The sequence below is a fragment of the Ammospiza caudacuta genome, chromosome 2 (assembly GCF_027887145.1).
Source record: "Ammospiza caudacuta isolate bAmmCau1 chromosome 2, bAmmCau1.pri, whole genome shotgun sequence".
Taxonomy (NCBI): domain Eukaryota; kingdom Metazoa; phylum Chordata; class Aves; order Passeriformes; family Passerellidae; genus Ammospiza; species Ammospiza caudacuta.
Window position 1 is genome coordinate 106,567,553 of NC_080594.1, and position 116,236 is coordinate 106,683,788.

General features: G+C 39.7%; 2 protein-coding genes across 3 annotated transcripts; one reads left to right on the forward strand and one right to left on the reverse strand.

Moving 5' to 3' along the window:
- Nucleotides 1-3,342: 3,342 nt before the first annotated feature.
- SMPX (small muscle protein X-linked) lies at nt 3,343-44,955 on the reverse strand. Its single transcript, XM_058799978.1, has 5 exons — nt 44,828-44,955; nt 41,211-41,270; nt 35,775-35,864; nt 32,040-32,193; nt 3,343-3,834 (listed from the first exon to the last, which is right to left on the reverse strand). The coding sequence occupies exons 2-4, from the start codon at nt 41,247-41,249 to the stop codon at nt 32,053-32,055; spliced, it is 270 nt and encodes an 89-aa protein (XP_058655961.1). The 5' UTR covers nt 41,250-41,270; nt 44,828-44,955; the 3' UTR covers nt 3,343-3,834; nt 32,040-32,052.
- A 10,667-nt stretch (nt 44,956-55,622) lies between these two features.
- Nucleotides 55,623-96,118, forward strand: MBTPS2 (membrane bound transcription factor peptidase, site 2). Of its 2 annotated transcripts, XR_009274391.1 has the most exons (12): nt 55,623-55,761; nt 60,628-60,776; nt 62,456-62,594; nt 66,393-66,496; nt 68,871-68,998; nt 72,779-72,897; nt 73,734-73,914; nt 76,346-76,440; nt 78,659-78,854; nt 78,985-79,049; nt 88,891-88,966; nt 90,260-90,329. XR_009274391.1 is itself a non-coding variant. In XM_058799874.1 (11 exons), the coding sequence occupies exons 1-11, from the start codon at nt 55,687-55,689 to the stop codon at nt 90,480-90,482; spliced, it is 1,485 nt and encodes a 494-aa protein (XP_058655857.1). In that variant the 5' UTR covers nt 55,623-55,686; the 3' UTR covers nt 90,483-96,118. The 2 variants fall into 2 exon arrangements, 1 of the variants encoding a protein (XP_058655857.1); XM_058799874.1 differs by lacking the exon at nt 78,985-79,049 and having other exon boundaries at nt 90,260-96,118.
- The last annotated feature ends 20,118 nt before the right edge of the window (nt 96,119-116,236 follow it).

A 116,236-nucleotide genomic window follows, 5' to 3' on the forward strand; every position in this document is an offset into this window, starting at 1 on the left:
AACCCTCAGGGTTTTTTTTTGTCTCTGCAGAATATTTCATCTTGGGGATGCAGTATTTTTTGAGGACTGAAAACCTGGCTTTAGGGGAAGTTTTCTTTGTAATTATTTATGCACCAGTAGTACTAGGCAGCCCATGTACCAAAATTAGGATCTTTTTTCCAAGTGCATTATTTAATCTGCAAAAACTCACTTGAATTAAATATGCACACATTAGAGAAACTGGGACTTAGTCACAAGGGCAAAAGAAAATTGTTTCAATATTCTGTCCCTGAAGCTAAAGAAAAGATACAACTATTTTTCTTGGATCCTCTTCTGTGATTCTCTTCGCTCAACATCAAATTTTTATAATAAAAAATGGTCAAAGTGCCAGATTTTTTAATGCCTTCACATAAATAATTTACAGATTGCATAAAACAAGAGATAAATAAAAGGACCTTCTTCATCACCCTTGTGAGTACACTGAGCACAGTCCTGGTGAGATGCCATTGAACCCAGTGAACTGTGCCTCCAGAATCTGATTTGGGTAACTCACATCCATAAACACAATTGCATATAACTACAGATGTTATACTGATACAATATGTAAAGCAGTACAGCGGGGAAGAACTGCTTGCTTTTTTTTTTTTCTTAGCTGCTTGCTTTTACTACTAGCTTACACCACCACAGAAAAGATAAAACTGCCAGTTTAATTCTATAATTCAAATTAATGCATAAATCCAAGCCTCCAGAGTTTTAAGACAAATAACACTATTTGCCTCAGAAATGCAGAAGCAATATGATCTTTTAACTGAAAGTGATTAAACCAGAGTAACCAATGGAGATACATTCAAACTCCCCAAAATTTTCAAGAACAGTAATTATTATTTTACCTCTATCTTTACCTCTAAGCTAAATGTGTTTGGATTTTTCTGTGCAGATAACCAGAAAAATCATTAAAGTGTGGTTTTGTTCACTAGCCAGTGAATAAAGATCTCTTCCCAGATGTGTTGTGGTCTTGCTGCCTCATTAGACAAAACCCTTTGCTGTGGGCACTGCATGACACCTATTTCTGTTTTTTCTAACAGAACATGTTGTCACAACATCGTTGAGCAATTCCTCTTAGATTAACAAAATCTCGTTTTTGGCATTAGGAGAAAAATTTTTCAATGCAGAGCTCTGGATAGGGAGTTAACAAAGGAAACTCTCCCCCAGCTTTCATGCCCAGTGCTTGGTGACACAGGGGCAGAACTGTCCCTCTGATTCAGTCTCACACCAGCACCACAAGGAGATGGCACAGGCACAGAGATGGCTGAAATCCAGGTCATCATTTTGCTTTGTGTCATGGGTCTCCTTCTGGAAGGGTCAGGCACAGGGGTGGAGGGGAGCTTGTCTCTCTGTGTTTGCTTTGGTGCAGCCATTGCTCTGGCTCCGCTCTCTAGGGGTGGTCACCAGGGAGGTGCTCACACACTGACCCTGTCAGTGAGCTTGGCTCACTCCCACAGGACAGGGCATGATTTTAGCATGATCTGTTATTACGTGTGCTCATTCTTCACTGTAAGACCTCAGTCCTTCCCTAAATTTGTGCCAGACTCTAACATCTGGGGGATGGAATGTCCCATGCCAGAAGCACTAGGCTGCAGAGCTGCCTGGGACAGCTTTCACTGGCCTGTGTGCACCCTACAGTCAGAACCTTTAATAAGGCTTAGATGAAAAATAACCTCACTAGCACAGGATGGTTCAGGCCAGCTGTAAACTGTTTGCTAGCTGAGACAGAATCTTCACAGCCACCTTTTTTCCTAGTGCTTGGTTGCTAATTTCATGTTCTATTAAGGATTTCTTGTAGTCCTTAGACTTAACTCAGGGTTCTCACTGATCCCCACTCCCCACTAGTTGTCAGTCTCAAGGGAGTGTAAAAATTTTAATTTAAAATAAAGACAAAGCTCAGAAAAAGTATTCTTTGCCTCTGACTGGTCCCTCCCCACTCTGAAGATGTTTCAGTGGCCCCCAGTGGTACCCCTCTATCTGGTAGCAAGGATTTGAAATCTGGCAAAGGAACCACGCTCCTCTGTCAGGGGTAGGTTTTCTTTCTTTCACCTACACATTCAGGTGTGAAGACTGGAATGTAGCCCCAACTCTCTCCATCCCCTGGAATTTATACTGTGAATTTTCCTAACTATAAAAGCAGGAGGGAAATGAGGCTTTACCTTCCCCCAGTTCTCTGAAATTAGTATTTTTAAGTGAGTAAAGAAAACAAAAGCCAAGGCCCTGACTCATCTCACCTTCAGTGTGCTTTTGGATCAATGTGTTTTCTCCTTTTTATCCTTTCCAGACTGGTAGGAACAATGCAGTCCAATATCAATGACTGATAATGCAGTGTTGGGGAAAACTGTTGATTTTTGATTGAACAGACATGTTAATCTCATTGTGATGTAAATGAAAACTGCCCCTGATACATTCCATCTCTTGACATTTCCATTTCAACCTGTCCTTCAGGGATGCTCACCTTCAAGAAATGCATTAAAGGAAATCAGAGCATATAAGGATGAAGCAGGACAGTAATCAATGTTGATATTGCATATTCAAAGCAAAAAGTACAATAATGTGATTTTAATTGAGCTGCAGAGAGTACAGCTCCTTTCTAATTTCCTGTACAAAGTAATGCAAATATATGGAAACTTGAAATTCAAAAATCATTTCAGTTAGCTCTGGTATTATCGGATAGAGCAAACAAGAATTAGATGGATGTCATTGTAAGTAATATTCAACTTGAAATCTGTTTTCTAACCAGAATAATTATCTTTATTTTATTTGAATAAACAAGAGCCAGGCAGAGAGTTTCAGAGTATGTAGAATAGTTTCAATCAACATTAGAAGAATATTATTAAAAACAGCTCCTCATATCCCTTTACAGCAAGTAATATAAAAGAGACCATGGAGACACAGTGTATTAAATTTCTCTTACAATAAGATCTCATTTCCAAAAATGGAATATGCATCAGTGTTCTTTTATGTACAGTCCATATACTGCAAGTATCAAGGATTAATCACTCTGTGTAATGGGTGCTGTGATCACACATTACTTTAGCCCAGCATCCATGTTCCAGTGTCCCCTTTTGATTTGAGTTTTGAAGATAATGATCCTTCAAGCTGTATTCATGAACATGTTCCATCAAGGCTGGATGACTCTTTATTTGAATAAAGCTTGCAGGTTTTCTGTCAGCTACCTCACATCTTGTATATTCATTGTATAAAGGCGATGCATAAGTATCAGAACAGCAGTGCATTTTAGATTCCAGAGGAAAAGAAATACTTGTCTCTACAACAAAGGAAGAATTTAGCTCAACTCACCAGAAAGACCATTGCTTTTAATATTTTAATTTCCTTTATTACACATGATGCATGATTCCTCTTCTATAACTAGGAGCTCACAGCAGAACATAAGATGTTATATCACTCATTTATTCTGCACTTTGTGAATTAATTTTAAAACTCTTTTGTACACATTGACATTTTTCAAAAAGAAAGAAACCAAATTAATTGAAAATAATGATGTAATTATTTTAAGTTTTTTCTATTTTTGCTCAAACTTCAAATTACACTACTCCCCATTCTCAGGTCAAAATCATTCCTGTACATACACATATTCATTGCTAGTTGCTTTGTTCTGTTTTATTTCAGCACTACTTTCCTATGTTAAACAAAATGGACAAGGAGAAAGCATTGATATAAATGTACAAAGAAGATGATTCTTATGGGGTATTGAAGAGTTGGGAAGTTCATAGTCTTCATACAAATATATAAAATATTTGAAATTTCCTCCATTCGTTGGAATCCATTCCGTTTCACTTGTCAGACCTGTGCAACAAAGACAAGACCAGAAATTAATCATTATCAGTGCACTCACAGGTATTTTCAGATCATGCAGAAAAGCTGTGAGGGGGATGACACTCCCCACACCTGCAATTTTTCCTTCTCTGACAGCACTTGTTTACAGCCAGGCTTAGGAAATACAAATCTTTGTGATCCAGTAGCTCTTCCCACCTGCTCTCCAGATCTCTGTCTGATGAAACTTCATGATTCTGTCAAGACTTGAGGCCTCTAAAGCCTTGAGTGTTGCCCTTGGTACAGGGTGCTGGGGCTCTGCCCTATCCCACCCCACCCCATCCCATCCCATCCCATCCCATCCCATCCCATCCCATCCCACCCCATCCCACCCCATCCCATCCCATCCCATCCCATCCCATCCCATCCCATCCCATCCCATCCCATCCCATCCCATCCCACCCCATCCCATCCCATCCCACCCCATCCCATCCCATCCCATCCCACCCCATCCCATCCCACCCCATCCCATCCCATCCCATCCCACCCCATCCCACCCCATCCCATCCCATCCAGCAGAGCCTGGGGCAGGCAGGTCCAGCCCTGCACAGACCCTGAGTGGGGCTCAGCCCCAGGGAAGCTCTGCCACTGCTCCAGCAGGCACAGGAGGCAAATCCTGCCCTGTGGCTCTGCAGTGTGGCTGTGCTGCAGGGAGCAGGGATGCATCAATTCATAAAAATCAAAATGGTATTTAATTTTACCATTAAATAATACTTACTGATATATACATATATATGTCTGTGCATTTTTAATTTTTTAACTGCTTTGGTTATCCCCTTCTCTTGCCTTTTCTGTTCTACCCATTAGAGTCTTCACTGGTGAGACTCCACACTCCATCCAAACTGGATAGTCCTGGGAAATTTTTAGCCTCTCTTCTTTTGGTAGTAACTACTTTTGTCACAGCTCCACTTCTCCCTATTTCTGCTTTAATTCTCATGACGGACCAGCACTAAGGACAGTATTCTAGAAATAGTAGCAAAGAATCTTCTGTGTTCTTTTCCCACTTATTTCTTTATTTATCTAAAGCAAGGTTGAGGGGGTACTTAGCTTCTGTCTGGGGAGTGATGAGCAATTTCCTTTGACCCACCTACAGACTTTTTTCTGCACAGTCACAGCTAATTTAAAGCCCAGCATAGGGCCTCTTTCTGCTGTATTTGAAGTTAAAAAATACCGTGGTTGCTATTGAGATCAGTGGTTCTAGACAGCTCAATATTGAAAATCCTCAAAAGGTCAAGACTAACTTTCTCAGCATCCGTGTTTAATCAGCTAAGATATAAGTATTTGAAGTGGAGGAATATGTCTACCTTTGGTAAATTTTATTGAACTCATGAACCTTTAATAAACACTTAGAAAACAGAGAAAAAGTCACAGGACAGAATGAAAAATGACAACCTTCTATATCTCACGATGAGTTACATGATGGGAGTTTTTTGCTGTGCTCCTGAACACATGCAGGCTGTGCACATTTGAGTAAACAGTGGAGGGACATTCAAAAGGCTGGGACTGCTTTGCTTTTAGAAGAAACTCTTCCCTGGAGAAGAGAGGTGCTATTAAGAGAAACCCTGCATGGCTTACACTGACTGCTTGAAAGTGATGACAACCTTTAAATAAAGAAATGAAATGTTAATTAACTTGTCTAGAAAGAGAGTGAGAGTCATTGCCCACATGAAGTGGCCGTAGCACCACAAGTAGTGTTACCAACACTCTGTGGCCATTAGCAATCAAACAACGTGGCCATCTCATAGCTGGGCTCAGTAAGGCAATGCACTGCTCTGTTTCAGCTGAAAATTCCTTCCAGTCAGGTAATTTAAGGTGTTTCTCTTTCTGCTCTCAAAAACAAAACCCAACTTTAGGGCTGTATTTGATGGCTCCCTGGGATACACACGCACAAGTAATCCTGTCCTATATAATTACCTCCTGCCTAAACACACTCTCCATGTGCTTCAGCATTCAGGATTATCCTCCTTTCTCTTTCAAACTCTTCTGTGCCTGTTCCTGAGTATCACAGGGTGGCTGTTTTCAAGTGGTATGTAAATAAAACATTTCTGGCTATGCCTGAACTCAAGGGCTCAAGCCTGGGATCAGGAGAAAGAGTGTGCAGGGCACAGCAGGCAAATCTGAGTACAGTGTGGTCCTCAGCATCACAAGCGCTTTCTGATCCTTCTGCTGAAAGAGGCCAGTGACAGGTTCTGCCTCCAAACACATCGTGGGCAGACTGTGGCATGATGGACAGCTGTAATTTAGTGGTTTTTTTACCTTTCTAGCAGATTCAGCATCTTAGATTTAAGGCTGTGTTTTCTGCAGGTGTCACTCTGGAGGACGCATCTGCCTTGCATGGGAGCTACATGCTTATCTTCTTTAAGTAGTTTAATCTGTCCTTACTTCCTGAGTTCTTCATGACAGCCACCCTGTGCTGGGCACATCAAGCACCCAGGGATCGTGGTAATACAAAGAAGGTGGGTACAAAGCTTTTGGGTACAAAAGGATGGAGACAGACTTTCCCCACTGTGCTGAGTGACAGGAAAGGAGACAAAAGGCACAAATTGAAATAAAGGGAATTTCATCTAGATAGGAAATAAAACTTTTACCATCAAGGTGGTCAAACACTAGTCTAGGTTGCCCAGGAAGGTTGTGGAATCTCCATTCTTAGAGATACTCAAACCCTGACTGGACATGGCCCTGAGCAATGACCTGAGTAGGACATTGGACTGGATGTTTTCCTGAGGTGGTCCAGGGGGTCAGGCAGTCTGTAAGTCTGGCAGAGGCTTTGCTTGTCCCAGGGGAAGCTGTCCTCTGCTCAGGAGGGCCAAGGTGGATTCATGGGCCATGTGCAAGGGCCCTCTTGCCTGTGCCTGGCCTTGGAGCCATCAGTGAGTTTACAAACTAAAACAGCAAGGTGCTATAAACTGTATTACTGTGTTGCTAATAAGAAAAGTAATCTGGTTGATGGGATTACTTTTGGTCACATGCTCCATCGTTTTTAATACTTTTTTGTCCTTTCTTTGTTTTCTCATAGTTCCCACACCTTTGACCTTCAGCTCCCATTGAAATCAATATCCCTTAACACCTTCATGATCTGAGGATTGAAAGGTCCAAAGTGGCATTGTGTCCCATCCAGCCAAGCAAGCACCTCTCTGTTCCCCTCCTTCCATGACTCAGATCTCTCACTAGGCAATGGACCACCAAAAGACCTGCTGTGCCCAGTTCTTCCAGTCCCAACTGGGACACAGCAGCTCCAACCAAAGGAAACCCAGCCTTCTAGGAGACCATGTGCCTACAGGAGTAGCTAGTTAGCAGGAGGAGCAAAAAACCCCAAAAACTAGAGTTCCCAGGAATGATGCCACTTGCCACCCAAAATAAACAAAAACCAAATAGCCATGATAAATATTTCCATGGGGTTCAGGTGCTGAGGAAGATCAAGCCCACTTTTCTAAAATCTTGTCTAAAGCATGCTGCTTGCAAGTGGTGCTATTTTAACACCTGGTAACTGTATCATCTTTCTCTCAGGTATACTCTCTGCTCTCTGGTTGCTTATAATTACTACCTGAGCTCCCTTTGCAGTCAGTGGACTCTCTATTATCTCCCTGTGATGCTCTAATCCACTCAGACCTCCCACTGGCCAGCTGCAATTCTCCCTGTCCCAGCTCCCAAAGGCACGTTATTTTTAGAGCACCAACTCCTCCAGAGAGCCATGGGAGCCTGTAAACTCAAAAATAGGTTGCTTATGGTACATTAGCAATGCTCACAGTTATGTTCTCTGGTGATTCTTTCAGCTGCTGCAGGTTATCACCAGACTCCCTCGCTGCTCCAATCAAACTCACCCCAAACAACCCTCAGACATTTAAAAGCAGAATATACTTGAGAACAAATGCTTAAATGTTGTCCTGATTAAGGGTGGACATAAGTACATCCTCAGGAACACTTTGAATCATGGAATTAGAGGAGTTTTCAGCCCTCAAGACCTTCTCCATTCCCTGAGTGAGAATCTGCAAGGCTATGATTGCAGTCGGTTGAATGCCAGCGTTGTTTTCTGGAATAAAAAAGACTGGATCCCTGAGGTTTCTGACCACAGAAAAAAGCAGTACCTATTTTTATATAAGAAATTATTTAATGTATGTGCTGTTCAACACAGATGCAGCTTCAAAAATAAATGCAAATAAAGAAATGAATTGCAAAAATCTCACTATTTTTTTTCCTTTTTCAAAATTACAGTTTTTAATGCTGCATCTCCCTTTTATTCTCTGAACACACTCAACTAGTTAATAGCAAGGACACAAAATATTTATTCTTAAAAAAACACTAGTAGTTCCAGTTGTCAGTGTTTTCTGTTCTTAGAGAGCATGCTAGCTGAAAGAACAAGAAATATGAAATCTATCCAGATTTTGGCTGTGTCTCCATATATGCAATTAAATGACCACATTTGGTGCTAATATTATATAATTAAAGACCATGCATGAATCACTTGAGCACTGAATATTTTTTTTTTTTATTTCAATTGTTCCCAGCCCTATATATTTTACCCCAAAATTCTGTTAAGGCATCCTATTTTATAAGAAGTAGCTTTACACAGGATGAAAGAGACATTAGCACTTCGAAGAAGATCAGTGATTATAGCAAGTGCACCAAGGTTCAGTAAATGCCTCCCACTCAACAAGCTTCCAAAGTGAACGACCACATGATGTTTACTCCTCACCAGAACCCATTTATAGATCTCTTACTCACCACTACCTCAGCCATAAATGCAACCCTCAAAAAGAGGCAGCAAGGAGAGCTCTATTTGGGAGCACACAGGGAGTCCACAGTTGGAGAACTGGCCCTTATCTTCACAATACTCTTTAGCCAGGCTGTGGATCATGATTTAAGTCATCCACACTCTAAAGATCCCAAACTACTGAAAGTGTTTATTACATACCAGGTGGATTGCACACAGACAACAGGTGTGGCTGCTTGAGGAAAATTCTACACCATTTGGAAAAATTGATAAAAAGGGTTAAAAAATGCCCCTCCAAAAGTGCAAGTGGGAAATGCAGGTAATGACTTCTTATGGAATTAGGAGTCCTAGGAAAGAGTTTTGTTCCCATTATGTCATTTAAAAGACATCTGGCCATTCCCAGCAGATAGCACACTGGGAATGAAGAGAGTATCAGTTACAGTAAGGTAAGAAGGGGACAAAGGTCGTGAACGTCTGTGAGTCTGGAGCAGAATCAGCCTAGAATTACAAACACACTGCTCTACAGAAGGAAAAACCTGGGCAAAAGGTAAACCCAGGGACATGTCTCTTTTCATTGCTCTAGTGAATTGTCAAGGTGAAATAAAGCCAGACTATCTCCTTAGACTCTCTAATTCTCCTGCACATCTGGTAAAAGCCTTGACCTTTTGGAGACAGTAACCTGGAGTGCCAGGGGATCTGCTTTAATTCCTCTCCCCTCACTTCCCTTTGATGGGCAGCTCTTGCTGCAGTCAGCTTCTCCCATGCAACTCCTTTAATATTTATGTCATATCAAGATCAATGTCCACACAGATGCCAGAGGAAGCAGTAGGAAGTCAAATGTGCTCCAGGTTAACATATTAATACTGTGATGGGATGCCAGAGAGATGTTTTAAGTTGCAAAGGGGAGGGAGTTCATCCCTTGACTCCTTTCCAACAATATCTGGTTGACTAAATGAAAGATCCTACTTTAAATTCAACTATTTTAATTTCCTGTGTGTTTTTTTTACAAATTATTTCAACACATTTTTTATATTTCTGTCAGGATAATGAGAGCAGCTCTCATATACCTGAGCACATATCATATGTCTTTTAAAATATGTTTTCTCTTATTATATTTTCTGAGCATTGTCTCTGTAAAATATAAAAATTCCCTGGAAAGATAAAAATGTATGCCTTTTTAAAAAATTATTTTTAACTCTTTTGTTTTTTTTGCCTTTTACCTACAGTCAATAAAAATATGTAAGAAAGCAGCTGAAAATTGAAATGTAGGTTGCACATACACATACATGCAGGGTTTCGAAACAAAAAGAGAAAGGTCAGAATTTTTATCCTTCCAATTTGTCTGACAAAGAACACTAGGCAAAAAATATTTTCTACCAAAACACAAAAATAATCTTTTAAATAACAAACATTGCTATTTTCACTATGAAGAAATCATTGAAACCCATCTGCTCCTTTTGACATGCATATCTTCTTTCTCTAATGTACATCTCAGTTCAGACAGAGTGACCTGGGGAGTGAAGGACAGTTTTGACCCTTTCTCTGTTTGCAGCTCAGTAGTGCACACACAAAGGAGCTGCAGCCAAGTGCTGTGTAACAGCAGGTCTAGCCAGACACAATAAACCTTTTATTAACACAGGAAAAGTCAGGTGGAAACATTCCTTGTGTTGCACTCTTATCAAAATTTCTTGTTACCTGCACTGACACAAAGATTTGGCACCAAAGGAACTTGGAAATGACACAATTCCACTCAGTGGTTCTGAAATGACAGCTGTCAAATAGAAGTCTTTCAGGTCAACTTGAATTCTAAATATGTGTTCTCCAAAAGACCTAATGTCCATAAAGACATGATACCTGTCATTTATTATGTTGCCTTTTTTTTGTAAGTGGAACCCCGATGCCAATGATCCACAGGTATGTGGCCCAAGATCTTGCAATAAGTAGCAATTCCAAAAGTGGAAAAAAAACCCCCTCAGATATCAGCATTTTCAGTGAAAAACAAACAAATAACCCTATCTCTTGACTAGTACTAATTCAGAAGTTTTGGGATTTGTAGTGGGCTACAAACACTACAGCCTCTAGAGCATGGAAATGTGTTCTGGACTTCCACATCTCTTTAGCCCTACCAGTTATAATTTTACTTTTGTTTGGGCATTTCTTAGCTGAGATCAGAAAGCTGCCTAAAACATTATGCTGGGCTGCCAGTTCTCATTTACATGAAATAGAACCTTAATGAGCATGGGGGTTTTTTAGTTAATGGATTCACTACAAATGCTGATACAAATATATTGTCTACAAAGATAAAAAATCAACAGTTTCATAAAGCTGGTAAAACATATTTTGAAGTTTATCCTATCTGAGTAATTAAAAAAGAGACTGAATTTTAAAGGACTGATTATGCAGAGCGCTTTAAAATGCTATTACAAAGGAAACCCTATATAAATTCTAGTATACTTTCTGTTATTTGTATCATTTCTACTTCTGCAATGACTTTTTCTAGAGGTATCTTTTACATTTTCTCTCTATCCTGTACAGGTTTAAAGCACAGTGGCTTTAAACAAATGCTTACCTCACATTAAATTCAAGTTTTAATTCAATTTTCTGCTTTTCATTAACATTTTTACTACAAATTCTCACAGCTTAAAGTGTCCCCCCTATAAAAAGATTCTGCAGACCCATCTTCAGTTGCTTTGGGACTGTATGAGGCAATTTGTAATTCATAATGGCCAGCAAAGATTAAGCAGCATATAGCATATGCTGTGATTAAAGTTGTTGATAAGGAGCTGCAGTGGCTTTTTTTACCTCTCTTAATTAGAACTATGCTGCAGCACTTTCTACCTTTTAAATTAGTGTCTTCTGAAGGAAAAAAAATAAAAAGATTTTTCCTTTCTAGCTCTTCAGTAAGCTCTGCCAAGTCCATGCAGGTGTGTGCCTATAATTATTATTCTTTGCAATTATTTATCAATATAGGGCAAATTGTTCTCTGAGTTTATGTTAAGTGCTTCTCATTCACCTATACAATCTCTGCATTAAAAAGCATTTGATTTCCAGTGTAGGCATCACTCAACAGCTTGGTCACTGCTGTCAGTGTCATCCTGACCATATTAGCAAGTATAGCCAAGTTGTCTGTTAACAAAGCCAAATTACTTAAAGAGCTTAAGTAGCAAAAAGTTTATGTCAGTGAGATTATAGAGGGATTTCTTGGACAGTTTAATTGTATTTCATTTTCATTGCCCATAACAGCAGACAGTGAAACTTAAGTAATCATCATTGTGGCAAATTCATCAGTAAGGAAGCCAAAGCCTAATGGCTGATCCTGCAAAGTGTTTATTACCTCCTTTGAGGTGCAACAAATCCCATTGATTTCTCCAATAATTACCATAACCACCCAGCTGCTTGCAGGCACAGAGTGGAAAATAGCCAGTAGCAATGCACCTGGGTGGTGGAGTAGCATCAAAAAGAAAAGAGGTTGCTAGGAGCCATTATGGAGTGGTAATTTTGATGTCTATAAGGCAAAGATCTATAGAGAAGGGACCAGATGAAGTGTTAATACAAATAAAATAATGATTGGTAAAATATTCAGTACAGAAAAGCAATCAAACAAACAAAAAACCCCAAAATAAACAATAAAAATATTAAAAGAGGAAGTAAAAGAAAGCTGTGACATTTAAAACAATGGGACATCTTTCTTATACTGAGAGCAGTGATGCAATATGAAATCCACTCGCTGAGAGTTAATTGCCTGACTGGGGTTTTCCAGCCAGGGAATATCTCTGAAAACAAGTTTCCAGCCAGGAGAAAATGTGCATGGTGCTGAGTGCTCTTGCTGCAGAGGCTCCCTGCAGCCAGCACCTGGCAGCCCAGCCCAGAGATGATGTGGGGAAATAACCTCAGAGGTGTCTGCAGCGGGAGTAAGGGCAGGAACACATCACTGGTGCTGTACTCTGTAACCAGATCAAACACGGTCAGATTGTTACACAGCCACACCACGGGATTCCTGCTGTGAGAGATGAGTAATGCCATGATTGACTCTCACAATTAACAGACAAATATCGTGTATATAGGTTAAGAAAAGTTTTGTAGATTTATAGTTATGTTTTACCTTGTTGCATTGTTATCAAGGGACAGCCAGGGTTGGGACATTTGGGAGGGCTGGTTTGTCACTGTGGTGACATCTGACCTCCAGCCAGGATCTGAGGAAGAGATCTCCACCGCTGGACAGAGAAGAAGGGATCAATGCACAGAACTTTGGGAGGGATTAAAGGGTTGAAAGGCAAAACCTCCATTATGTGGGAGGGAGAGCACATAGTGGGGAAAACCCTTTGCTCCTAGCATTGTAACATTTTCTCTATTCAGTCTTCTGTTGTATTTTTGATAAGGTTTAATAAACCTTTCTAAAATTAGAAAAGTGAGTAGCTATTTGTCACACTGTATTGCTTCAGAAGTGCCTGGTGAGTGTGGGGCCACAGCCTTCAGGCTGGATGGTGAGGGAGCCCACCAGAAGCACTACAGCTCCAAAAAGCCAACCCCTCTCACATCCCACCTAGGACAGCACAATCAGGGGACCAAAGCCATTTTGCAGCTCCCAAGCCATGGTCCAAAGCCATTGTTATAGATGGATAATGAGATGATTGGCTCTCGCAATTAAAAGATAACTGTTGTATGAATATTAAGAAAAGCTTAAGTGATGTGTAGTTATGTTGTTGTAGTTTAGATGCCCTCTGTTCTCCCCATAGTCCCCTTTCCCCCCTGCATTGTTGCCATCAGACAGCCTGGGCTGTCTAGGACAGGTACAAAGAAGCTGCACGTGTCCCTTGCCTGGGGCAGGTGGGAATGGAAAAGCTTGGTGCTTAGGGGGTGAGGCATGGCAACACTTGACCTCCAATCTAGTTACAAGAAAGCAGTTTCCACTGATAAATGGCAAAGAGCTGACTGACAGACTTTGGGAGGGGCCAGGGCTGGCTGATGCAACCCCCAGGGGTATAAAAGACTGAGACGCCATCTTGAAGGTGAACTGGCCATGTGGTATTCATGAGGGCAGTTCCCAGCACTGCGAATTTTTCCTTATATAGTCCTTTTGTTGTATTTTTGTCCAGGTTTAATAAACCTCTTTAAATTTCCAAAGTGAGCAGTTGTTTCTCACACCTCACACGTCCCACTTAGGACAGCACAATCAGGGGACCAAAGCAATTTTGCAGCTCCCCAGCCCTGCCCAAAACCATTTTGCAGCTCCCAAGGCCTGGCCCAGTGCCATTTTGCAGCTCCCCAGCCCTGGTCCAGAGCCATTTTGCAGCTCCCTGGCCCTGCCCAAAGCCATTTTGCAGCTCCCCTGGCTGCCCCTCTCATGGCAGTCCCTCTCACTCAGTGCCGTGGGATCCTCGCCCAGCAGAGCCCAGGCCAGGCTCAGCTCCGACCCAGCAGCCCCAGCCGTGCCTGGCACACATGGGCACGCTTGGGCAGGAACTTCCCAGCCTTGTAAACCCTCCAGCAGCCTGGAGTGGAAAACTTCATCATGATCTTAATGCTTGTGTCTGCACCAGACCCACAGCACCTAGCACTGGAGCTGCTGAACAGCTGTGGCAAGCACTTAGAAATGTTGTTGGAGGTGTACGGAGAGCTGGGAATCGAACAAATCAAAGTCTCTTGACAAAAGGGCCTGATTTAGGTTAAAAATTTGGATTCATTCTCAGGAAATGAAAAATCCCCAGATGTGGAGGGATAGAATGTAAGAAAATAAAGATAGTGCAGAAGGTAGTCTCATACCTGAGGAGTTTCAGCGGTACTAATCAGCAAAGATTAGGAACAGGCCTGCCCTTAATAGGCCACAGCTGTGTCCAATAAGAAGACAAGTGCTATAAAAGAGTGGGTTAACGTGGTGAGGAGAGAGTTGGGGTTTGTTGTCTGTACTGAGAAGGAGTCAGTGCTGTGAGGAGATGTCCATGAGAAAGCACCAAGAAGGTATGGGAGACTTTTGCAATAAGATGATGACACCCTGCTCTTTTCTGGGAAAATTCAAGCCACACAGTTTTTGTTTTGCTAGAAAAATATTTGATTTGGGGTGGCTGAAATTTGGAGAAAGATGATGTTATTTTTACTGACATTTTTATGGTAGGGGAAAGACTCTTTTGGCAGTCTTGTTGTAGTCCCTCAGAGAGTGCAATAAAAGCCACTCTGGGGTGGGCTATCACCCTCAAGATTCTTCTGCCTTGTGCCATGTGAACTCTAAAAGGCACAGCTGTGTTACATAATTAAATTATGAGCAATGATTTTCAAGCTGTTTTGCACGAAGGAGATTCTGGAGGAGGCACTGGCCTTGGACTTCTTTTATGCTGGCAATTCAATTGTGCTGGCTCTCCAATCAAATATTAAAGCTTTACCTGAAATTATGTATGAAACATTCTCACAAATCCAAATGTAACCTATCACACAGCAAAATGCTGCTGCTGGGAAGGTTCTATGATTTCACACTTGAATGCTCATGTCTTTTGCTATTGTCATGCTGGCTGCCACTTCAAACTCCTGATAAGCTGGCATTTTCTCCAGAGACACACACCCAGTGCTAAGCAGCACTGCTTCCTGTCTGGATGATTTTCACATACAGAGAAGGGTTTAAATATTGTTTGCATTTTTTAAATTAAAAAATGGTAAGCAAAAGGTTAAGGATTTTTTTTTGCCGGAGTTGGTAGAGCTGCAGGGACAAAGACTGTGGAAAGGGAAATATTTGGTTTGCTGCTGATTCCTATGGAGTCCCTCACTAATGACATTTCTAAGGTGCTGTTGGTCTTTGTTGACAGCTGACTTTTGTGGCTTTTTCTTATTCCCAAGAAATTGAGGAACTTAATGATGAAAAGCACATATTAAAATAACATTGAGTTGATAAATGACTCACATAAGCATCAGTTAATCAGTGAAAACTGAACATGAAGCCTAATAGTGATTATTAATATATAAATATTAAGAGATCAATACCAAGTTTTTTTTCCCCTATATTTAAAGTGAGGTAGGCTACTTCAGAGGCTTACTGGTATGTAAAAAGGATGATTCAGCATTGCTGTGCTTGTTTTGTAACCACACATAATTTTGTAGCTATGAGATGGTATGAGGAAAATTGTTATGAATCATAAAATTCAGGCAACACAATATAAAGCAGACTGTACAGTATGCTAATTCACATGCAGTGACAAACACATAAACACTCACCCTTAGCTTCCATATTGCCTGATTTTTTACTTCCTATCAGACTTTAATATTGTCCAAAGATTTTTGTTTCATTATCCATAGGAATTCACATATTGTCCAGGATCCTAGCTCTGCCACTCATTTTTTATTGTATATGCTTTCTATTTTCATGCAACTTTAATGGTTGAGAAGAAAGGTCTAAGCACTGGGTGTTGACTGGTTAGATTTTCAAAAGGCATGTGCTCAAACTTTGGCAAGGCAGACTGTTGATTTATGTGTGTGCCTGAAAAATAGGCACATTTTATGTTGATTTTGGAAATGACTATGTTAAAAAAGTTTTATAAAAAAAAGTCTAATCATGTGTATCCTGTAGGTAATTGATTTTGGGGTTATTAGTGTATGCTTACTTTGGGATTAAAATTATATATATATTTAGATCATGACTTTTTATGAATTTCAAGTTGCTGGGAAATGGAAATAGAAGCAAACGGCATCTTGGTGTGCTGCAAACACGCCCTTTCTTCCTTCAGTGAAGCAAAAGGGTGAAATGACGAGAATTTTCAGGTTGGATAATTACTGGAGAAAAAGCCCAGTTTGCTTGATTTGTTGCTTGAGAGTTGGCATGGGCTGAGGCTGTTGAAATTTATTTAAAATGCAATCAGTTTTTGTACCTTAGAGTACGCCAAGAGTCAAAATGGTCCAACATTTTTCTGATGGAACATTTCTCCACTGGGAAAGTTTTGTGATTTGAAAATATAACTTTTTATGGAAAGATTTTTCTTTCAGCAATTCTCCTGATACAACATGGAACACTGAGCATGACTGATCTGGCCAGGCTTTTATCCCAGCAGCTGCCCAGGAGGCTGGTGCTGCTCTTTGGCTTTGGGGGCTTCCAAGGGTCAGCAATTTCAGGTCTGACAGACTCAAAAACCCTAATCCCTGCTCAACAGTTTTAACATGCAGAAGCTGCTGGACATAGTTTCCTAAGTGAGAGGAGAAATATCCAATTTTTAAAACTGTAAATAGTATGGTTTAACTCCAGCTATTCCTGCTCCCTTGTGGTTCAGCTGAGAGCAGGGGCTAAATCTGCAGAATAACATAAACTTGGCATTTACAAACTGGTTCCACAGCCTCTGCCTCATCTCAGCCTCCTGCTGCATTGATCTGCACCTTCATTCAGGTGTGTGATGCCAAACACTTTAATGCTGCCCTTCAAGATTCATTTTGACAGCTACAAGCTCTAAAAATGAGCTGTATACCCAGTTTCCCCTAGACACAAAGACTGACCCACAGGAAATGAAAAATTTTTATGAATAGGTCAGAAGCCAAGCCCCATGTAGATGCTAAGCAATACTCACACATACAACAATAAAGATAACAACAATAATAATAAGCCCCTATTTGGCCCACAGTGATTTCTAGTACACAATAAGACACAATTCATGGCACAAAAATTTGAGACAAATGGAGGGATAGGCAAAAGACAGCTCAGTTATATTGGGTATAATAATCAGCAGACTTAGAATAGGAGCTGCTTGACTGCTGACACACAGCAATGACTATTATTTTTATGCAGCAGGCTTCCTGAGCCCTCCCAGGGCAGTATTTTGAAAGCATTTAGCTGATTAAACATGCCAGCCCCAAGGAGTGAGGCACTTAGCGTTTCTTCGGGAAGCTGAGGAGATACCTAATTGCAGGTTTACAGAGCTCTAAGTACTTTAGAAGTTTGCCCTCTAGTTTCCCTGAAGAGTTACTGCCATGATGCAGTATTTACCGATATATTTTGACTGGGATTTATCTCGCTGTAACAGTTATTTCCCCTGGGTTTTTTTCCCCACCAAAAAAGAAAAAAGAATTCCCAAACCACATCCTACCAACAATCAAAGGTGTAAATTAACTAGATTCACCATTAACCCTTTGGGCAGTGTTCTGTACTAAATAATTATATCAGTAGAGCTGACAAAACCACAATTCATTTGAAAATTAGTGCTTGGGGAAAAAAAAACAATCTTTATTAATGGCAAACTCAGAAGCATAAGAAGACAAAAGACTGTCAGAAAAGAGTCTTTTGCATTCTTAGCACTTCAGATTGCTGAAGGACACACTGTTCCTTTATTACTAGTGAGAAGAGGCTGGGCAAAGTAAAACAACCACATTTCTGTGGTAGCCAGGGAAACACAGAAGAGCAGCAGCACAACCTACCTGCTTCTGCTATTGCAGTTAAAAGGAAAAAATGCAGCAGTGTAACCTGTACAGACCCTTTTTGAACAAAGGGCTGCTGCCCCTTGACCTGCCACCCTGGGGAAGAGGGATCATCCTGCAGATGCTCCCCTGCTGCTGCCTGATGTGCTCCCCACTTTAAAACTAAACTGCAATTGAAGTTACACAGAGAATCCACTTCAGAAGCTTCCTAGAGGTGAGCACTAGTGAGGGCTTTGCCAGGATCTGTTTGTTTGGAAACCTCAGGAAAGGAACACAGCTCTGCTGTAATATCAGCTCTTTCAGGACTTTGCAGGGATCTGGTGGGCACTTGGACAGGCTGAAGCTCTGTGAGAGTAACACCCAGTGTTGTGTGCTGCTCTGCTACTGAAGAAGATGAGCGCAGAGATCCCAGTCAGCTGAAGTGACATTTAGTGGTCCCTGCTGGCCTCTGAAGGCAGGGGAGGTTCCTTTTTCTCGACTGTGAGGCTGGTGTGGAGCCAGGTGGCTCCTCAGTAGAGCTGCACTGCAGGAACAGGGATGGGCAGCGTCACAGGATGGGGCTGGGACAGCCAAGTGCTGCCAAACCTGAAGCAATCCCCATCCCTAAGCTCTGTCTGCTTTCTTTGCTCTCAGTGCATTAGCAGCAAACTTTGTGATCTTGAAGTCGCTGAGAAGACGCTTCTCTCCAAGAAAGACAAAAGAAATCTCAGCTATCTCTATTTGAGCAGCAATACCCAATTTATTCATCATGAATTCTGCCTCTTCTGCCACTTTACCCAGTCTGTACTGCAAATAACCCATACTTGACTTTCTGTGCTAGTTACAGTTTCTAAAAATGCTACTTTCTCCTGGTCATATGGCTGCTTCTCACAGAATTCATAACGTGTGAGTGAGTGTTGTTCCATATAAATATAGTGTACGTCTAATATGCCTACCGATAATATCACAGCACAACTGAACTATGATTAATTGTGGTACTAATCATCCCCCTGTTTTCTTTCAACATAACTCTGGCACGTGCAGTAAAAAGAGTGGGCCTGAGACAATGGTCACATCCCTGCAAATATACTCACAGATGAGACAGAAGTTGGCTCTGGTTTTATTTTCAAGACATTTAAATTGAGGCTTAGTGGTCTCTGGGCACTTTGCAAATACTTTTCCTGAAATTCTTAGCACTTTGTATGAAGCAAAATATATTGAAAAATACAGCAAATGGGAGGAAAAAGGAAAGGGCAGTAAGAAAATGATTGCCAACTCAAAACCCAACATAGTTTTTACATAATCCACATTCTCTCCAACCTCTTCTGCATATCTAAGTCTCATTGTAGGTTTTATCGCTCCTTTGCCATGGAAAAGTGAGAGTTCTTAATCAGCTTGGGAAATTTGACAGTCGTCTTGCTCCTAACCCAGAGGATCGCCTCAGAGATGGAAAAGCATAAAGCCAAGACATCATATACAGGCTGTTAATTTAACTTGACATGTTACTGACTGGATCAGAAAACTGTGCATTCTGACATCTGGTCTGTTCAGGATATGCTCAATTCTTCACATTATCTCACTTCTTCAAAGATACTGCAGGTAGTGGGGCAGTTTTAATACTCTACAGCACACATGTTTTCATATCAATAACCAGTATATATATATAACCAGTATATATATATATATATATATATATATATATATGTTGTGTTTATAGAATTTTGTCATTTATTAGGGTTTCAAAGGTAAGCCCATATTTTTCCAAGGAATAGACAGTTTTCTTCAAAACATAAATGAAAGTGTTACAACATGTTGCCTGTCGTGTTAATACTTGATTTGCAATCTGTGACAAGTGAGCATTTAGAAATGAGTTATTAGGATTGACTGGAAGACATATGGGAGAACTAAACTTTCTCACAGAACTGTTTCAAAATAGAAAATTGTTTTTTGACTATACAAATTGAAAAGGAAAAGAATATGTTTCCACAGAGAAATAGAAGGAAAAGCTGTGAGGAATCACCTGCTGTTAAAACACAGGCACCAGAGACCAATTATATTTTGGTTTTGAATTTGCATGGCCATGATGTACAGTTTCTGTGGAAAATATTTCTTTAGCTCAGCTTGGCAGAAAGGCTCCTCTCAGAGGTGAGCAGCAGCTCCTGCTGGAGCACTCACACAGGTGTACCAGCACAGCTGCTGGCTCTGGCTGCAGAGACAGAGCCCCATTCACTCTCAGCAGTGAGCAATATGCAATTGGAAGATTCAAATTTGGAGTGTGATTTTGACATGCTCTTAAGTGATTTATGAGCACAATTCCCACTGAGTGACCTTGGGGTTGAGCTCCTTACCGCTAAAGGACAGCCCCAACAATCTGGAGGCCTTAGGTGCAAATGGGATGCAGGTACTTAAATCCAAAATTGTGGTCCTCAAAACCAGCTACACCATAATCTCAAACTGTGCTCATGCCCATCTAAAATGACCTGAGTTTAAATAACCCTGCTCATCTGAGTGCCAGGGAGACATGTAAACCTGAGCAGCACTCAGAATCTTGGTGGTTTTCCACAGAGCCTGTCCTCCTCAGCACCTATTTGATTGCATCAGACTGTACAAAAACACAGCAGCAGCCATCCTGGTTTCTCTCAAATCATAGCTTGAGGAGACTGTTGCTGTTGTTGCTACACAAATTATCCTTTAGACATGGTACACAGCAATCCACAGGCTAAGGCACATGGAAGCAAGTTTCCTCAGTGCCAGTTGAGCTCCACATTGCTAAGCTGACATCAGGCTTATCTAGAGATTAATTCATTTCTGCACAGAAGGTGAGCTTTAGCTAGAAGTCTAGAAAGGGTCCCCCTGCCAAGCTAGCCTGGAGTCTGCAGGTAAGGAAGAACTGTGGGTTTTAATCCTTTTGAGGCAAAGAAAGACCTGACCTGTTTTATTCATGCTTCCTAGCTGTGTATGTGTGATAACCACGGAGCCAAGGCAGAAGGGAGGAGGCCACCAATACATCCCTTCTCTTGCATGTTTGCAAATTTTTCTACTTGCTTTTTTAAAAATTTGAAGCATATCTGGAGGAGACAGTTCACACTTTATTCAGGGTGACGGGAAATGTCTCCTGGCTTTACTGAGAACATTGCTGAAGCTCCAGGGGAAAAAATCTGATTGTTTTCAATTTTTTTCTGTTAGCTATGTCTAAACAGCTTTCCACATAAGCTTCACCATGCTGCTTGCAGAAATGTTTCAAGGGTTCATAACAGCACATCCAAAATCATCTTCTCAAGATGGCAGAAGTGTGGGTTTCTGCAGGGCAGAGAGTTTCTGAAGGGATCTATGTGATCAGAGGCACTGAAGACTATGGGTGAGACAGGACTCTCTGCCTCCATTTTCCTCTCTCTGTAACCTTGTACATCTCTTTGCAGCCTGTTGGGGGAAGCCAGGACTTATCCCTGAGCAATGCTAGAGCACCTGGAGGGGAAGACAATTCTGGCCTTCATCCATCCCTTGGGATGCTGCAACTGAGGCAGAAGGCAGTGCCATAACGTGGGCCAGCTGCTCTCCACTCCTGCCTGCTTTCAGGGTCTGAGGCACTCAGCTCCCCTCTTTAGTGAGTGAGGCAGTGAGTGTTTACAGAAGCTGCAGTTCAGGCAGCTGTTCCCCCTGGTAGATCCTGCAGAGGATCACCTCCCTGGCCAAGAGAGCACTGGGGGACACAGAGATGAAGTGTCTCCCTGAGGCAGGTCAGAACAGCAGTGCAAGGTCTGTTCTGCCATCCTGGGTGCCCATCTGGAGCTGCCTGCTTAATTCTGCCCAACATGGATCTGGTCCCTGTGCTGCTCATAAAGTTCCAGACATTGCTGAGGGATGTGAACTAAGGCTCCATTGGCTCAAGGTATTCCTCTGCCATTGCACATGGTTTTTGTACCATGGGTTTGTCTTGATGGAAATGGTTAAGATGCCAAAAATCTCACTGGAGATGGAGCCCCAAGGACTTGACTTTGCTGAAGCATGGTTAATCTTTAGTTCAAAAATGAGGCTTTTAGCTGCAGGTCAGCACAAGCTTCTCTGAGAGCCAGTCTCTACTCATCTCTATAGTGTCTATTAAAGCAAGGCATTGAAGCTGACACCCTACTTGTCATCCTGCCTTAGGTGTTCCTAATTTCAACCCAACTGCAGATAACTTCACACCTGGACATGGCCCATGACTGCTTGTCAAGTGAGCTGTGGTGTTCTGTGGCCAAGATTAACACAGGTTTGGCCAGGTTCTTGTTCTCCACACATGTAAGGCAAAACACAAACGTGGTTTGTGATAGACTTTGAAGCGTTCACAAGCTCAGTCGTGGCTCAGGTGTTGTCTGCTAATGTGTTAAACTGTAGTAACTGGAGACAGACAACACTTAGCTGCAGAATTAATTTGCCCCAGAGTAATTATTCACATATATAGCATATTGATTCTGTTCCAGAATAAAAAACTCAGAAGCATATAAAAAGCAGAAAGAGATGCACTACTATGCTATTCGTTACTGTTTTAATTAAGGGTTTAAACTAAAAAAAGGGTACATGTGTGACAGACCCATCTGGACTCACTTTCAGCAAAATGGACTGAAAAACTGAAAGTATGCCTCGTCTTGACAGAGAGAGCTCTTCTTTTCTTGAGAACTAAAAGAAAGAAATATTACATATTTTTCAAAAATAAATGCTTCTATTCAAAGCCTGGAGAGACAGATCAATTTAAGTGTTTTCAGACAAAACCACAAAACCAAGGAAATTGAGAAATTAAAAATTAAAAGGTTTGAGATCTTTCATTAGGTATTTAATGGAGGTCTGAGATCATTAATTTTAGCAGAGGACATACTGTATCCCATCTTTAACAATCTTTGGGAAAGGTACTGCACTCAAGAGCAGTGTGAGTTGTAAACACAGAAAAACTGAAGGTATTATTTTCCCTGTATTCTGCCTATTTCAGCTCAAATATTTGTTTTCAAGTCTTTGCATATGCATTTTCTTCCATTTCAGTACATACTTCATGTTGGTTTCATCTTCTGTACAAAGGCAGCAAGCACGTTTCAAAGCTTTGAAACAGCAATATCCAGTTATTGTCATCATCCTTCCCTCAGAACAGGAGCAGTTTGGCTTTGGGGGAAGCTTTTTGTTCTTTGATGTTTCCTCAGTAAAAGCCATTGCTGCCCCTTTGTCCCAGCCCCGTTCCCGCATCGCTGAGAGCGGGGCGATCCCGGCCAGCGCCTCCCTCCCCGAGTGCATCCCTGCCCTCTGCCATCACTGCTCCAACATTGCTCTGCTCTGCCCTCAAAGGCTCTGCAAATTCACGCAGGAGGTACAGCAATTTTAAGACAAGGTGTGCTCCAAGGCAATAAATGAGAACAAAGACCCAGGAGAGCTAAAAGCTGAAGGACTCGATTTATTTATTTTATCCATTGAATAGCTGAATTATTAAATTAAAAGCAATGCTACATCAGCTTTACCAAGGTGGGGGAGTGAGTTCTGAAGAGCAAGACTGAGGGTTTTATTCTGCTATTACGGAATCCATGTCTGTACATGAACCTCAGCCAATTGCAGTCAGAAGCAAATACAGCCCTACTGTTATGACCAGTAAATGGCAGGACAGAAAACCAGGCATTATACTTGTTCCCAAGTTGAAGTAAAGGTTAGTTCAGCTGAGTCTCCCTTCAGCTAGCTAAAACCCATAGCAAATCAAATTTGAAAAATAAGTTATGAACAACACTGAGAGTAAAACTAATACATATTTCTGCAGGGAAACGCTCATTTATGCTGTGTCCTTTGTTCACATGGAAATACAGCGTATTTGAGATTCCATTGGCAAATCAAAGGGAAATTAGGAGATTAAACCAGCAGCAGATAGGGTCAGCAAAACCCAGCTACATTGGAAGCTTAGCATTTCCTCTGCAGTGTTGACAATGGATCTTGGGATCAGTGTCATGGTGAGCTCCACCTACATAGGGTGTTCTACCCTAACACACAGGGAGCTCAAGCACTACAAAATGTTATTCTCTGAAGAAATTTGCAAACAAGTGTGAAACAGAAGTAGCCTTGGCACTAAAAGAGCTACATTTTTTTAAAAGAAGGCACACCAGGAGCAATTTGGTGGCTGAAGCAGATGTAGTCCTGAGTACAAAGCAGGGCTTGGGACACTTGTAGATGGCCTGCTCCTGGACAGGGGGGACAAGGCTCATGCCACATAGAGCCAGTTCTGCAAGAGATGTCAAAGTACAGTAATGCAGTAATTTATGTGGTTTTTAAGCACAAGGCTGTGAGAACATAATTAGGTAGTCTTCTATCAAATGAAATGAATAAAATCTATAAAACAAAATGATGAGGCACTAAATTTAGAAGAAAATTCGTTTGATTATCACATCAGAGCTGAGATATTTCAGATCATACTGTCAACTTAATTGGCTACAATTTATGTAGATTTGATAAAACTATCTGAGCTGTTACTAATGTGGGAAGTCACACTTCATGTGTTCCAAAGCAGTTAGCCTTTTCACTCTGATGTAGTGATTGAAAACCTTGTGCTGAACACATTTTGAACTGTATAAGGTGGGAATGACTGGAATTGCTTATTATTTTGTGTTTCAGATGATTTCTGTCATTGCAGTGTCTGATTGCTCCAGGCATATCTAACACTGGCAGGACAGTTCCCAGGAAGAGACAAACAGCATTGCTCTCATCTTGCTCATACCCATCTAGCAGTGATCAGTAGGATCTTGTTCCTGCTCTCCAGCTTTTCATGTCCACAGTTCCCTGGTCACATCTGGTTCTGCATGGATTTATATGAATATGACTTGGAATAGGTGCCTTTCAAGTCACAGGACATTCATCTAAATACTTGGACCTGTTCACATGGCAAATAACTGAAGTTTTAGGGATTCCTGATATCCTGCTCTGAGATTTCCAAGAGGAGTACATTCCAGTAGTACCTGTTGTTAGATGCTGTAGTTCATGGGCTAAGTCTTAACACATCTAGCAGAGATAAGCCAAAAAAAGACTGTTGACTGTATTCCCTCTTCACATTTCACTGATCCCTCAACATCTAATATCTCATGAGACCTCCTGCCTTTCTGAGCTTCCTCTGAGGGATGTCACCCCAGAAATTGCATCTCACTCAGGCAACTGAGTGTAAAGTTTATTTTTTATGAAAATCTTTCATGAACAGCACCAATGGAAAGAGAGGGGTTATTTTATAAAAGAGTTCAGGACTAAGTAATCAACAGAATGACTACAGGGAAGCAGTTATTAAATAGCAGTGAGCTATGAAAATTTTCAGCTTTCAAAGAAAACTCTTCCAGAAATGGTTCTCACTTGAGAACAGAGCAGAGATTTGTGGGTCCACATTGCTAGCATTGGAAATATTTTGTTACTTTAAGTGCATTATAGTTTCAAAGGAGAGGGTCAATGAAGACATTGCTCCTGTCCCTGTGTAGAGGCCTGTTCATCTCCACATGTCTGCAAACTCTCCTGTGTATGGTGTGGATAGAGCAGTAAACAACATGCTCATCTTCCAAAAATTAGGACAGACTTCTTCAAACCTGTGTTATTACTTTATGCTTGTCTCCTCCAGTAATAATAATTTAAAAATCTCTGTTTGAATATACAGTTTGAAAATAAAAGGCTATTTTTTTCATATTTGTTTTGAAGAAAATACAAGCATCTATTCTTGTAGTTTGCTTTGAAGCAAAATGTTTTCTGAGTCTTCAGTGTTTGTTTCGAAGTTATTAGTCAGTTTCCAGAACCACAAAGCAAAATCTTTTCCTAACTAGTTTATGTAGAAGCATTTGTGGTTTATAAGAATATGCCCTGCTCTTTACTTGGCAAAATTAACCTCCTAACACACACCTTCAAGCTTTCTTAGGCCTCCAGAAAGCAGACTCTCTCCAGTCTGTTTTCCCCATCCTCTTCCATAATTCAGCTAGAGAATGAGAAGGAAATTTCTCCTTGACTTGCAAAGGACTGATGTGTGCTGGGCTAGAGACTCAATCCAGGACAGACAGCTGCAAACCACGTTACAGGAAATTGGGCTGGTTTGGATGGGGTGGAGTTAATTCTCTTCACAGTGGCTGCTATGGGGCTAAATTTGGGATTTATGCTGAACACAGGGCTGATAATACGGAGGTGTTTTTGTTATTGCTGAGCAGGGCTTGCAGAAAGCCAAGACCTTTTCTGCTTTTCCTACATCCATGCTGGTGGGAAGCTGGGAGGAGACACAGCTGGGACAGGTGACTCCAGTTGTCCAAAGCCATATTCCAGACCCTATGGCATCATGATCAGTATATAGTGGGGGAAAAAAGGAGGAAGAGGAGATGTTTGGAGTGCTGGTGTTGCTGGTGTTTGTCTTCCCAAGTCACTGATGTGTGCAATGGGGCCCTGCTCTTCAGGAGATGGCTGAGCTCCTGCCAGCCCTTGGGAAGCTGTGAATGAATTCCTTGTTTTGCTTTGCTTGCTTGCATGATACTTGCTTTACCTATTAATACGTTTTTATCTCAACCCACAAGTTTTCTCACTTTTACCCTTCCAATTCTCTTCCCCGCAATACTGGTGGGGGAGTGAGCTCCTGTGTGGTACCTGGTGGCTGGCTGGGGTTAAACCATGACAACTAAATATTTTGTTCTGCTCACAGAAACTCTGGGAAACATGATTTTTTTTCTCAAGGAGGTAATAGGATTACAACGGTTCCTCTGATACTAAATAATGTCCTGGATATTCCATTTTTCTCCTTGAAAAGAAATTTCTAGCTCTTCCATTTTAAAGTCTGAAAGCACATCTTAAGTACACTCAAAAAACCTGGAAGACAAACCAAAAGAACTTTAAATATGCTATTAAAAAATCCTACAAGCCTTCAGCTACCCAGTTTCTTAGGACAGTTTTACAAGAAGAAGGGACTTGACAAAGTTGATGGCTGGCCATAAAACCCTCGAGTGCGGCTGGTCTGGGAGTTCTGAATCTAAAACAGCACAATGCTGGGAAACCATAGATAGAGGAAGACAAGAAGACTTTGAAATTAACACAGGCCACGTAGCGAGTATGTTGGGGGATGCCCAGACACTGGGCACCACCAAGAAGAGCCTGGCTCTGTCCTCTTTGCACCCTGCCTTCAGGCACTCATGCACACCGAGGAGATCTCCCCATGACCCCTCTCACTTTGGCAGAAGGGTTCTGTAGAAATTCTTGATGTACATCTTCCCTCTTCACCCCATAGTTCCCACTCCAGGAGATTTTATCTCTTGACCTACCCTGGCATCCTCTGGAAGCAGGATTCCCTTCTCTCACAGAAGCTTTGGCTGCTGGGACTCAATTAAATGAACACATATTCCTAAAACTGCAGTGCCCTTTCAAGAGCTCACAGCAGGTCAGAGTTCCTCTACTAGCAAAGCACTGTTGTGTTTCTGAGACAAAAGCAATAACCTTGCTTGTTACTGTTCTGCAGTTTAACTGTAGCCCTCTGATCCATGTGAGCACAGGGACAAGATGCAAACACTAAATTGTGTGTAAGAGCAGGGACACCAGGAGAGGTAAATGGCTGCTGCAACTGAGGGGCAGCTTTAGAGCAATACAATATATAGCAGGAAACTGTAATTAAGTCTTTAGGGGGCAAAGTTATAATGTGCATTTTTAGCCTGGGCTGATAGACAAATTTTTTAAGGTAAATAATTAATAGCAACACCAAGGAATAACTAATAGCACACCATCTTGTGTGTATGGATATAAGACCTTTATTCCCTTCTGGGACTTCTGTTATGGCTTTTCCCCCTTTCTTTTTTCCCCAAGTGATGCCAATCTCAGAGGCTGCTCTGCTGACAAGATTTCTCATTTTATGTGGGGCAGAATTCTCTGCATAGTGCAAAGGCTAAGCTGCCCTAGAAAGCATTTGCTAGTTCTTTAGACTTCAAAATAGAGTTCTCTTGCTTCTGTAACCTGACAACAGAACTACCTTCTGCAATCAAACCACCCTCCCCAGTAGAGCTCCAGGTAAAGACAATGATTTGTCTGCAAGTACTGCATTAGATGGTGAGAAACCATCTCATCAACATTGTGATGGGGATCCTGACAATCTCTTTCTCCAAACACAACCAGAATACAGTGCTGGGAGTGCTGCCCCATGTCCATGACAGTCTGTTTTGTAACTTCAAGGTAGTAAATTTCCCTTTTTGCCTTTTGAGAAGTTCTTCCACTAAGAATGCTTTCTTCAAGAGGAAAGGACAAGACCCCTTTAGCTGAAGGTTTAGGTCCTCTGAAACCAAAGTCCAGCATTTAGATTCCATGGCCCATCACCATAAAAGATGTCTTACACAGCCCTCCACACTTAGGACACAAAGGTGAAGGGATGCAGGATGAAGAATGAACATGAGCTGCAGAAGTAACTGGCTGCCATTATCTATATTCTCAGGGGAAATGCCAGTTTGTGCTCAGTCCCATTTTCAAGTACAATCACCATGCTAGTTATCACATGAGATATCACAACAATTGGCAATAAATCTCAGCCACAGCAGGCTCCATTTGTCACAAACTGCTTCCTACCATTGCTTATTCAATAGAGCATATATTTTTAGTGTATGATATTTTGCTACTATTTTATTTTGCATATGCTTCATTCCTGTGCATGTAGAAATGTCCAGGTGTAAAAAGAGCAGAAAAAAATTGTAGATGGAGAAAAGGAAAATTGATCATAACTCACATTGTATATTAAAACTAGCTGCATGTAACACATCATCTACAGGTATGGAAGAAAAAAATCTTTACGACAGATTATGCTAATTAGCTAATTATAGATAGATGATAGACCAGATCCCCATAAGGGATGACTACAGTAATATCTTAACTGAGGAGCACTTGATGACCTTCAGTGGATTCAGCTTCATGACATCTCCCTCATGACATTTCTCCCACAAACTGTTGTAGTCACCACTACGATCCTAGCAAGTCTATTCATGTTTCCTAATTTGGCGAAGAGCAAGACCAAAGACATTTAACAGAAGTTACTCTAAAGTGAAAATTATGTAGGAATGGGTTTGCAAATAATGAACCAGCCTAATGCTTTGTAGGTTTCTTATTTTTGCTGCTGGGTTTGCATGCTAAACTGAGCAAGAAAACATGGATCAAAATTAATACAAAATTAATCATGTCAGCTTACAATTTATTGAAACTAACCATGAAATATAGGAGGTAAAGTTGGAAATACCTGCTGTGGTTCTAAAAGCTTTGATATCTGTGGCATGTTAAAGTGTATTTGTGATTTTTTTTATTGCATGATATTATAGGATCACAGAATAATGGAAATTATCCAGAGTATTTGGAGTTATTCTAACTGTTTCAAGTAGAAACAGAGTTTCCTACAGAGTACCACAAGAAAGAAAAAAATAATATCAAAGGGAAATCCCTCAATAGTGAATATCTGAGAAGATTATAGTACTGATGTAAGAGAGAATTAATTTCCAAACTGTGAAAACCAAAGAACACTCTCATCTATCAGTACACACTCTGCACTGGCATATTCTATTGACCAGTCAGCTCACCATTCTTTTGAGACCATCACATCCAAAGTATGATCTCTAACCCATTCTTGTAGATGGAGCAAAGTATTAGGTATATATGATTGTGAATTTCTTGCAGACTTAGATAACCTTCTCTAGATTTGTACAATCAATCATAAAACAGCTCTCTGGCAATATCACATTTTATACAAGGCTGCAGGCAGGAGGCCTTAAGCACTGGATCTGATTAATTTCCTCTTACAGGGGTCAGTCCTTACATTCAGTATCACTCAAGGTTGCTGGATGTGGCACCTGATTAATTTACATCTCAATTTTATGTGGAATTCAGGCACATGCTTAGTTTTGCACAACATCCAAACTCACAGGCTACAGTGAGAACTGCACCTGCAGCTCCTGTGAACACTGAGTTTTCAGATCTGATCTGTGACTGCACTACCCAAAATCTAGAAATCTATATCCCTGTCAGGACCTGATAACCAATACATCAAAAGAAGGACAGAGACAGAAATTACTTCTTAATAACGTCACTGCTTTCAAGATGCCCTTTACATGGCTGATGTTTCTGTAGAAAACTTTAGAGTGAACATCTGAGCCTGCCCTAAATGTTTCTGTCAGATTCTCAGTAAGGTAATTACTAAAAAACTTTTAAATGTTAAAAATAGCAATCATCTGAGAATAAATATGGGGGTAAATTTATGTTGGAATATCTCTTATAGGAAAAAACCTCCTTAAAGCCTCACATTAAAAATTTGTATTTCTCTGGGCAGTGCTTTACTGAAATTACTAAAATGTTACATTTTACAAAATGTTTTTTCCCCTCCCCCAAGTTTCCTGAAGAGAAAGACTCTGTTGCATGTTTAAAATATCAGGAACATTATGACACAGCAGGGTAAAAGCAAGAAAAAACTCAACACTCTTTCCTTCCAAATGGCATATTTATGCTGTACATAAAAAATAATTATGTTAATGATGCAGAATGCACTGGGGTAATGCACTCAAGTTATACACAATTTATTTTCATATTCTTGGTTCTTAGCATTTCTGCATTCCCAAAACCCCTTTTCATGGCTTTCTGTTTTCCTCTGTTTTTCATTTATGTTTCTGTGCAGTAAATTCCAGATGATTTTCTCCTGCTCAACTCCTCTGTCTCTCTTCAGGATAAAAAGGATTTATCAGTCAGCATGCACAACTAGCAATTCAGGTGAGTATTACGTGACACAACTATCTTTTTCTTACTGTAGCCAGGGTGGGGATTTTTTGGAATTAAAACTTCTCTGTACATCTGGGTTTTCATTGTAAGTGCCTGACACATCTTTACTGACTCAGGCTTTTCAAAGAAATCAGAGGATAATTTCATGGACAGAAGTTATCATAAATTTCTATAAGGTTCAGAATGTAGAAGAACAAAGGCTTATGGGTCTAGTTTGAAATCAGATATAAATTTTCCTGAAGTTGGCACTGAAGTGCTGAATACTTCCTTTTGGAAATATTCACTTGGCACTGAATATTTCCTTTTAAATAAAATGATCATAGAATCACAGAGTGCTTTGGGCTGGAAGGGATCTTTAAAGATCATCTAGTCCAACCCCTCTGCAATAAGTAGAGTCATCTTCACTAGACCAGGTTGCTCAGAGCCTCATCCAGCCTGATCTTCAGTGTTTGTGGGGATGGGGCATTTATTTACAACCTCTCTGGGCAACCCAGTCCAGTGTTTCATCAAACTCATTGCAAAAAACTTCTTCCTAATATGTAGTCTGAATCCAATGCCCTCAAGTTTAAAACCATTACTCATTATCCTACGACAAGACGACCTACCAGAATTTCTGTCCCCTTTTTTCTATGAGCCCTCTTTGAGTACTGAAAGGCCACAGTCTGATGTCTGCCCAGAGCCTCCTCTTCTCCAGGCAGAACAACCTCACTCTCTCAGTCTGTATTTCACAGAGATGCTCCTGCCCTCCCTTCACCTTTGTGCCCCTCCTCTGGATTCACTCCAACATGTCCATGTCCTTCCTGTGCTGGACTACAGCAAGCCCTGGAGTGCCACAAATAGCATGGGGTATGTTTGTGTGGTCAAATACATGGAACCATTAGTATGTAAATTTTCAATTACATAATTAAATTAATATCAAATGACTAATGTTCCAAAGAAGCTTTTTAAAAATACTGACCTACTTGTCCACCAATGCAATAAATTTATTTGCATTGTAAAACATTAATTTCTAGTTATATTGTAAAAATACAAGTTCTATATTTTACAAAACTGGAACTTATGCTTATGAAGCAATACATTCTTTTTAAAGTGGTTTTGATATTCCAAATGCACGGAATTCCTAGTATGCTGAACAGACTACTTCAGGCGGGTTGGTGGGTGCCATATATCACTGGATTTAGTCTCCAACGTGTTTGAAATAACAGCAAATTCCAATTATGAGTTCTAATATTTTCTAATATTCTAATATTCCTTTGAATTATGGTGTGTGACTCCAGGTCCACTGAAGTAGTTGAAAAACCATCTTTTTACTTAGCTTTCTGGATCAGCCTGCTTCTCCCAGAGCCATGCAGAGAACCTCTCTTCTACTCACCTGCTTCTCCCAGCTACTGTTCAGCTTTGGGGACATATTTCAGCTCACTCTTTATGTTCTGAATCTCTGACAAGTTGACAGCAAGACCTGGAAGTTTCTTAGCTCCTGGGAGCAGTTTCTTCTCTTTCTCCTCCTCTGTTGAAGCAGGAGCATTCTGCACAAAAGGACACCAGTGACCTTCCTGCTGCAATAGCAATCTCTTGAACATGAGCATAGATCAGTTATTTGAAAAACAGGAAATGATGTTTTTATTCTAAAGGCAATCCCAGTGGAAAAAGGGGTGGAGTCATGAAGAGATAAGTTATTTTGTTGGTTGTTGTCTACAATGTCTAAAAACATTCTAAAAGAATGGAAGATGCTCAGTGTAGAGGAATGAGGTTTAGAATTTATAATGCCAGGCAATTATATTTCTAGAAAATAACTGGAGAATTAAAGGCAACTTTAAATCTTTCATATTTTAAATTATAAAAAAGCAGAAAAACCATTTTTTATCATCTAATTCCTTTTAGAGTTTCACAGTTGCCCGACACTTGGAGAGGAAGATCGCGTATTTCTGCAGCTCTGGAGAAGAGTGTTGATAGTGGGTTATGGACTTCAAAAGCTCCATGCAAGATCAACATGAGTTGAAATTTAACTTTTCATAACTTCAGTTGCAAGACCAGAAGGGGTTTGATCATTTTATATTTGAATTAGGGTAGTGCTGCATGGCTATTTTGCTGACATGTGAAAATGCCAGTTAAATAACAGCAACTACACAACAGTGAGCAACTCAGCTCATTTCCCAATGGACCACAGTATTTCAGCCCTTGGTACTTCCTCAGCTCTACTATTGCTTCTAGATGAGTAGAGCAGGTATTTTAGACCATTTCTACTCTAGACTGGGTAATCTTTCCAAGGAGTAGATTTCCAGACATGAGTGTACTGTTGTTCCAGCCTGGTGTGTATTTTATAAAGGTGACATAAAGGAGGAATCAAGTACATGTAGAGATTAATTTCTATTTTACTATAAATAATTTCATTATGAAATTATTTTTTCATTTTTGATTACTCTGTGAATGTCCTCTTGTGATGGGCTTTTTAGAGTTCAATCATGATTCAGATTTATTAGCCACCCTTTTTGAAAAGGGGAATTAACTGTGAACAGTCAATTCTTAATATTTAACTTAATTTTTAAAATTCCAACATTACTTGTCAAATATTATTGGCCAGTAAACCCCTCTTTTTTTTTCTCTGTTGACTAGTGGACTAATGCTAATCAGGAAAAAGACTGCAATGTCAAACAAACAAGGTATTGGAGAAAACTGTCATTTTCTTCCTATCTGATCTTTAAGGACTTTCCTAAGATCACCAGATATAAGAAAATGGAATTGATAATTACATTTCTTGGCTTGGTAGACTTGTATTATCTTTTCTCACATTTTAGCTAATGCACTATTAATTATTCCAAGATAATACTAATAATATTTGACTATTTTTTGCTAGATGATTTCAAATCCCAGCCAGTAATTTATCCCCAGGAACTGTATGTACTGCCTCATACGTGGTTTAATGATCTAACATCCTGAAACAGTAGTAAAGCACAGCAGGAGTATAAGTAAATTGATACAAAAGCTGTTTGGAAGGATACACAAAATTGTATCAGTAGTCAAAGATGTAATGAGCTTGCACTGTTTCCTTTGACAGTTTTCCTAGATAATCTGAATTATCAGGGGAAACAAGTACTCCCTGAACCCAGCAGTACTTATTAGTACATAGCAGAAACTATCTAAAAAATCCCATTTCAAGTCATGTGCTATACCATTCCTCTTGTAGAACAAGTGGTGCAAGCTTTGTGCTCCATAAATTGTTGTCAGCTTTCTCTTCCATCTCAGATGTTTGCTGTTTAGGACCTCACTGCTCCCTGTATCACTCACTCCATGTGCAACACAGAGCTGAGCTTAGACTAAAGCCTTCAGTTTTATGGAAGGAAGCCTGAGGAGTTCCTTAGATATACAATAAGGGTTAAAAAATACAAGCATGGGAATGCTCTGACTGAAGAAGAGTTATTTCCTGTAATTCCCACCCTCCATTTCTTTTCATGTTAACATGTCTGCTCCACTGACCTTCAAAAATAGACATTCCTATCTGACTCCACCACCCCTTTGAGTAAGATCCATATTCCCCTCATCTCCTATGTCAAGGCTTTAAAGTACAGTGGATAATGCACTGTTAGCAGTGATTATGCACTGCTAGCAAAAGTTGCATTTGCCTAAAACTGCTCTGAAAAATCATGAGTTGTATGGCAAAACTTAACAAGATGAGAAAATTGAAAGGACAAGTTCACTGGTAGCATTTTTATTCTATTCCTATAACAAGATCTCTGTCTGAAGTGTTTAATCCCATTGGTTTGGTTGAGTATTTCCCATAAAACCTGGGCCAAGATCTTCCATAATGTCTGTCTCCTATAGGTATTCATGCAGCTGAGAAACCATCATTCAATTACCCAAACAAATGTAATTATCAGCACCAGTCATTTATTTTATTTCTCAAACATTACTAGAACTCACACATGCTATATTAGTTTCTGCTTAATAACATCCACTCCTTCACCAGTTAATTACTGCAGAGAGAATATGCTTTGATTCCTTTCCAAGGGAGAAAGCCACAATATCTATTCAAGGTCATTTTGTATGTTTGTTTTCTAAATCTTCTGAAGAGCCAAGTCAGCGTAGGTTTGATTATTTCAGGAAAGTTCTCTGTGAACAGAGCACTGTTTATATCAAAATATGGCAAAATTCAGAGAAAAAAATCTGCCTGAGACAGGAAAAGAAGAATTGGCTCTTACACAGCCTGTCCTGCCCTTGGCTGTGAGGAGCAGTGGGAGCTCTGGCCCAGCAGGATGAGTTCTCATGTGGGGACTGTGAATCCAAACTAATTAAACTGGCCAGGAAACCAGGAACACCCATCTTTTTTATCTTGCTTGGAATATCTACAACTACATTTTCTTCCACTGTAGGTGTTAGGGTCTCATTTATTATTGAAGTTAATGGTAATTAAGATGCTCTAATATGATTCAGAAATATGATATCTGTGTTTAATCCTAAACTTTGTGATCAATGTTAGTTAAGATATAAATTGGATTTTATATTCAAACCTCAGTGTTAAACACTTCTGTAAAATACAAGCATGAAAATACAGAATTCAGTCTAAAATGGAGTATTTTCACCCCTGGGCAGATAAATAGGTTTGGAATTTCTGTTTTAACTTGCAAGTGTCTTCACATTCAATTTCTTCTTGTTGATAAACCTTCTAAAAAGCGTTGTATTTGAAAACCAGTTTCCAATATTGTTAAGCTGTAACAATAAATCACACCACAGGGTGACAGATAGCAGCAAAGTCTTCCAAAGCCTTGCTATAACTTTTCCTGCTGTATCTCATCATCTCCCATCTAGAGAAATACTGCTGGTGAAATCCTGGCTCTCTCCCCTGACAGCAGATATTATCCTGCTGGGGAAGCAGAGCTACACACCTTTAAAGCTGTTTATGTTCCTATAGGTGCCTTGGCACCAAAAGCAGAACTATTTATACATGAAGTGTTAGTAAGTGGCCATTTATTTCCGTGAATGATCAGTGCATGTCCAGCTGTGGTACCTAAGATGGGTATGTGGAGCTATAAGATCACTTTAAAGGCTTTTTCCATTTTATGGCAGGGATTCTCCTCAGAAAAAAACAAATCAAAAAACCTTTTTTGCTTACCTCCTCTACTTCTTCAGGTGTAACTTCTTTTCTTTTATGAGGGTGGCCTGCACCAGGGCGAAATGCTCCCATTGGGATGTTAATATTAGCCTGTGAGAAGGAAATTTGATGCATTTAATAGTGACTGATAAACGAAGATACAGTTGGTAAATGGCAAAACTCGAAAGGAGTGGGACAAGCATACAGACATTATCATGCTTTTTCCAAGCACTTATGTCTTCAATGTATGCATCATCACACCACTCCTGTGGAAAGAGAAGTGCTTTCATCTCCATTTGCAAGAGAGAAAGTGAAAAAACAAACTAGAAAGCTTTCAAATTTCTGCATTTTAGACTAATGCTTTCTGATTTCATTGAACTTTAAAACAAATGAGTACTGGACACTAAAGAGTCTTTAGGCACCTAGGTCTGCTTCAGTTTGGTCAAGGTCAAACAGAGAGTGACTGCCAAAAACAATGTTTAAGTGTAAATCATGCAAATCCTTCAATAACAACCAATGACTGGACCACTCTCCATTCTCTAATGACACCACTTTTCACCTCACTTAATCACAGGTATCTTAGAAGGGAAGCCTGTCCTGTGTCATCTTAAGCCATAAGTATTTAAAATGTGATTTTACCAATAAAATTTACCCACACTTGCTATGAACTACAAATACTTGAACCAGCTCCAACACCAGGCAGACCACTGGCCCCTGGCTTCTGCAAACTCCCTCCAGAATTACACCCACACAACTGCATCAATCTCATCCTTTATCTGGGGCAGAAAGCCAGCAGCCATAACATAATTGGGGCTGATAATAGATATCTTAAAAGTAAAAATTTTGGGGAATAGAATAGCACAAAACACTGCTTAGGAAAGAGCAGCTGAAAAGTATCCATTTCCCAATGTGACCCAGCCAAGATTGTTTTAAAAGTCAAATGGCACGATCAACTAAATGCACAATTTATACTTATTCTTATCTCGTGATCTCAGAAGAGAAGCTGCTCCTAGGAAATGTCATCAAAATACCATGACTCCCACTGGTAAAACCAGGGGTTGAATTGGTAATGTTACGGAGCAGAAGCAGAGAGCCTTCTAACAGAGAGCTCTGCTCTTGTCCTTTACCACCTGACTGATCTGCACTAAATGAAGACAAATAATCCCATCCTCCTGCTCAAGTTATGGTCTTGCAGATCATGACCCACTTGGGCAACCACAGGAAAACAGCTCACGGTTTTCAGTAACAACAACTGTTCTGACAGCTGTAATCAAATGACAAGCAAGTCAAAAATCCATCTGCCAAGAAATGAATGCTTTTCCCTCTATTCTGCTTACCTGTTTCCCATTATCTTATTCATGCAAGATGACACTGTCATTTCAGCGGGGCTGCCAAATATCTGCAGGGTCACAGACAACCAGGCATTTGTTTCATAAAGGTCTTCCACTGGGCATTAGTTTAGATACTGTGAAACTTTTCACCTGCACTTTTAAAGTTCCATGGGGACAGGGCATTTTCAGCCTCACAGTTCCTAACTCTCTATTTCATTTATGGGTGAAAAAAACCCAGCTTTGCCGTTTCTAGTTTTAAGTAACTGCCCCACCAAGCTCTCGTATCTCCAGACAGCTTCGATTTTTGGAACCGGAAACTTCTCTGCAAATTACAGCTAGCATGGTCATACAAGTTTGCAGAGTTGAACCTTTAAGAGATATCTCTCCTTGTGGTGCACATCCGGAACTTGGACATTCCTTCCCCTTGGAGGCAGCCAAAGCAGAAGCCAGCCTCCCACAGAACACTACAGCCCTTGCATTTCCCACTGTGACTGACAGACCAGCTGCAACTAAAAGTGGTTCAGAAAGCAAAAGTCCCAGGCTGCTAATTAAATTCAATAAAGAACTCTTTGGTCTGCTTCAGCACTTTCCCAGTAATCTGTGTCACACTAATGCAGTTTGTACTTTTCTGTCTGCAGTAGGGACATTCATGCCAGAGTTTGAGCAAGAAGTATGCAGTTTTGACAAAATAATTTAGTAAAATGAGCACCCTTTAAGACATAGTTAAAAACAGTTTGGATCTGATAATACATACTGTAAATTAAAATATTTCCAGTATGAAATGAAAATATGACATTTCCAAACAATTCCTGACCATAGGTACCAAAGTCCTGAGCTGTCAATCTCTCTTAGTCCGGAGCTGGTCCTGTCTTGCAGATGAGCAGCTGTGTAATGTGTGTGCCAAATTCTGTACAGCAGCATAGCCCTGCAAGGACTTGTGCTGTGTTGCCTAACAACTTCTGTTGTTTAACAAAAAGACAATTCTGTTTTAAAAATATGTTTCAAAACTTTTGTCACCTGTGAGTTGAGATGGAGATATGACCCTAGTGTATCTCCATCCAGTAAAATGCTAAATAGGAAATTTTCTGTTCTAGACTCTGGAAATCCTAAATTATAATTGCTTTAATCAGAGTTTCTAGGTGCGATTGTAATGTTTATCCATACTAATTATGAAAACTATTGAGTTTGACTCTTCCTTTGTTTGAAAGGTATACCATATTTAGTGCCAGGCAGTTTTTGCAATGACTGGATAGGTGGGCGCACTGATGTACTCTACCAGGCTCCTTCTGAACAGACCAAAGGAAAAATACCTGTACAAATTACATACTAATATATTGCTGGTTTGACTCAATTGAATTGGTACTTTGAGATTTTTTTGTGTGCTCTTCTTTCTGTTTTTTAGAGAGAGGGCATTAACGTTAGGATTCAGCTGATGCAGCTGTGCATGAGTTGAGGACTGTTATGGATAAGTCCTTCACAACATCACAGTCATTCCTGGCTGTGCAGATGAATGACTGAGTAATCTGCAAAGACACTTTTGTAGAAATTAATGGGAAGGAAGGAGGGAAGGAGGGAAGGAGGGAAGGAGGGAAGGAGGGAAGGAGGGAAGGAGGGAAGGAGGGAAGGAGGGAAGGAGGGAAGGAGGGAAGGAGGGAAGGAGGGAAGGAGGGAAGGAGGGAAGGAGGGAAGGAGGGAAGGAGGGAAGGAGGGAAGGAGGGAAGGAGGGAAGGAGGGAAGGAGGGAAGGAGGGAAGGAGGGAAGGAGGGAAGGAGGGAAGGAGGGAAGGAGGGAAGGAGGGAAGGAGGGAAGGAGGGAAGGAGGGAAGGAGGGAAGGAGGGAAGGAGGGAAGGAGGGAAGGAGGGAAGGAGGGAAGGAGGGAAGGAGGGAAGGAGGGAAGGAGGGAAGGAGGGAAGGAGGGAAGGAGGGAAGGAGGGAAGGAGGGAAGGAAGGAAGGAAGGAAGGAAGGAAGGAAGGAAGGAAGGAAGGAAGGAAGGAAGGAAGGAAGGAAGGAAGGAAGGAAGGAAGGAAGGAAGGAAGGAAGGAAGGAAGGAAGGAAGGAAGGAAGGAAGGAAGGAAGGAAGGAAGGAAGGAAGGAAGGAAGGAAGGAAGGAAGGAAGGAAGGAAGGAAGAAGCTGGAGAGAAAATGGAATGAAATCCAGAAACAAACAACAACAAAAAACCCAGAAACCTCCTCACCCTTACCTCTGGGCAAAGCCAAGAGTGTTTAAATATAGAATAATTTTCAGTCAGAGCTGTTCACAGCCTTTAGTACAGTGAGAAGGGGAGGTCAGCAATTGTTTCCAGAAATTAACATCCTTTGGTGCTCTATTGCCCCAAACTACTCTTGGGAACCAGTTGCTGCCTTTAACTCTTACACATCTGTATTTAGTAGCTATTGGGAAGTGAACATTTTTGTCCATATCTAGCACAGTCAGAAAAAAGCCATTTCAGAGACAGAACACCATGAAACACTTCAGTTAGTGAGGTGCCACTACTTTCCCTTTGCTGCAGCATGATGTACATTCCCCAGGGCACATCAGTCCTATTATACCAGCACACAATAGCAAAGGATCATAAGATATGAATCACAATGTAGAAAAGTAATGTGACATTTTGAGTCATAGTTCTTAGACTGCTCAAAGTGTAAAAAGCATCAATTCAGGTGAAAGTCTCCCTACTAGAACCACCTTTGACCCAATGCTTAATAGATATATTTTAAATTTTTGCTGTAATTTTTCTCATTATTCAAGTCACCTTTGCAAAAAAATAAAATTTCTTAAAATATAATACTTAGTGCTTAAATTTAATGCATTTTTAAAATGAAAAACCTAGGAGCATTGTTTATATTTAGAAGTTGGAAGCCATTCTAGAAATAAAATGCAGCCTATCATTACATCTTTAAGAAAAAAAACGTAAACCAATTAATTCCTTAGAAATGTTTGTATGTACCTGTGGAGATTAAAGGAAAAATGTAAATAAATACTTTTCAGCTATTAAAGATCCATATTTTTTCAATCATACAAACATTTCTATAGTCATTGTAAAAGAGGGATTTAAATTGAACTGAGTGAATTCAAACATCTGGCAAAATGGCATTTTTTTCTAATTTCAAGTGTACAGTATTTTTCATGCCTATTTTGGTAGAATTGATGATGATGATAAAGAGAATCTGGATTTTCACAGTGCCTTGCATCTTTAGTATGATGCCTAGCCCCTGGCTGATTAATCTTGATACTCCAATCCATTGCATTAGTATTATCTCAAGAAAACAGAGAACAAAGAAGACTTCAGAAATTCCATTTTGTGTTTCTTAGGTAAGGCAACTTGAACTCCTAGTAAAATTTCATTGGAAGTACATTTTACAAAATACATGAGAATTCTGTAAGATTCTTCAGTTGAGAAGATATTTTGGCCTTTTGACAAGAACCAATGATAACATGAACTAAACACGTTCTTCATTACCTTACTTCATGATGATGTTGGGATAATTCTCCAGCTGTTTATTTTATAAGTATGCAAGTATCCTTATAAGCAAGAAGTGTGCAACAATCAACTCCATCTTCCTTCAATATATCATTGAAGAAGTTATGTGGCAGACAAGAATGTTTCAAATTAAAAGATCTGTGTTCCTCTCATTTTCCTTGGGTTTCTAAATAAAATGCTTCTTAAACAATTATTTGAACTTGAAGGTTTTTCTCCTTAAGAATGCAAACATGAAAAACTTCACCCATGCTATCTTTTTAGCCTATCATTCTCCCAGCATTATATTGGCTTTGTGGCAAATCTAATGGTTGCAGGAATTATTTTTACTTAACAGTTACACAGATGCATTACCATACTTTTCTTAGATGATCCTCCACTAGGCATAACCTAACACTGCGAAGACGAAGCAAACAAGTGATTAATTAACCTATCTGATCCAGTTTTTCTATCAGTTCAGATCAAAAGATGATCTCCAGGTCATGCTTTTTCAGTGCTTTCATATCTACTAAGCTTTTCACTTTAACAGAATAACCCCAGCTAGCACTCCTATGGTGCTTTGTCTGAGTAAAAATGCAATCTGCCAAGCAATGGAAGATGATATTTATTATTTTATTATATTAAAAACATAAATGCTATCTCTTACCTGAATGGCTTTGACATGTGATGCTGGTTGTTTTGACATTTTTACGACAGAGGCTTATCCCTGCAAGCAAAATTGGAAAGTGTTACAGGCTCTGACATTCTGATAGCTGTGGAAGATAAGCTAGAACTTAACCCATGCTGCCTCTTGACAGGCATCCATTTCATCTGCCCAGCTCCAGTTTCCATCTCAGTTTCCAAGCTGCTTAGTTATTCCTTCTGATATCAGGAGGAGACAGAACACCTGAGCTTCACCAATTAATCTTTCATAGCCACAAATGAAGCTATCTCTTTCACATTAAAAACAATAATGAGTAGAGATAAGGAATCTCTCAAACCTTAACAGCACTGTAAAATGAATAAGAATTAAAGGAAGCTTTTGAGGATAAACAGTGTATGATTAGCTCAGTCACAGTATGTGGGAATTATTAGAACTTTCAGTTTTATTATTATTTCAGTAGTATTAGTTTAAGCCTTCTCTCAAATAAAACATAACTTGTTAGAAAATATTGATAAATGCAGACATAACCATTTTCTGACTCAATCCTTGCAAAACTTTAATGCCTGTGGACTGAAAGTTATCAAGACGGTCAAACAGAAACGTTCTCCTTGACAATTGCTAGAGCACAAAGTAGCCTCCCTTCAAAGTTTTGGATCATATAGATTCATCCATTTTCTTAAGCAATAAGATCAAAATTAACATATTTTTCCATATAATTTTATGCAGGTGGAGAAATACAGACTGATACACTATTATTATACAATAGCAAAGGGAAATACACCAAAGTAAAAAGGAAGAAATTTTATTAGCAGGTGATTTGAAACACCATCTCAGCCTTTCATTCTCTCACTGAGAAATTACATTTTAACAGGACTAGAGTTTCATCAAAGTCTTGTTATTTAACTATTACAATATAAAGTAAGGCAGTAATTCTAAAGGCTGAGAAATTAATTCACCAGAAAAGTCACAGATCACCACCAAACTACAGCACATTTTTGATACTGTATTTAATCTTAGATAGGCAGGGAATAATGAGAACAGAAATAAATGACATAGGAGAGAATAGCAGAAATACACTGAGAAATTAAAAGTGTGTAAAGACTTGGCTACCTCAAAGAGTATAACTGCCACATGAGGCAGTCCCCAAAATACCAGATGAGTTGTAGGTTGGCTTCAACTTAGAATATCAGCAATATCAGCCTGAAATTGTATTGCTGGGACTGACTAGAAGACTTCCTCCTGCATATTCTCACATCAGTTTTAAATCTGTGCAGGATGCTGAGCAGAATTAAAAATACAAATGACCTGCCATTAGAGGTCTCCCTCTGGTCACACTCTCAGCTGCAAAAAGTGGTGTCCAAACCCACACAGCATTCAGACAGATGACAATCATATTCATAAATTGTTTGGGTTTAAATTGCTTCTACTAAATTAATAAATCAGAAAAAATCCCACTGTGCAAAATAAAATCAGCATTCTTTTAATGAGCTTTATACTGTGGTTTTATATATGCAATCTTCAAATGAGAGGGAGTTTTTAAAACTTCAGAATTTACTTTAGGGGATGTAATCTCAGCCACTGACATTTGTGATAAAATTCAAACACATTTCAAAAACACAAAAGGATTTACTAGACTCTATCTCCTTTAGTTTTGAAAATCTTTCTTAGGCATATAAATAACTGTTCCATTGATCAGTGACTGTATTCCAAAAAAACCACAAAATAATTCCCCAACGGACTGGGAAGATAGAAGTCACAATACAGAATGTTTAATTAATTTTTAATCAAATTCCCATCTTTCTAATCCGAATGAAAAATGGAAACAAAAGCACATTTAAAAATGTTTAAATAACATTTTGTTTAATTAAACATTTTGAAGCACAGTGGATCTACTTCCCAAAACACTGTCACAAAGAAATTCTTGCCAAGATGTACTTCATCTTGCATGCCTGTGCATTGCAGAAACACCCATACACACCTCTTGGGGCACTTAGAGATAAATGGCAAGGATTTACCCTGAACCTCAGCTCTGAAACAAGCCCAGCATTAGTGCTCCTCAGCGAGGTGCTCTGGGTTCACAAGCAGCCAGTGCTGGAAATTACTGCAATCAGACACCGGTGCCTAAAGAGGGATGGATGATACAATTGTGTAGGACTGCTTTTGGAGGAGGTGATTTTCCTAGCAGACCGTGCTGTCCTCATTACCGCCACAGAAATCAGGACAACAGCACACTACTGAGTAAAAATAGATCTCTGGCTCTTTCCCCTTCCCTCCCTTCCCTGAATTTCCTTACAGAGCAATACTGACCATCAATCACAGGAAAATAAGCCTTAGATTACACAAGCATCCATTACAGAAGTGATAAGTTAATTTTTATCAATTCCTTTGCTCTTTCACCACGTGTCTCAGAGAGAGACAGTCAAGAGTGCTGCACTGATTGTATTATTTCTGGTATTCCAATCAGCTCTGCAAACTTGAAAAAAATCCCACTTCACCCTCATTTCTACAGCAGGATTTAACATCTCTGGCAGGCAGAGAAATGCAGACACGCAGCCTGTATTCCCTGGTGTCTTTTTGGCCTCCCCACACCTTACCTTTTACCTTTTATGGGCTGCATGCTGAGCCAAACTTAGAAAGCAGTGGCAGCATTAGTTCAATTTGGAGCTGGTTTATGGCAACCTTCCCTTGCAAATTCCCTCGCTTTGCAGTGAAGTACTCACGAGCAGGACTACTTGTGAAATACAGGACTATTGCAGGGGAATAAATGAGTGTTTTGAAGGAAAACTTTGTAAAACAAAGGAACCTATCTTCTGTCTCTCTGCTAAAAATAATTTCTGACAGAGCTGCAGTAAGATAATAAGCTGATTTATTCAATTTGCTTTAAATACGATATCATAATGCCATCTTTTGTAATGCACACAAGAGATGTACAGTAGCACACAGACAACAGCAAGAGCCCTCCCCCTGCCCCAACTGGAAGCTGTCCTCTCCCCCCACTGCATGCACAGCATCAAGCACAACGGGCATTTTGGAGACAGAACTGCAGTGTATTATCTTATTAAAAGACTTTGACAGGAACTACATGACTGTGAGACCCAAGCAATTTAATGAAAGAAGAGAAACCCCTACTCTGCAGCTTTCAGCCTGTTACACAAAAACTTATTACAAGCTCTGGGCAAATGTGGTCACATTTTCCGTAATACATACACAATAATCTGTGTTACAGCTGACTGTTAGGCTTAGTGAAAGAAACCTCTTAGATCAAAACCATAATATTTCACTAACTATAATAAACATACAGAAAACAATAGCCTTCTGCCTATCTACTACAATATTCAAACTCATACACAATTCTTATGAGTCATGAGGTATTTAAGTGACTTTTATTTTAAATTTTTAGATCCCCACAGACTATGAAGTAATAGCGATCTGCTCTGAATACTCTGATGCACTGCATGAGACATTAAAATAGGCAGAAAACCACAACTATTGTAGTAAACACAGCAATTCCTAAAGAGTTTTCATGAGGGTCTTTCAAGATTTTAATTGACCCCTTCAAGAGTAGCTAACTTATTTACTTATATAAAAAAAGTTCCAAACCGTCAAGTGAGTATGCACACCTCCTTTTGATGCTGAAAGAGGTACCTTCTTCTACCAGCTGAGGTATTGACTGTGACCCTTTTAATGTGTCTGAAATAGCTCCGATGCTTTCAGCCTGGACGGCACTGAGTGCTGCTCCAGGCTGGAGTGGGACTCGGCAGAGAAGCAAAGTGTAAAAGGGAATTCCTGTCATAGCTTCCAGTTGTTCTTCCTAAAAATAGAGTTTGATTCACCCTGTAACTTGGTCCCCTGTGACACTTGACCATGGTAAAAGCAGGGCTCAACTGTCAAGCAGGAGGTGTTGAAGGAACACACCTTTAGGTCCTTTTTCTGCCCTCCCTCTCCCTGTCATTCCAGGCTTTTCCTAAGTGCCAGGCATACAGCAGTAGCAGGTAACACAGAAACTCCTCCCACAGCATTTGGGGCAGTGTGTGCCTCCCTATGCCACACTGCAGAAGGAAATAATTATGGAGACGTAATTATGAAGAAGTCACCTCAGAGGAGCTATCTAGGGGAGGTGAATGGTGATCAACATGACCATATTGCTGCTGCTTTGGGAGCAAACTCACCCAGCAGCTGCCCTGGGGTGTTAGCAGAGCCTTCCCCCTGCAGGACAGCCCTGCTCACCAGGGAGGACTCCTGAGCCTACGAGGCCACAGTGACCAGCTGCTGAGCCTGTGGGCATGGGGATGAAGAAAAGCCAAAGGAGGAGTGTGTATGTGAGAGAGAGAGACAGAGTTGTTATAGCTCATGAGTGAAGTAAAACATTACATAACTAAGCTCATGCTGGCTGGAGTATTGTCTTAGTGAGGGCTACTGATGGAGCTCTCACAGCAAGTCATGTGTGGGGCATATCCTCAGGTTTCCACTTGCAGAAGTGCAAATTCCTGGTCATCTGTGCATCTTCACAAGAATGAATTTCACTCTTCCTCACTCCTCTGCTGTACCTGATCTCCAGTGGACCCACAACAGTAATGGTGACAAGAGCTGTGTCATTATGGGTAATGACTGTCAAGGATCTCCCTTGAGTTTAACTCATTTGACCAATAACTCTTTTAATTTCAAGTATCTGAAATACAAAGGTGGCCAAGCAGGCTGCTTCATTAAGCCTGTGACTCACTCTCCACTGCCCTCTTTCCCAAAAATGTTGTCATCTGGAAGCTGATAAAGCTGATGACTTGCTCTGGGAGATTGCTGACTACCTACAGCCACTCCCTTCCCAAGCAGCCACGAGAAGATGAATGACACAGAAACAGGCACACAACCAGGACATGCATTTGTGTAAAGCAGGACTGATGCGCGTACGCACAGCCATCAGCTCGTTCCACAGAGACCTCCATTCCTCAGGTAGGCTGATGCCTGTTATGCCTGTTGCCAAAGATTTTGAGGCAGGAGAGGACTACTGCACTTGAAACGTGGTGGGGTTCCCAAGAGGGCTCACAAAGCTGCTCCTTGGCCAGAACAGAGCAGTCTGCAGTCAGTTGAAGGCCCTGCCTCCCAGGTGGTTGAGACCACATTAAAACAAAGCCAGACTCAGGTAAGTGACTTTACATACATCTTCTGAAGGTTCATATTTACCACAAAAGTACCAGAAGGCAATGGAAGAGGGAATACATTTTTGTAACACGGTCCTGTACATTAACTTATTTCAATTTATATTACAATAGTAATATTACAAACTAGCTCTTGAACATATAGTTCTTTCTTCCATGTGTCATTAATTAAGCAAAGGTAGACCATTGTTTGGAGTTTATAATTTCTTCATTTTGCAAATATGCCTAAGAAATATCAGCTCAACAATGTTCCCTTCAATAAATTTTCATAGCAGTGACAAGTAATTTAGTAGTCTTAGTGAAGTGTAAACAAGAAAAGAGTCTGTCACCAACCTAACATCCAGTAACTATCACTACACCTGAACTATATTAAATTGTGAGGATAAAAGGAGTAAACTTAAATCTTATCACTAATATCAGAAAATGCAGATCTGAGTAAATTTTTAAGGGAAAAATAGTCACTCAGCATTATTTTGCAGCATATCATTGCCTTTGAATACCCTCTGGGATGCACAACCCCATGACTTGCAGAGTCATCTGGTAAATGCATAAAGCAGATGAATTAGCAAGTAAATAAGGAGGCATATGCGCATTTCACATGATGGATTCAGTGTCTGGCAAGTTAGGGCCCTGTACATTGACACACATGGCATAAAATTATTATGTCTTGTGTATAGAGATCCAAAAGATATAGTAGAAATGCATTTATTTGAAGTGTAAAATCCCAATATAGTTAAAAATAGACTGTTGTGGCATAGCTAGAAGCTTGTCTAATTAATATGCTTCCTGGCACAACTTACTAGTTTTGAAAGTGAAGTTGATGGTTAACAGAAATGTGTATGTGTCTTACTTCTCCACTGAGATATTTCACTGCATAATGTCAGAACTGTTTTTTAAAGCTGTCACTACTTAATACATTTACGTAAATGTTTTGCTTTTTGAGAAACCTCATGAGCATAGATAAAACTTCCTGAGCATGCCAAAAGAACTTATTTTTCTATTGTAGTCCACAATGTTTCAGTGTAATGCAAACAGTGTAATACAGTTGAAAGTGCAAGTCCATACATAAGAAGTCCCAACCTCAGTTCACTTGAAATAAGACTTCTTTAAAGTAAAAAGTTAAAAAATACATTTCTGGAGTTTTGCTTCAAATTACAGATCTTTAGAAATGCAAAATTTTGCTTCTCTGTCTTAATCTTAGCTCCATAAATTACAGTTTATTATCAGGGAAGAATAGTGGGCCGATGATATTATGTATTTGGCTAATTAATTCCTATCTTTACCTTCATTTGAATTTTTTATGAAGAATACGCAAACTAAAGTTGCTGTGTAACTAGTATAACTATTCTCCTCATTCAACACACCAAAATTACTGGTCAAGATGTAAAAATAAGAAACTTGCTATGAGACAGATTTATCAGAGGAATTATGCAGAGGATCCTGAAAAAAATCCCAGACTCATCATCCATTTTTTAAGTCACTCTGGTTTGATTTGTATTTTTGGGCTCTTTCTCCTTAGTAAAGATGCATCCAGGTAGTAATGACTTAGCACATAGACTTGATGGAAGGCAGAGAATTTTAGCAATGGTACCCAGTCACACGCAGTCAGAACTACAGAAATTTAAAATATGTGGAGCTATCAGTTTTACCAGGCATCACAAACAATTCCTATGCTTGATTTCAACAGAAAGCAACTTTGAATCATAGACTGCAGAAAGAGTATCAAACCTCAGTGATTTTGTCAGAAAAAATATTGTTTGAGGAGGTATCATCTACTGGTTGTATATGCCTTCCTATTTTGCCCAATCTCTATTTCTTAATATCAAGAAAAAAATCAAGCACTTGCTCTTGAGTTTCTACTTGTACAGTTATGCCAACAACAATAACAGTAATTTATTTAAATAATGAATGGCATAAAATAGCATGCAAAAATGTTTGCTGCTATCTAGTAGGCAAGAATTCAATACAAAACATATTTAAATTAGCTGATTTTGTTTCTGTGGCATTTCTGGGCTACTAAATATTAATTCAACTCCTGCACACTCTCTTTTCCACAGAAAAGTATGATGATTATTATCACAGACTGTTCCATAGAGAAATAATTAGTCTTGTATTAAGGAGATGGTCTCATTAAAGGCTCGCAGTGACCTTGTTCTGAATTCCAGAATTACAGCATCATTAATGGTGTTGTTAGCATCATCTACCAAATTATATTAAGTTCTGAAAACTGCCTTATGAATGCAACCCACACAAATTCTAGAACATCATAGCTTTGACCACTATTAACCAAAAGCCATATTCTCTGTTGCTTGGTATTGTTTAAAATTTCTAGTTATCCAAATGTTTTCAGTAACCAAAAGATGATGATGATGAGATGATGATGATGATGATGATGATGATGATGATGTACAAGCAACAAATTTGTTTCCACTTTTCTTCTGGTAAATTTTAACCAGTATATCTGGCAAAGCTGGTAGCATAAGAAAGAGAAAGGCTAATGGCAGATTTTGAATATGAAATTTAAATTACATGCTGATTTTTGTAAACATCCTGTCTACTGTAATGATTCAGGATTATTTGGAAAAGAAACCAAAAACATGACACTGCCCCATCAGATACTGTTCTCAGCAAGCATTTTGACAAAACAGGAACTACTAAATTACTGTTGAGACTTTCAACAGAGAGACTATTAATTGTTTTCACAAATCAGGATAATTCAAGTAAGCATCTACTATCTTTCTCAATCCCATCACACACGTATTTGATGATGCCCCTCCCCATCAGTTGATCATATCAGCTGTGCACTATTAGATCTTTATTCAGATTAAGACCTTACCTGACTGCAGCAGGGAGTTTTGCTGTTGACTCAGTACAGAGATATATATGAGAACTAGGTACAGATGTACCAGAGGACTTAGGAACTCAGCACCACAGAAAGTACCTTATTTATCTGCTGTGATAAAGCATGACAAAAAACTGCAGCTATGGTCCCTCTGTGAGTGCAATCATCTGCAGTCCAACAAAAAGAACAATGACTAAATTCTCCTGATTTCTCATCTGAATGGCATATTGAGAGGAAAGAAATACATGTTTGGGACATTAAAAATCTGTCTGGTAGAAAGATGCACCCAGAACAAGATGAGGAAATGGGCTGGAGGAAACAGAATTTCAAGGACTGTATAAATAAATTCATGCCTTTAGATAAAAAGTTACCAAACTCAAGTACAACTGCACCAACCTGCTGAATTGTATGTGATTTATCAGTTGCTATCTTTGGTTTGTACCTGTTGGACAGAAAATAAAAGATGAAAATAATTAAATCGTGGGTGTGAAGATTTTAAGTGTTTGAATCAATATCAGGACACTAAGCTTAGTTCTCAAGAGTCATTAGGAAAAAATCCTTACCTTGTCACACCTGTTGTGAAAAACTAGAGCATTAAGAATGATTGCTTTCCATGGTGAAGATATGAATAAATCTACTAGCCATACCTATCTATGAAGTAGTCAAACATGATCTCTATTTATAACTTTTATTTTATTGAATCAAATCTGCTACAGAAACATTTTTCAATTATCTGACCTCCTGCCATACAAATATTGCAATGTTCAAAGAGAAATTGCCAAAAGAATTCAGTGTTGGCACAGGAAGACAAATCCTCCAGCTGCTCCACTGGGCAATGATGTTTTCCAATACAATATCAAATCTCTAGAATCAAAAAGTGTTTCTCTTAAGAAATTACACAAAGTATTTTATAAAATCTTCACATCTTACTTTACACCCATGTGAATTAGAGTTGTGGACAGGCAGTATCTTCTATAAAAATAGCCTGGAAAAAGAAACTATGTTTAGCTGTTTCACTCCATCTCCTGTGGCTGCACAACACAGCTCTTTAAAGTACAGTTCAGTTCTCACGATCTGGAGCTAAAAGTGATGCTTGAAAATCATTTGTCTTGGAAATTACTTTTGAGAACCACAGGCTGCTCTGGGTTCCTGCGCCCACCAGCTACTGGTGAGGTAGCTGGTGGGCACAGGAACTGGTAGCTACTGGTGACTATACTCTGACTAGAGTCTCCACGAAGATGTTCCCTGTTTTACTGCAGCCAGCTCTCAAATTATTTGTTTTCATTAGTACGAAAGGAAATGCTCTTAGCTTAGGCTCCTAACACAAATGGTCTGTGTAAGGCAAACCCACAGTTTTGTCATGGGGAGTTCACAGGTGCTCTGGCTGACAAGAGGCAGAGTGGATTTGTAGTACTGGGACACCAGTTAAAATTAGTTATCCACTGTGTGCAGTGCTATGTAATCACAAAGCTGCTCCCCTCTGTCCTTGAGGTAGAACAAAGCCAGTGCTGGTTTAACTGAGTGCTGTGCTGCCTGATGAAGCAATTCAGGAGCTGCTTCAGCCATCAGTGATAGTTCTGGGGATATCCTCACTGATCCATCCTGTGCAAGACATTCCTATTGTTCAGAACAGCCAAGTATCACATATGCACAGATTAATCCAGACTGGATGGGGCCCTGAGCAACCTGGCACAGGGGGAGGTGTGCCTGCCCATGGTGGGGGACTAGAACTGGATGGTTTTAAGGTCCCTCCCAACCCAACCTAATCTATGCTTCTAAAAATGTTTCAGGCTTTAACGGTCTATGAAATTATGAACTACAGACTACTTTGTCTCAAACTCTTACCTCACTTTGAATTGCTAATGCTAAGGGCATTTCTTTCCCTTTCCCTTTCCCTTTCCCTTTCCCTTTCCCTTTCCCTTTCCCTTTCCCTTTCCCTTTCCCTTTCCCTTTCCCTTTCCCTTTCCCTTTCTCTTTCTCTTTCCCTTTCTCTTTCCCTTCCCTTCCCTTTTGAGGTTCAAAGTTGATAGGTCTAAAGCTATCAGGTGCATTTATTTCAGGTTACAGTAGGCATGAAATAATACCTGTTAGACAGAAACTATTCAATTTATTTTGCATTCTGCAGTAGAATAGGGGATTGTGTCCATAGGAACTTCGCAGGTACTTTAAAGCAAAAAAAATCCCTCAAACCTTGAAACAATTTTTTGATATTATGCCCTTTTATGGTCTCCTTCTTCACTGACTAAGCCTTTTATTTCCTGTAATTTAGGTAAACTCACTTTCATGGATAGACTTTTAAATCTGTAAAGGGCTCCCAACATAAGAGCTAACGCTGAACAGCTGTTCTCCAGGAGATTTTCCTCATGTTTAACTTCTAAATTTTTACAGAGGATGCAAGCATGACTATAATCTAAAAATGGGTAGCACAAGCCTGAAACTAGTATTTTTATGGAACTGCATTCTAGAATAAAATTCAAGCCACATCTCTCAAGTTCCTCCATTTCCTTTGCTTTTCTTTGATACTTATTTCTCCTTGGAATGCAACAGCTTTGGAGGACCCTCTCTTAGATGTAATTCCAGCTGAGATTTGCCTAACAGAGTAAACACAGAGAGGTAAATGCTGCAAACTCACAGCAGATAAGAAAAACCTATCATTTGTTTTGCCATAGATCAACACTGTAAGACAACTGGTGAAAAGGCATGTACAACTATTATTTTTTGCATCATAATCTAGTAAAGGCATATTTCTAGAACACTTGTGCTTTACCTATGTTTTCATGTGAATAGTGATTTAAGAACAAATTTCATTTGTTTTAAGAATCAAAATCACACCTTTCCAAAAATACCAAGTATTTTTGGTAACCAGGTTAAATACTGCAAACAAATTCTGAGCCTTAACAGAGTATTTTGACCTCATTTCTATTTAAATAAAGCAAGACTGTTTTATACTGTAATTGGAACATAAAAAACACGCAAACCAATAAAATAGTGTAACATCCTGCTATTATCTGTTTTAAGCAGAGCAAAGATGATTTTTTTTATTTTCTTGTTTGGATTTCAGTTTAAAATATCACACATATCACCTATCTTCATAATTCCCACTACTTGAGTTTCTCCATATCTTGAGAGTTTTTTATACAATAATATTAGTAAGGTAATGAAACCAATTTTCCTTCATACTTTCACAACCAATGCTACACATCTCTGTAATGTGCCAGTCTCTGTATGTCTTGTCCTGTGTCTCAGATTTCGTCTTTATTCTGACTCTTTATTTCCTCCAGAAGCAATCTCCTAACCTGCAGAAGTGCTAAATGGACCATCTATTTCATCTTTTCCCACGGATTTCTTCTTTCATGCATTCTAGTCTGTACTTTAAATTCTCAGGTAGGCTTGGAGGCTCATTCTGGAAACATTGCTGCACTCTGTGAAAGCACCCCTTCACTTTGAGTTACAGAGGCACATAAACACTTGCAGAACCACATTTCATCCCAGCAGTCCTTTGCTGTCCTTAGCTCATCTCTATGCACAACAATCTAGAGATGAAAACTACTCAGAATATATCTAATATCCCATTTTCTTTCCCTGAGGCTCAAACACTTATCCAATCAATTCATGTTCTGATTGTAGTATCTTCAAACTGGTAAAATTCACAACCTCTCCTTGACAAAATCAACATCTTAGCTGATTTTAGGTCTGAGCTTCTGATGAACTGCAATTGGGTACAATTTCCCTGAAGCCCTGCAAACCCCTCTAACTTAGGAGTTTTTGATAGTGCTGCTCAGGCTAGTTTTACTTTTCATTATGCAACATGTCTTCTATGGTAATATCTGAATAATCACATATCTCCTTCAATAACAGATCAAAGTTGAAGATATTAATTATTAGACATATTGTTAATTAATCTCAAGATAAACTTATTTACTATGTGTAGAAAAAGATGCCTATGATATTAAATCACTAATTGAACTTGAATATCTTAATTACTGTATTATTAACAGATTCTATTTCGTATTTACTTGATTAATTATATTTAATCAGTAGTATTGTTTATGAGAGAATTTTTTTCCTGTCTAAGCTTTTTGCATGGACTTAGATATTCTTGTGTGATGACTGATGTTTAACTTTTTCCAGCATTCTTTTATACTTGCCCTGTTGAGGTCCAGCCTTGCCCTCCCCTGAGCACCCCTGAGCTGTGGCTGCTGACAGTGTGACAGCTGAAGGGCTCTGAACAGCGTGGGGACACCGTGCACTCCCATGGTGACTGCAGGGCACTCTGCTCTGGCCCCTGCTTCAGCTCCATCCCAGCTCTAAGCACAACCAAGCAGGGGGAGAATGTGTATCAGAGTCTGTGCTACCTCCCGAACCATTCTAAAGCGGGAATCTTTAATCCTGAATACCTTTGCTTTAAAATACAACCACTCTGTGTAACACAGTCCACAGCAATTTAACTCCATGGGAACAAGGATAAACTTTGCCTCTCTGCCTTGGGCAAAACACCTGCTCAAGTTACCCAAGTCAGAACTGGGGCTGGCAGCTCACTCAGAACTGATGGAACTGTTCATCCATCTTCTGCATTTTAGAAAATTCTTATTTTTGTTTTCTTGAGATAAACTTTCCAGCAGTAAAATACAGACTGTGTATTTTATTTTCATTCCTTTTTTAGTTGCACTTCCAATTTCCATAAAAACTTAATAAAATTCAAGTCTGTATTTTTATGGTACACTAACTGAATGTAGAAGCAAAAATAAAATAATGTTACAAAACCTGGTCACCAACTGGTTTATTTAAACATGTCCATTTTAGTTTGCTTTATTTCAGTGAGGATATGACACTAGGAAAAGTACTTGTGTTCACAACTGTTTGAATACAATTCCACTCCATTGCTTCTGGAGACCACCACTGGTTTACAGTCTGTATATTTATGTTAAATTCATGTTGGTCTATGGAACAACTTGAGTTTTCAATCAATAAGGTGTAGAATAAATCATATTTACATAATTTCTCAATGATTTGATAAATTTGTTAGACTGGGAACCAATGCAGAAAAAAATCATCAGATCTCAATATGCTGTTACTGTCTGTAAGTCCTTTTAGATGCTGGGGACATCCCAAAGTCATCGATGTCAGTGCATAAACTCAAATTCAGCTGCATGCAGGGCTGGATACACTTCCTGTAATTCTTCAGCTTTTATGTCCAAACGAAGTTCTTTCCAACCTTCTCAAAAGGCATCAGTCAACACGGACGGCTTCCATCAAAAAGTAGGGTTGTTAGAATGATGGAAAATCTAAACGTAAGGGGCAGATAAGCCCCGAGCTGAGATGAAAGACAAAGGAATTGAGGAAACAGAACAAGTGAAAGCCAGCATGCACTACTGGCATCAGCTCCTGCTCTGTGCCCACAAATGCCAACGCTGAGGCTGCCCAGGGCTGTTTTCTCTCACTTGCTCTGCAAGTCAAACACTGTAAATAACAAACACCTCCTCCTCCTTTGCTTAGTGTTTTAATGTAATGCCACACGGTATGGAATATCACTTTGGTTAATGTGGGTCAGCTGTCCCAGTAGTATCCTCTCCCAGGACCTTGCCCACTGACAGGGACAATGTCGCAGGGACAGCGCAGATGCCGTGCACACCCCGGAGCGTCACCAACACCTCCGCAGGCACCGATGCAAAGCCGTGAGGGAAAGTGAGCTCCGTGTCAGCCTGACCCAACACAGGCACAGGGCCCGAGAACTGGCACTGAGCGCGGCCTGGGAAGGAAACTCGCGGCCAGGAAGCATCTGCTTAAAAGCCGCGCTCCCAGGCAGCCGCACAGAATGATTCTGTTGTGCATCGAGGCCGGTGCTAAATTTGTGACAGAACGCCAGCGGTTAAAGCGAACCCCGTTACTCTCTCGTTTCTGAAGCGTTTCCTCAATGCGCTTTCATCTTGCCACCACAAAAGTCTCCCGCGCAGTCTCCTGATCGCTGCCAGTGGAGCCTCTCAGAAGAACCCACTGGAGCAGGCAGGTGAGGGAAATTTAACCAGAGGAGGGGCAACGGCCCTCAGCGCCCCGGCGCCCTCAGCCCCACGAGGAGGGGGAAACGCCACGACGGCCTCAACCCCAGCCCCGCGGAGCCCTCAGGCAGTCCCGACCCCGCCCCTCAGCCCCGGCCCCGCCTCTCGGCCCCGCGGCGCCCTCAGGCAGTCCCGACCCCGCCCCTCCGCCCCGGCCCCGCCCCTCGGCCCCGCGGAGCCCCCAGGCAGTCCCGACCCCGCCCCTCAGCCCCGGCCCCGCCCCTCGGCCCTCCCGCCCCACTGCGCACGCGCGCCGCCCTAACGCCCCGAGCGCTGCCCTGCGCCCCGGCCTGTGACGTCATGCCGCCACCTGCCCTCGCTCTACGCGCTACCCGGAAGCGTCCGCCCGGGCAGCAGAGCCGGTGGGAGAAAGGTTCCGGGCCGGTTGGGTTCCGGGGCTGCCGCGCTGAGGCGCGGCGCGGCCCGCGATGATCCCGGTGCCGGTGGTGGTGACCGTGCTGGGCGGCTGGTGCGCCGTGTACCTGGCGGACACGCTGCTCAAGGTGAGGGCCGAGGGCGCAGAGCCGGACGGGGCCGGGAGGAGGCGGCGGCAGCCCCGTTCCTCCCGCGCCGGGCGGCCCCGGCCCCGCTGCCGAGCCCGGGCTGGCGGAGCGGCCACGGCCGGGCCGGGCCCGCTGCGCCCCGCGGGCTCTGAGGCGATCCCGGGCCCCGGAGCCCCTCCCGCTCCGCAGCCGGGCCCGCCAGGCCCCGCTCCGTTCCCCCGGGGCTGCGCTCCGAACGCCGCCCGGGACAGTGCACGGGCTCCGGTCTGTGCTAAGGGACCGGAGCCGCGGAAAGTTGGGGAAAACAGCATTTAATAGATTGCCTAAGCGGCTCCGTGGCAGCTTAACGGGGTGTCTGGAGTTTATTATTAACTAAACCTAACATACAACCTTGTAAGTCTGCGGTATGTGCCTTATAATGATGATTTTCCTAAAAAATGTAAAAAGCGATGCATATTTATTTCTTTTGAATGTCTTTAGTTCTACTGGAGAAAATTTGAGACAGAACTGCATACAAATACTTTTTTTTAAGAAATAAACTTTGCTTCTCGGAGAGTATTAGGAGAGTCATCCTTTTCCTTCTGATATAGAGGAGAAGTTTTAAAAAGAAAATACACCAAGACATCATTTGTTATATCTGGGATGCAGCTGTGCATTGCTCAAGTTTCATTAAGTGGTGTGGCATTGTTTTGGGTTTGTTTTTTTTTTACAGATTCAGAGGTATGATTTCTAAGATATGACCAAAATTGCAAAGAATGTATACAAAGTAGGCTGTGTGCTGGTTAAATATGAGGGAAAATGAAATGAGGGGTTTGATCTGTAATTCTTAATTTTACAGTCCAGGGGCTGCATCTGTTAATGCCAAGGCAGATAAAGCTTAGTGATATGAAAGTACAAAATGTGCATTTTGTCACTTCTGTAAAATACAGGAAGAAATACAAGAAAATTCAGGTGCTTAGAAAACTTGGAAAAGTGTCTCCCCCTGCAGCTAATTGGAGAGCAAATGTAGCTCTGTTAGTGATGAAAGCTGATAATTGCAAAATACAGTCTATACAATAATGACAATAACAAATACAGTCATTTACCTGAAGACTTCTCAAATTTTCTTGCAGCAAGTCTATGTTAAGTATTAAAAAAACAAAACAAAACAGCATTGTTTTGAAACACATGAGGTTAGCCAGGTACCAGAGGAACGTGCTCTGACTGAAGGTCAGCCAGGAGGCTGCTGCTTCTCTTTTGGCAGCAGATTTGTGCCTGGTGGAGACTCCTGGGCTGTGAAGCAAGAACTGAGCTCAGGTGCCAGACCTGTTGTGCCATGGTGCTGAGACCATTTGCATCTCTGAGACTCTGAAGATCTCTTTCTGCATTAGACCATAAAATCATTTATTAGACAATAAAATTACTTCTGTAAATAAGGAGAGCCCCTGCATTTCTTGCAGCAGCAAGGGAAGGAAAAAAAAAAGAAACAAACTCTGCACTGGAGCCTACTTAATGCCTGGTTTATGTTGATAAAGAAGTGGGGATGCCTAGAATTCTATAGCAAGCATGAGAATCCAGCAGTTAAATTTTAATTCTGATCTTTTAACTAAAAGTTGACCTAGGTTATTAATCCTGAGGAATTATGTGGGAGCTGTTGAGTTTCGGTGGTAGATTTCCTGTACATCTCAGTTGTAAGTTTCACTGTGAGTACCACAGCTGAAATAGAATTTGGATTAAATAACCAGATTTATATCATTAGAAAGCTCAGGTTGCTTATTTTCCTGCTGGTACTGTAAATCCCCACCACAGTCACAACCCAAGGCTGCCAGCAACCACAGCAACATTGTACTGTTTAATTAATTGTACTGTTTGAATCTCAAATCACTTTCAGTGTAATTACACCAAGAGGATGTACAGAGCATGAGTGAAAAATAGCATAGGAGCACTTTTCTGTGTGTGATCCTGTTGATATTTTTGGCAAGAGCAGGATGTGTGCTGTAACTTGCAGTTAATGTTTATTCTGTAAACCTGTTCAATGTGCAATATTTCTTTGCTCAATTTGTTCCCTTACTGGTTTTGTTGAGATTTTAACTATTTTAATTTGGCAGTCTCACTCCTAGACTACAATATAGAAAGTAAAACTGAGTATAATGTATTTTTTCCCAGCTAAATCCACATTTTATAATATTCCTAGAACTAAAAGATAAATTTGTGTCAAGAAACTAAAGCTATGCCAAATCAAGCTGGAATTTTGGATGTTAAGTCCCCCTTGTTGCCTGTCCTTGTACCACTGCTGCCACCAACATTTTCATTGAAGCCTGAATTCTGTAAGAGGGACTCGCTCAGACCCCTAAATTCCTTCTCCCCAGCATCCTAAGTCTTCACATTCCATTTTGCCTGAAGGATCAGGAGTGAGTGAAGTGCAGGAGGTTGTCCCTCCTTCTGCTGTGGGAAATAAAGGATGCATTAGACACGTTCAGTCAAGGTTGGTTCTCATTTTTTAAGGTCAGGAAGCTGAAATGATTGAGAGCTCCTGAGCAGATTCTGCCAGCAGAGAAGGATGTTAAGGACTCCTGCTTGCTGGCAGGTTCCTGTGGAGCTCCTGGGGTGTTTAGCAGGTGTCCAGCATTTTAAAGGCTGCATAAATAAATAAGTGCTGCTTTTATAGTAAAACTAATCTAACAAAGACCTCTTAGATCTCAAAGAAGCAGGGCCAACTCTGTGTGAAGCAGCTTGAAATGAAACAAGGGCATGAGGGTGTTTGTTTAATGTGGTGATCCCACTGGGATCAGGACAGAAGGAGCAAAAATTTGCAAAGAGCTTTTTAAGTTATTTTGCAAAAGTTTGCAGCCATTTAGTGATTATGAATAACATTTACACAACTGGTGAGGAAAATACAAAAGGAAAAGTTTTGGTACCTTTCTTTTCCACATTTGACAGCTGTATGGTCAGTGATTCCATATTCCTCATGGAAAACTTTATACTTGTTTGTCTTGCTAGGACAGTGGGGCTGTGATGTTGGAATGAATTCAAAGGGATGAATTTGTGGCAATTCTAGGGAAAAAAAGTGGGGTTTGCATGAGATAGTAGGAGCACATTTTCAAGTGTCTAATCAGTGTATCTGATTAACTTTATTAGAATAATGTATTTGGGTTGTTCTGAGGTTTTTTTGACTGTGTGAATGAATAGGACTTTTTTTTTAAATTCACAGAAGACAGTTTCTCACATCAGGGGTTCTTAATGATATATATATTTTTGTTCTTAATTATCTGGTAGATTATGTGAGGTCTTTTTCTTTGTTTCCTTGGCTTATGTATCACTAATTGTGTACAAATCCAATCATCTTTTTGATCTCCTCTGTTAAAATTAGCAAAAGCTGATGTGATTGTGAGCACTAAACTTAATGTTGCCATGGGGAGTGAGTGGTGTTGATGGGAGTGCATTACAGTGAAAATTTCTATTGGTGCCCTCAGCTGACAGAACGAAAATGTGGCTGAAATCAGTAGGGTGAAGAAGAAGGAAATTATACAGAAATATATAGGCAGAAAGGATAAATGGTGTAATAGGTGATATGTGAACAATGGCTTAAGTAAATGGGTCTCACAGCTGAGCAAATTTGTTATTTGAAATAAACTTTTAAGTCTTCAATATTTAATTCATTTGACAAAATGAGAAAATCTGACAAAATGAGAAGTGTGCAGTATGAGATCCTCAACCCCCAGCACCACTGTGGTGCAGGGCAGGAGGAATGCAAGGAATTGGCAAGTTCTAAGTTTGTTCAAAGGACCACAGACAAGAGCCAGAAACTGTGGAGTTCCTTGTCGGGGAGAGAAGGGAGCCTGTTGTGAACTACACACTTGGATGTCTTCAGTAGGTGCTGCTGCTTGTGGGGATCCTTGGGAACAGTGCTCCACTTCAGACAGCTCCAAAGACTTGTCTGGATGTTATCAGAGACACTCCTGCCTTGGGAGCTGCCCAATGTCAGAAGGCTCAAAGCTCATCTGTGCTTTTCCTGGGCTCCGAGTTCCTCCAAGGAAAGCATTCCTTCATCTGGGAATGACACAAGCTTCCATGAAGCAAGTGACTAAAGCCTATTGAGAATGCAAGCACCATAAAGTAAAGTTAGCAGTTGCAAAACCCATGTCTATAATTCCAGATAATGCTGCAGATGGGTATTCATAGGTCACATTAATAGGTCACATCTCTCATCAAGAGAAATCTTTGGAACTACTAGAAGTACCTTGAAATGCTGGAAAGTTACCATAGTGAAACTGCTATTGCAATACAGGTTGATAATTTTAAATTTCTTGTGGTGTTTTGTCAGCCTGATCAGATATTCCAGACCTCCTTTAGGCATAGTGTTTGTGTTTGAAAAATAGACCCTGTTTTTGTCCTTACTAGCAGGTATCTGCAATAGTGAGCCATATCTCATCTATATTAGAAAGTTTTTTTCAGCTGGAGACAAAGAAGCATTTTTCATTATTGTAATTTTTAAAATGTTTATTGGAATATAATTGCATGTTGAAAGACTACCATCAACAGTCTCTAGTGTTCTAACCAGAAGGTAGAACTACTGAAAGGGGTTTAACACTAGGAAAGGTGATGCAAGACCTTGTTTGTCAGATAACTGGATACCCAGTCTCTCTCCCAAACCTACAATTGTTGGAAATAACATCAAAACAGTGACATAACTTTTATGACATTACATGTGACATAACTTTTTCACATTACAAGTCACACCTATATGTCAAAATGTAAGTAAGGTGTAGGACATCTACTTGAAATTCTATATCTGTTTTCATACAAACAGATCACATTTGCTGCTTGGTCACATTACAAAATCTTCCCAGAATGTTTTGGTCAAGCTGCTTTTCTGTTGTTTTGCAGTCCTCCAACTCTCTGAAGGCGTCCTACGAGGACTGGCTGCTGACGTGCGGCCTGAGCGTCTCTCCCTTCCACCTGCGCTGGCAAACCGCGCTCTTCAACCGCCAGTTCTACAGCTGGGGCAGATGGAAACCCAAATTCCTCTACTTATGGTACCAGTTCAGCCTCTTTTCTTTTCATCAGAGTCAACAGTTGAACCACGTTGGTGCCTTTCAGCATTAGAAGGGCAGTGGGTAGACATGGATATTTTAGTAGGCTAATGATAAAACCAATTGGAGTGGTTGCTCTAAGCCAGTATAAGTATTTAACCTCTTCTAAAAAATACATAAATGTAATACAAGTTGCATATTGAGCTGCTATAAAACCAGAAATCCTTAAACTATTTTTATCTGTGGTTTGAAGTATGCATAGTTCTGAAGAGTACAGCTGTTACATGCAATACTGCATACAGAAGTAGGTCTGAAGGTGTTTGCTCAGATCCTAGGTCATTCCCAAAGCTGTAGACTTAGCTCTCCCACTCACTAGAATTTACAAAGTATTCAGGGCCAGCTCTGTACCTGTAGTTAATAACTGCCCAGACATTCAGCAATGATACCTGCTCAGGAGCATTTTGCTTACCTTCTGTCTTTTATCTGCCTACATCTTTCCATGCAAAGGTTGCAGAGTCCTGGGAATGGGTAGATAGTAGGGTGGTCTAATATGGGTGCTCCTGGACTGGTTTAGAAAACTATTCTTCAATTGCCTCCATAGCATTACTTTGTATCTGAAAATATAAAATGAGTAAGGTTTGAATTTCTTTTCATTTCCTGTATTGCTACCCTCAGTGAGAGAGTAATAAAAGAGAGGTCTGCTTCAAATTGGTTTCTCTAGTATGTAATGATTTTGTAATAATCAGTCTGAAATAGCTCTATATCAATTACAGTTTTTAATGTGTATAATTTATTACAGTATAATGTTTCCACTAGTCTCTTTAATTAACATTACAAGTACATGTTGCTTAAAATAAATCTACTAATTCCCAGTGAGCTTCATTAAGGCTGATAAGAGAACAGTTGAGCTGTTATGAGAAGAGGAAGGATTGGTAGTGAGGTGTATGTACTGGATTTACATCATGGAAGTTTTTTTTTGTTAGAAAAAAAGAGTTATCACATCCTTCAGCTATAGGACAGTGTAAAATAAGAATAATAATATTAATGCTGAATAAAAATTTGTCATTAAGTGGAGTGACATGAATTGAAATTATTTTCAAAATTGATTTTAATGAAAAATTGGTGAGAAGAACAATGTAGCTTAAGAAATCGGTGTTAATGTGGTCTTGCAGTTGTACTTTTTAGTTACTCTTTAAAAAAGATTGAGTCTCATTTATTGTTCTTTAGCCCATTTTATTGTTTGTGAGAATGCTGCAAAATGTACAAAAGAAGCTTATATATATAAGTGCATTAGCTGCCCCATAATTTGATCCAGGTCTCTAAATATGTGATGCTGTTGTGCAACATGGCCAATTATGCATTGTTAGTTAAGTTTCTATATTCTTATAAACTTATATATTCATTGCTACAGGCAAGTTACATGTATTGGGTAACAGAATAAAAGTATTTGAAAGTTGATCAGGATTAAACAAGGATAATATAAGGTATTTGTGTATATTGTTGTTCTTAGTTTCCTTTAGCATTTTTGTACTGGATTGTTGGTGAATTGTGGTAGCATCAGGTAAGTTTTGCCCTGTGTTTTGTGCAGTAACTTGTACTGTAAAGCAGAGATTTGCAGAGCCAGAGATGACACCCTTTTTCTCTTGGCTGTGCATTGCTGAACTCTTTGCTTCTCTGTGTAGGTTCAGTGTAGGAATGGTGTTTGGAATCATTGCCATGTTTGGCTCTGTTATCCTGCTTGGGAAGACCCTGCTGCAAACACTGACCCAGATGCTCACCGAGGCTCCAAAAGCCCAGAATGATCGAATGCTGCAGGTTGTGGTGAGTGTTCCCTCCTCAGGTCTTTGTTTGAGAGCTGTGTACAGATCTAAAGCAGCTTCTTAATGGGGTATGGGATGCTAAAATATTCCTATGCAAGAATAACCCAACTCCTGGTGTTCATCTACATGAAAATGTGCTGGTTTTTCACCAGCCTTAAAAATGGGAGAGTGGGTATAGAAAAAGGGAAGATGAAGGCAAACATGTGGAAGAGTTTATGTTGAAAATCCTCAGGAGTGGGAATTGGATAATCATTTTGAAAAGCCCTAAATTATAGTACTAAGAATAAAATTATAGTACTGAGCATATAAAACTGAGTTAAGAACTCGTTTCCTGTGAGCTGTGCAGTAGCTCTGGTGACCTTACAGTTTGCAGAGCTCATACATATGTGACAAGAGGAGACAAGTTCTGTTTCTTTTAATACAATAGAAAACAACAGTGGAAAAGGAAAGAAGGGCAAAAAACTTTGTGTGATAGTAGAAGCAAAGAGTCAGTGAGAAGTTATTTTTTGATTCTTCAAGGACTTAGGACTTAATTTACTATGTGAAATTTCAAGTGCTGTTTCTGGCAGTATCAAAGTCCAATGATATATTTAATTGTTCTGTGCATTTCTGGTGCTGGACAATATATTGTATGGTTTCAGAATGTAATATTTCACAGGATGGGGGAGATTTCAAATACTGTCTTTTTAATCTCTTTGCAAGGCAGTAATGGAAGAACTGACATTGCCTTGCAACAGTTTTAACCTGGAAGGATTCCTAGTCGCCTTTTTTATACCAGGAGGGCAATGTGGCCAAAATGTATGGTCATTTTCCTGAAATTCAGAAAGTGTTATGGGGTTGCTCTGCCTTCTGCTACATGGCTTAGAGCAGAGGTGCCCAGCCATGTTGCTCTATTTCAGTACTCAGCTATTCAAGTGACCAGATGTTGAGAATTGTGTGCAGACACAATAGACCTTCCTGTAAGCACTAAACTGACTGCATGCAGATAGGCTGGCATGAGTGCAGGAAGCCTGATTTAGCATGTGCCATAAACACAGTGCCTTTGGATGGGTCTGTTTCACACAGGCAGAGTGAATATACAGAGTTCAGTGTGTGTTGGAAAAAGCAGGCAGTGAGACCTGAGGGGGAACCACTGTCACTGCCACTGCTGTCCCCTGTCCAGAGCCTGCTCCTGAATTACCTCCAGGGGCAGGCAGGAGTGGGCAGTCTGTGCATCTGGGAGGGCATGAGCTGAACATGAGACAGAAAATTTTGTAATTTACATTCCAACAGGATCTGTCCTAACTTTTCTGGAGTTCCTTTACATCTTCATTTTCTGAGGTCATTGTATGGATCCATCCACTTTTGTGACACCAGAGTACAGTGGTCATTGACAATATATTGCTCTTTGGAGAAAATAACACAGACACAACCAAAGTAAAGATGAGCCTTTGGAATCAATCTGGTGTGAACTGGAACAGTGAAAGTAGAAATGTAGGATAATGTTCACAATTTCAGTGTGGACTTGTTTCCTCAGTGACTGCCTCCTGGCAATATCACTGCATTCAAACCAAGGATTGACTGGCTCTGAAAACAGTTTAATAGATAGGGATAAAGTAATGTCATGTGTGGGGATAAGGTTACTTCTCCTAAGCTGAGTTGTGGTTCTCTTCCTTTCTTACCTCATTCTTTCAGTTTTGAATGGTCACAGTTGTATAATTCTGCCTTTAGCAAGTTTCAGTATTCTTTTTAAGGGGAATGTGCTAGCGTAAATTGACACCAAAAAGAGATTTATATGGTTGCAAAGAGGTGAAGAATTAATTAGGAGGACTGTCTCATTTAAATTATTTACTTGTATTTGGCTGTCTGGAAGAGAGCAAATTAGTTTTAAAAAACCTAACAAAATCCCACTTTTTCTTTGTAAACTTAATTTTAGCCTGTGGCATAAAGCTGTTTAGCCTTTACCCTCTGGGTGTGGAGAGAGAGAGAAACGGTTGTACTTATATTTTGTTAAGATTTTCGTATGCTTCCTCTTTTGTTCAGTCATGTACTTGATGTAAAATACCTGTCTATAGGTAACTGGGCTGTTTGTCTTCAGCTGCCCCCTCCTGTGTTGGTTGCCTACTGACAAAAGTAGGAAAGAAGCAGATTAGTTACAAGCAAAGGATCTTCTTTTACTAAAGGCATTTCCAGAAGGCCATAAAATACAAGCCAGCATGCTTTTTAACAAAATCCTGCTATTGATTGCAGAGCCCTTCATGAGAGGTAACTTCTGTTTTAGGTGAATCTTAAAATAGCTCCATTGACGTAAAGTCTGAAAGCATCTGGTGCTGTGTTCTAGCAGGCTGCAGTCATGGTGGAATGGAGATGGCAGCTCTTGCTGCTGCCATCTGTCCTCCCACTGCAGAGAGAGGCAGCACCACTGAAGTGATGCATTAGTGCCACCAGCTGATGCTGTAATGCAAGCAATGGTGTTTCAGAAGTGAAGTGTGGCTGTCTTTCATACTGTGAGGTACCACAGCTGAGCTAGTTAAGGTAAATTCCTTGGTCACCATCACGCTGGACAGAATTTGTGAGGTGATTAACATTAATAAATCCTTTTGAAGGATTTAATTCAGCTAGATTGTGTCAACCAACACTTGTAGAATTCTGCTACATGGGTAGGTAAATGCATATAAGTGAAGAATGTGCAGGACTGAACAAAGGTAGAATCCAACCTACCTAGCTGGATGTGCAGCATTTTCTTTTTCATGATGCTGGGTTTTACAGAGTTCTATAGACAGGCCAGGAGTTTTTGCCCACAGCATCTGTTTTGTGAGGCTGGATTGCAATTCATGTTGTGTTCACATAAATTGTTTGTGAGCATACTGGAGTGCAGCCAGCTATGGGTAGAAAAAGCTGTAGATCTGACAGGAGGAATGTCCCAGAGCAATCCCACTGCAGCCCAGCAGCTGAGGGTGATGCAGCTGAGCAGGATGAAGGTCCATCAGGAGGAAGGAGGGGATGGCTCCTCCTGCTTTCATTAGTGACTACTTTGAAGCTGGTCTGGAAGCAGTTGGTATCTCATGGCAAGCACAGTGAAGGACCTGGGAGTGGTGGGAATCCACAGCAATGGGAAGAATATGACAGGCCTGCATATTATGTCTTAGGTAAATTAAAAATCATTTCAAGGTGGGGTTTTTTTAAGGTTAAATTGCCATATGTAGGCTACCAAAGCCTGAAGAATAGATGAAAATTACTTTTTTTTTTTTTTTTGACACTGTAAACTGAAATAATTTTGTGATTTCTATAGGAAGGGAGAAGGAAGAGACTGACTGTTCAGCTGTCAAGTAATTTTTGAATTTTCCATGTTCATACTTTTTGGAGTGCCTTACAATTGTTACTATTTTCTTTTGAAAGGTGGATCTTTTCTGTAGCTACGTGAGTGGTGGCAGGAAATTGTAAACTAATGCTCACAGTGCCAAGGCTGTTTCATTTGAATGGAAGTCTGTGTACATTTTTATAAACTTGTTGAGCTTAATATAGAGTAGGATTTGTTTGGTCAGAGCTGTGGGGAATATATAGGGCAGGGAGAGGGCTTTTGTGCCTGGAGAGCTTTTTCAAGTTCCACAAAATAATATATATTTAACATACTTTAAAATACACTGAATAAGTTGGTAAAAGAGGTGCAAACTGATCGTGCTGCATTGAGAACAGCCCCTGGTCTGCTATGGATGTGAAGGAGTGAGTGAGAGCAGCAAATTTAGGAGCAGAATGATTTGTCTTTGTACCTCTTGTTTTCCTCCTGTGTTTTGTTTTGTTGTCATGCCCACATCAACAGGTGCCTGGTGTCAATTTGCCCATCAGCCAGCTGACCTATTTCTTCTCTGCAATCCTCATCAGCGGTGTGATACATGAAGTCGGCCATGGGGTGGCAGCTATTCGGTAATTTCTGTTTTGCTTTTCTGCTACTCTTGACAACAAAGCCAAATATTCCAGAGCAGTTACCTGGCCATGAATGTTGTTAGCTCTGCTTTGTTTTATCTAGAGAGTCTGTAATTCATAGCTTCCTTAGATTTGAAGTTTGGAAGGGTGTACAAATTAGGGATAGAGTTTTAATACAGTATTTATTATACAGATCATGGGAAGGGACTTCTGCTTTGCAAATATAGCATCAGGTTTAAAACAATTTTTTTTTAAGTGGCCCAGTTTTTTACACAGCAGTTTAATTTCTGTGCTTGTGGCACTTGAACTCATACTATTGCACAGTGAAAATAGATTTTTAATTGATTTGTTTAAACATAGCTCATGAAATATGATACAAACAGATTGAAGCAATAACTTGGTCAAATGTGATTTGTCCCTGTTAACCTCAATGATTTATTAGCTTTGATCAAAAATTATATTTTTAATGTCCTTAACTATGATGATTACTTCACCAAAATTATTTGACAGGTTAGTCGTTACTGTTAAATGCCACTTTAGCATAAAAAGGTTAAGCAGTGATTAGTGGACAGATGATCAGGGGTCCTCCACATTTCTCCTGGGCAGTATCATTCTCTCTTCTTTGAACATAAAGCCCTAAGTTGTTTCTGTGATTTTCCTGAGTGTAGGGAGTCATGACTGCATTTGAACCCATACGCTACCACAAAGGAGTGTTTTGAGAACCTCTCTCATATGCTCTGCTTGTCTTTCAGCTTTCTTCCCTCAGATATTCACAGGGAATTTTCAAATATTCACAGGGAATTTTCTGTGGAGGGTGAACCTTTTGCTTATCCCATCACAGGAAGAAGCAACAAAATTTTCTTTCTAGTGCATGTTGCTGGCAGACTGCAGAGAAGCTAGGAGTTACTACAGAGCTCTTTTTATGCAGAAAGGAAGAATAATTCTTGTATCTTAATGGTGAGATATCTTTATTCAAGGTCTAGAGCAAAGGCTTTGAATATTCAATTTTGGATTATATTTTCATCAAAAAATTATTTTCCAGTATTTCCAAAGGAGAAATTAGTTGGTCCAATGTACATTGGCAGCTAATGTTGCTGCTGCTGTTTTCTGCTTGACTTTTTTATTCTCCTTCTAGCACAGGTTGGGTCTATAGTGCTGTTACTGTAAATTCTCCGGGTTTCAGCTTCACGAAAAAGCTGTGCTGTGGGCAGATTTTATTATTCTGGCAAGCCACTTAGCCTTCCTGAAATCTAATACACTTTTTGCCAACTTAAGTTCTAGAAAGCATTAGCTGTGAGCTATAAGAGCTTAAATATTTGAGCCTTAATTTAGTCAACGTTTATACCAAACAAGTCTTTTTCTTCCTCCCTGTGTGTCTTCTACCCAAGTCATGAAATCCTGAACAGGAATTAAACTGCCTGTTATTAATTGGTAGCATGGGCTGAGTTAACTCCACAGTATTAGTGTGAAAATTAATTCTGAATAGTTTTGTATAATTGTCTTCTTTTGGTGTATATACACATTAAATAGATAAATGTAAATAAGGAAAAGGTTAGACCCAGTATATTGTCCAAGTAAAGATAGGGGATTAGCTGATCTGTGCCTGGTTTGTCTTGGAATATGATTTTGCCATGCTTCTCTTAAGTCCCTTGTACAATTTCTAGCTTAAAAAAACCTTAATGTGTTTGGTAAAAAAAATCCATTTAAAAGTAATTGCAAAACCCTTGGGAAAAATATTATCTGTGTAATAGTGTCAGCTACTAATATATTTCAATAGAATCATGGAGTGTTAAGGTTTGGAAGGGCATTAGCATTTGTCCTTTTAACCTCTTGACTTGTTTTCATTTTTTCAGATGATATTTCACTCATTTTGTTAGTTTACAATGTACTCTAAGGTCCATTTATGAGAAACAGAGGAATTAAAAATTCCAGAACTGTGGAAGTATTTAATTAAATGAAAAGCAATTGATTCTTGCAAGTATTTTTACATAGATGAGTTTGAAACTGCTTACAACAAGCTGCCATTTTTTTACTTAAAAGAGCTATTACCCTAAATGTTGAAATATGTGTTAACATTGAAGTTAGGTAGGTTTTTAAAAAGTATTTTATGTGTAACTGTTACCAGGAGACAGAAAAGAAGTTTATGTTTCTACCAAACTTAAAAATCTATACTGCTTAGAAGTGGCAACTACTGCAGAAAACATCCTTTAGTTTAATTATCTTTCAATTACTGAAAATATAAAAAATAAATTAGTTTTATAATTAAAATTTAGTTATTCTTGTTGTCAATAACTGTGTGCTTTGTAGACTCTCTCAGTTTTTCTTTTGTTTGTTTGCAGTTACACCACTTCACTTCTCTTTTCTTCTTTTTAAGAGAACAAGTACGATTTAATGGATTTGGAATTTTTATCTTCATTGTCTATCCTGGAGCCTTTGTTGACCTCTTCACAACTCACTTGCAGTTGATATCTCCTGTTCAGCAGTTAAGGATATTTTGTGCAGGTAATAGTTTGTGGTTTTTTTATTAAATCTTTGCTTAGCACCATTCCAAGGCATCATTGTGAATCTTTGATTGAGTATTTAAGGTTTAGAGTGAATAAGTACCAAAGCTTCTCTTTACCTAATGGTGATCCTCCTGTTCTGGACCTGTGTTGGCATTTGATCATTACTGCCTCATTGAGCTGCTTTCTGGGCTAGAGATGCTTTCTGGGCTAGAGATGTCACTTTCTAGGATCTTCAACAAGTGCAAATTTCCTGTCTTGAAGAACTTTATTCTATTCTAGATCCAATTCAGAATAGTTGTGCATAAGAAATTCCAGTTGTGTGGTTGGGGAAAAACTGATTTCTGATGTTCCTCTCATTAGAAAGAGCTCTTGCACTAGGTGCAGAAGTTCCTCTGTCTTTTATGTTTGTTTGTTTGGGATGTTTCTGCACGTTGTATGGCCTAAGTAGCAAAACCTTGGAGCACACAAGCTGGGAAATACTGAGCCAGAATGGTGCTATGAGGAAAGCTACTTCCTGTCAACACAGGTCAACATCCTCAAACAATTCATTACTGTTTTCTGCAATAGGAACAATCTATTTTTCAAAAGTATTGTGATTTTCACTGACCTGTGAGTTGTGTTATTGTACAGATCACTGTGTTTTGATGTTGCCATCAGGAGGAAATAAAGGTTAAAACACAAACATCCAAAGAGGGTCATAGCTTATGGCTCCAGATAACCTGCAGATGTTTTTGAATTGATGTTTTCTGAAGTCTCTGGCTACTGGGAAGTAGACCCTCATTGCTGTGAAAAGTCAAACTGAGACTGTGTTGTTCTGCCTGAACCACTTGTATGACTATTTCTAGAGACAAGGTGCCTCCCAGAGAACTGAAATAGAAATAGAAAAGTTACCATCTTGGTTCAGTTCTTGATACTGGTGTTTTTTCTGTTGCAGGCTAGCAGCCAGCCTGTTGTAATGTTTTAATTAACATTGTTTCTTGAATATTGTATCTAAAACATCATATAGAGGGTGAACATACAGAAGCCTTTAGCATGCGTGTTTTCAAGCTTTCATAAATCAAGTAAATAATTACAAATATTAGGTAAGTAAATATTGTCTGTATTCCAAATACCCAAATCAACAAAAGTCATTCACATACAATAGGCTAACTTTTAGGAAGACCTGTTTCTCAAATTAATCTGTTTCCATTTCCATCTACTGGGAACAGAACTGAAAGAAAAGGCATACTGAATTTCAAAATTGTTTGCTTAAATAGATTCCTAAGACATTATCTAGAAAAATAGAATTCTCAGCTGTAATAGAAAATAATTGCTTGCTTGTTTTGATGACAAGCAAACACCTGTAATAATTTCTCATGTTTCTCAGGAAACCTGAGATAGGGGAATACAAGGCAGGAGCAAACATGTTGCAAGACTGGTCAGCATGAATGGCTTGCTTTCAGTTAGGGATAATAAAGAAATGCGTTTTTTCACAGTTTATGATAGATATGCTTCAGAACTAGGATGCTTGATAATGATAAAATGCAACATTCAATAAACAACCAATTTCTTTTACTTTTATTTGTCAGAACAGTTGAATGAACCTGTTCCTGGTGTTCAGAAATCTGAATTTAGGGAGATATGCTCATATTTTTGTATAGCGGCTAAGTAACAGAGCTAGACTAGAGCCCAATACCAAATATTCTTTTTGTTGTCCAGCTATAGTCTGGAGATTAACAAATATATTTTTTGTACAGCAGATGGCATCATATGTTCAAGAATAGGAAATGAATGTTCTTGTAAGACTTGTGATATTTATAGCATAATTCCATGCCTACTAGATAGATCAAAAGGGATTCTGTGCAGCACCTTCTTGTAATTAGTTCAAGTATTTGTATTACTTTCTGAGATAATTTTTAATGCATTTCATCTTGTCTTTAACAGGAGTTAAATGTTTTTGGTTTTATTTTTTTAATTAAATAATAGTTAATAAATTATTTTAAGGTGTTTTAGGGTTGTGTAAAGTGTCTCTTCTCAGATGTAAGGAATTAGGTGTCCAAGGATGAGGTATTTTTAGCAAAATGAAGTTGAAGTAGACTGAGCAGTGTGCCTCTACAGGTATTCTGATTTAGAGCATGTTTATTTTTCTGTGGATCACCTGGGATGAGTTTATAAACCTTTCTGTATTCCACACAGCGAATGGTGTCAATTTTGGTAGCAAGGCCATTTTTTCTAACTGAAAATATTCCTTGTCACTCTCTAGCAATTCCATTACCTCTTATTATTATTTCAAGGGTTGGGATTTTTTCAGTTTACTCTTTGTGGCTGCCACACTGTTGAAAAGAATTTTGTTTCCATTTCCCATTTTTTGTCTTCTGTTAAGCTGAAAAAATATTTTTAAGATAAAAAAGTTAAAACAATAAAGTTAAAATATTTGCTCAGTACTTCTAGATTTGTTGCAAATAAATGTGTGTATGTGAGATAAGGAGAAGGGATTACAAAAAATTTCCTCTATCTGAGTGCCTTTCCATGAGATACAATTAAAACTATTGAAAAAAATTACTTTAAGAAGCATGTACCAGTGGAAATGGCAACTTACTTCAAGGACTCCAAAAATGTCTCTTATTTCTGCAGCAATATAAATGTGAAAGAAGGTGAGGTGAGGTGTGGAGATAGACAGGGGACATAAGTCTGCTATATGCTATGATTTCTGTGTTATATAGACTGCAGGAAAGATAGGTTTAATACATTTGTGAATATATTTAATTGAATTCCTGTGCTGTAACTGCACTGTGAGTACAGAATTGAATCCAACTCCTCACAAGAGCATGAAGCACTGTAAGAAGGAAATAAAGACTCTTCAACACTGAAAAGTTTTCCTGCATTGTTTCATACAAAACTGTTTGTCCAAGAACACAAACGAATGAGACAATTTGTGTAGTGCTGAATGTGGAAAGCCACAAAGCTTTGATGATGAACACCAGCTGTGCCTTATAATAGTGGTTCATTGCTCTTATGGAGAACCACATACTATACAAATGGCAATTGCAAATATGTTCCCCAAAACAACATGTCAGGAAGTGCTGCTATTTGGTTTCTTGATGGGCTTTTAGGTCCATATGTTCTTGTAGAAGAAGCCATTTTTTTCAAATAATTTCTTAAATTCATTTGGCACATATACATGTAATAATTTTAATTGAAATAATGTAGGTTACCATCATAAATACTGAATTGCAAGTAAATTTCAGACATCTTGCTCTCTAGGACAAACAGTATTTTTTCAAAAATAAGCCCATGTATTGAAATTCTTAATTTCAACAGTTTATTGTGTTAGAAGGTAACATGTAATGTATTTCATTCCACTGATTATTTTTTTTTTAATATTTATGATTGAAGACAACTCTGTAGATAGAAACTGTATTTTAATAATTGATTCAGAAGCCCAGTTTCTCTTCTGGGTACACTACCCTCTCATACTTAGAAAAGTAGTGGTACATGAAATCTTACTCTGGTGGAATGATACCTTAGAAATGGACTTACTGCTCTCCTGTCTTTTTTGATAGTATAATTCTCAGGGCTTAGAGTTTTCTCTAAAACTCCCTTTCAAAAGGGCATTATAGAAGCTAAAGTTTGTAATCTATGTACTCTTCTTTTATGCCTATGTTCACAAATTAACTTTTAATTTATTCTTGCAGTAATAATTTCAAGAAAGTTAATTAGAAGGCAGCTGTAGGATCATTTAAAAACCAGCTTTTTGTTATTAATGTTTATTTAGAAACTTTTTTTGCCTTCTTTTTAGGGGTGTGGCATAATTTTGTTCTTGGTGTTGCCAGTTTCATGGTGTTGTTTCTGCTGCCAGCCATTCTTTTCCCTTTCTATTACACGGGTGTTGGGGCACTTGTCACTGAGGTAGCAGAGGTAAGAAGGATATTTGCTGTTTCCATATTATATGCTTTGTGATCTGAAATGTACCTGTATCTCTGATTATCACAATCAGAATTGGTCAGTGCAGCTCTTTGCAGAATCCAATATAGTGAACTTCTTGCTGAAAGTTTTCCTTTCAGTCTCATGTATCTTAGTATTAGTAAATAAAGGAACATGGTGTGAATAATAATAGACTAATTAGCATACTATAAAACTGTTGAGACATTTGAGATGAGTTTGCAGGTTTCTTTCTGGTTTTAACTGTTTTTTAGTATTAGCACAAAGCAAATCTACTGGAAATTGTGTTATCACCCAGTTACTGCTATCTTTTTTCAATGTTAAAGATTATTTTGAGCTGATTTCCTTGTTTGGTCAGCTGGAAGCAAAGTAGAGATAGATTTCTGGGATTCTGGAAAGGAATTATTTTTTTCTGACTTAGTCAAATAGAGCACAGTTGAACAGCAGAGCTGAAAGGATTCAATCTTTCTTGGACCTAAAAGTCAATTGATAAAACTCAGGAGAGAGTGACATTTATAATGCTTTATTACTTTTTAAAATATAGGTACACCTGCTTTCTTGAAAAGTTCAGGGTATTAATTTAAGTTACTTGAACTTAATATGTTGTAGATTTTCTTAGCATTTTGACCCATATGAAAATAATTACTCAAATCTGAAGATGTGTCCAGGACACTTGAAGACTTCCCTTTCCCTCCCCTTCCCCCACATTTTTTAGTGTCTTAACCTAAAGATTTCATAGTATTCAGTGAACTGTAAACTAATCCTTGTTTATCCTCCTGTAGTAATATGATTGACTTCACTGTTCTTCTCAGGATTCTCCTGCCAATGGACCAAGAGGTCTTTTTGTGGGAGACCTTGTCACTAACCTACAAGACTGCCCAGTCTATAATGTGGAAGACTGGAATTCCTGTCTGGGAGACATTTCAGAGAAGTCACAGGTCGGCTACTGTGTAAGTGCAGCCACCCTACAGCAATTAAGCTTTCCAGCTAGAGGTATGACTTAAGGTGCTCTCCTCATTATTTTGTATGTTAATTAATTTCTATTTTAATCTAATTATGTCTTAAAGACTTTTTGGATTTAGAATTTGTTGTTGGGGTCAGATTTCTTGTAAGTCAAATCTGCTGTCCTGTCTTAAGCAATTACCAATGTGCCATGCTGTTCTGTGAAATCTGAAAGTGAGAGAGGGCTACACATAGGAATTTCTCTTGTCTTTCAGTCATCTTGTACAAATATCCTGTATGATCTGAATAATAAAATTTGCTTCTTCAGGATATTGCAGAACTTGGTTCTTAGCAGTAGTACAATTATCTCCTCTATTTTAAGTTCTGTAAAATAGATCAACTCAGTGATCTTTTGCAGATGTAAATTTCATATTACCTCACAGCTTTGATCAGCATGACATTGCAAATTGTATTATTTAACCCAATGATGTGCTTTATTATGGTCATTTCTTCATATGTGTCTCCCTATAGGGTTTTATGTCATTGCCCATGAACTCAGTTTTATCTGGATTGCACATACTGCTTCTAGAAGTCAGTGTGCTTCCTTCTGTTTCCATTTATACATTAGAGTGCTTGTTGCTATAAGAGCTTATGCCCAAGAAACCGAGAAAAAAAACCCAAAAAACTGAACTGAGCTAGAACAATAAACAAAAATTTAGTAGAACAAAAAAGAACAGTCAAGTTAAATTGGCTGAGCGTCTTGTGACATGCCCTGAAGCTCTCTTAAGTTTCTTTCATGCAAGCACTCATGGAAACTGAATTCCAGAGGTAAGGGGCTGCTGCTGAGCAAAGCTTGTGGGATGTTAGTCAGAGCTTTAAAATTGTCACTGCATTTTTCCATCATCCTGGAAATAAACAGGAGGTCAGGCAACTCGACTGTCCGTGGTTTTGATGCACTACAGAATTTCCGTGACACTGGAAAAGTTGGTTTTTTTAATTATGTAAAGAAAGTGATCTTATACCTGATACTGAGATACATATTTAAACTGGAAACTAGTGGCGTATGGGTAAGAACCTGCTTTTAGAGGTCTGACACTTTGGGTTATGTCTCTGAAGAGGAGTGCAAATTTGGCCCATGCTTTCAGCTGGGCAGGGATGGCAAGAGCCAAATCTCAGATGTTGTAGGTATATATATCCTCAGATTGTGCTGTTCTCTGAAGTGCAATTTTGGAGTCATGGGTAATAAAACTGCATATTTTGCAGATGAACTGGTCCTGTTTAGATTGGAATACTAGAGGCTTACTGCTGGAGATTGAATATTGCTTCCAAGCCTGCTTGCTGTATTGTGTTAGCAGCCCATTGTCCCCATTGCTGCCTTCTAATCAGACCAGTCTGTCTGCATTTTCAGAGTCATAAGCCTCCAGCAGTGAGAAATATTCCTCTGAAATTAAATGAACTCTGTTTGGTCTTGAGCAGCTGTCATTTATCAAAATCTTGACAGTTCACAACTTGACATAAATGCAGAGTATTGAAAAAAATGTATATAGCAAATGGACTCCATCTAGTTGACTATAAAACAAATGGAGAGTGAACTATCTGGGTATTGAAGCTAGAGAGAAAACAATGCCCTAAGGAACTTTTTGAAATTAGAAAAAAAGTGGTTTCAATGTAGTTTATAAGAATACTAATTTTATGGTCATTTGCTATTCAAAAATATCTGTGGTTTCTTAGCCTCAGGGTACTTGAAAAAAGGTTTGTATGGTACAGTGCTTGCACCTGTAAGCCCCAGGCATAGAGCTCCATGTCAGCGATTGCAGGTTGTGCAGTGGTAAATCAGCAGCCAGTATCACAGGCTGGATCTGCCTGGGAAGGGACTGCCCTTGCTGTGATACAGATCCTTACCCTGACCATTCTTCTGCATTTGTGTGTGTTTCAGCTGGACAGCAAGTTAGGCTTAATTCATTTCAAGAGCACATATGCAAAGGTTCTTTACCAGACTAGTTAAATCAAGGTTTAAAACATCATTTGTTCACTGCTGCAGCCTTCAAGGCTTGGAAGGCTTTCATGATGTAAAAAGTATGTTTTGAGTCTTGGCCATTTCCATAGCCAGCCAGTGAAATCACTACAGTAGTAGCTAACAAATTTCCATGCCAAATATTGGTGCAAGTTATTGGAAATGGATATAGAAGTGTTTTGCAACTTGTAATAGTCAAAACAATGCAATGTTAGATCTCCAGTATCTCAAGGAGGTTTATAAAGGTGAAAAAATCAGTATGGCACGTGACTGAAATCATGGGACATTCACATGGCGGTGGTAAAGCTTTATTTGTAGTTGTGACTGAGCCTCAGCTAGACTGTCAATTAGTGTAATTCTTGAATGCTGCAGGACAATTAATAATACAAATAATAGTTTTACTTCATTCAGAGACTAATTTTTCCAGCAAATAATATTGATTTTTTGCTCTATGCCTATGTTCTTTAGTTTACAGAAGACTTGATGGCACAGTAGAATGTTGTAGTAACAACAGCCTCACAGACATTTGCTTTTCATACAGCAATAAGTTGGACAGCCACCTGGTAAGTTATTTAAACTGCTGATTCTCTTTGGTAAATCTATTTTTTTAGTATTAATTTAGTAATATTTGCCCACACCTATACAGCATACTCAAGTGTTTAAGGCTATCTACAGTTTGTAATAAAGGTGTGCGTGTATACAATTTTCCCAATTACAGCTTAAAAAACTACAAAATGCTAGTTACAATTTTTCCCATAATCAAACAGGAAGTCTCTGGAAGAATCATAAAAAATCTTAAACACCTCATTCCTTTAGGCAGAAAGACACCTCAGTCATTTTCAGTATTCTGGATGCACAATACTGGTGAGAAAAAACAACTTTTGAGAAGAAGTCGAAATTGCTTATTTTGGTGTTTCAATCTTCTAAAAGTATTCAGCCCTACAGGGAAAGTAAAGCCCTGGACTGTCTGTTCAGTTATTTTGTCTGAAGCCAACAGTGCTGCTCCCTAAATTTAAATAAAAACATGCAGGAGAAGGTCCTAGAGATTGCCCAGTTTCTCAAAATAAGGGCCTATACTTTAATTTTTTTTTACTATGTTGAATTTCTTGTCACATAGAAACAAAGTTTATCAGTAGGATTTTGCCTTACTCCCTTAGAAAAGGGTTTAGCAGCATTTCAGTGCTTCAAGGGGCTACAAGGAAGCTGAGGAGAGACTTTTCACAGGGGCATATAGTGATAGACAAGGGGGGATGGCTTTAAACTGAAAGAGGACAGCTTTAGATTAGATGTTTGGAAGAAATTCTTTACTGTGAGGGTGCTGAGCCACTGGCCCAGGTTGCCCAGAGGAGCTGTGGATGCCCCATCCCTGGAAAGGTTCAGGGCCAGGCTGGATGGAGCTCTGAGTAACTGGTCCAGGGGAAGGTCCCTGCCCATGACAGGGGTTGGAATGGGATATCTTAAGGTCCCTTCCAACCCAAGCCATTGGGTAGCCATTCTATGAAAATACATCAGTGTTTTTTAAAATATGTTTTCCATACTGACAGTGATGGAATATTTCTGTTGGCTCTTTACAAGCAGCAGAACACACGAATCAACTGTGTAAACTTCTACACATACCAGTTTGTTATTGTTCTGACTCTAGTGATAAATACCTGAAGAAATTAAAATAAATTTTTTCCAAATCTGCTATGTTTAGAGTTTCTGCAGTGGTAAACTTCCCACTCCAGGGTATTTAACCACTAAGAGCTGAACACGTTCCAGTGGTTCATTTGAAATATGGCAGTGGCAGCAAGATTTGATAAATCACTATCCCATTGAGCCTGGGCATTCTTAAGCTTGTAGTTGCTACTTATAAACAAGGAAGAAATAAAAGCATCAGGAAGCTTGAGACCTTGTGACTTTCAGGTGTCTTTAGACTGGCTGTGATTTTTGAACTTTTTTTTAATGGTCTTTGCAGTGCTATGCAGCAGTTTTTGAAAGTGTGTCTTCTCCCTCATTAGAGTAGAAGGAATTTATATCAAGGTTAATGGTGAGGGTCTGACACTCATGTGTTATGGGGAGTGCAATGATCAGGCTGAGAAGGTAGAAATTACTTTTGTTTTTCCTCCTAAGGCAAATACTAGATTATGATTCCTTACTTCTATTTTTAGAACAAAAGGAAAAGTGTCACTGAGATTTTTCCAAGAGACATGAAGGGGAAAACTAATTTCCTGTTCCCTCCTGCTGTACTGTCTTTGGCCCATGGGGAGCAAGAAAGCTCTGGTCTGTCAGAGAGTGAAAGAGTGTTACAGGCAGGGATTGGGGCACAGCAGTGCACTGAGTCCTGTGTTCATCTTAGTTGAGAATGATTTCTTAGCTACCACACACCAAGCATGTTTGTTGGTTTATTTGCTAAAACTTCATCTTGAGCAGGTAAGTCACTAGGCTGTTGATACAGGCTCTGTCCATTAGAAATCACTGACCTATGTTTAGATGCCATGGTGTTTTGTTGTGCATATACATACTTTGCTAGAAAAAGTTTGCTTTTATCTTGGAATATGTACATACTCTCTCTTCCACACTTCAAAATATGGAATGACAGGTTGAATATGCATCAGGTAGAGATTTGTCAGGATTTCAGAACAAAAAACTAGGGGGGAAAATTAGATTTTAGCTCTTCATGGGCTTATATCAGTGAGGCATTTCTTTGCTTAAAAAAGGAATCTTTTGTTCCTTTTAATTTGATGTGCTGGAAAATAGCTTACCTTTACCTTTCATGATGAATTTGAATGCCCTTTGCAGTATGCCTGTCTGCCAGCACGAAAAGTTATTGAAGCCAGCAAAGTTTGTCGAACCAACATGGACTGCCAGAAGGACTTTGTTCCAAGCTTTTGTGTGACTCCTTCTTTGGAGAACCAAACAAGGCTCATCAGGGTAAAGCATCCTCCCCATATTGACATGCTCTATGTAGGACACCCCATGCATCTTCAGTACACAGGTTGGTATCATTTATTGGAAGTTTAGCAAAAGCAATCTCTAATATGGTTTCCTTTGCCTGCCTGCTTAAACCAGGTCTTAGAGTGCTTCTCAGTTAATTTGTTTAAAGCAGAATCCATTTCTTGTTACAGCCAATGGAGAGACATGGACTACTCAGACCTAAAATAAAATGTTCACAGTGCAATGAGTTATGAAGGTAATAGAAACCATATGTGATATGAGATGGTTGTTTTTTCAGAAAACTACGAAAGGGCTATTTCTGGAACAGATCCTATTCAGGTTAGTCATAGGAACCAGGTGCATGCGTTTTCCTAGCACACAAATGTCTCAAAATGCTATGGTAAAATCTCTAGGGCACCTTGCTGCAACGCCTTGCCTGGAATATTAGCATGACAGCTTAAATCACGCCTAATATCCAAGTATCTGTGACAGATTCCCATGACTGCTGAGCCACAAGTGTTATCACAACATTTATTTTTTTCATCTGACTGCCCTAAATTAAGTAACATATAAAATTTTAGTTCCTTTCTTTGAAGTTCACTGTGACTCTCCTTTGGGCATCTCATATAAATAAAAAGTTATTCTGCTTCTGAAGTGAGTATGGAAAGAATGAACAAATTCATCAACATCTGACTTGATAGCTTGAGTGACATGGTGAAAATAAGCTGCAGATGTGCTTTAAGAAATTTGAAGTGTTAAATTACTATCCCTTCCTGTGAGGAAGGTATCTGTTCCTCACAGACAGCTGAAACTCTTGAGGTGAGTTTAGAAGTACTACCTTGGAATTATCTCCTTAGGAAAGCATTGTACTTTTCTGAATAAGCAATGGAATTAGGTGCAAAAGAGTTTTAGAAACAGTGATGAAATCTGCTGGGGTAAATCCAATAACATTCTTGGATATCATATTTTTAATTAAGTCTTTATTTTTCCATACTGGTAATTTGATACTCTGTGAGGAGTTACTTATTTCAACTTTTTTTTATAATTTAAACTTTTTTTATAATTTATAACTCTAATTTAAGCCCAAAATATAATCTTCATTTGTTACTTCTGGCCTTTCCTTAAGAGGAAAACATTTTTCACTTGTGTGTTACCAACACACACTACTGTATCTGATGATATTTATTTCAAATGCAGCAACATATTTTAAGAATAGTGTTTTATAATTATTCAGAATTCCTTTTCTTGGTCTTTAACAATACAAACTATTGGTACTGAAGATCAATTGATGTTGTTCCCTTTTCAATACATTGGAGCAATGGAGTTTTCATTGGTGTGATAATTGAACCTGCCAGTCTTTCAGAAGTCAGAAAATAACGTTATTGCATTTAAAGGGGTAGTTCTTCTTTAAGAAGTTATTTGTAAAAAACTGTTTGCATACACACATAGGAGTAGAATTTTAAAGTGATTTACCCTTGGAATTGTGCACTTAATGTATTAATTTGAAAGCTATAAGTTTAATTTTATTAACAGCTTTGCTGCAAATGTAATCTGTGCTCTTATGTTCCCTTTGGAAAAACACTAGACCAAAATGATAGGATGCTGGCTTGGGTAGCAGGCAGTCTGCTGTGCCATTGTAGAATTTCATTCCAGTGAAACAACTTCTAAATATTTCAGGCTTAGCATTGCACTGTACAAGACTGGCTGGGGCCAACAGGTTTGGTGTGGATTTTTGATTTATTTTTTTTCCCCAAATGTGATTGATCAAAATGTGGTAACTGTTTTTTACAGTTTAAAAAAAGAAAATAATTTCTTCCTGTACTGTGTGAGCTTTGAAATAGGAATATGTTTTAATGAAATGCCTATTCTGTAGTGTGATCTTTCTGCCTGCAGGAAATGTTACTTTTTAGACTGGTGCTATATTTAACACACAACATAATATGGGAGTTGTAGTACTAGTGTGTACTATGACTATACTTTCTCTAGAAATGTCACTGAAGCAATGTTTGAATAACATTCTAAAATTACGCATGCATTATTTTCTGCTTAGGCTTGTATTGTTGTCATGGTAGTCCTGGTTTATGGAAAAGCAGTAATTCATATTTTCATTTGAAGGTAACTTCAGATGACATGTATTTTTTAAAAAAGTATATCTGTATTAGCTACTTAGAAGAAATAGTCTTAACAGTTTATTTCTATTAAATCTTTCTGTTGCCTCAAATTTAAATATCCTAGCAAAAATACTTTTGTTGTTATGGAGGCAGTAGATACCACTTGTTTCCAGTATTTAAAAATAGCAAAATTTTCAAGAATTATAATCCTAAATTAACTTACAGGGGTGGAGATTTGGCCAAAACTGAAACAGAAGCATGATTAGGAGTGCATATTGTTTGGGGCAGACACATTAATGCTTTTAATTAGCATTCTGTCTGTAAAAAGTATCTAATGTTATCCAATATAAATTCATACTGCCAGTTCAAAACACATGGTATTAAGTCTTTTAAACTCTTCCTATTGCAGGCCAGTTTGTTCTAAAGTCCCTTCCTCTGTTGGACAGTTGCTCTGTAAGGTTGAAATGGAGAGCCCTGTCAGTACTGCCATGCAAAATTGCAGTGTTTCTTCTTTATTATATATGAGGGATTTTATTCCCTCATGTCATTTCTAATAGTGCAACATTTTTGCTTCCTTTTCTGGCCCTTGTTGGTTGGGAAGAATCTGGTGACTAAGATTTATATTAGGAATTCACACTACTTGAGGAAACATCATATCCCTGAATGTTACTCTTACCCATCACAGGCCAAAATTGTAAGATTTTCTTCACAAAAAGAAGGAACTTACCTAGAGATCATTTCCTCAAGCTTGACCAGCCACCTACTTCTGTTGTATCCAAGTCTTTTAAAATGAAAAACGCACTTCCTGGCTTTGGGCGTGTTTATGAGCAACGACAATCCATGGTGAAGGTCTTTCTGGTACACCCTGCTCTCTCAGTATTTCCATGCTTGTTTACCCTTATAACTGAGGATGATCCTTCATTGCTTTTAACCCAGGCTTAAAGGATTACACATACAGTTCTTCGGGAGACCACACAGACGTATCTCATGCCGTGCTGTCTGTCTCCTCCGTGGCATACATGCCCTTTCCCCCATGAAGAAGTTTTGCAAAGCTCTTTGGTCAACCTAGTCTACAAGTCACTTCCAATTAAAATTGTATCTGTTGTGAATCCTTCTCGATATTTGCTAATACCATCTAGCATGAGTCAACAAAAGAAATGTTATTTCCAGGTCAAAGGATTGTTTAATTAGAGTGGGAAAACAATGATTGTTTTCTCTCACCCGGGCTCATTGCTGTTCACCTCTTCCCAGCAGTGTCTTTGATTATGCCTGTAGAGCATAATTTCTGTAATTCTTTTGTTATTCCTCAGAGGACAGATTTGACTTCTACCATTAGGTTTGATCCATTACAACCACAAAATTCATTGCTTAATATTACAGTCTCTAAAGGTCAGTCCAGCAACTTCCTGAAGAGTTTCTCTGTGTTTGGAGCTTGCTTCAGCAGCAAGGTTTGGAGTTTAGATCCATGCAGGTGGCTGTCAGTGACAACAGTTTATTGTAACAGGAGGGAAGAAGGGCAATGATCCATTCTCAATGTAGCCATAATTTCAGGTTCAGGGTGGTAGTAGCCATTAAGTGTTTGTCAGGAGACAGTCAAGCTTTGAAACTCAAGTTTTGCAGTGTGTGTCTTTTGAAACCTTTGAATACACTGGCTGTCTCAGCCATTTTGCTATTTTGGCTCATGAGCAGGAGTTCTGATCAGATATTCTGATACCAGTCTTCAACTTGACAAGTGGTTTGCATTGGATATCACTTGACCTCTGCATACAGACAAATTCTGTAATGCAAGGCTGTAGAGCAGCCCCGCAGGAACACATCTGGGTGTCTTGGTGAGAGGTAAGCTGAACTTGAGCCAGCAGTGCCCTGGCAGCCAGGAGGGCCACCCGTGTCCTGGGGCCATCAGGGACAGCATTGCCTGCTGGGCAAGGGAGGAGGGGATTGTCCCTCTGCTCTGCACTGGGGCAGCCTCACCTCAGGTGCTGGGGGCAGTTTTGGGCACCACAATATAAGAAAGATATAAAGACATTAGAGTGCATCCAGAGGAGGGCTACAAAGAGGGGGAAGAGTCTAGAATGGAAGCTATTTGAGGAGCAGCTGAGATCACTTCCTCAGCCTGGAGGAAACTTCATCATAGTCTACAAACTCATGAGGGGAAGTGGAGGGGCAGACATTGATCTCTTCTCTTGGTGACCAGTGACAGAACCCCAAGAAATGGCCTGAAACTGTGCCAGGGGAGGTTTAGGTCAGATATCAGGAAAAGGTTCTTCACCCAGAATGTGGTCAGGCAGTGGAACAGTCTCCCCAGGGAAGCAGTCTTGACAGAGACTGTCAAAACACCAAGCTTGACAGAGTTCAAGCAGCATTTGGACAATGCTCTCAGGCACATGGTGTCTCTCCTGGGGATGTCTTGTGCAGGGCCAGGAGTTAGACTTGATGATCTTTGTGAGTCCCTTCCAACTCTGGATATTCTGATACTATACAAATACTTGTGTGAAGACTGTCCCTTTTATTGAGACAAAAAGCCAATCCCTGAAGCTGTTGGTTGTGTTTCTGTCAGCTCAACCCCTACACTGGCAGGCTCACCTTCAGCTTTGTCCAGAGGGCTGGGCCAGCAGGTTTGGGGGTGGAGGGAGCTGTTTCTGTTGTGGCTGGGGCTGGGCAGTTCCCACACCTGCTTGAGGGCAGCCAAAGGGGGGCAGGGGAACAGGGACAGTTCAGGGATTAGATGTGTGAGTTTCTTAGGGCTACTGCTGGGCAGGTTCAGGTATACTGGTCTGGCTGTCTGAGTGTGTGATCAGGCGGGCGCGTTCCTGCTGGTCTCCAGAGAGTTGCCTGTGGAGAGAGGAGGTGGCTGAGCTGCGGGTGAGGCACAGGGACTCTCCTCCACAGCAGGGCCCAGAGCTGGCAGGGCTCACTGCTGTGAGTGGAGCTGCTGGCACACCTTGGCAGAGGCATCACCAAGCAGAGGGACTCCTTCAGGCAGGTTCACTGGTCAGCAGGAGGTGCCAATGCATCTCTTGCTTTCTAGAGCAATATTACCCCCACTCTTTCTCATCCTGACTTTGTCTTGCCTCTGCCTGTCACTCATGAGAGCTGCTCTTATCCAGGCAGGCTCAATCTGAGCAAACACTGGCTCCAGTCCAAGTAGGCCCCCCAGAGAAGACCCAGAAAATAAGAGGCCAGTTAAAGCTGCCAACAGCTGCAAAAGCCTCAGCAGAGTTTTTCAACCAGCCACTAACTTGCTCCTGCACAGCAGCCTGACTAGAAGCACTTTGTGGCTGTGAGCTGCCTTTGAGAGAAGCAGGAGCTGTTAGGGGATTGATGACTCACCGTTTTTTGTCACACCAGCAGATTGTGAGAGAGCACACCAGTATCCCAGCTGTCACAGCAAGCACGACTAGCACTATGGCTACTATGCAGGCTTTTCCACGACAGAAAACACTTTCCATGTGGTCCTGGCCATTAGGAGCTTCTTTGGTTGTTTCTCCAGCCGTTTCTGCAGAGCAATTCAAAGTGTTAGCCTGTCTGCTGCCTATTTACCACTTGTGAACTTGCAGCATGTTTGATATCACCAGAATGTTCTTCTTTTCCCCCAGTGCTGGTCCTGGAGGCATACTCTAGAGGCATACTCCCACCCTTTGGGGATGGTTGTCCCTCTGAACAGGGCTCAAATGATCAGGAGTGGGGGGCATTGCTGCTTGGCCAGTCACTTCTTTGGCAAAAACTCATCAGGAAGTTCCACGTGGAATTCTCCCTCTCTGGGCCAGCTCCCATGCCCCAAGGGGATGGAGGCAGGCCTTCACAAGAGATCCTCTCCCTGTCTACCTTTTCCCCAGCATGTGCACCCCTTGCAGCCACTCTCAGGTTTCAGGATGTGTTTCCCCATAAGGGACCCCAGCAGGACTGCTCAGTACCTGCATGCTTTTGGTCTGCTTGAGGAGATTCACCAGCTTTCACATTCTTTTTTTTTCTCCAGACTTTGGTAGTACTGCCAAAAAGCAGATACAGGTAGAGCCTCAGCATGGCACAGGCACTGAGGATATAGGAGGATGGGGAGGTTCCCTCTAGCTTCCTTGCCCAATATACAAGTCAGAACACTAATGTGGACCTCAGCTCATGAGAGTGATCCTGCCTGGGGCTACTTTGGTAGCTTTGGTCACCTAGGTACTCAGGACAAGCTCTGGGATGGAGCTGCAGGGGAAGCGGTAAATGTACTTTCTTCTAGCTAACTTACCTGTGGGATTATGCATATGCTTGGTGGCTGCAGATTTCTGTGAGCCATCAGCCTCAGCATCTTAAAGAAAATTGCTCATTAGTAAGCTATTGACACATTAGTGATAATTGTTCTTTTAAAAGAAGGGACATTGAGAACTTACATGGTCCAAGCTCGCCCAAGGGCTCCAAACCATCTTTCCTCCAAGCTGCCAGAGAATCTGCTAGAGAATCAGCTAGAAGCAAACACAGAGAAGTGTTTCCATTGTGTGTTGGGATCTTCTGCTCTTGTGTACAGAAGCCCTGGATGGGGGTCAGGTAACAACGTGGGAGCCAGATGTCAGTGGATTGCCAGAGCTGCAGAGGACCTGGGGACCTCTGAGCTGGCAGTTCAACACTCTTCAAGCACAATGTGCAACCCCCCTGGAGGAGAGATGAACCCTTGGGACTCTCTTAACAGGAGAGTGCTCACACAGAGGAAACCTTCACTAAAGCACTGGAGGGAAGACCCCACTAGCCCATGAAAGGCTGGACCAGTGCTGGCAGCTTACCTGCTTCCTGTGATTTCTGTGGAGCATAGTTGGCAGCCCGAGAATGCAGGACCATCAAGAGAACAAGGAGGGAGAGGAAAAGACGCTGGACGAGGGCCATGGTCCCCCTTCCACCACACTGCTGCTGCTGCAGTTGGGGTTGGGGGCTGAGCAGTTGGTTGTTATGGCCAGTGCAGTGCCATGGAGTTCTGTGACCTCATGGTCTTCTGCAGCCAGGGCAGGGCTGTGTGGGGATGGAACTTGGGGTGCTCCTGGGAAGCTGCCCTCCCAAGCAGGGGAGCACATCCCATAGGGCAGCTCCATCCAAGGGCTGGGACACGGCCTTCCCACTGCAAAATCAAGTACACCTTCTACAAGTCTGCAGACAATGCCAAGCTGAGTGGTGCAGTTGGAACACCTGAAGGATGGCAAGTCATCCAATGGGACCTGAACAAACTTGAACCCTCATGAGGTTCAATAAGACCAAGTTCAAGGTCTTGCACCTGCTCTGGGGCAATCCCCTATATCAAGCTGCAGAAGGCTGTAGTGTCTGCTTGGTTAACAATAATTTTTAAAATAAGACTAAAAGAGTATTTTAATAAAATACTGCATTTAGTTGAGTAATTCTGTATGTAGAATAGGTAAAAGAAAAAAAAATGTATCTTTGGGGCTTTTTTGTGGTTCAACTATTTTTTTACTTGATACTAAAAACTGCTCAAAAACCACATAGAATGTTTCAAAGAACTTCCCAGTTGTATCTCTGATAATCAGTGGCTTATCATACAGGCTTTCTTCTAGAAAGAGATTAGATACAATGAAGAAATTCTTCACTAAACACGGTGAGGCACTGAAACATGTTGCCCATAGAAATGGTGGCTGCCCCATCCCTGGTAGTGTTCAAGGCAAGGCTGGATGGGGTTTTGAGCAACCTGGTCTAGTAGATGTTCCTGCCGGTGCCAGGGAGGTTGGAACAGAATGATGTTTAAGGTCCCTTCCTACCCAAATCATTCTATGATTCTGCGATTGACTTGACTTTCTGACTTTCTGAGCTGGGTAGTATCCAGGATTTCTGTCTGTTGTGGTCTTCACTCTGTCATCCAACAGACTTATTTTCTCTCAGTTCCCCTAAGTCAAAGGTCAGTCTTAAGCTTTAAGCAAAAACATGACTTTCAAGCACACTGGCAGTTTGGATACTGAATAGCTCTCTGCTTGCTGCCACACCAAGCCCATTCTTTTTTTGGTTCTCCTTGCTGTCCATATCTTTCCAACCCATGGTGTGTTTGTTGGCTGGACTTCTCAGAAGAGCATCTATTAACAGAAGAAAATGTCTTTATGTGGCTGAATGGACAATATTCTCTGCCTTATGTGACTTTAGAACTGCTTTCCCCTGTCTTTGTTACTGTGTCCTTGAATTCTTTAGTGAACCTGAAGAAATCTGATCTCACTCTTAAGGAAGACATACTTAGCAGTACTTTTGGTATGTTATGTTCCCAGTGTTCTCTTAGCCTATGGTTAAAATTTCTCCAAGGGTGGGTTAAACTGTCCTTGGAAGTTCCTTTCCCAAGGGGTGTTTGTATTGAGTGGATTTGAACTCTTGCCTTCAAATATCTCTCTGTGAGGTATATATTTCTTATGGTTATAACTATTCTCCACACAGGTAGGGAAAATTCAGGCCATTGTGGCTGGCAACTCACATCTGAAGTCATTCTTTAAAGACAGAGAGTATTGGTGATACTCTGCAAGTTAATTCTCCAGGTGGTTTTCTAATTCTGCATTAATTTACCCTAACCTCTTCCTTCTGGGGATAAGAGCCTGCTGTGCCTTCCTTTTAGTAGGAAAGGCATTCTTCTTGCAGCTATCACAGAATGGTTCTCAAATAGTCCCTTGTGCTGGCAGACCCTGAATGGGTGGAACATCCCTGTACTAACATAGTGCCTTCTGGCAGGTCTCAAACTACTGCAATTGCCCTGAAGAATGTCTCAGAAACATTTGACATGCAGTCTACTGAAGGTTCATGTACACCTTCAAAGAACAGTGTGCAGAGTAATAAAGTAGTCAAGATCATGTGATCCTTGACACTGCAATTTTCCAGTCACTATTTTTATGGATGCCAAGTCCCACCTCCCAGGTTTTTGAGTTGCACCAAGATATATCTTGAAGTCACTTATCATCTGAACAGAAGAGAAGCTACTTATGTACTGACTATGATGCCCTGTGAAGGCTGATCTAGAACAGAGGCTAGACAGAGTTAAAGAATAAAGTAGGGATTTATTAAAAGGCCTCAATGGATACACCTTGGGCAGTACAAGAGCCCAGCCAGGACTACACCCAAGATGAACCTAAAATGGTCACAAAATGGATGACTGGTCACAAGGTCTCTCACTTTTATGAGTTCTGGTCCATTGGCATATTGGAGTTAATTGTCCAATTATAGCTTTAGATTATGAAGTCCTATACTGCTTGTTTTTCTCTCTTCATTCCACCATTGGTTATGCTCTTGGGCCTGAAATTTGGGTCTGTTGTCCTTGGTCCCCAGCTAAAGAAGGAATTGTTTTGTCTACCTACTCTGTGAAGAGAGCTTACTATCCCCTGATATGAACCCTAGACCCAGACCCGTACACTAAAGCAGTACAGAATTTGAAAAATATAAAAGCTAAAACCTGAGGCATCAGCTTACTGGTGATGTGGGATGCAGCTGTGAATCCCCTTGTAGCCTTTGCTTTCTCAGAGGGACTTTGGAATTCTGCTCTCCATCTCCCCCTCTCCTGGTACACTATGAGCTCGGCCTCATGGGCTGGGGGGATCTTCTGCAGGTACTGCCAGAGAAAATTTTTTCTGGCCAAAAAATACACTCACTGTGTGCATCCACTGTATGCATGTGGACTGCATATGTTGAAAAAGTCTGGTAACTATAATGTCTTTTCTTTGAAAAATACTGGAGTCATACAGTTGGGTCTTTATGACTAAGGATGCCTCTAAAAATATGTACTTTACATCTAGTTTTACTGAAATGCTGATTGTGCTTTGTGTAGTGACTTTACTGTGACAGTGGACACATTTAAGAAAAATATAATAGCTGCACTCTTGTAAAAACAAAAAAACCTAATCAAACCCTTATTGAGATTGATTATTTGTCCTGGAAGAGGGTCATTTCACATGTGATTTTTCTGCAAAATTATAATCTAAAATTCATAATTTTATAACCCTGGAATGACTTTTCCTGCTTTGTGTATTTTCATTTCAGTAAGTCTCAGCAGTTTTGTACCACGACAAAACTTTTTAAGTATCGATCTGCCTGTGGTGATAGAGACATTTTGCAAGTATCCTTTGAAGTATGTTTGTTCTTTTAAGGTAAGAAGGGAGCTGTTCAGAATTCAGTGACCTAAAAGCTTCAGTTGGATGTCGTTTTAGACAGGATGCCCTAAAATACTTCTGTAGAGATTTGACATCATTATCCCATCGCTGCATTGATTATTGTCCATGTGCCAAGCTAAAAATGAAATCTCTCACTTTCTTGTGCTTAAGAGCATATTTTTGGTCAGTGTTTTTTTTAACTCTTGAGGGTGAGCCTTAACAGATGTGACAAGAAAGCCAAAGTAAGCCTGAATTTAAGTCAGGAAAAAAGCTATGTGCTTGCTAGCTTTGCAATATCAAAGTTTTATTATTTTTGTGTCATTATACTGAACTAAATAAGAGGATATGGCAGTTTTGTTTTTTTCTTCAAAAGAAAATAGAATAACTGTTCAAAAAACAGGATAATTCAATTAACTCTTGCTTATTAATGAACAAGATTATATATATACACATAGATTAGTAGACTTGAATGTGGGTAATCTAGGAATCCTTAGCCTTAGGAACTGAAATGTTTATGTATGGCCATAGAATAACTAAACTGTGTAGTTCAGTTTGATAAAAGTCCATAGAAGCAGAGGAAAGGTACCACATAAGCTGCTGTTTTCTGAGAGCACATCAAGGTTCACTCTGCCCCAGCTGCTTTCTGGCTGTGTTCTTGCCAGGCTGTTCAGGATGGAGGTGGGTACTGCAGTTAGCAAGCCTTTAACCAGCAGTGAAAATTGCCTGCCCGTGCCTCATTCCCACGTGCACACACATGTACAGAAATCCACTCAGCTTTCCTGGCTAACAGGTAGGTAAGAGAGATAGGTCAGATTTCTGATGATATTCTAGTCATTTACTAGGGGGTGTTTTGGAAAATATTCCTAATCATGATTTCATACTTGGGTCTAGAATACCTTCTTAGTTCAGGCATGGCATCAGAGCTATAAACTTCCTCCAAAACCACACAAAGCAAGCAAAGAAGATGGTGGTTTTGCTGTCTCCTGCTTTCACTCAAGTTGTGAGGAGTGCAGGTTTAAGTATCCAAACTTAGCTCTTAAAAAACAAAAATCTGTAAAGGCAATTCCCTGAGTGGGTATGTTATGGCATAAAACTAATTTTACTCATATAATTTCTGTGAAACAGAATGGTAGCTAGAAAAATAATCTTTGTATGTCTCTCTCTGAATACTAGAAATGCAATACATATATCTCTATTTTTTATTAATTTTTTTAGCATTTTCTCAGATACTTTCAATGAACCTTAACTAATTCCACCAGGTACCTCATCTCACTATCAGGAGCACTGGCAGTTATCAATGCTGTGCCCTGCTTCGCTTTGGATGGTCAGTGGATATTAAATTCCTTCCTGGAAGCCACACTGAGCTCCCTAATTGTAGAAAAACAAAACAGAGAGCTTGTTGGCTTTTTGATTTTGCTTGCTGGGAGTGCACTTTTGGCTGCCAATGTTGCACTGGGACTTTGGATGGTGACGGCGCGATAGAACATCGGATATTCTTCCATCAGTTCTCAAAGTACACAGAAATAATGAATACATTACATTTCAAAATGTGTCCAGTACTGAGATTGAAATAATTCCCTTAATATGACACTGAAAGAACAATCAACTGCTGGTTGCTGTTTTAATTTAAAACTTTATAACACCATGCCTGTGATCATGGGAAATGTAGTAGGAAAAAGTAGGGGCCTTTTTATTTACTCTTTAAGCTCTGTATTTATTCTGGAGAAATTTCATTTTAAGATTTCATAGGAAAAAATCAGACTTCATTAATTCAGATCTCAAAATAAGGGAATTATTTTGCCTCAAACATTTGTAAAGTGGGAGAAAAAAACAGTTTTGTTTTATAAATTAAATAATTGTCTGTGTAGGCTTTGATAATTTCTTAATCAGCATAGTCTTCAGTGACTTGTTTTGGTTTTTTTTTAGTCTGGTATTCTGCCAAACTGGATTTTAAGAAGCCCTAAAGTCTGTTCTCAAAATGGGGAAAAGCTAGGTAAATGCCTACCATGTGTTAATGGGGAGAGAGCAGCCATTTGGGTTAATGGCTTTCCTTTCCACCTGGCTAAAATGACTGGAGGAATGTTGTCCTCAGGATGTAGAAGAGGGGTGCCAATGTCTGCTAAAAATGAAGCATGTGGGGGGATAACAAAGCCCACATGTTTGTGTTGCTTACACTTTCAGTTGTATGTTATCAGACACAGCTGAAGTTTTATTAAAGGCAATATTTGTCAGCAATAGCTACAAGATAACTGAAATTTAGTTTCTGAGTGCTGAAGTATGCTGTGCACAGTTTTCCTGAGTGATATGTAATGTTTGTGGTGTTTTACTCAGAAAATAATACTGTATTCGACCTGTTCACAGTTGAAAGTGAAACCTGTTGTTTTTATGGTGTCTATCTTCTAATGCTATGCATGCAATATGTACAGTAACTCACTGATGGTTTTCTGTATTTCAAAGGGTAATTCTCCTTTGCTAGGATTCATTCTGTTCAAAGATAGCTAACAAAGATATTTAGCTTGTCTTAGACATGAATTATTTAGAGAAGAAGATGATTGAGACTTGTACTATTTAAACATTTGGCTTTGCTTTCTGAGATGAATACAGACCATTTCCTTGTTCTTAAATCAACAGTGGAAGGATAGTCAGTGTTTACTGACTGGAGTATGTCTGATGTGCTTTGAAGTTCTTTCGATTTGCAATGTTTTGTACCCAATAGGATTATATATTTCATGTCTTTTCCTCCTGTGATATATTGCCTAGTTTATCTAAACCAGGTTCAGTCAGAGCCTTGCCTCAATATAGGCTGATATCTAAACAAAAATGCTCTGGTTTGGGAGCCTAAATATTTGGAATAGAAAATTTTAGAAAAATACCCTGCAACTTCTGCCTGATACAGTGTTCCCCATAGGGAGCAGCTCAGAATTCCTTTAAAGAATGGCCTTTCCACCAGGAACTGAAGTGGAACCAAAGCTCACAGATCCTGGCTTGCAGGGAGCACTGAAACATCCAGGACCAGGTAAAATAGATTCTTTTGGCACTTGAGGTGAAAGCCTGGATATTTTCAAAGGGGGCTGAGCCAAATTCCTGGTGTTGCTGCACAAATTTATAACTCTACGATGTTTGCATTTGCCCACTGATGTGTACTTTTGCACAGTAACTTTCACACTTCAGATGCACTCCTTTCCTACAATGATGCAAGCAGTAATGATTAAATAAACCATGTTTATTTCTTTGTTGTTGGCTAGTTTACATCCACTTCCAGCACTGCCACTGGCTGGGTGGCCCCTTGAAGTTCACCTCTGTGGGGTGGCTGGCCTGTGCCTCTCCTTTTCAGTCATTTCAACCCAGGCAAACTGGGACAGGTCCTTGTAGGAGAGAGTGAACCCTTCAGTCCAGTGTGAGCTGGCCCCTTTGGGGACCATTAAAAGTAAAACAAAGTGCAAGAAAGGAAAAGCAAACTACACTCTGTAAGTCTAACTTGTCATCACTCCTGGAAACACAGAGAGTCAGGGTAGCAGATGGGCCACTCTGCCATCCCTCAGTGGGCAGGAGGACAGGAGCAGCCTGGTCCTTGCACAAGGCCTGGCTCTGAGACTGTTCCAGACTGCCCTCTCACATCAGTGGCTGTTTACTGACCTGAGCTCTTCCTTTCAGTGGCTCTATAACACTTTCCTCTGTATCATCCAATCTACAGTGCAAAATAATTTGGACTTAGAAGTTTTAATGTAGTTTAGTAAGATAGGATATTGACTTTCAAAACATGTCAAGTTTGATATTTATTTATTCATGTTGACTACAATGGCTTGGAACAATCCTTTAGCATAGTGCCTCTCATGGAAATGTAGGCAACAGATTTGGGAAAACCCAAAGCTTCTGAATTGGCATGCACAAATTTCATTTGCTATAATGAGGCTGGCTGGCTGTTCCTGGTTATTTAGTGTGCTACCAAAACATGAAGTTTTATCAAATGAAGCAAAAGTCAGTGTACTTTACACAGTCAGTGAAAGCCACAGTTCTACTGAGTAGAACTTCAGTCTGTGTCTGACCTCATAAGGAAGAAGAGGGTAGAGAAGCCATTGGTCATGGCTTTAGCAAAACAGACCCACTAGTGCCCTGTAAAGACTCTAGATACCATGTATGGAAGAGAGAGGACTAGAAGTGCTTAAAAATAATTCATGAGTCCATTCCTCCACATGCTAAAATTTGACTGAGTAAGGGTTGATTTAGGTATGTACAGAATCTTTACATAAAGACTTTAGGCAAACTGAGTATAAATGGTGACCCAGCACATCTTAGATTAGTGTAGACAAAGGTAATAGTCAGGTTGGACTACTCTTTTAAGAAGAAGTTGTTCAGTGGGTCCATTTCATTCTCTATAATCCTGACATATGGATTACATTCTGATAAGCATGTGCCATATGTACACTCACTGGGATGATTTTTCCTTGGGTTTTGGTCATTTATTTAGCAAGAGAAAACACAAAAGTACAGAGTGATTTTTGTGTGTTGGATTTTTACATCAGTATTTCTGATGTGTGTTTTGTTTTTGTAAAATTAGAAAGTCCTTAAATCAAATCCTTCTACATCTTATTCTAATTAGCCCCTCAGAATCTTTACTACAGAATCCATCAATATAATTTTAGGGCATATTGACTGGACTATAAAACAGCACTCTTAAAGATTGGATGGCTGCTATTATTTATGTATATACTATGCATTTTAAATCTGTATCAGATGGAAAAAGTAATGTCTAATATTCAGAAATGTTATACTTAGCTTTTGTTTGAAAATTTCCAGAAGAATTCCATAATTATAATCATTGTTCTACTTTTTTTAAATGAAATTGTTTTTTTATATCAGCAAATATTTACATAGCATTTTCTGATAGTGCATGATATGACATGAAAATGGCAAACTCCTTAGCATGGGGGACGTTACATGTTCTTTGCTAACTTGGGAATTTAAAAACAGCTTGCTTCTGTACAAATTAAATTATAGAGGCTTCTGTAGAAAAAGTATAGGCAAACTTGCAGATTAGTCATCCCAAATTATGAGCCACGGTGGAAAATGTGTTAACTCATCCTTTTTATTTAGAATGAAACAACCATGTTATTAGTTTCTGTGACAACCATGTTAATAGTTAATGTGGTAATTTTACATTTGTGGATATGTGTGTACACATACATTTGTGTAACAGATACACACATAGCCATAGGGTGGATTAGTGCTTTTTTAGGGATAGCTTACAGCAATCCTCCATATCCTGCAATGTAGGCTTTTGTTTTTCTTTTTCCACCTCTCTGTGAATTCTCTCTATGGTTTTCTCTGGATTTAAAAAGAGAAACTTATGTTTTCTTCCCAAAAGCAATTCTTAACTTCTTTATTAACAGAAGACAAGTGATGGGTTCATGATGTAACCACAGCTGCATGAGTTTTGTTCAGCTGATGTTTAAAGCATGTTTTTTATTGCTGTGAAGCCTCAGCTACAAGCATGGTAAACACAGATTTTTCAGAGCAACTAAAAAAGGTCAGCCTTCACTCTTTACTGCTGCTGTTTGTGCTGTTCTGGAGAACTGGGATGAACAAGGCTCTGAGAGCATAGTGAAGAAATAAAGTTTTCAGGACAGAACTCTCCATGGCAGTCAGGGTGTTTCAGCTTTCTTTTAATGAGGATATGTTTTGTTTAGTTTAGCACATCAGCAATCCCAGCATTCCCATACTTCCCATACATTTTACGTGATGCCAAAGGGTGACCTGTAGGAATATTTTTTAAATAAATTATGTATGTCTTACAAATTCAGAGCTTTCATACACATCTGGATGTCACTAATGACAGATGAAGAAGGCTTATAAAGGTTTATATAGCCTTGTCTGTATTTAACTGTTTTTAAAATATGTCAGTTAAACTCTAGATATAAGTACATATTTGTAAAATATGCTTTCTGTACACCTGCATTCAGACCAATTTCCACAACCAGTCTTGCCTCAGCTTTGTTCTTGTAATTTTGTGAGTAAGGTATCTTGAACCTTAACACAGGTAAGACCCAATATTGGCAAATATTTTATACCCTCTTGGTCCTGAATTTCATGTGACATATTCTATTGATTAGTTATTTAATGTGACTGAGTTACCTGGGATACACACCCTGCACAGTGCAGCATTTGGGAACATTGCACTGGGGACTGCCACAAAACAGCAGCTCTGTGACTCCTGGGCCTTGGGCTCATCCACTCCATCATGTGAAGAGCAGATGGCAGCATTTAAGGGCAGTGAAGGACTTGAGTTCATGGCAGCTTTATGAAACTTTCACACTGCTGACCTGGTGTGAAAGGACAGGAACAAAGAGCAGGATATGACACTGCAATTCCTTTCATTCCATTTACATTGTCATGAAACCCGAAAAGAACTTGTAATTAACATTTCAGAGCAGGAAGATATGTTTTCCAGCCTTTCACTGAATCATTCAGTGACTGGTGGTCAAACTTTTTTCTTAACACTTTGTCATTCCTTCAATAAATATGTGCTGATAAGTAGCATGAGTAGTTGAAGCATATTTTGTAAAATGGACTTGGGTATTTCTCACCTCTGGATGTTCATCCTGGGATGGTTTTTGTAGCATCATAGTATAATTGATCTTCATTGATACTGGTTGAAAGTTTGGAGGCTATTTCCAAGCCTATTTGGAAAATCTATTTCCAAGTTGTTTGTTAATATTTTAAATTCATCTTTTCCTTACATTACTTTGTTTTTAGATTGCATATACTCAGTTGATCTTAACTGAAGCCTGTCAATGGAATATGTATTGTTTAAAAATTCACTGTGGGATTTTTTTTCCTTCTACATGGCCTTATTTTTCACACTGACTCACAGCTGTGGAATGTTAGATTTCTAGACCCTTTGTTCCCACTATGCATTGTTCATGATCATGGGTTTTTTAAAAAACAGGAAAAAAAGAAAGCTTCATTTTGAAAATGTCAGCTAACAAATATATGGAACACTGAATAATGTATTGTGGTTTTGTTTTGCTTTTTTCTCTATTTAATTAACCAAACAATAAGTATTGTTTTCTATGTATGATAAATGTATCCTGCAAATAAATTCATTGTCTGATTGTTGATGTGCTTAAGTCTGTTTTTAAAAATAAGGTAGAGTGACATAATTCCTTACTAGTGGTAATTGCCATATTCTGTCATATATTCTGTTCTCTTCATATGTGATACATATATTCTCTCTGGGTACCAACAAGATACACCATCCTTTTCAGTATCTGACCACCTAAAAATAATAACTATAACTTTATTCTCCCTTATTTATCAGCTTATCACAGTAAGTAGTAGTTGAAATACTGCATGCTGGATGTCAAGGTAAGCAAAACCACTGCTCTGGCCAGTCCTGTGTGAAGAACTTAGAACATCAGCTCTTCCAAGGTGAACTCACATAGGACAACCTCTGATTTGTTTATCCAGGCCAGCCCAGAGCTGGGCACATCCCCTGGGTCTGGACAGGTTTCCTTGGATGTCCAGGTGGTGTCCGGGCTGTGCTGGCACCCAGCTCTGTGTGGGAGGGAAGTGTGGTTGCTGTTCCTTGAGCAAGCTCATCTGGAGCCAGCCAGGTTATTTGTTCTGAGAACTGAGCCAGCCTTTGTTGCCTGTTGGACACGCTGTTACTGTATACAAGCAGAGCTGTTTCAGCAGTTGTGGCTTTGTTCCCAGATAAAAGATTGCCATGACAAATGGACACAAAGTACAGATTGGACACATTGGTAGGATTTCCCAGATAGGTTGCTATGCAGTTTTTACAATTTTCTGAATTGCATTTCTCTGGCATGAGGAGATGAGATCCCTTTCCTCCTACCCATGTTAAAGCTAGATACAATAGCATTTTTTTTTCTGAAGCATGTAAGCTTTTAGGAGAGTTCTGAGGTTTCTCAGTTGGTTTTGAAAAGCTTTTCCTTTATTGTGATGAGGTAGGTTCCTCTTGTAATCTGGAAAAACAATCAATTATATCCTAATGTCATCCTGAGGAATGTTGCCTTATTCACTAATGTAATTTCAGGGTAAAATTTAAAAAGAAAGCCTGTATCTACAAGTCTTATTGCTGGTAACTTTATAAAGAAAGCTAAATATAATTCTTCCTGTGATCATACCAGTTTGAACCACCAAGCAGAAGCATTCCTAAGTATCTGCACTGAACTCAAATATTTTTAAAGTACTTTTATGATCTTCTGATGTGACCTACACAACAAAATAAAATTTAAGGTTTGATTCTAATCTTATGGTGGTAAACAGATAATTCACAACATTTATGAGGACTTAGCTGATAAATGTCTTGTAGCTGGACCAAAATTTCCCCCTTTTTTTTTACCTCAGAGAGATGTGGGTCAGATGTTTGCTTTCATACTTTTAAGGCTCTGCTGTTGTTGAAATATAGTTGGATATTAATACCAATTATCTATCATATTATTTACATCTATGATTAGTTCTACCTCTTTTTAGTTCTTTGCAAGTATTTTAGTGGCTGCATTCTATATCACTGCCACTTCTGCCTGTCTTGAAAACACATGGTCCTACATCCTTTTTTATTTCCCCCTCAAAGGAATTTTCCAAACTGAAAATAAATACTTTTTTCCCTTTTTTTCTTTTTAATGTCGTCCTTTTAACTTGTTATTTCATTACAAAAGTTCCTGTCCTTTTACCTTTTATGGCTCTTGGAGGACATCTATTAAAATATTACCAGATATTTTTTTTAATTTCCCCAAACCAACTGAATTTGATTCAGTTGCCCACGCAGGCATCTGTTGTGGTCTGAGATATCCTAAGGTGTTCTTAGGTTAAAAATCTGACTTGAAAGAACATTTTGAAACTCATCCCCCACTTGTCTCCTTTTGTCTCCTGGTGGATGAGTCCCAGGGTTTCTGAGATCTCCACATGGGGCTTCCAGATGTGGGTGAGACCCTACAGGAGATCAAAGACATTCTGGACCAGCTGCTGGATACTTGGAGAGGTACCTGAAGGCATTTTGTATCGCACCAGATGCTTGCACGTGGGCAACAAATCAAGCCAAACAGATTCCTTTCCTTCCTTGCATTTTTTTTCTTTTTGGCTTATGAATTACAGTAGACTATGAGGCTTTTTGAGCAAGTATATCTGACATAAAATTCATCTAAGCTTTTCGGTTTATGCAGAACAGTGTGATCCAGACTGTTACAAATGTCAGGCTGGCAGAATACATTTATTCTCCTCCTGCACTGACCTGAGGCCTGGAAGCAGCAGAAATTAGTGCTGCTGCCTCACCTAGGCAAGGAAAAGGAAGGCTGATGTTGTGAGGAAAGTCCCATCAGTCTCAGGCTGTGGAGGCACCAGGTAGAGACAAGGCATTGAGGGGGCTGTGATCATCTCTGCCAAGTGCCACAACTTTGCATTTGACTGGATTTAACTTGCAGGAGAAAAGAAGGGAGACTTACAATTAAAAATATGATAAAGTCAGGGAAAGCAGTGATAGAAAGGTGGTTTTTTCATTTACAGAATCATTAATAACTCCACAGTAAGCATTTTTACTGCTTTTTTTTTTTTTTCCATTGAAGCTTTCATAGAGCTGAACTGCAACCAGACCTAACTTCAGTCATTGGTAGAAACACATTGGTAGCAGGATCAGAGGGGCAATAAAAGCCTGTCCTAGACAGCAGTTTAGGGTGTTCAGACTTCAGAGATTTGTCCCTCTCCGTGACTGAGGATCAGGACCAATCTGACTTTCAGTTAGTCTGGATGCAAAGTCAGAACTTTTCTCCTCCTGTTTCCAGAGTCCCCCTTCAGCATGAGTTAACCTTACAAATGCAATTATTAAGAAAATAAAATTTTTAAATGTTTTGCCCCTTGGCTCTGTTTTCATTCCTGTAGCTATTTGAATAACTAGCAGATACTTGGCCAAACCACCTGTATCTCTACCACTGCTGCAAAATCAACAAAGATTATGAATGTGCATTATAAACCACAAGTTCCTGGGTACTTGCCAGTGGTTATACCAACATTTTTTTTCCTTCACTTTGACTGTTTACTGCTCTTTATTAGATGCTGGAATTTATTCCCTGGAAATGTTCTGGCACTTGCAGTGCTAAATGTGCTGCAGTGCTGAAGGAAGGAAAAAATGGGGAACCTAAACTTGCATAGTGTGCTTTTTACAACGAAATTCACTGTTGTGTTTAGTGAACCAACACAGATAAGATTATTTTATCATAGATAAAAGCTCTGGTTATTTTTCCAGCATTTATATTCAAGGGTACTGCTAAGGAGAGCATTTCAGTAGTTAACCTAACTGGCCTCTGTGTACCACTGACCTCTGCAATTAAATGGAGCTGAACCAGAAGTTAGATCAGAAGTTAAAATATTACTGTCATTGTTGTGAAAACTTCAGCATATTATCAAATGGTAATTTTTCATCAAAATGCAGAAATATATTGTTCAGTTGAGATGTCAACTAACTGGAACTGCACCAATTTTTTAACCTCCTTTTTTATTTCATTTTGATTGAAAATACCTAAAGCCATTCTGAAGAGAATATTTTAGCTTTCATTTACAGGGTTACTTTAGAGGGGTTCTCTTTTAACATGTGCAAATGATGGTATAAAAATAAAAGTGCATAATTTAACAAAGTGATGCTAAATGTGACACTAAATGTATAAATTACTCTGTTCTTATATATGTGGTCATGAAACAAACCCTGTCATGTTTTGATGTAAAATAGCAAAAATAACCCAGAAAATTAATGGTTATGCAAATTTAAAAGATAATTATTTTATTATTAATCACATGTAAGTAAATAAATTGAGGGGGAAAGCCCCTTAAATGAAGGCACTCTTCTAGATCAAAAAGGAGTTAAAAGGCAAAATGAACCTCTTGTCTTCTGCCATGGGTTTGTGCATACACAGCGTTGTGAATTTGATAAGCACTTGGTTAACTTCTGCTGGCCTGCACTAGCATCAGTTGAGATAAAAGTGATGATTGTTGTGTCCTAGGAAGGCTGTGAACCATCCAGGCTATGCTGCAGTGAAGTGGCCCTGTCAGATCCATAAAACACAACTTGTACTGAAGAGAAGTGGTTGAGCAGCTCTGTCTGGGCCCGGGATGTGAGGCCACCGTGCAGGGCAGGAATCCATCCCACTGTGCTGCCCTGTGTGACCTGCAGCCCCAGCCCCAGAGAGGCACCTGAGTCCTTTGCAGGGACTTGGGCCAGTGCATCTCACTAAGCTCTACCATTAAGACCTTTCTTGCCCTGAGGTCAACAACCCTCCAGAACTAGCTCAGATTTTTACCCAAAATAGCCCCAAGCCCTTGTGCACATGGCCAGCCCTGGCAGGAGAAGAGCTCACATCCAACATCCAGGCTGGGGTCTGGCAATGACATGTGCTGCTCCTCTTGCTTGAGGCTCAGCATAGCATTCAGGCTGGGTGTGAATTTCTATAATCCAGCATCCCACAAAAAGCAGCAGGCGTTAGTTCTGTCTTTGTAAATGCTGTGTGCAGGGGTGGGAGCAGGATACAGCAGATGGGAAACAGCCTGATACAATCCAGTGTCTGTTTAGTGAACCACTGAACAGTTTATGTAACACTGTAGGTGAGTTCAGTATCCTGAGTGGCCAGGACCTACTTAAAATCTCTGGGACAGAGCCACAAAGTTTCCAGGAGTGTTTTAAATTGTGTCTTGGTTGATGGTTTTTTTAATGTTTGCTGTATCTGCAGATGCATACAAACCATGTAAGAGTGAGGTGTTTTCTTGTTGGAGAGGAGTGTTAAAGAGATGCTGCCAATTTTAAGCTTTGGAGAAAAAGGCTTTTATTTTAAAGAATAAAATTGCTTTGATATTTGAAAAGCTGTTCTGCTTTTTCTGAATTTGCTGAAATACCTTTTCAATGATTAAAAAAATATTTTAACTTTCTTCCAAGTCTAGGGAGTGTGCAGCTTGGGCCATGGAAGCTTATGAGCAAAGGAGCTTTGAAATGGGCTGTCTCCTCTTCAACTGCTCCAAATGTTTAACCTTGTATCAGCACCAAAAACTTGCTGTTGTGTAGCTGTAAGGCAAGTCAGCTGTTAACTTATTAGTCAATTGAGCATCTGAAACCAGAAATTTTTGCTTGTGCATCCCAGGCTTTGGAATGCTGTCCTATGAAATCTAACACTGCAGCCAGACTATTCGACCTGATACCAGGAAATCGTAGGTCCAAATTAAATTGATTTCTTGAAGTAGACCCTGAATATGATGTGCATGTGAAAACAGAGCTATATTGTGCACGAGTAGTAAGACTCTTATCAATATGGAAAAGTGAAGGAATCCTTCCTTCCGTCCCCGTTCACCACAGACATGGTCTGGCTACACTGACCTTAGTGGGAAACATCCTGGCCCTCTGTGGAGGGGAGTATGGAGTGTTAAAGTGACAGCAGAATAAGGAGGCCTAAAGAACAGGGTCAGAACTGGACTACTTAAGGAGAAAAACAGTTGCTTCAATGTACAGAAAGAAGCAAGGAGCATCTCTTGTAGTTAATGCTTTTTGCAAAGCTCTTTACTTCTGTAGTGTAAGACATAGCCCTATTCTTCAAGCACATCTTGTAAAAGTTATTTTGTATTGAAGCATAAGGATGTAGCAATCAAATGGAATTTAGAAGGTTTTTTTGCTTTGGGCTGTAATAAGCTTTCAAGGCTGCTTGTTTGATTGAACATGCTACTGCTGTGAGGGGAGGAATTCAGGGACTGAACCCCACCTAGCTTGAGTCACTTGCTTTAGGCATTTGGAAAGTCACCCTGGCCTCTCTCTAGAGTTTACGAAGACAGACATACCACCACAGATAAGCCATGTGAGGAGCACCAGGCTCTGGGGCTGCTTCTCACCCAACACACTGCAGACCCAGCCTGGGTGAGCAGCCAGGGCACAGCCTGCTCCAGCCATGTTGCAGAAGGACTACATTAATGGATAGGATTGCTCAGAGCACCTGCACAGGCAGTGCAGAGTCAAACAGAATAATGAGTGTTGGTTCCTACACTGACTGACTTCCTCTTTCTTTCTTGGGCAGATTTATGAATAAGAAGTTTTGTGTGAATAAACACTGGTTTGTGGCTGATTACTGTGCTCAAAAGGTCTTTATTCATGCACACCACTTTCCTCCAGAGAATGTTTTAGGACATGTTCTAAATCTTGTAAGTATTGGTCTCAATCATTCACAATTTTAAAATATTTTAGTCTAGTAACACAATATCTCTTCTTATATATGTTTGTGTCTTTAAGATCACTGAAATATGATGATGAATAATTTCTAAATGCTAGGTATCTGGAGTTAACAATCTCTTCTTTTTTTTTTTTTAAGTAACAATTACAATAAAATGAGTTTTAAAAGTAAACAATAATGCTTAAAAGTACTAATTATGAAGATAGTGATTTAGAAATCAACCTGTCTAGAACAGACTTAGAAATAAGCCAAATGTATGCCTGAAGACAGGCATTCTCAATTACATCTGTGGCCTCACTCACATCATCCCTGTCCACCTCCCACACCAAACATATCTGCTGTAGTTGTAAATAATCACTTTTTACCTTCAGAATTGCTCAGTAGCCTTTTCTCTGTCTTTCTGCCAAGATCAAGTTTGAAGGCTGGAAAGCCATTTAGAGATACAACTCCCCTGTCACAGCTGACTGCCCATGCATTCATACGAAAGGGACTTTCCACAAGGCTGCACAGTGACAGGACAAGGAGGAAAGGGCATAAGTTGCAAATGGCACATTTAGGTTGTGTATTAGGAAGGAATTCTCTGCTGTGCAGGTGGTGAGGCACTGGAACAGGTTGTCCAGGTTGGGATGTCTCTGGAAGTGTTCCAGGCCAGACTGGATGGGGCTTTGAGCAACCTGGTCTATGGGAGGGGTTCCTCTCTATGGCAGGGGGCTTGGGATGAGATGATTTTTAAGGTCCCTTCCAGTCCAAACCATTCTGTGATTCTATGATTACCAGTTTGACACTGAATTCACAACCTCTACTTCTTCTGCCTCCTGCTTTTCCCAGCAGCTCCCCCAACTCCTCACTTTGACTTCAGCTTCTCTCTGACAAATCCAGAACCACATTGCAGAGTTATTAGTATCTGCCTGCCTTTGTTTTGTCAGTAATACATAATTTTTAAATGAAAAAGTGATAATTTCTCAACAAGCCATTCCTGTGCAGCCAGGAGGAAGCAAAGGAGGAGCATGGCATCTGTGTTTTACTCTTGATTTAGCTGGGGACTTAATTAGCAAATGTATTTGTCAGACTTTCTGGTTTTTACATGTCTTTAAAAGAAATGACTGTGCTGACATGATTGACAAGGACTACTTAGAGAATGATGACTCCCTATGTAATTATGTGCAGTTTGCCAGCTGTGGCAACTATTTGAAAGGCTGCACTTCTGGCCAGAGATTATTAGCTTATATATCCCAGGTTACATACTTTCATACAATCTATTGCTTAATGCTTTATCTCCCTTGAGGTCATTAGCAATATTAGGCAAAAACCTGGATTCACACTGAAGGAAGATTTGCTTTAGGAAGAAAGATGTTTTTACAGTGAGTAAGCATCACATGCATCGTGTAAAGATCCAGCCAAGATTCTGGAAAGCGATGGCTGAACCTGGGTACATTTCTAGAATTCTCAGTCTAAAGGATTTATTTTTCCAATGCAAGAGAACAGAAAATGAAATCTTCTTAGAAGAGCCAGCTTGCACACCAGAACCATTGCTCACCACACGCTAACCTTTGTGTTTGTGTATGTGACTCTCATCTACTTCCCACTGAAAGAAAAATAAAATTGTTGGAAAAACTAAAGACAGGTGCTAGTAAGGGCAGTAACCATACTATCACACACAATCACACTAGTTTCCTGGACAGCTGAAATAATAGCAGCCTGGTTTAGTGCCTTGGACCAGTTTCTACTGGATGAATGCCCTTCACAGTAAAGCCTGCAATACATCTGTCATCAAAATTGACAGCACCTTAAATGTGATGCTGAGTAACTATGCCAGGTGCTGAGAAAATCACAACTGCCCAGACTTGGTTTTACTCCTTGGAGAACCAGGGAGATGATCGTTTGAGTAACAGAATATTTCCACCATTAACAAACTGGACTAAGTTTCACAAGACCTGAATAAAACCTTCAGCTCAGCCCATGGCAAAGAGGAGCAATAATGTTTTGGTGTTTTGCTGATCCCTTTTATTTTCAGTATTTGGATCATAAATTCTCTGTGTAGAAACTCCCTTTTCTGAGTGCAATGATGTGAGGAGATGTTTGGAGAGAGGAGCTCCAAGTACTGATATGAAGATGGTTTGAAAGTAGTGTGCACTGGAAAAATTGATTTTTAGAAAACAGACACTAGGTCTAAAACATGATCCCTGTCACACAATCCAAACTCCAACAGCAGAATGTATTTTGAAAATTTATTCAGTCAGGAAGTCAGCAACAGGGCAGGCAGAGCAAGAAAAGGCAGTTGTAAACAGCAGGGAAATAAGAAACTTAGGGAATGAACATCCTACAAAGGACTCAGCAGGAGAGAATGCAAATGATGGTATCAAACAGAATAAAAGATGGTTTAGGAGAAGAAGAAAGGAAGAAGCACAGAGAACAAACAGTGCTGCATTCAGAACAGGTTGGGCAAAAGTGGTTTGAATGGGAACATGGAGAAAGCTCTGCTTATTTCAAAATAACAGATCAAGATGCTGAGATAAATGAAAGATATTAAGGTAAATTAAGTATCAAAGAGCTATAGACAGAAGCAGGGCTGGAGTAGCATGCAGCAAATGAAAAATCAAGTTACTGGGGGGGAAATAGTTGGGAGAGTATTGAAGAATGAGGCCGCCAGTCAGTAAAGATTTAAAGTGATGATCGCAGGAAAGAAAGAAGAGAGAATGGAACTGAGGGACTGGAAGTTATAAGGGGGAATGGGAGAGATGACTGGGACTTGAAACTGCAGAAAGAGTAAGGATTGGAGAGAGGCCATATAGATATCACTGCTTCTCCCTCATTCTGAGGTATTTTGTGTTTTTTTAGTATTTCCTTGACTACTTACTCATGCAGCACTTTTTGTATTTACACCAGAGTTGCACTACACATTTTTAAGATTTGTTATTTCAAGCAGCCTGCAATATGACCTTAGGGGAGGTTTAAGGTTTTATAGCAACCTTTTACCTATCCACCCCCTCTTCTCAGGAAATTTCCAGTTCATTCCTGCCATGACTGAAATGCTGCATGATAGCATCTTTACAAAGCCTTCAGAAACAGCACCAGGCCAAAAGCATCTTATTGCTTCTCAGCATTCTCTCAAAGTCAGTTTAATCCCACATATTTAGTGCTGCAAGCAAGCAATTTCAGAAAATTAAACTGGAATTTCCCTATGTGTTTATAATATGGCAGTAACGATAGATTTTTATTTGTAGTTAAATATTATCCTGCAGTGTTTACCAATTAAACATTCAAGGCACACAGGGAAAGTGATTGTGGGCTTGACTGAAAGCCAGATGAAGGGAGAAAATGTCATTGATTCAGATGTGGTTTAGAATTGATAAAACCAGCCCAGAAAATGATTTGTGAATAAATGTGGTCATTTCACTAATACATTGGAAGTGAAAATGCTTGCTTTTAAGGGCTGGAACACTTATGAGACATTTAACTCCTAAACAGTTTATAAATAGAGCTCTGTGTTCTTTTCAGCAGAAGGATATACTGTAAATGTGTTCCTGGAGGCTACCATTCAGACAGAGTGCACATGATCCAAGCAATGGAATATGCCATGCCTGATGGATGTCATATGGATAGGACTACTCTGGCAATAACACATGCACTATCCCTCACAGTTGAGCTCCACTAATTATTATCAAGGTATAAATGAGGCTTACTAACAGAAGTAAGCCTAAAGCTAACGCTACTCACAAGATACATTTTGACCAGAATTACCCAAAAGCAGAGAATTATGGTCGCTTTCCCATCAAAGAGTACCATTTACATTTTGAACAAAACACAGGAAAACAAATTTCATGTGTTTTTATGTTAATATTATTCATGAATGAGAAAGAAAAACAATGGGAAAACAATAGAATGGTTAAGGCTGGAAAAGGCCTTTGAGATCCTCAAGTCCCAACATCAACCGAGTCCTACCACCATGTTCAACATTAAACCATGTCCTCCAGTGCCCTACCCACATGTTTTTTAACACTTCCAGGGATGATGACTCCAACACTTCCCTGGCTAGCCTGTTTCAATGCCTTACAATGCTTTCAGTGAAAATTTTTTTGTAATATCCAATCTAAACCATAAACCATTTCATCTTGTCCTGTCAATTGCTACTTGGGAGAAGAGACCAACTCCCACCTGGCTACAACCTCCTTTCAAGTAGTTCAAGAGAGTGATAAGGTCTCCCCTGACATTCTTTCTCTCCAGGCTAAAAAACCCCAACACTCTCAGATGCTCATCATAAGACTGTGCTCCAGACCCTTCACCAGCTCTCTTTCCCTTCTCTGGACTTGCTCCAGCACCTCAAATAAATATAATTGAAAGTAAAGTAAATTTGTTGCCAAGGGGTCAGTAGTCTAAACAGTCCTATATGCACAGTAATAATGGGCTTGTTCTCTTGTTCACAAATCAAAGAAATGTTTCAGAGTCCCTTGGGTTTACCCTGCAAAACCACAATCATGTGGTCCCACAACTAGAAGGGATCCAACAGTAGAAATGCTGATAAGAAGGGAAGAAGAATACTTAAGGAGTAAGGTGCTTACTGGTATTTCCTCTGACCATCTTGGCTTCCTCCTGCAGGTGTATTGCAGCCCCTCCCAAGTGATCCCATGGGATTTGTTTCCATACCACTAGGAAGCACTACAGCAAGTACCATGCCTGGGGATCAGAGGGACCCCAGCCTCAGTCCTCAAGCCTGGTTTATGACAGGATAAGCTGTTATCCTCTAGGGCCGAGTATTTTAATCCATCTACAGAGTTTCAATGCAGGACAGTGAGTGGGAAAGCAGAGCTGGGTGCTGCTTCTGTACTCCTGCAGTGCTGCAGCCAGCAAAGGCTCCACACCAAGTCTGGCTGCCCATAACACAAAGGAAAACTGACCCCATGGACCAGGGGAGCCTCCTTGTGTCAATGCTCTCAGTGCCACAGTGTGACCATGGCAGAGCGCAATAAAATCTGTGGAAAAGTTTTCTGGAAGAATGGAGTCAGGCAACTGCATATATTGTTCCAAGAAGTCTGCATCACATATTGGTTAAGTTTTACATCTTTGTTTGACATACCCAGAAGTGGCTGTCACACTGAAAATCTATCTTGTCTTTTCCTGAGCCATTTTTTGTTGCAAAATCTGTTATTCAGCATTCGTTGGTCAAAAAATGAATTCATACACTTTGTCATTAGTTCCTGCACACTTCCTAAGCAAACAGTAAAAGTTAAAGGGTGGCAGTTCTGTATTGTTTATTGTTACATGGGGCTCTCTCAGTTTGAGTATGTGATGAAGAGAAATACAATAGTGCACAATGTAAAACAGGAATCAGGAAGAAAATATAGTCCAAGAGTTTCACTTCAGCATTCTCAAATATCTTTTTGAATCAGTGTCTTTTGGCATTGACAAGACCCCATCTTGAGCTCTATTGGCACAATGAAACGCAGTATCATTGATTATGACAGATGAAGCCCTTGAAAAGAAGGCAAAATAGAAAAAAGGTCAGGAAGTAATGAGCACTCAGAATACAGCAGCTTGAATTCATCAGAGTACAAAAACAAGGCCACCATATCACTGCCTAGATCAGAAGAGAAACCTAACCAGGATTTCTAGTACCCTGCAGGTACAACAATACATTCTTTTCTTCTGACAGCTTAACCCCTGCATAGTAGCAATCCCAAAACACTGAAAGCATAGGAGCCAGACCAAACTAAATTACCCACGATTTGCTTTAGGTCATAAAAGCAACCTTTCTGTCAAGTTTTAATTGAAAAATTAAAATGTTTCCAAACCAGAAATTCTAATGACATTACCTATTCACTTATGTTTTTACTTTTGCATGTCATGCTGGTCTAGTTGGGATTGGGAAATCACAGGAAACAAAACAGCTACTTGCTTTTTTTTCAGGATTCGTGCACTCACAAGAGTAAGACCCTGAATTGATAAACTTTAAAATAAAGAAATTACAATTGCATGTTATTCCACAAGATACTTAAGTTCTTAAATTACAGAATTTATGAATAGCCTTCCTTTGTGTAGCTGAACAATCTTTGTCTATTGAAGCAGCTGGCATCTTCAGTGCCTAGGCTTTGACATAATTCTCATCAAGGGAGTTTTTTGCTTCCTATTTTGTCCAGAAAGAAGAAATTAATGGTGATTTGAATTCTGTATAAGAAATTATTTTGCTCTATCTCTTTTTCCAAGTCTGAATTTCTTTCACCATTTTCAGCCCAAAAGTCAAAACAGATACAGTACCCAAGAGACTTGCCTTTGAAAATTATCCTCAGATGTTACCAGTAGCTGCAGGTTCTATTGGAAATCCCCTTAAAAATTTGAAAATCTTCCCTCTCAATATTTTCACCTCTCACCTCTTTGAAGAAAACCTTCCAGAATTCTGGTGCTGGGAAGAAAAAAAAATCCACCTACATTTGAACTTTGCATATGGTAAGTATTCCTATCTGATTACTTTTCTGATTTTCTTGTATTTGAGTTTAATGTTGCTGGCAATAATAGTCATTATATAAGTGTTGCAGCCAAAAGCTCTAAGCAAACTACATGTTATCTTTTGAAGAACCCCTCACTCATTGACAATATCTTTACATGCCATTCTATGTTCTGCAGAACTTCTTTCAGTTTAAAATTAACAGAGTAAAGAAGAAAATCTAAATAAGAAATCTAGACTATCCTGTTAAATAACTGGAGAATATATTAAAGACTGTGTAAGGCATCATTCAGATAATATAAGGCAAGTAATAAAGAACCATTATGGAAAATTTGTGTAGAATACCATATACATTATTCACAAGAGGAATTTAGAGCTACCTGTTGAAGTTGTATTTTCTAAAATGTCACAGCTGAAATGGTTTTCATCCTCATGGGGTTTTATCCTCATGCCCAAACTAACAGAGAAAGAAAGTACTGTTACCACCACTTTTTGGGTGGAATAAGCATTAGCAGCTTAAGAATTAAAACACTGATCTCCTGACTCCCAACCTACTGCTCTAGTTTCTCTCAAAGTATCAGCTGAGACATTTTAGTAAAGACTGAGCTGGTACCAGTGGGGACTAACTTCTGCAATCAGTATATCTTACCTGACAAACTTCTGAGTTGCAAGGATACATAAATTTTCTGATGTTTACAACAGGCTGTTTCAGACTGAAAATTTTTATGTCATTTCCAAAAGGCACTTTGCTGTAATTACTGTCAATTACTACTTTATTAATTTCTGGTGAAATTTTGGTAACAGATTGCAATACATTATTATTTTATTACCTTGTTAATGGGGTCAGTATTTTTCCATAGGTTTTGGAGGATTAACTACTAGACTTTTGTATTTTTCTCCAAATTTGGTTTATCCATTTTAGCTCTGATTGTGAAAGTACTTAGATGAGGTATAAATCAATAACTTTGGATTATATTCCTGACTCTACATTTTGATTTACATTGCATTTAAAAAACATACAAATTTATGATTAGATGTTACCTGACAACTTCTTAGAGAAACTGACTGTGAAAAATCACAGCCTTTCACAAAGTCCTTTGGACTTTTTTTCTGTGATGTTATTTAATGAACTCAGAGATGGTCTGACAGCAAATAAAATGAGATCATGGCCAGCTGAGTTGATCTGTATTATTTTACTGTATTGGTTTTCCCCCTAGGAAACTCATCTCCCTTTCCTAAGCACATGCTGTTTCTTATTTACAATAGAAAATGGAGAAGTTGGTACAAAAGTTTCTGCTAAGGAGAAAACTCAGAAAAAGTAATCATGGCTCTCATCCCCACATGGCAATTCTTATTTCATGTTGACAGTATCACTGAATAGAAGGAAATTAATTCAATCTGTTCAAAGCACTCCAAGAATGTGGAATTCACCTGAACAGTTCATAGGCAACAGATAGGAGCAGAACACATTTTATCTGATCTGGTTTAAACTGCAGATGAGATGAACTACATCTTTAAACTGGCTCTCTGCTGTTTCTGAATGCAGTCAAGACAGCCAGATCAAATACAGGCTTCTGGATTGTAGATATCTGAGTTAGAGAAGATAAGTTAAGGTTCATGAACAGGCTGCACAGGAGAGCCTGATGTGCAACAGCTGTTCTGCACTGGCATGTTGGCCTATTTAGACAGGCACCTTTCTTTAATCTGGAAATCCCTTTGACCATTTTCTGACTTGGAGTTTGTATTGTACTTGCAATCAAAAGGTTCACTCATGACAGGCATAATGGTAATGCCTTGGCTCACAGGAAGAAAACTGAACTCATCGATACAGTAAATACCCCTTATAGAGTTCTGAGGGGTTGAGTTGAGTTTATTACTTGATTGTAGCTAGTATAAGTTATTGGCATGTATTTAAGCATTTTGTTCATTCTCCTTGGTTGTATATTTTCAATGCTGTTACATACAATTCTGCCTGAAAAATAAAATGACCAGATAAAAAAGAGTATTGTTCTAACCTTGTCTGCAGTGCACCAGACAAATACTGACATTCTGGCTCCCTTGAAGGTGGCATTAAGTCTGTCTTTGACTTCAGTGGCAACAGAATTTCATGAAAGAAGCACTGAATCCACTATACAATACAGATGTGAGAATAAAATTCACACTATAATTTATCAGCATTTCTCAGAAGCATGCATGCTGAAGCATCATCACTCAAAAGAGAATTGGGAAAGGTAACTAAAAGGAACAACTTCATGAGAAATACTGTAAAACATGCATATAACGTACATATTACTGATGTCTAGTTAAGGTAAAACATCTTTTCTATTGTATTTTTTTACACTCCCTCTCTTTTGCTCATTTGTTTTATTGCCTCCATGCTGTCTGGATGAATTCATTACTCTAATTTTAATCAATTTGCCATCCATTCTTCTCTGTGCAGGGATTCCCTCCCTCCCTAAAAAAAACCCAACATTGATCAGAAAGAATATTATTTTCTTCATGTTATGAGAGGCTAGGATTACAAATTATTCCCCCATGTACATTTTTCACTAATATAAAGAATTTTACAAGGTATAAAAGAAATTATTTCACCCTGATCAGATTTTCTATAATATTTACATTGTTTCAACTGTAGCAGCAGAAAGGAGAATGGTGTCCACTGGCTACAGAGTGCTGCGATGAAAAAGAGGGGATTTACCTATTCAGTGTGTTTTCTGATATCTAGGGGTAACCTCTTCCTGAAGTCACCTGCATACCACGGGAAATTATAATCAATAGACAGGATGCTGTAACCTGAAGGGATTGGGGAAACCTGCATTAGTGGTTTTGTGACAGTAATTATTAGGACACATAAACAAAACAGAAGGAGAATAGGGGGGAAAAAACCCAAAACGCCAAGAAAACAACCAAAATCAGCTTACTGTAATATGATAAATGATTCTGTTGTATTGCTGCTGGAAACAAGGTCTATCATGAAGTCCCAACCATGTCACACACAGCCACCCCTGGCACTGGTTATCTGACCTCACCTGAGCTTCGTGTGGGGGGAAATGAAGCATTACAATCCTATTTTTTTGATTATGAACCACAGGTCCTGTCCTGTACTCTGTAAGTCACCACTTGGGAGTGGTTTAGATATTCTAACAAGCTGATGCAGCCATCAGATGTAACTTCTATAGCTTAGGTCATAAAGGAAGACTTGTACTGGCAGGTCCTGTCAATGCCTGAGGAGGTGCATTCAGACAATGCGACAGGCATGACAGAAGGTGGACAAGCCAGACAAGTCCTTTGGTTGCTATCCAAGAGGATGATAATCTGATGTGTTACTGGGAATCACCTGATAGGCTGCTCATGGGATCAGACGATGACTGGGGACAAGGAGCGAATAGGGGAGATTGTCTGATAGGAGTTATAAAAAAGGTTCCTCAAAGGCTATTTTCAAACACCAAGAGGGCCTTATAGGCTGTAATTGTCCTGAGAGATTACACAGATGTTAAAGAAAAGCTTGATCAAATTTTGCTGCATCATGTGGTAAGTTCACAGGCAAGACTATGGTTGGGATGGAAAAGCAGTGTTCATCTATCCTTTCCTTGTATTTGGTTTGGGGGTAAGGAAACACTCATCAGGATTCTGGGGAATTCTATTGAATGGTCAAACATCTACAGAGAAACACAGAAAGAAACTCCGTCAGGTCTGTGGCATTTTGGCAGTCTGGAAAAAACCCCAACCCCAAACCTCCCAATATGTGCGGGTTAGAGGTACAACATGGGCTAAGCTTAGAGGATGCTAAGGGAAGGCAAAGGTAAGGAAGGGTCTGTGAGGGTTTCTGTGGCAACTTCTCAGTGTTATCAAAACAATTTGTTAGTTTCTGTCAAGACTGAAACCTGATTAGTGAGTGTTTTAAAGCAAGTAAGGTGTCCCTGAAGAAGATGTGCAGGATGACCAGGATCCTAGGCTGACTGAGCTTGAGGTCTCACCTCCATGGTAAACAACCTCTGCCCAAAGGAAACAGACCAGAGTCTATCTGGACCAAAGGAAATCCCAAGGGTTCGCACACAGCGCTCTGGCTAAAATCCAGCAGAGGGTTCTCCAAAAGCAGGGAGTATAATAGCTGCTATAATTTATGGTAGCACTTATTTAAGTAATTAACTCTTATCTGAGTTTGCTAACTTCCTGAAATTGTTCTCTTGTTCTGTGAGAAGTCTTACATCCTATGATATAATTTGACTCTCCAGGGTCTTTCTTTGCAGAATGAAAAAAAAAGGGGGAAAAAAAAGAGTCTTTATTCATCTTGTAATCTACCTGAGTAAGTTTCCTGTTGAACTCAATATGCTTGTTTTTAAAGTTATGAGATTTTTCTCATAATTTCCAGTAAGATGTAGACTCCAAACTGCCTAAATTTAATTTGAAATGGACAGTTTGCTCTCTCTTTTTTTAAGCCTCTAGAGCTATGCCCCAGCAAGCCTACATATTAGATAGAAAGCATCCAAGAGAGGCGGGAAAAAATGTATTTGTTTTAGTAAACAGTAACATGCTCAGGCACAAAAGTAGAAATAAGAATTAAAGAAGTAAATTCATTACAATAATCAGTTCTCATTTTCTTAGCTGTATTAAACAGTAGTTCACCTCTAGAAAACACAAATTTCATCTTATATAATAAGATGATAATGCTGTTTTGCAAAGTGAATTTCATGTTTGGTCACAATTGTGATACCACATTGTCACCTCAAATAATTTCTAAAACAACCATTAACTTACAAGATCCTTTTCCATCCCACCCCACCAATATTTTTCTAAAATGAAGTATTATCTTCCCTCTCCTACCTCTCAAACTTTACCATGACTTCTGTCAATGATAAGCAAATACTTAAGAACTAGAGCTGTGTTCAAAAAACAAAAATTTCTAGGGAAAAACTGATCCAAATGCACAAACAATGAAGAGGATGAAAGCACTTTCAGGGGTTTATACCAAGTTCTACTCCTCTTCTGTTTGTAGCCCCTGCTTTTCCCATTTTAGTAATATCTTCTAGCAGGCACTTCAGCTTGGGGTAATATGTTTGAACATGTTATTCTGCTTATTTAATTCTATTGTATTGCATTAATGTTTAACAATACTTTGAATTTGCAGAACCAGGCATGGAGAGAGAACTCATGTGTATGTATATTTTAGATAGATACATTACATTTAATTTCAGGATTTCAATTAGCATTGTGAGATGGCCACATTATTCCCAAGTGATAAAGCCATGAGATATAAAAGTGTCTCTAAACAAGGGTGAACACAACCTTTGTGAACTCCTGTCTTAAATGTGTCATCACTTTAGAAACTTTTCAGCCATTCAGGAGAAAAAGTCTACTATTGTTAAACAACCCTAGTGAGCCCTAGGCCAGACTCAGAAGCACCAGAAGTTAATGAATTTCTGAACAGGTTATAAGCATGAGGAAAACGAATCTTTTTCTTAAAGGATGTTTCTTAGCTGTGTATGAGCAGTTTGGTTTATCTTTCATTCCTGAGGTGAATTTGGGATTGTGGCAGTTGTAGGTGAAATATCTTCAGAACAATGAACAGAGATGGATGTAGTCAGAGAGGATGAACAGGGAACCTGTGGTTAAAAATTACACCCTGCTTAAAAACACCTGAGACTTGAAACACTTGGTATTTCAGCTGCTGTGGTCCTGCATGAAGAACAGAAGTTATGCAGGCTAAACCACACATTAAGTGCAGGTTGTTCCCATCAGCTGATGTTCTTTATCTAATCTGTCCGATCTACCTGTAGAGGGTGTGGTCTCTGCCCTTGATTTTCAGCACAAAGCTTTTCAAACACTGGTGGCTCAACCTTTTTTCCCCACTTTTGCAGTTTCTACTGGTTTCAAAATACACAGGTAACCTCACACTGAATAAACTCTTTCCAGTCTGTGCTAATCTTAACAACCTGATGTCATCCAAACTCCACAGCATTTGTGAAACATGTTTTAATATTCCAGATCTTTTGATCTTGTCTCATAAATCAATCCCTTCATCTCTTTAATTACTTTAATTGCTCTTTTTAAAATTCCCTTCAGTGTAATTTTCTAACAGGAAGATTCCCAAAAATATCCCAGGCATGACCTAGTTAAGTAGTATGCACACAGTAGTCACACCAAAGAACTGGTAGAGAACGGTGTAAGTTCCTTCCTCAGCAATGGGATCCTTTACAAGGAGGGTTAAATTCTGTAGGCTTTGTTTTTATGCTTTTCTGTAAAACCCTATGTAATTTACTGTTTGCTTTCACTCCTACATACTGATAGTGCAGGTTTCTTTCTCTTGTTGGATGTTTTCCTACAGCTCTACCAAAGTTTCCAAGATGCACCTCTTCTTTTTCTTCTTTTCCACTCTGTATTGAATTTGTTCATGTTGTTTTGCCAGCTTTCCCAGTTCCACCTAACCCAATGAGCAGCTGCAAAAGCCATTTATGCATAAGAACTGTCCTTTAAGTCAAAGTTTAAGATAGTCAGTCTTCATACTCTTCTCTGTAATAATTCATTAGCCTATTCAGATCTTCAGCCCACTACAAAATCATAAAATTCTCATAATATAAAAAAGGAGACAGTAAAACCACTGGGTTTTTTTCCATGGCAAATTTAATTAAAAAGATGATGTTTCAACTTTCTCCAAGTCTGAAATGGTTGGCCTTCAATTGCAAAACTAATGCCAGGAAAAGATTAGGATGACATATTGATGTTCCTTTTTTTTTTTTCCTTCCCTGTAAACCCAGGAAAGTTGTTCTTAGGTATGTAAGGGCATAATTTAGCAAGGCACTTAGCACTTATGAACAAATACATTTGAAGGTACTTAGGTGGCAACATCACTATTACTTTTTTCCAAATATTCCACAATGGATAGACAGTGTAATAGGCTGAACAGAACACAGGGCGTTGCTCCCACTGAAGAGAGTAAAATCAATCCAGTAAGCTCCTTTATGGAATGAGGTAACTGAAACCACTGCAGCCACAAGCAAAGGTGAGAGATGTAAGAGATTTTAAAGAGCAGGGATTTTACTGGCTTGTGGCAGTTGCATGTCTGGAAAAAAAAATGTAGAGAGATTGAAGTTGGCAGCAAGGAAGCATTGATTTTGGTTAAATAAAAAAAAAAAAAAAAAAAGAGAGAGAAGGCATTAAGAAAAATCAGAACTCCTGATGTAATGGCAACAAGGATACACAATCCACCCAAACAGAACAATGTAACCCCCTACAACATCCAGGACTGGATCAAAGACATTGAATGGGAACATGCAAAGCTGTATATTTTAGGTAATTAATCACAAAATCCCCTGGCCTCTCGTGAATGAGCGGTGTCAAATAAAGTCCATCTGAAGAAAGTACAGTTAGTACAGAGCTGAAGATGTCTGTGTGTCTTCTGATGCACAATTCCAGTTAATGTTTCTGCTTTGCTCAGGGTGCCTGTGAGGAACTATAACTGTTCAAAACAAGGATACTGTAAGTTTGCCCTGAAAAAAACCTTATTGAAAGTTATGGAAATAATCATGGTAGCACATTAGATTACACACTAGCAGTTACTTGTAAATATCTTAATTTAATTGTGG

Coding starts and splice junctions, on each gene's coding strand:
- SMPX (XM_058799978.1), bottom strand. CDS start 41,249: ATGTCAAAACAACCAGCATCACATGTCAAAGCCATTCAG. Junction 35,865..41,210: donor CACATGTCAAAGCCATTCAG/GTAAGAGATAGC, acceptor TCCTTCTCACAG/GCTAATATTAACATCCCAAT. Junction 32,194..35,774: donor CACCTGAAGAAGTAGAGGAG/GTAAGCAAAAAA, acceptor CCTTTTGTGCAG/AATGCTCCTGCTTCAACAGA.
- MBTPS2 (XM_058799874.1), top strand. CDS start 55,687: ATGATCCCGGTGCCGGTGGTGGTGACCGTGCTGGGCGGCTGGTGCGCC. Junction 60,777..62,455: donor CCCAAATTCCTCTACTTATG/GTACCAGTTCAG, acceptor TTCTCTGTGTAG/GTTCAGTGTAGGAATGGTGT. Junction 66,497..68,870: donor CATGGGGTGGCAGCTATTCG/GTAATTTCTGTT, acceptor CTTCTTTTTAAG/AGAACAAGTACGATTTAATG.